The 144,179-nt window shown below is 35.7% G+C and overlaps 5 protein-coding genes and 1 long non-coding RNA gene across 19 annotated transcripts; 2 read left to right on the top strand and 4 right to left on the bottom strand.

Annotated features, from left to right (window-relative positions):
• Window positions 1-5,267: 5,267 nt before the first annotated feature.
• LOC111937294 (uncharacterized) lies at window positions 5,268-16,830 on the bottom strand. 4 transcript variants are annotated; one of them, XR_015286494.1, is made up of 6 exons: window positions 16,776-16,828; window positions 13,565-13,730; window positions 12,290-12,393; window positions 11,436-11,565; window positions 6,656-6,739; window positions 5,268-6,192 (listed from the first exon to the last, which is right to left on the bottom strand). It is a non-coding gene; the product is annotated as an uncharacterized LOC111937294 (long non-coding RNA). The 4 variants fall into 4 exon arrangements; XR_015286495.1 differs by lacking the exon at window positions 11,436-11,565 and having other exon boundaries at window positions 16,776-16,830; XR_002868546.2 differs by lacking the exon at window positions 13,565-13,730 and having other exon boundaries at window positions 16,776-16,830.
• Window positions 16,831-35,164: 18,334 nt separating this feature from the next.
• On the bottom strand, window positions 35,165-49,056 carry ZC3H11D (zinc finger CCCH-type containing 11D). Of its 7 annotated transcripts, none has more exons than XM_086887796.1 (13): window positions 48,823-49,056; window positions 48,184-48,338; window positions 46,601-46,724; window positions 44,409-44,585; window positions 43,151-43,228; window positions 42,940-43,053; window positions 41,543-41,662; window positions 40,156-40,263; window positions 38,769-38,876; window positions 38,359-38,556; window positions 36,802-36,891; window positions 36,141-36,232; window positions 35,165-35,551 (listed from the first exon to the last, which is right to left on the bottom strand). In XM_086887796.1, exons 2-13 carry the CDS (start codon window positions 48,190-48,192, stop codon window positions 35,489-35,491), a joined length of 1,281 nt encoding a protein of 426 aa, XP_086743922.1. In that variant the 5' UTR covers window positions 48,193-48,338; window positions 48,823-49,056; the 3' UTR covers window positions 35,165-35,488. The 7 variants fall into 7 exon arrangements, with proteins under 7 accessions (XP_086743922.1, XP_086743923.1, XP_086743925.1 ...); XM_086887797.1 differs by having other exon boundaries at window positions 36,802-36,888; XM_086887799.1 differs by having other exon boundaries at window positions 36,802-36,888; window positions 48,427-48,919.
• Window positions 49,042-55,675, top strand: RLIG1 (RNA 5'-phosphate and 3'-OH ligase 1). Of its 2 annotated transcripts, none has more exons than XM_023933046.2 (7): window positions 49,042-49,172; window positions 50,990-51,107; window positions 51,733-51,828; window positions 52,237-52,353; window positions 52,711-52,905; window positions 54,017-54,186; window positions 54,737-55,675. In XM_023933046.2, exons 1-7 carry the CDS (start codon window positions 49,083-49,085, stop codon window positions 54,923-54,925), a joined length of 975 nt encoding a protein of 324 aa, XP_023788814.1. In that variant the 5' UTR covers window positions 49,042-49,082; the 3' UTR covers window positions 54,926-55,675. The 2 variants fall into 2 exon arrangements, with proteins under 2 accessions (XP_023788814.1, XP_086743927.1); XM_086887801.1 differs by having other exon boundaries at window positions 49,047-49,136.
• Window positions 55,670-106,029, bottom strand: CEP290 (centrosomal protein 290). 2 transcript variants are annotated; one of them, XM_086887790.1, is made up of 54 exons: window positions 105,682-106,029; window positions 103,568-103,624; window positions 102,892-103,018; window positions 102,675-102,752; window positions 102,259-102,328; window positions 101,980-102,026; window positions 101,548-101,691; window positions 101,192-101,245; window positions 100,371-100,523; window positions 99,845-100,027; window positions 99,417-99,506; window positions 99,220-99,342; window positions 97,314-97,437; window positions 96,614-96,786; window positions 96,037-96,199; window positions 95,286-95,386; window positions 95,106-95,193; window positions 94,563-94,675; window positions 93,693-93,777; window positions 92,401-92,543; window positions 92,047-92,211; window positions 90,955-91,104; window positions 89,840-89,955; window positions 88,198-88,300; window positions 86,270-86,500; window positions 84,976-85,149; window positions 83,696-83,807; window positions 82,727-82,932; window positions 80,473-80,624; window positions 79,390-79,501; window positions 78,174-78,629; window positions 76,954-77,118; window positions 76,622-76,729; window positions 76,409-76,543; window positions 75,526-75,789; window positions 74,319-74,426; window positions 73,543-73,733; window positions 72,690-72,903; window positions 70,611-70,748; window positions 70,298-70,519; window positions 69,638-69,754; window positions 68,020-68,165; window positions 67,217-67,372; window positions 66,499-66,622; window positions 64,130-64,264; window positions 63,760-63,846; window positions 61,908-62,072; window positions 61,482-61,604; window positions 61,024-61,184; window positions 59,251-59,392; window positions 57,495-57,568; window positions 57,256-57,359; window positions 56,714-56,820; window positions 55,670-56,434 (listed from the first exon to the last, which is right to left on the bottom strand). In XM_086887790.1, exons 3-54 carry the CDS (start codon window positions 102,991-102,993, stop codon window positions 56,222-56,224), a joined length of 7,410 nt encoding a protein of 2,469 aa, XP_086743916.1. In that variant the 5' UTR covers window positions 102,994-103,018; window positions 103,568-103,624; window positions 105,682-106,029; the 3' UTR covers window positions 55,670-56,221. The 2 variants fall into 2 exon arrangements, with proteins under 2 accessions (XP_086743916.1, XP_086743917.1); XM_086887791.1 differs by having other exon boundaries at window positions 105,649-105,927.
• On the bottom strand, window positions 65,187-66,056 carry LOC147653594 (uncharacterized). Its single transcript, XM_086887802.1, has one exon. The coding sequence runs from the start codon at window positions 65,971-65,973 to the stop codon at window positions 65,281-65,283; it is 693 nt and encodes a 230-aa protein (XP_086743928.1). The 5' UTR covers window positions 65,974-66,056; the 3' UTR covers window positions 65,187-65,280.
• Window positions 105,576-136,210, top strand: TMTC3 (transmembrane O-mannosyltransferase targeting cadherins 3). Of its 3 annotated transcripts, none has more exons than XM_086887793.1 (15): window positions 105,576-105,844; window positions 113,629-113,746; window positions 114,339-114,555; window positions 115,647-115,865; window positions 119,893-119,992; window positions 120,675-120,790; window positions 122,409-122,581; window positions 123,411-123,663; window positions 126,469-126,617; window positions 128,461-128,581; window positions 129,187-129,298; window positions 130,047-130,150; window positions 131,353-131,522; window positions 132,307-132,533; window positions 134,042-136,210. In XM_086887793.1, the coding sequence occupies exons 3-15, from the start codon at window positions 114,367-114,369 to the stop codon at window positions 134,851-134,853; spliced, it is 2,745 nt and encodes a 914-aa protein (XP_086743919.1). In that variant the 5' UTR covers window positions 105,576-105,844; window positions 113,629-113,746; window positions 114,339-114,366; the 3' UTR covers window positions 134,854-136,210. The 3 variants fall into 3 exon arrangements, with proteins under 3 accessions (XP_086743919.1, XP_086743918.1, XP_086743920.1); XM_086887792.1 differs by lacking the exon at window positions 105,576-105,844 and adding an exon at window positions 105,924-106,105; XM_086887794.1 differs by lacking the exons at window positions 105,576-105,844; window positions 113,629-113,746 and adding an exon at window positions 105,928-106,105.
• The last annotated feature ends 7,969 nt before the right edge of the window (window positions 136,211-144,179 follow it).

Here is a 144,179-nt window from a genome sequence, read left to right as displayed (position 1 = left end):
TATCTCAGCGCCTGATCTTGTTCAGTTTTTCCCTTAATAGACCTAAGTTAATGAACCATAGCTGAGGTCTTATTCATTGATTTGCTTTCTGAAACTCCTGAACTGACACAAAACTGCTTTCAAATAGATTAATTTATTCTGTCCCTTTTCCAAGTAATTTTTTAGTGCATTTTGATATTGCCTAGTTGATAAAATGATGTTTTTCCATAGTGAAACAGTCACAAGAATTAGCTTTATGAAAATTTTAAATAAATTTTATTTTTCCCCTTTGGCTCTTTGATTTAAACAGAATTTACAGATAAGCATCAGCAACACATCAGGTTGTTTTCTTCAAAAATACCTCATCAGCTATTTTGCCTACTACTCCTATAAAACATTTTCAAATAATCAAGCAAAAAAAAATAATATACATATATATATATATATATATAGAGAGAGAGAGAGAGAGAGAGCGAGCGAGAGAGAGAGCTGTTGAGCTCATCCTCCACTGCAAATCTCTTTGAATATCTTTTCAGATAAAATAATGGATACATAGCTATCTGCCTTTTGTATGTTCATATAGAAAGACTACTAGCCAGAATTCACATTTCATAGTTCTTCCAGTTCAGAAACACTCTAATGTAATTCGTGATATACTGAGTTTAAATAATAATGTTAATATTCAGAAGTACTGTTCACCAAACGAAACATGCCATTAAAGAAAGAGGAAAAAGAACCTGTACTTCTGATGTTGGGCTTATGCCCAGACAAGACAGTAAAAGTTAAACAAAACAAAACTAAAACAACCCTACATAAACTTCAGAATAAAGAGACTTCTTATTATTAGGTATTTACAATAGCAGTATTTCTAAAATGAAGGTTGTCTTTTCTCAGAAGATCAAAAATGGGACTTGAATTTAACCTTTTCACCTCACTGTTCTGCTGCACACAGGAATAATAGATTCCTCTGCTATGTAAGTGAAAACAAGAGCCAGGAGCTACTGTCCAAGATTTCTACCGAGCTGAGGGAGAGATCAAATTATGACAAACCTTTTCTTAATGGTTCAGTGGGGCAACCTCTGGGCAGCAGATAATGAACCTCTGCCAGCACTGCCTGTCAGAAACTGAACAAATCTCAGTATAGGATGTGAAAAAAAAGAAAGTTTTGAAAAGAATTTTTTTTTTTTAAGACAGACACATGATGATAAAAAGCAGTAGTTGGAGATGCTGTATTCTCAGAATATATTTCTGTACAGAAGAGGAAATTTGAAGAAAATTCAAAAGCATTTTTTTTCTCTCACAGAGCTGAATTTTTTTTTTATATTGTTTATGTAATTGTTCAGCTAAAGTGTTCCTTTGCAAAACAAATGCATGCCAGAACTTAACCTTAGCAAATTATCTGGTGGGTAACAATTAAACTGAAATTTCCATCAGTCTGGTGCTCTAATGGAATATTGAAAAACTTGGTTTGGGACTGATATTTGAAGTTAAATACCAAAGGGAAACACTGAAGCTGCATTCAGGCAGTTTTTTTCCTCAGTCTTCTCTAGCCAGTGGTTTTGCCCTTTCTTAAATGAGTTTTCCCAGGGGCACCATCATTTCAGCTGAGGGTCTCAGCTGAGCCCTGCAGGAGTCTTGTATACCAGATCTTGCTTCTGGAGTTGTATAGTGACATTTTGTCCAAAGACAATGGTATGAGCCAAATATATAAAACTACCTGAAATACACCCACCTCAAACTTTCCGGTTCTGAAAGCCTTGGTACAATTCAGCACTTTGAAAAACCAATTCTTATGAGTAGTAATGACTTTGTATTACAAAGCATTGTTAAGCAGAACTTTAATACACTCTTTTAGAAAGATGTGATACCTACATAGAGAGAGACACCAAAAATGTGTTTTGTTAAATACTTAGAATTCACAACACTAACTGAAAAAAATTTATTGATTGCATGAGCTATGTTTGATAGTTAGAGTTTTTAATTATCCTGTAAAGGATCATCAGAATTAATAATTACAGCTGCAACTATGGGTGATGAACTATAATTAGGCACTTTCTAAATAATAAAAGTAGTCTACAGAAAAGCAAACCAAGCCATGCTACTGGATGCAGCAATATTTTTTTTTTTAAAGGGTGTCACATCCCATAGTTTTCTATGAATCCACATTTCTTTTCTGTTCTTCAGTGCTCTGTTATTTGATTTGTACCTTGGGTATATAAATGGAAAGTCAGTTATGTGTACTTATTTCATACTGTTCATTTTTTCTCTCCTAGCTACTATTAAAGACCAAAAATTTTCAGACAAGGCATGCAGAATGCCAAAGAGTCAAAACACTGACTTTTATATGACTTGCCCTTAAGATCCAAGATCACTTCAGAACCTCTCACAAGTGTTAAGTCTTCCCACTCACTGAAGACAGGCCACAATATCAGCTTACTGGACAGCCAGTGAACCCCATGTAATTGCCAAATGCTTTAAAAAGGTCCCCATGAATTTTTTAACCACAGCCCAAACTCATCTCCTTGAAAATACAAATATATCCTCTAACTTGTCCATTGCTTCCACATTCCTTCAAGGCTGACTCTTAAAAGGACTCTTGAGTTCTATTTTCCAGTCAAACCGGCTTCACAGACAAATGTGTTTCATAAATCAGAGAAAGATATGGTTTGGAAGGAACTTTGAAGATCACCTAGGTCTCCCTGCCCCTGTCATGGGCACCTTACACTTGATCTAGTTGCTCAGGTCATGAACACCTCCAGGGATAGGGAGCCCATGACCTCCCTGGGCAACCTGTTCCAGTACCTCACCACCCTCACAGTAAAAAATTTCTTTTAATATCCAATCTAAACCTACTCTCCTTCAGCTGAAGGCCATTCCCCCTTATTTTGTCACTACATGCTCCTGTGAAAAGTTCCTCTCCAACTTTCTTGTAGCTCCCTTGTATTGGAACATGCTATAAGATCTTCCTCAAGCCTTCTCTACTCCAGGATGAAAAACCCCAACTCTCTCAGCCTGTGTTCATAGGAGAGGTGCTTTAGCCCTGTGAACACCTTAGTGGTTCTCCTTGGACTCATTCAGGCCTGTGTTGAGGACCCCAGAGCTGGATGCAGAACTCCAGGTGGGATCTCACAATAGCAGAGCAGAGGGGCAGAATCTGCACCCCTTCCCTGCTGCCCACGCTCTTTCCCATGTAGCCCAGGATGGAGTTGGCCTCCAGTAAGAAATTTTCCAGTTTACAGAAGATTAATCTAAGTGAACATTAAGCACTGGAACAAGTAAATGTTAAAAAAATAAATCTAATTTGAAATTTCCCACAGACAATGAAAGACCATTCTAACAGTCTGAAGGGCACTGTCTGTCAAGAATTTTTTAAACCCACATAATGAAATGAGAAGTGGCAGCTCCTTAATAAATGTTTCTTTCATCGAGCAGTTTTGTACAGTGAGGATATTCCATGAGACACACAGACTAAGACTTTGTGGTGTACTCCCTTTCAACACCTTTTCCTTAGCTTTCTTATAAAAATTTGTATGGATACATCTTTAAGCAATCTGTCTATTACTGGTTTATATCTTGCCAGAACTCCAGATTTTTGTATTGCAGATCTTGTTATATTGCAACACATTTACTTACAAAATGAAGTAAAATGGAAAGATAAAACAGAAGATACAGTGAAGGAAAAGAGATGTTAAAAAAAGCAGTGATAGCTACAAAAAATTATCCAATATATGATAGGTAAATGAATGCAATATGTCACGTACAGGGCTCAGCATACCTATGTGTGTGTTTAACTTGCTCTGTGCCTCTGATACTTAACTGAGTTTTCAGCTGAAACTATGTAGGCAGCTTGACTCTGGCTCTGACTTGGAAGGTTCTGGAACTTAATTTCTCTTGGGAAGGAGCAGAAAACGTACCATCAGCTTTCACTGGTCCAAAAATAACCTCATCTACCAAAGGCATGAGTGGTTAACTTCAACACAGAGAAAATTTATTTTTAAACACTTGTATAAGCCAGTTGGACGTTCCACATAGTGTTTATTAAACAGAAAAATATCTAAAAGTTGGTAATTTGGGAAAGAAAATGAGATGTTTATTTGGAAGAGTAAAGTGAGTTTACAAGATGAAGCATAGACTCTCACGTTCTCATCAAGCAAAACGGCAGAAACTGCAACAGTCATATTATGAAAGACACAAGTGCTTCCACCACTGGAATTTAGAAGCCACAAAACCTGACAAGCTCCAATTAGAGCCTAGCCACTGCTTAAGCAGAAAGCCACAGGGTTAGTTTAGTACTTCCAACCTAAATCTTTGCTCTGGGAAAAGGATTTTCTAGTAAAGTACAATATTGGGCTGGACAAATAACAGCATGACATGCTTGAAAACTGTCCTGCCTTTCTTTGAGAGCTTACACAGTGTAGAAGAGCACATGTACCTTTTGGGTTTCGGAAAGTTGGTGAGGACTAAACTGCAGACTCACAAAAGTTGTAGGGCTGTGAAGGGCAACTAGAGAGCACAACACTCTCCCCATGAGCTGCCCAGACTGCAACTCCATTAAATTAAAGTTCTAGGACTTCTACTGAACTGGCTCAGCATTACCAGCAGTCAGGTTTTCTCCCATAACATGCCAATATCACTTCCCTGGTTTCCAAGTTTCTCAGCTGTTAGAATTGCTGTTTGTGTCTTGCTTTTCCTAGACTTCAACTCTGCTCCAAAGGCTAGATATGTTCCAAAGATCTGGTCTCCTCCATGTTCAATAAGTAATCAAGTTTCACCCAAGGTTTCCTTCTAGCAACCTTTTTTTGAGACTTCATTTGATGACACCAAGAACTGAAGAATAGCCCATTTCCTGTGATGGCTTATTCGGATGACGAACAAGTGCCCAAACTTCAATGTTTTAGCTCAGATTAGGAGTGAACTTTTGAAGACTTCCCAATCATCACTACTCAAAACACACCAGTCTGCATTTCAGAAAGGCCTTGAAGGGTATATACAGTCATCCTCTGTCTGAAGCTGTACTAGAAAATGTACTCTACTAGTGGGTCTTCAAGACCTGAAACCTTAGTTTCATCTTTGATCTTGCCATTGCTCATGAGAACTATCACTTGAGGCAGCTCAGAAAAACACATATCAGAAGGGTTTTCTAAATCATCATTTTCCTCTGGCATTTAAAGACACTGCCACAGATTAATTTTTATATGTGGAAAAATTAATATTAGATCCAGTATTTGGATAAGTCTTTTCATTATCGTGAGATAGACTGAAGAACACACAAAAACCATAATGCGCCGTGAAGAGGGATGTGATATTTAATCAGAGATACCTTAGCTTCTTATAAATGCATTTTTCAAGATACATATAGTGATTTATTGATTAAAACCAATCCTAAACAAAACAGTAGTAATTCACAGGAGAATAAAAAAATTCAGGTAGTTTTCTATAAGTATGCCATTTACAATATTTCTGTTTTCCCTTCAGTGAATGATTCAAACTACTCATTTTCCTAAATCCTTCAGGATACTGTACGAATATGATGATACCAAGAGATATAATGGTTACTGAAGCAATGTGCTTCTCACACTAAGAAGGAAAAAAAAACACTAAAAAGAATCTGTGTTTGTTTTTTCTCATTTCCTGTCTCTTATAATCCTTAATAAACGTGAAAGACACTAGTCCCTTTTAAGACTGAGGTTTTTCTGTTTAGATATGAAAGCTAGATTTTTACGTTGCAGCTCCACAGTAACCATAGTTATTGGTTTATCTTCACTTAATGCATGATCCAGTAAAATAGTCTGCACATGAAAATCAAATCAGACCGGCAGGAACACCCAGAAATCAGACAAAGGTAGTAAGAGATACTAACAGAGCAAACCCTAAATTGAAATAAGAATGGAAATAATCAAGAACTGAAATAGAAAATAATGATTTCTTCTTCCCCCCTCACAGGGAAAATTATGATCAGAAAAGGATACTAAATGCCTAGTTCACCACTGCAGAGTTTCTGCACTGCTTATGGCTCGGTGCTGTAGTTTTCCATGTTGGATGAGCAGTCTCAGAGCAGCCACTCAGGTCTGCAGGTGCTCTTTACAAGGAGGACTATGAGTCAGCCAGCTACAAAGCAGAGCCAGGAGACGTGACTGTTTATAAAGTCCTGGGAGAGCTGGCACTGGTCCTCTGGGCTCCTCTTAGCTGCAGGTTCTGAGTCAGCTGAAAGAACTACAAAAAAGTCACCTGCTTCTCTACCCCTCCTTTTCTAATCTCCAACATGCAAGATCCTGCAGTAGCACAGTCCAATGAAAGTCTAATGAGCGCAGAGAAAATTCACTTTGTACTGATGTTGCTGTTTTGTGCAATCAGCAGACCCTCTACAAGAGAAATTGATTTAGCTCCTCAGGTCTAAATTACAAGATGTTGGGCAAAGAGGAACAGCTCACAGGAGACTGCAGCCAGGCTCCCAACATATATTCTCTCTAGTGATATTTAGTACAACACAATCTGATGGACCCTGACTCCTTTTTACTCCATCTATTTTCTCTGCTGATTAAGGGTATTGGTCAGACACATTACAAAGAAATTGTATTCATGACTTCCCCGTGATGTTTCAAGGAAATCAAAACAAGAAATATTTAGTAAAAGGTAATTTTTTTCACTGTACCATTAGATGGGAAATTTAGCTCACCTGTGTTCCCAAGGCAAGGTGCAGCTTTCTTTAGAAGCCCCAACATGCAAGTCAGCAGTGACTCAAAGAACAAAGCCTAAAAAACTGAAGAAAGCAGAGGGAATAAGGAAAAGACTTTCAGTGCTAAAATATTTAACATTTCAGTTATATTCAGGGAGATAAGTGATTGAACTAAGGACTGAAATACAACAGAAACTCTTCAGGAGAGGACAATTTTATCCAGAAAGAGCTCTTGAAAGATGAGGATCTGATATTTTTCTCTTTTGCCATTACGAATATAATTTAGGGAAATTGAATGGATTTTATATAAATAAATATTGTTACAACTAATAAAACAATGATTTTATTCTGCTTAATATATACTGACATTTTCATGGCACAAAACATCATGACATCTAATATCCACATGTACTGATATTTTCAGATGGCAGGTCCATACACATCAAGATATTATTGATTAATTTTAGTACCCCAGGGAAAGTGGCCAATAAACCTTTTAGGGAAAATACAGAATGTTTTCTAGAAAAGCAAAATTAAGTTACAGAGCAGATCACCTGTTCTTCATTTTCATGTGTACCCCATGTTTACTTCCCTCTCTACTGGGCACAGATACATATTTTATTTATCTGAAAACCATCATTGCAATAGAGCCTTAAAGATAAGAGTTCTTTATTAAATTTCCAGTGATAACATTTTAAAGACTATAATTCATGCTTTTCATGATTCCCAGTTCAAACAACTTATTGGAGGAAAGGGTGACAAATACAGATGCAGGATCCATGCCTTTCCTCATGCTGAGCTAGGTGTGGGAGATGTGGGAAGTAAGGAACAAGGAATTGATGCATTTTCAAAGATTCTGAGGTTAGCTATTCTTGCCCTACAACACCTCTCATTTGTCAGTCTAAAGGGGGCAATTTTAGACATCATAGCAAATGAACAAGCCATCTCCAGCCCTGAGGTACAAACAGATTTCATTACATTTGACTGTAGTTGCTCTGTAGCTGGATAAAATATTTCAAGCCATTTCTGAACACAGTCCATTTCTAAGCAGCATGATAAATTTAACTGGTAACACTTAGTTCATTCATTCTTCATAAATACATAACAGATGTGATTTTAGGATATGAGTGGAAAATTTCACAGAGGTGTCCCATCTTATCAATCTTCTCATCACAGAACCTTCCATAACCCTCACAGCAAGAAAATAAACCACAAAAGGAAACCACAACTAGAGTTGCACTAGAAGAAATATTACACACAAAACTCAAACTATAATGACAGAGCAGATGATCATTTGTCTGTTTCATCTATCCAACTGTCTTGTTTTGCTCTCAGATCTGCTAATATCAGTAAATTTACATACATTTTTGGAACATGGGTGTTCTTTTTCAGTGCTCTTGTTATGTTGTGAACTAACTGCCCGGATGTTAAACATTTCACTTGTGGAATTTCCATGTCATTAGAGTGGAAACACAAAGGCAACAGTATCTGCCTTCCACCTTTTTACACTGCTAATATGAAGGTTAAATACAGACATTTCAAGGCAGACTGTTGGAGATCAGACAGCTACAGAAGCTAAACTAGGTAGCACTGCAGACTTTGCTTTTTCCCTGGTATTTTCATTTATTTTTTTCATTAGGAACTGAAGGACAGGATTCATTAAATACGAATAAGATAATCAACAAAACATCTGAAAGAGGAATAATTTTCTCTATGTAATCTCTAATCTTCCTGTCACATTACTAACACTAAAGAAACTGCTCCACCTCTCCCCCCATCATGAAATGAATATGCCATCTCTAAAGAATGCACAAACAGATTTGGGACAATTATATTAGTTTTAACTTTTGTGAATTTTAAATTAATATTCTGGACAACAAATTTTCAACCATATAACTATTATATCAAATTTTATTTTTTAAGATTCCTTCCAATTTTCCAGAGCTTGCTAAAGGAGAAGCAACATTGGATGGTCAGGAGAAAATCCACAGAAACGTTTTTTAAAGGACGAAAGGAACACCCAATGTCATAGAATTGTAGAATGGACTGATGGAAGAAACCTTAATCATCTGGTTCATAACACCCTGCCATGAGCAGGGACACCTTCCACTAGACCATGTTGTTCACAGCTCCATCCACACAGCCTCAAACACTTCCTGGGGTAGGGCATTCACAATTTCCATCCTTGGAACCAGGTTAATAATTTTAATTTTCTACTTAAAAAGAAAAAAATAAATAAATTATAATTTCCAAAGCAGAATAAAGGAGTTGAAGAGCAAACTGAACTGAGAGGTTTCAACACAATTGTATCACCTGATACAATTTTCTCACCTCAAAGGGGCAGAAACAAACATGGCTACAGTGGGATCTCAAGATGATGGAAGGAGGGAAATGCTTAGTGGGATTGCAGACGAGGAGAATGAAAGATCAAAGTACAATAAGAAGTACAAAGTACAAAGAACTGAGAGGTTTCAACACAATTGTATCACCTGATACAATTTTCTCACCTCAAAGGGGCAGAAACAGACATGGCTACAGTGGGATCTCAAGATGATGGAAGGAGGGAAATGCTTAGTGGGATTGCAGACAAGGAGAATGAAAGATCAAATTACAGTATTGAGAGCGTCAAGAACCACATCATTCTGGAAAGAAATACACTAGTAACACAAGAAAGTATTACATGTATTATTCCAGGTCAATTAACTCCCTAGCTGAGATACAACACTTGTACAGAGCACCAAATGAGAGCTGGTTTTTTATTTTTTAACTACCACTAAATGAAAATCTAAGGTATGCAAGTCAAAGTGCAGCAAGCATCTTACCATTTGCATTTTCAAACACAAAGAATAGTATTGGTGATGGAGAGAGACGGGGACAACTGAGTGGTGATCAGAATCCAAATTTACTGTGGGCTACAATAGAATAGTTGAGCAGCTGTTTTCTTAAGCAGTGCTTTTGATTGATGGGCTACATGGAATAACAGTCTATTCTCTGTCTCTGGAATTAGATAAGTTTATTTTGCTGTTACTATGATTTCTGGCCTTCACAGCTGAAGTCTGCAAGTGATGCTTGCCCAAAATCAAGTGTTTCTGTCCTTCTCCTGAAATCTCTCATCCCACAGTCTTGTGAAATTTTATTGTTCCCTCCTGTTTTTAAAAAATACAATGGCAAAATATTGATTTTTATATATGTATACACATATCCAGCTAATAAGAGACATGACAAAGTGTAAACACAGAAAAATCAAAATACTGTTTCTTCATCTAAATCCTTTTTCTGCTACACTATGACATAGTCCACCACTCAGCAAAACATAAAATGCAACGAGCATTTCTACTGAGTCAAAATGAAATTCTATTTAGAGATTTAAACACCCAGTGAGTAGAACCCTTCTAAGCTGCCACAAGTACAGCTAGCTGCATAGAAGCCAAAATTTTCATAGTCCTGGTCTTCAGCTATCCTGTCTCAGCCAAAAAATTACACATATGACCTTGAATAAATATTCAGATAGAAATTTCCATTTCAGAAGAATAATTCTTTTTGGTAATTGATCTCATGCACATTTATGGCTGACATACAAAATTAATTGCAAACCATTTACACACACTACTCCATTTTCATTTGGAAAAAAAAAATAGAGATATGGTGATAATGGACTATTTCAAGATGCAGAATGGGGGCTAGGGGAGGAACATTTAGTTTATTTGTACTTAAAAACACTTTAAAGCTATATAACGTGTAAAACCCAAGACCTTTATAATGGTATCAGGTCTTTGATGCAGGGGATAGCATAAATGGTACTTGTCAGAGACTTCTAACTGCCTACACTTTCTTCAAAACATTTTATTGTATCAGTTTTTTACAATTAACATTCCTATGGTTGTGGGGGCACCTAGTGGTAAAATAAACATGTTTATATATAAAGTATCTGATCATAAATTTTCAGAAATCTGTTTTATTTTCAGAGGACTATCCTTTTGCTTGAATAAAAAAAAAACACTTTTTGTGTAAGATTAACTTCAACATAAAGTAACATTAAGAAATATCAGCTGGACACACCACTCTGGCAATTTCACTGATTCTCCCTCCCTTCCCTCCTCCTGTCTGATATGTGCCTGTAGCAACTGAAAAATAGACTTTGAAAATAAAATCCCTTTTTATCCTGTATGCTCCGTCAGAATTCATTACTCTCTGAGAAGCTTCTCTTAGACATTTCACATGAGAAGGGTTTAATGTTTAATGCTAAACTTACTTATTTGGAGATATTTCATGCTACACTGGATTTTGATTTAGCAGAGGGATATGACTGAGCAGTGAAATCACAATAAAAGCAGAATGTAGCAATTCAGCATACAGTAGGATCACAATGCAAATATGATTCCTATTACTGGTTCTGATATGTTTGTTATGATGGCACTGGGTATCCCCAGTCAGCAGGAGAGAATATCTATATTGAATCCAGCTCAAGCCTGTTTCTATCTAAGTTCATTTTGTTGCCTGTCTGTTTTTATAGTCTATTGAGCAACCTAAACCCTTCCTCCGTGCTAGTCAGGCTAGCCTGGGAAAACACTCACGTTCTTCATTAACTTGAGAGATAAATTAAATAAAATAAGCAATTAAACAACCAGCTGATCCTCTCAACAGGTACAGCCAGCTGATCTAAACCAAAGCTCACCCTCCAGTCCTCCTCATGCTGACCTAAACTCAGCTTTCTTTGAAATAGGTGTTGTCACTCCTTGCTTTCTTCCCTGAGCTACATGAGCCAATTGCCTGCACCCACCTCGTCTGAGCAGCCTTCCAAAGCAGCATGACTGTTGTTCAGCCACACCACCATCTCTTTTTCCACCAGGAGAAGATTTCCATTTATGTCAAAGTTGTGCTCAGAGACTATGAGGAGATCAGGAGATCACCTGAAAAAACAGTTTTCTCTCTTTCATCCCAAGACATGCAATATAATATATGCAACAGGTACAAAGATCAGAAGTTCTTCTTTGCATAAGTTGCCTAAAATTGGATTCCTTGGCTATAACAAAAAGAAAAGCAAAAAAAAAAAAATAAAAACAAACCAAGATATTTAAAAATATTTTCTCATTTCAAAAGTCAAAAATTTTGTATGAACAGTGAATGCCTCTCTGGAGGTTTTATGCTTTGTTTCATCTATTCTAATTCCACATGCAGCTTTCCAATAAGCTTTCTCAGTTGTCTTCCTTCCCAGGCTTTCCCCCTGATCAGTTGAGCAGATTCATCTGTCAAATTGTTTTTCTTTTCCTCATTTCTGTCCAAGGCCCATATGAAGAAAAACAGACAAGCAGTCTTGGCTAAGCCTTCGTTCTAGTGAGCAAAATCCCAGTGTTCCCAGAGATGCACCATACAAGGATGTTTTACTTGCTCCTCACAGAATCCTTGGCACTAAGTTTTGTCCTACACTTTATTTGATGGCACATTCTAGATGTCAAAGATGCTGACATTCTGATTATTAATATTTTAATATTCAGAAGCCTCATGCTCTATCCTTTTAATTACATTACTAATTCACAAATGCCAGCTTTAACTAGGTTTTTGGGTTGGGTTGGTTCAGGTTGTTTTGGGGGTTTTTTGCTTGGTTTTGTGTTTGTTGTTTGTTTTTTTTTTTACCTAGATATATCCAGCAGCAAGAAATATCTCCACACCATCTCCACTGGGCTGTGCAGATCCTGAGCAGAGTCTTCAAGGCTGGTAATAGGCAGTGCAGCTTCTCTCTAGAGAATTGGAGAAACAAAGAAAGAGAGAAGATATTTCCATGGGGCTGCAACAGAGTTTTATCACACTTAGGAACAGAAAAGACAAGCTAAATTTACAGTCTAAATCCAAATATTTATCTATCTTTTGATCCTGTACTGGTGCCTCATGGGGTCCACCTCCAGAAGTCAGATCCTTCCCCAGGACCCAGTAACCACTTCCCACAGAGGTTCTGACTGTTCAACCTGCTCCTCCAAAGAAAGAAAGACCACTGATCCTACTGTCCTCAACAACCTCACATAGCTCAGTCACAAACATCATTTTGACTAACAACTCTTATCAGCTGGATCTCATTATCAGCTATAGAGAAAGTTCACTGAACTCATTATAGATAGCAGTAGGAATCACTTGTTCATCTTTTTGTCAGGATACAGAAATGCTGTGTAACTCTATTGCTGTTTTATAAGTTTGTCTCTCCATAAAACTGCACATTTTGACATGTCTCACTTAAGCTAGCAATTTATTTTTTTTATGTATGGGAATGGATTATTTTGTTCAAAATATTCTATCAAAACTATCTCTCACCATTACACTGAAATACTACAAAGTCAGAATAAAAGTAGGCACAGAGTGAAGTGCCCTCTGAATCTCTGGTATATGGTCTTGCAACTTTATCTAGGACTTTTCTAGAAAAACTAACTGCATTCAAGACTGCTTAAAATCACATCAGTCTTTTCCCACCCACATTAGGAGAGCATAAGTGAGTAAACCTATTTACATAAACAAACACAGGAAGAGGTTAGTCAATTAGACAACCTGATTTTCAGTGTTTATACAGCTGTAAGGCAGTAATTTCCATGCATGGATGAAATAACTAAGATATGCTCAGCCAGTGAGGGATGGCCATTAATGTACAAAATACAAATATTTGTATTTTGCTGGGGGACTTTTAACTGCTTATGAGCTAAAAATTTATTAGGTTTTGGAATTTCTTATTAATATAATTTCTCTTTTGAAGCCATGCTTACAATTACTATGCCTTTACCCAGCTCTACACTGATGAGGCTAGCTACTAATACATGGGACATATCTGATCACATCAAGACAACAGGAATAGCCTGAGTCATTCTGGACCTTCACCAATACATGTTCCCAGTGCAAACTGCCCATTTTGTGGATCTTTGTTCTCACCTGGGCACAGGAAGGCTTCATCCCTTTACAAAGGTCTTTCTAAGGCTGTCCACACCTTTCTTCCATAGCCTTGAGAGGCAGGCACACAGCAAGCCTTCAGATATTTGCCTCCAGAAAATTTGCCAGCTGCTCTTCCAAAGTGTAGGGCTGCTACCAAGGAATCATCCTGTGCACCCAGGAGATATATACTCCCTGAGCTCTCTTGCATGTCAAGGAGTTCTTCCTTCTGTCCCTGCTGAGCAGAGCTGCTGTGCAGACTGCCTGGCTAGCAATGGTTTCATCATCACTCAGCTACTGCTTTCTGTCTTTGTCTGAACAAGGTTAATATTTCTCCTTAGAACGTTCATTAACTCAGTAGAGCCTAGTTCCAGCTATCACTCCTTACCTAAACATTTGCCAAAAATTGATCACAGCTTTGCAACTTAAATTAATTGTCATTAAACAGTTAACATAATTAACAGAGATGTAAGCAATCTACAGCCTGACCATGAGCTGACATTTCAGTTTCTAAACCTTCCTTTCCGGGCTGCGTTAAGAGGTGCCCACAATCAGCCTGCCCCACTTTGAAATGTCTTTCAGACTAATGTGGTTCACTCAGCAAGGTTTGGCTATGTGATCTTAAAATAAGTGTTGAGAGTTTTCTCAGGATTTATGTCAACCAGGGGCCAGCCATCAGTTTCTGGCTTCCCTTCTCCCACCAATACAGACCTTTCCTAGTCAGGAAATACCTGAAATCCACCAACCTACAAGTCTGTATGCCTGTGTGACACACTGTCTTCTTAAAGAGCCTTTTCCTTCTGGCACTGTGCATGTATAGAAAATTCCTGGATGCAAGATGCAGAAAGTGAATTTGCAGAGAGGAGTATTATTTCAGGGAAGAAATAGTGAATGTGCACTAAGATCCCATTGATTTAAGCACATTGTGAGAGAATAGGTAAGGCCACAGAAAACTGGTTGCTACAGTGCAACCTAGGAGCAGAAAATGAAAACTCCTAACAAAAGATGCTATTTCAAAGAAGCTTTTGTAAATGCAGACCAATGGAAGATTACAAAACAGACACAGATGTGTTTTACTAGAAGAGGATGAAAAATATCAGGTTGGCCAAAGCACATGCTCACATCCAGAGAGTAGTCTGCAGTCATCCATTAAAAAGATGTGTATATATCAGACAGAAGAAGAACATGCTTCCAATTTCTTGCTTATAATCTGTTTCTGTCAAAAAACACATACTTGGGTTGAAATGAAGACAAAAGGGCAAGAGTTGCCCAAATTTGAAATCACCTGACATGTTCCCAGGGCACATTCTATAAAATTAATGTGTCGTTTTCTGTTGACTGAAGCTTCCACTGAATTTTCCTGCCCCAGTGAAAGGGAAGTAATCTGTTACAAGAAAGTAAAGACAAAATACTGATTGATCCCTCGGTCCTTAATTTACTGATGTTCAACTCCATCCCTACATGCTTTCCTGACTGTAGTACTGAGAACTATTAAAAAGTATACAGTTAAACTTGCATATGTGCATGTAGTATTTGATTTATGCCATGGTTTAAAACATTTAAAGTCTAATTGAAATTATATTATTCATAGGTTCTAAAACGGAAACACATAACCTTAATTTGAAAGTGCTTTAGGAAAAAAAGAAGTAATTTTAATAATAGATTTTTCAGTAATTTAGGTGAAGAGAGAAGCAGGAAGTGAGGAAAAATAGGTGGTTATTTTTTTCCAGTAAACATTACATTTTTGAGGAACAATAAACCAACCAGGTTTAAGTTATATTTTTTAACTGTAAAAAATAGATTACTTCATTTTGTTTTCAACTGATTTTGAAATTGATTGATTATCCAAGTCTTGCAGTTTGTTTTGTTCAAATATGTAATTTCATCATGAAGCAAAACTTATTAACAAAGCCCTGGATCCTGAAAAGATTTATGTACATGCTTACGGTTACAATATTTGGCTATTCTCATTGACTTTGATAAACCTTTTCAATATCCAGGATTTTCCGTGTCTACACACGATATATATTTCAGTGTGTGAATGTAAACTTCCTTTTCTTACATTTTTTAATTTTCTGCCTCTCTCCAATGTTAATCTCTCCAGTTCTGAAGCTGGATAAGTCATTACATCACTTTTTTCCTGAAACATTTCCAGAAGAACTAAAATAAACCAGACAAATAGCAGATGAACAAAAGATAATTTCTCTAACACTGACAATGATCCAAGAATACTGCTAGCAATACCTGTAGGATTAAACAATGCCTTTGTGAGTAAATACAGCAACATAATCATTCTGTCTCAGACCTGAAGCTGCAGCCTCCTTAGTTCAAAACAACTACAAAACAAAACACATAGATTTTTGTCCTGATTTTTGCAGCAAGATATGGATCTATGGTAGATAAATATATCCGTTATTTATACCTTATAAAATCCATAGATTTTTAGTTCAATTTAAGTCAAATCAATTAAGACTGGATTACAAGAGAATTGGATTTCAAGAAATGTTTGAATAATGCTCTTAGGCACATGGTGTGATTCTTGGGGTGTCCCGTGCAGAGCCAGAAGCTGAACTTGGTGATTCTGATGGGTCCCTTCCAATTCTGTAAATTCAGTGTCTCTACATTTCTTGGTCTGACATGCAAACTCCTTATATTTTTATGTATAGTACACAGAACTTCTCAAATGGAACAGACAAGACAGACAAAAGATTCTCTCTTTAAATGTACAAGATCAAACTTATAAAGGTTTAACAGCAAGACTATGAATTCTTTTTAAATATTTCCTTAATGAAGTGCCATTTAAAGACATTTTACCCCTTCTGTATTGAGAAGTCTGCTTTTGTCTAGTTTGTAAGAGGTCAGTACAAAAATGCAAGCAGTTGAAAATAAATTCAGATTTTATAATACAGTACCTCTGGTATTCTTGCTATTCAAGGTATTAATCTGTATCTTACTTTTTCATCACTCAAACACCTTCTACATAACAATAACACCACCCTAAAGATCCACACAAATAGTTGGATGTCTTCTACTTAGATAAAGATGTTTTCTTCTTTTGTTATTTTCATACTGTATTTTATTTAATTCACAATGAGCGATTTCTGGTGCATATTATCTTCCTAGAGAAAGAAGGGATACTATAACTGAGTCATTCCTGCCAGTGAAAACTAAGCTCTGTTCACTGTTTTATTAATGTTCTTTGTGAGTTACTTACAGATGAGGAAGGTCAGGCAGAACCATGGATTGCTGTAACTACCCTCAGCCAGTGCAGTGGATCTCATGACAGTATCAGTTAAACTAATTTTTAGTAATTTGCACAGCTGCAGTGAGTTTTGGTCGACTTCAGGCTACAATATAATGATAACTAGATGTTTATTTCAATCACTAGACCCACATACACGTTGTGAGAGCTGAGCATAAACTACAGCTGAGGCAGAGCAGCTGAAATTCACTCCAATGAGATGAGAAGAGTCATAGTAGCAGTAGTCACAGTCCTATCAGTAGTTCTCCAGAGCTTTGATTTATATGTGTCTAATTATTTTCAGTAGATATTCAGGCTGATATATAGCAAATTGAAATGAACTGACTTGTCTGCTCTGTAAGTTGCCCTTTATATGCTTCGAACATGGTCTGGTGCCAGTTAGAAAGCACTACTATTCATGCCAAAACAGGAAGCCATCCAAAACAATCAGTGTCATCAGTATCATAGTTTGGGCACCTTGGACATAATGAAGAGACTTAACCTTTAAGAAGTTATGATTACTACTAGCATCTGCAGGCAAGAGACAAGAGTCATAGTTCTTCATTTACTATATGACAAATTGAAATGGTGTAAATTCTTCTGAAGTAATAAATTATTACTTCTCTTTTTTTTCTTTTTTTTTTTTTCAAATTGCATTGCAGTGACTTAGTAATATAAGAAATCATTCTGCTTCAGCATGCTGGTTTATAACTCTCTATTTTATCTGGAGTATTGTATCTGCAAAGTAATTGTAGGAGAATAAAGGAGGAATAAAGGGCCAGAGGAGGTTTCTTTTTATTTACCCTCAGTAGCATTTGACAATTCACTGGGCTGCTTTTTTATGTACTAGACTTTCCAGACCACGTCAAGGCAGCTTGCAAACATCTCATTTTTTATTTAGGCAATGTATGCTTAATGACTTTAGTGTGTGAAGTTTCATCTGAATTAAATTTTTGTGTAATGCCAGCCTTGGTTTCATTTCATTTGGAATCTGGCAGAAATGAAGTCACAGAGGGGAAAACAACAAAACCCACATTCTTGGTTTATGTCCTTTCTCCCAGCCACATTTGAAGCAGACTGTGAATTAATTATGAGTCCATATGAAGCCAATAACTTGGTGACTGAGGTTTTTCACATGTTCTGATGTTTTATTACAATATTATACTCTGTGATTGTATTTCCCCTGTTTTTGCTTACATTCAGAGTTGCAAAGATCTATGTGCATGTGTTTCTCAGAGGTTTTTTAAACAGATGAGTTATCTGAATGTAGTTAATTTTAGTGCTAAATATGTTCATTTGGTACACATTCAAGAAGTTGCTCTGAAAAAAACAAAATTAATAATACCAAAGGGGAATACTGAATAGCTTATTTGGATCTAAAAATTGTTATTCCCCTGCAGGTCCAAATGAGCTATGGGAATTAATACTTTTTTAATCTCTGGAAATAAATAGAGACCTGTGACATTAATTATGGATATGTCTTTATGGGAAGTATGGATCAAAAGAGAGTATATACAAATAATTATACAGCAAATGTATTCAATACCGTCCCAGAGACAAATGTTAATCACGCTGTAACTTCACAAGACAGCAGTAAATAGTTAGAAATTTATTGTTAAAAAAGAACACTAATCATTGAACAAATTATCACAGTGCTACAATTTTTGTTATAGTACAGAGGAATACTGGAGGCTCGTGACCAAAAACTCAGATGCAGGTTATGTGCTTAGTATACAAGTCTATTTGCTCAGGAGGGTTTCAACAATCTTATAAGTAACTTTCTCTTTCAAAACATCTTCTAAAACATGTAGCAACAACATTATAAAATCTAACAAAAATAATATTGAGTTTACTTGGGATATCATCATGTTTCTGCAAACCCAGACACTACTGATATTCTCTGCCTTGTCTCACACAGTCAGTTCTGCACAGAGCTTCAGCTGATAGAGCACAGCTCTGTGGCCAAGGCTTATGTCTGACAATACTGTTGTTACGATTAAAGAAAGTTAGGGAGCTAAAGTCAGATAATAAAATTAAAAAAGGAGTGTACTTATTGAGATAGTGAGTGGCTCAAGGATTCAGAAGGAAGAATACTCACATGAAAAGATATAAAGCTCCTTAGCTGTGTTTCTCCTGGTTTTATTGTGCATAGTAAAAGACTTCAAACAAGTGACCTTGTGAGTTAGATTATAGATAAGATCCTACCACAAGGCCATGCCGGATTTCAAGACTTATTGAGCATTTGGGTTTGATGTAAGCTAAATGTAAAATATTATATCCTATCATACTGAGGAGGTAAGACTACATGATTTAGACATCTTATTTGAGCTTAATTTCATCAATTTAAGTTCTCTTAAGGAAAAGCAAGGAAAGGATATCTTTGATTTTTAAAGAGAAGCAATAAAAACATTAGAATGCCACAATGCTAAAAGCAGCATCTTGCCCAGCCTGTCAAGGACCATGCGGCAGAGGACAGAGAACAGCTTTGTAAATGGATGCTGTGAAAAGACAGGATTGTGCTTAATGGTGGTATGAAAGAAATTACACTGAAAAATGCCTTAACTGTCTGAAACAAAGAGGGTTTATTAACCAAGTGTAAAATATGCCTGTATATTATTTTCCAAAAGCCAAAACAACATGCTGGAAGATCCAGCTCACAACAATAACAGCCTAGACAACGTTAAGGTGGCCAAATATGGCATGATTGAAAGGAGCAAAATATTTCATATTTTGCCAAAAAATAACCTTCCTGGTTGACATATTTGATTTTGTCAAGAAGCTTAAGGAATGCAAATGAGCCACCTACAAATTCAAACTCTCAAACCTTTGAACTCCAAAAGTGACTTAGAAGAAAGCTAGAAAGCTTATGAAGGAATTTTCAGAAGTGAAGAAATGGGACAACAAGGATTCAGTAATTTATGAAATTTAAATTTAAATAATACTGAGATAAAAGGGTAAAATCTTGAGGGGAGAAAAAAATAAAAGCACAGAAAAAGACAGCAATTCTACATGAAGAATTAGGCAATACAATAGGGCCTATACCTCCCCCACTAGAGAGGCAAGTGCTGGATTAGGAGATTCTCTTCATTGGACATGGTGAGTATATTAGTACTCAGCCTCCTAGCCAATTAATCTTGGCTACCCAGCTCTCTCTCTTGTGGAACCACCAATAAGCAATTGCTGAAAATCCTCTTTGTGACTGACAAAGGATCCCAAAAGTACTCAAAGTGAATGGAGAACCCTAAACAGCTATTACTCACCTTCTATTACTTATTTTCTCACAAGCTAAGTTAATTCTGCATTATTTAAAAAAAAAATAACAAAGCTGTATTGTCCACATCCTTTTTTTTCAGGTGTTGGGAAGTAATCTGAGAAGAAGCCAGTAGCACACTATAACTACATTATCCTCCTACAGCAGTCAGGCTTTGAAAATTAATTGATCAGCTCTTTCCGGTCCATTCAGAGAGTGCTGAAAAATGTTCATGGATTACTTTCTACGTAATATTCTGCTTTCTGAAATTTAAACAGAATCATGTATTATGCTGAAGAACAGTCTGACTTCAGCACCAAAGCTCCATGGAGTAAATAGAGATCAGATGTATTTGTTGTTTCCCACCAGCTCTAGACTTGGGCTCCAACTAAACTTGTAATTTTTTTTTGGTTACTTTTTGAAGTTCTTAAGTCCCAAGTCCCCAGATTGGTTGGGTATAAAGTGGTATAAAGATACCACTTATTTATAAAGATATAAAATACATGGTATAAAGATACTCATCAGCTTTCATAATCTCCTCCAAGACCATGCACCCTCTAGTTTAGGATTTTGAGTGTGTGAAATTACTGACATGCAGACTGGCTTACTGGGGCCTTGATGGGGAGCTGGTCCTTTGCAGGGTCAGGAGCTGGACTCAAGGATCCTTGTGGCTCCCTTCCAGCTTGGCATAATCTGAGATTATGTGATTCTTTTGGATGTAGAACAACTGACAGGTTTTGCTAATTTCAAGGACAAGCTATCAGCATTACGACAAATATATAAAGTACACATTAAAATACACATAGATAAAAATATCTTGTGTAGTATTATTAAAAGTCTTCTTACTTCAAAGTACGAAACCTTGAAGGTAAAATTAACAAACAAACAAAACCCTGAAAAAAAAAAAAGCACAAACCCAGAAAAAAAAACACCTTTTTATTTCATAAAATCTTAAATATTTATTACAAATTGGTAAGATTTAATCACATGGGGAATCAATAATTAATTAGTAGAAATGTTTCAGAGATCTTATAAATATCAAAGGCTTTTAATAATTACTTTACAAATCCAGATCAGCAGAAATCATGAAGGTTTTAAACATTGTGGGAGGTGGAAACAAGAAGTTGAGAACTATAAAAATTATCAAAAATTAATCAAATACTTTTTGATCTTATGCTTTAACCTTGTTACAGTGGAGATTAATACTAAAAGCATGATCCAACATGGATCTTTTGATGCTCACTGTAATTAACAACAAAGCTATTCCTAGCTCTAATGATCCAGAACCAGACCCATAGAAATGCCACAATATTGATCATCTACAGTTCAAGTATCAATAACAGCATTTCAAAGCTGTTGCCATAAGAAAGTAAACTTGCTTTTGAGTCTTACAAGAAAGCACATTAATTGTTTCCAAAGTACCATTTTATGTGAACAAATCAGTAAAACTCTGGAGAACTAAGTTCAACTCTAAAACACAAAAACCTTCCCACTCCATCCCAGGAGACTGAAAAAAGCCACAATAAACCTCACCATGCATTCTTAAAGAAAAGCCCACTGTTTCAACTTTAGAGTCAATCTTGACCACTTCTAACTATGAAAAAAAAAGGCCTACAAAGTCATTTAAATTAGACAGTATTACTGATTCCCTAGTTCTGACAGCTGTCCTACAAGCACAGTATATCTATGAAGATTTTTTTCCTCCTATGCAAAAATAGGATTTTTCCTTTTAATTCAACTAATGTATAAATGCTGTGAAATTTTCTGTTGCAATTCTTGATACTGATGTTTACATAATGAAAAATAAAAATCCCCAAACACTGGAGTACAAAATCTTGTCCAAATTTTAGTCACTTTATTTAAAACTGAAACTAAATTATCTTTAAGGTCCCCAACCCAAACCACTCCATATTTCCATGAAAAATAAGCATGTATAGCCCCATTATTCTCTCATTGGAAGAAGACAAAGAATAAATTGCAAATAACCTGTTCATTGTTGAGTATGTGATTTCTTGTATAATACAGACATGAAAAATTTCCTGTGGAGCTGTAATGGCAGGAATGGATAACAGACTGATTTGCACCAGAACCAGATGACAAACAGATCCTAAAGATTATCATCTTTATATGAGGCATTATCATCAACTATCCCTCAGAAAACATTAAAATCCTATGCTCCATCTCAAGTCAAACAAAACATAACTTTCCTGGTGTTTTGTGATACTTGCATTTTTTTTCAGACATCCAACAGCATAAGCTATGAGACTTCTGAAAAGACAGGTATTCCTCAGATAAATCATACAGGGTAGTAAGTTCAGCGCTAAGTTCACCTTTGATCTGTGCATACTTAGCAAACCTGAAACATCAAACATACTCAGCATGCAATAAAGAATCTCTCAGAAACTGTGTAGTGTATCTATCCCAGCAGATAAACACCTCCAGTCAGTAGTCAAAAGGATTAAAATAGCTGGGGGAACAGAAAGGGGCTGGTAACAAGTGCTATGAGGTGCAGAGATACAGAAGTCTGAGCATTTATTCTAACCTGGACAATTCAGTCTATTTGTCACTTTATTCAGTTGCCAAAAAAACTCATTACTATCAAAACATATCTTGTTACAAAAGCATTCAAATATATATCACTTCTTTGCTTGCAAAAGGAGAAGGCAAAAACATTTTCTGTACCACATACTGTCACACCTCAGTAGTTTCAATATACATCTAATATTTGGAGTTTATCTACATTTCTTCATGCAAAATTTGTAAGGTGTTAATAAATGGACATATAATTTAGACTGCATGCTGTAATCTGCCATGTTTAGTTAAGAAGGGAATGCAATTAACTATAGTATCTGGCATAGATTCATCCTGTGTATTTATTAGGAGGAAGACAAAGAAGAGAAAATAGAGCTGAACTAAAGCAGCTGGATAGATAGAAAAATCAATCCTGGTCATATTACAGCAGTAGTACAGGATGGCTCTAACTCTGATCATTCAGGAAAGCCCCAGCCCCTGGCCTAGCCTAATTCACCATTGATACTGATGGAGAAAAGAGGACACAAAGATGTTCGCTGCATCAATGCCTTCAAGAGGCAACACTTGACACTACTGGTATCCCCCCACAGCTATTATTTCTTGATGAGAAAAGGTCACTCTGTTGTAGATCTACGTCCTGGTTCACAGGAATGTGTGGCTTATCCCGACCTGGTGTAGCGTGAACTGAATCCTTCACCTGAGCCATCTCTATTTCACCAAACAGGATGTATAGTTGATCACCTGTTCACTAGATGCTTTTGGTTTTCTTCATTCTGACCAGTTTCCACTTCTGTTTTCTTTCCATCTGTATTTTGCAACAGGTCAAACACAAGCCTCCTACTTTATTTCCCCATAATTCATTAATGCTAACACTTTTATTTCCAGCACATTCCTTTGCCCACTGGTATGGGTATGTGGACATCCACACGGGCATATCCCATGTGGATACCATGCAATGAAAATTAAAGTCTTAATCTTCTTAAACTCTCACATTGACATTATATAATGACATTCTGCTCATGAGTGATTCATTCAGAGAGCAAAGGCTGGCTGGACAGAAAGTAATATAATTGCAATGATTGCCTGTGAGACCTCAAGAGGCAGAACCTCACAAGACCTGAGATTTTAAACTCATAAAAGATAAAGCTGAGTCTCACAGGAAAAGATCAGGCAAGGCCAGAGAGGACTGGCCACAAAAGAAATGTCCTGATTGTTGTTGAACAGCTTTTTTTTGGCAAAATGAAGATTATTTCTCATTTATTAAGTTCTGAAGTGATGATGACAGCAGAAATTTGCCAAAAGTTTGTACTTTTGTACCCTGCCAAAAGGGTACAATAATGCTTTCTCTCTGTCAGTACAGAGTAGAAAGGGCAGAAGATAGTGAGAAAGTAAAACTGATGACTATTAACATCTCAAAGTAAGTGATTATAATAGTAGGATTTGTTTGCATTCAATGACCATAAATTATAAATAAATAGTAATATTCTGTTTAATCTGTTTATTCTGTTTCATTTTATAGCTACTCTCTATGATTTGTTCTAGCTTTTGGTCTTCTTTCAGAAAGAAACCAGCTCCCAAAAGAACTGGACACATATATTTTTTGATTTTTGCAACCATCTTGTGTAAAATACTGTTTTGATTGCCAATAAATTTGTAGAACAAGGGAAGAACAAGAGTCTGACAAAATACCAAAGTTCCTGTAAACACTGTGAAAAAAAAGGCAAGAAAATACAAGGGAGAAAAGACCTAAACTCCTTTGTCTCATTCTGTCTCCTGTTCCTAAGTCACTTATTATTTTCAAAGAACTCACAGAGCTCCTCAATCTCAGAATGCATTTCCAGGAAAATCTCTTTAAAACCTCAAATTGATCTGAAAGCTGAATACAAAACGCAATCCCCAGTACCAAGAGAAGATGTTTCCAGCTTCTGTAATAGGTACAGAAGTTCTGCAACTTTCCAGACATTTCATGCCTAACCAGATTCCATCCAGCTGTTCCTGAGGACTTTCCCCAATATATTTTCACGGCATCTACATGACATCTCATATGCCTGTTCATGCTTGGGGTATGTATAAAGCAGATATTGCCAAAGAGTCAGGGAGTACATAACTCAATATTATTTGAGGTTCCCTGTGGATTTTTCCCCCAAGGTGAGCCTTCTTCAGTTTTTTGACTCCAGCATTTCCCAAAGAACTTCTGTTCTTCATGCTTGGTCTCTACCTGGCCCACACCTGGCATTTAGGTTACCCTTCGATTAACAGGACTACATTGTGGTTTTGTTTCAGAAATGAGCTTGAATTTTCATGACTTCTCACTCCTCATAGTTTATGGAAGGTTTTTTGAGCTGTCACTTCTTTCCCATCAGCCTGAACAGCCCTGTAGGGTACCTCCACATCTCCATTCTTGAATCATGCCTGGGAGAGTGAAGCTGGGCTGCTGAAGTCTTTTGTCCTACCTTGAGTTTTCTCTTTGTCTGACTTACAGCTCACACTGTAAAGAAAACACTTAAGACCTTGACAAAAACAGCCGTCCTCCCTGCTGCCCCTGAGAGTGGTATTGATGTTCTACAATTCTAAGGGAAATCCCAGCGAGAGAGAGGAGAAACCAGAGAGCAAAGTGTCATTTTACAGGGAAGGTTTCCATTTATCAGCTTCACATTTCTAGAGTTAAATTCCACTAGCTGGAGAAAACCTTATGCAAAATAAGGAAGTCTTATGCATTTACCCCCAACACAGCAGAGAAGCTGAACAGGATGCTGCCACTTCTTATGCTCCATTAATAAACTCTGCTAAAGTACACCTCAACAATCCTGTCTGCATGCCCTGGATTAGCCATAGTGCTGTCAATAAATTAATCAGAAAAGTGGAGTTTGCATGGGAGTAATAGAGAAGTCAATTTGATTCCTTCTCATTTTTGAATATTGATCATTCCTTGGGAAAGTAAAACAAAATCAAAACAGCTTGTAAGACGGGGTGGGGGGGGAGGGAGAGAATGTGTGTTTTTTTTAAATGGGTTGACCATTATTGATAGATTATTCAGGGTAACAGTTATACTGTATTTACATCCTTTTGCAAAAGTGACCAGCAGGATGTCTAATCAGGAGGAAGGGTCTCTTGTGACACTTGATTTTAGTCATCCTTATAGGGCATGACTGGGAAAGTTACGATGAGCAGGCTCTCTCCTGGACAGTACTCCTCCAGGAAGTAATTGAAAGTTAAATTGCAAATATAACTTGTGTTACTATTGAGTTATAAATGTATGCAAAGAATCATTTCTAGTTCAATGCTTTAGTAGCTGACAAATTTATTTTATGAGCAAGCACTGGCAAGAAGAATTGAGTAGGGAGCCTGAGAGAAGCCGGGTGCTTTAACCGGCCAGAAAAAAAATGAATCTAGTTTAATCCTTGTTATTTGTTTTACAAGCAGAAAAATGTTACACTGCAAAAGTCCAAGAGGGTAAATTGGTCTCTTAGAAGTTGCCTACTAAAGGTAGAAAACCTTCATCCATGAAATATAGATAATTTATTCATTTAAATATCTTTCCAAGCTGACCACTCTAATATTAAACTTTCTCTTGCTTTTGGTGGAAAAAAAAATTAAGAATCACCATGTTACCATCAATTTATCATTTTTTTCTCCTGTGTGTTATCTTTTCTTTGTATTTGCCTGTTCCAGACAGCCTGTGCTGGTTGTCCAGTGTGCTCAGCTCCCCAGCCTGGTGTGCTCAACTCACAGGATAGTTTGCAGAGAGGAACACAAATTAAAAGCACATATTAAAAAAACAACAAAATCCCAAAATATTGAGCATTTTGACAACAGCCATGAGGTTAGTTTTTCAGGAAGCCTTTGGTTCCCTTAAAAATAGAATATTTAAGCAAAGGCCACAGACAATTTTATGGGACTGAGACTAGCCACTTAATTTAAGGCAGTTATCTTGCCAGTTCTCATCCTAAATCATGGTGCTCACCAGCTATCTATCTGATGATTTTTAGGGTAATACTAATATTACTTCATGTAATAATTTCTTCATACATCATAATCTTCAGTAAAAGCTAGGCTTCTGAGGCACAGTTCTTTGAGAGAACTAAGTATATGTCACGTTCTCCTTAGTATTTTCTCCTCTGATAACCTGCAGCTGGAATGAGTAATTCTGGGAGCAAGGGGGTGGTGGAGGTGGGGTCACACTGAGGATAAAGAGGACAGATCTCTGTTGGGAAGACATTCTTTCCACGCCTGTGCTGGGCAGTGGCTGGTGCAGTGCATTTGCAGAGTCCCAGACCAAATTTCAAGCTGTACACCTTGGGGGAAAGCCTGATTACAACACCACTGCCTGTCTGCCTGCCTTGCAAGGCTCAGAAAGAAAAGTTAGTGAGAGACATTGGGAAGAATAATCTGACCTACTAATGCACCTCACAGGACTAAATTATCTGCAGTTGCAGGGGGAATAAAGGACTTGGATACCTCTGTGAACAAGTCAATAACAGGCCCTGCTCAATACATGGCATTGATCAAAAGAATGAATGTTAGGATGCAGAGTGATGTTAAAAAACATGTTGAAAGTGAACACCATCATAAAAATCAATGAGAGAGCTTCCTCTGAACCACTGTTCAGTGGTGACCACTTCATCAAAAAGGGATGTGGCAAACAGTTTACAAACAGACAACAAAAATGAAGAGATGCTTGGGTAAACATCGATTATGTAGTGAATTAAATGACTGGGACAGTTCAGCTTTGAGAGGCATTATTTAGGGTTCCATGAATAATACATTCATTAAATTGAATTTACAGAAAGCTGGGACATTTCTAACAACCTGGTTCCAGTAGAAAATATGAATTTGTCAAAATAGAAGTATTCTGTCAGAATTTACCATTTTAAAAAAGACATTTCAAAGGAATAACAGCTAAGGTTACTCCTTATCAAGGACTTCTCTCCCTTTAGGGAACTGATTTTTTTCCTGTCTGGGATCCCAACTTTCTGTGGCAGATGAGTATCAGAGACCATCTCAGACACAGTACAAGTGATAATTTAGCTTCAAGACTCCAGGGCAAAGCCAGTAAGAATTTAATAGTTAACATTTCCAGTGCTCTGGAAGCTCTAGATGCAATAACACTGGGCTTCTAGAAAGGCAAAAAATCCTAAATCTCCACAGCCTGAATAGCTCTGGATTTCACAAGTATGAGTTGACATCACAATATCCTTCATTTTTTATTTAGCATGCTCCTCTTCATAAAAGAAATCAGGAGGCACACACATCATAATCCAACCGTGAACAGTCACTTCTGAAAAGAATTCCCACTGAACAATGATGAAGTTATGGGGCTAATTTTTGGCAGAAGGCCTCCATAGTGCTCTTCCACATCCAAAGGTCTTCCTGTACTCATTGCAGGTCATCCCCTGGCCTTGGGAAAATGTTACCCCACAAGTTGGACATTGCATCATACACTAGACATAATCAACTAGGTGGGATACTCTGCCACAGGAAAAAAACAGGTTCAACAGGCAGGACTTCCACCTCATGAAGCTGTGCTGGCTGTGAACAATGATTGTGCTGTCCTCTACGTGTTTTTTAATACTTCCCAGAATAATCTTTCCCATGGCTTTACCATGCACTGAAATGAGACTAACAGGCCTGTTATTTCTGAGGTCCTTATTCTTGCCCTTCTTGAAAATCAGGACAACATTCTCCAGCTTCCTGTCAGCTGGGACCTCTCCAGATTCCCAAGACTGCTCAAAACTCATTAGTCTTCCAACTCAGGGCACTGAGACCCCATTGGTCTATCATCCATCTTGAAGACAGAGGCAAAGAATACATTAAATACTTCTGTCTTGTTTCTGTCCCTGTTTGTAGGACAACTATTCTAATCCTGTGACAGGATGATGTTATTTTTGCACTGCCTTTTATATATATTTTATATATATTACTGCCACTACTATGTTTGCAAAAAAACCTCTTTTTATTGTTCCCCACAGTTCTGGCCAGCTTCTTCTCCAGCTCAACTTTGGCTATGTGATTTTTTCCCCCTACAGTGGCAATCAACATCTCTGTATTCTTCCCTCGTCATCTGACCTGGCTTCCCCTGGGTGTACACCTTCTTTTAGTTCCAAATGAAATCTCTGTTCAGCCAAGCTGGCCTTCTGCCTCGTCTGCTTTGACTTAAGACACCTGGGAATTGCCTGCTCCTGTGCTCTTAGGAGGTGACGTTTAAAAAGTGAGCAGCACTGACGGATCCTAGCTCCTGGAAAAAAAAAACATTTTCCCAGGGGATTTCACTCACTAATTCCCTGAACAGCTTGAAGTCAGTTCTCCTCATGTCTAAGTCCAGGGCTGAGGTTTTGCTGGCACTTTTCCTCCTGTCAACAGCGATTTTAATCTCAACACTTTGTGGCCAAGACGGCCGCCAATCTCCACCTCATTTACGAGATCCACTCTGTTGGCAAGCAGTGGATGAAGAAGGGCATCCTTCCGAGTCAGCTCCCTTAGGACCTGTTCCATAAAGTTGTCATCCAGGTGTTTTAGGAATCTTCTGGCCCAGGTTGGACCAGCTGTGATGTTCCCAGCTGATTTCTGGCAAGTTGAAGTCCTCCATAAGAACAGGGGCTGTTTCCTTGGAAATGTCCTTTAGTTCCTCAAAGAATAACTTGTCAGTGTCATTGTCCTGGCTGGGAGGTCTATAGCAGACTTTCATGGTGACACCTGCATTATTTCTCACCCAGAGGATCTCACCTGTGCCATTGCCAGCTGTGAGCTCAATACATTCTATCCCATCTATTACACATGAGGCCATCCCCTGCCTCTTCTGCCCTGCCCATCCCTCCTGTAGAGCCTTTACCCATCCAACAGATCACCTCAGTCACAGGTTTAAATTATGCCAATAATATCAGATCTCTGGGATGGGGCCAAAGCATTCTGTTTTTCTCCTTCATGCCATGTGCATTATTGTAGAAACAAACCACGTGTGGTACATTGTAGCCAACACCTCCTGAAGCAGATTGAGGGATCCTATTAGAAGTGGTTTCCTCAAGCTCCTCAGGTTTTGACACACCATTGTTCATCACTGGGAAGCATGGTTTTCTCTCTCTCCCTCCCAAGATAGTTTAAAGCTCTGTCAACAAACTGCAGTGGCTCCTGTGTACACTTTTAAAAAATGTATACATATATCCATAAATATATATATATATATATGTGTATGTGTGTGCACACATATATATATATACACAAACACACATATATATGCACACACAGTCAGGAAGCAGTCTTTTCAGGACATTAGCTCTTTGCTACAACCTGCCTGGAGTTTACAGAGGAAGGAGGGGGTTTTCTCAAGACCAGTTCCGCTGAGAGGAACATCTCAAATTCTTCAGAGAAGCGTGATATGATCGGGTAAGCAAAAACCTATTTTCATTATATAATCTAAAAAGTGGCTACTAGTCTATAAAAATAAATATTGGGTGCTGCTGTTTCTTGCCTTTTAAATAAAGATAGTGTGTACCATCCTGGGGATTTTAAAATAATGGTTTTAAACCAGCTTTTTTCAGCAAACCAAATATTGGATCAGTCATGCTACAATAGGGGAGGAGAGCCAGCTGTGAAAGTGTGTCACTTTAAAATAGTGCAGAGCACTCTAGGGCAAATAAAACTACAGTAAATCAAAAGAGTTCATCTATTATGGCTACGTATCCTACAGCAGCCTCAGTTCAAGCCATGCTGGTAGTTTTTCTAGTGCCTTAAATCAAGCAGCAGGTATTTGTGGCCTGAAGTAAAGAAATGCTAAACATCTGCCAGTTTCCATACTTGAAACATGGCAGCTGCCTTACCTGAAGGATATTTTTCTGTTAGTGTACCAGGAATCTCAGTACTATTGTCATGTGACATTTTCACTATGAAATACATCATTGTCATTTCACAAAATGTTAAACAATTCCCTCTCCCAAGGATCCAGTTTTAAGTAATTTACAAAATATTTTAATTATCATATTTTTCAGTTCCTCATATTGGACACAAATGCACGCGATTCAGTTTTACTTTTTAACAGACTCAAGACTTCTCTTGACAGCTGGCAGTTTCAGTGAGCAGTTCAGCAGTCCATTCTGTAATGTACAGTCCAATCTGTAATGGCACTATTCTTGCTGACATGTGCTTTGGCCTATGAGAAAGACTTACAGATATAAACATAATGAAATAAAACTAATCATCCCTCAGAACAAATATTTAATTTCTGAATGTTAATGGTCTGGTACTTACGAGCACAAATTACTTAAGACTTCTGTCTTCCCCTCATCATCAGATACTCCCAATGCCAAAGAGAACAAAGGTTTTGATTGGTACTGGACCCATGAAAGAGCTGATGCAAATCATATTTTATATAACTTCCAATTGATGGTTGCATTTCCATAATTTATTGAACCTTCTACAGTTCTCTACTCTGTTTTCCCACTTTACAAATTTTTCTTCCAAAGTTCAAGTCTTGCAGCATTTCACATCCTCATCTATCTCTAAGAGCAATATCAATTTGGCAGGCTGCAATGCATATTGCAATGAAAATCTTGGAAACCACTCTGTTGTGATCAATCAAGATACACTTGAATCTAAGAATATCAGTAATTGTGTGGAAGTCATAAGGATTACTGTGGGTCTTGTTAAAGTAGTTGTACTTCGTGCATATTCAGTGAGGCACCATAATAATCTTCAAAAGGTGCCCTGAAGATTGTTCTGGGGGGCAGAATGAGTCATGAAGACATAAGAAGCACAATCCATCCTTAGACTGGAAATTCATTAATAAACCTTGGACTCAGTGATCTTGGTGGCGTTTTAGAACCTTCATGATTCTATGATCATGGATGAACAGCAACAACAAGGACACCAATATCTGAAGACATTGCTTTTGCTCAGGGAAAGCAAAATGCACCAAAAAACCCCCAAATGTGTCTTTTGTGTATGTTCTTAAATGAACTAAGGAGTTTTGGATGTCACTTTACCTTCTCAAATGACCCTGCCAATTTAATATCTAGTCTTGCCTAACAGCCTTTTCCTTAGGAAGTAAAAAAAGGAAAGAGGGAGCAGGATTTTAAGCATAACTGTTGTGCTCTCAGGTGTCTCAAATCTTACATATCACAGTAGCATGTTTCCATCAATATTTCCACTTGTAAAATACCCCAAATATAAAAAGAAAATGTATTAAAAAACCTCTAATATGTTTCCAGGGTAGAAAGATTAAAGGAGACTCTCAGTCTGGGGACATCTCTTTGAAAAGTCTTCTCAGTTTCCCTGAGAAGCCACTTGTGGTGAGAACTGTCCAGAGCAGGAGATAACAGAAAACACCTTTTGGAAAGTGTGTAGAATGAGATTATATCACCACACTGTTTAAAGGGGGGGAAAAAAAAAAAAAGCTAATTAGGAATTTTGAATGTAGGGTGTTGTAGTTCTCCCCCGAGCTGGCCATAAGAAGACGACTGTGGCCTTTTGTCTGAGTGTAAAGCTTGGCAGCACACGGCGGAGGGAGCGGCTGCAGCTCCGGAGAGCCCTGCTGGGCGTGTTCAACCCATTCCTGGGACTGCACCGCCCCCTGCTGGCCCCAGGCACAGCTAAATGATGGACAGACTCGGGTGGCTTTAATAAATTTATATATTTACATAATGTATCGCTGTACAAGGGAGCTTTCATCAGAAAATATCTTTATTAGGGGAAAACTGTCAAAAATACTTCTTTTTAAACAAAGTCTACAATTCCCAGGGACATTTTACTCCATTTCTATTTTACAATAAGCTGTTTTTCTTGTTCAGGTGCTAATTTGAGACGGACTTTCCCACCTTAATTAATAAATAAAATATTTACAGTATCGGTGCTGCTGAGACGCTGGGAGTTAATATCAATAATTTAGCCAGGCTTGTTAAGGAATGCAGGATCTCACACTAGAAGCTTTGCAAACTTTTGTCAAAATACAGCTGGTAGCACTGTTATTCTATTTACTAAGGAATACGATTCACCTAGATTAGATGTCTGATGTGCTTTTAGAAGTACCATCTGGAAAAACATTAGCATATTTTAACATGTCTAGGGTGAAAGCAACAAATCACTTATTTCTCCTGGGCCTTCCAATTCAGCAGCAGATTATGGCCATGCATACTTAATACCAGGGCAAGTTCAACCCTGCTTCAGTGGCCCTCTGCCTCCGCTCTTTGGCTCATTATCTCAGAGCTTATTTTCAACTATTATAAGTGTAAATCAGTGTGGGGGAGGGTCTGTCATGCAGTGATTATGTGAAAGTACAGAAATGCAATCAATCTTTAGGGCCCCGCTGCATGAAATGCTGAATATTCTCAGTTTCCTTTGGCTCCTCCCTGGGGCTTCAATGACAGAGAAAATCACACAAGATGAAAATGTACAAGAGGGAAAGTGTCTGATCTGGAAAACAAGCAGGTATTTTTATTATTATAGAGAATCTTAGTGTCTTTAAAGCTGTGAAAGGGAAATCTTAATTAAGGATTTGATCACAAAGCACTTGATCCTATAATGTTCCTCTGGTTTCTGTCAAGAGCAGCTAACACCTCACAGGAACTGTAAATATCTTGTTGAGCCATATATTTAATGTGCAGTGCTGAGGTATATTTTGGTATCTGTGAATTTCTGGGTTGAGCAAGTGATGACTAAAAAAACAGTATTTGTAATTTCTCTACAGGAAGCTCCAGTGAAAAGAATACTGAAGCTTGTGGTATCAGCCCAGTACTACCCTCATAGCCACATCCTTTTCTTCTTGCATTTCCTTGTCTTTCCCTTGAGAAGGGCCTGACACTTAGCTCAACCATATGCTGCGATATTTGCATCTTAAGATGCTAGAAAATTGGTTTTTTTGGCTTTGGTTGGTTGGGTTGCTTTTTCAGGGCAGGGAGATGGGTTAAATTGCATCAGAAGGTGCCTTGTTCTTTCTGATGCCAGTCAGAAAGGTGCTCAGATTCTATAAAGGACCTCTTAGGGTCCTGATTTTTTGAGACCACAACAAAAAGCAAAGGAAGAGAGTAGAGTTAACCATAAGAACCTTCAGAGGCTGGGAGACTGAATGGGTCTCTGACCACAGCCCAGCACACCCTGCAGTTTCCACCCATGTGAAATTACCCCATTTTGGTCACTGGAACTCTTACAGGATTTTCCCAAAGAAGGCAACTCTGTTCCTCACTTCTGCTGTCAAACAGAAAGGATGTCCACCTGAGAACTTGCTGCTAAATAAAGGTGAGGCCCAGCAGGGAGTGTCATCACCAAGCATGTACCAAGCAGGAGGTGCTGATTTGTTCCTGTGTGGCACAAGCAGCAGGCAGCACATGCAGCACAGCACAGCCTGCACTTACACATCCATATATAGTAACAGTATTAACCACTTGCACAAATTAAATATTGAAATCCTTTTTAAGAGAATGCTAAAATCAGACCAGCATAACATTTGCCCATGCCCTTTTATGGTTTTATCAAACTTAATACTCTGAATTGTGAAGACATTGGACAAATAGAAAATGTAAAATTTATATATCTTTTATGTGAAAAGCAAAAAGGGAATTAAAAGCCTTTATCAAGATATTAAAAAAATAACTTGATTCAACAGCCCTCTGAATTGAGATTTTAAATTGCCTCAAGCAGACAACATGTGAAATGTTGCTGCAAGGCATCATGTGCTACAATTTGAAACATCAATGTCGAATTAGAGGTGGAGGGAAAATTTCCAACACACCTAGTCTTTGATTTTAAAAAGATGCTTCTTGTTTTGTACATTTTTACTTAGCTAAACCAGATCATCTAGGTTTTTCTACTCTCCTCTCAGTTAAGAAAAGTGATGCATAATTGCATACATGTCTGTAATCAGTACAGCATGTTCTACTTAAATTATTAAAAATTAAATTTTGAAATAAAATAAAAATTACACCACTATTGAAATAATCAAGTAGAGCAGAGAAGCATATGACTATATTTCTCATAGAACAATAGAATAGCTAGAAGTATCCTGGAAGGTATCTGACCCAGACTCATGTTATAAGCAGTCACAGAAGAAAAAGCTCCAAGGTGGCAAAATGCTTTCATTCTCACAGTTACAGGTGCCACCAATATCATTACTGGATCCTAGTGTTACAGAAAAGAAGTTTGAAGGGCTCTCTTCAAAAACTGATTATGTTCTAAGAATGACAAAAGGTGAAGTAAATGCAAAAAAACTGAAAAAACATCTGAGAAAAAGATATGAAGTCATGTATATGTAACACTTCAGTATGAGGTTCGTTTCTTCAGAAAACAATGTTAAAGTATCCTTTTTTTCAGTCTTCCTCTCAATCTTTATACAGCTCTTCATATTTTAGTTTAAATGCATGTAAATACATATCTCAGTTAATTCTGAGAGATTTCTTGTGAAGTTCATTTAGTTCATAACACAGTTCTGCTGCTGCACTAAAACTGGAAAATCTTGAGATCAAATTCAAATTGAGTCCCCAGACGTCTGGAAAAACAGCTAAATCATCTAGGAATCTGACTTTTGTACCAGCAAACCACATTCTAGAATGCATTACATTATTGCTGCTTACATTAAAAGTCCTCTGAAACTGCTAAGTATAACTAATAGTATTTATTCATATTAGGAGTTATACTTTAAAACAGCTATCAAATATAATAAAGGAAGACTCTGCTTTGGAATCTTTTTCTCTTTGAACTATCAGTCTGTGGTGTAGAGCTGTAGTCTGTAAAAATAACTTCAACTGCCAAATTTTTATAGTAGATTAAACTTAGTGAATATAGATCTTTATATGTCACCATGCAGAGCACAATTTTAAGAATTTTTAACCAGTTTTGAAGCACTATAGTGTGCTTCCTTCCTGCACCTTCTTTTTGGAATTTGCAGTCTCTTCATCTTTGGATATTCCAGTTGATAATTTTCTTATTTCCCTTTAGGTGTTTCTTTTTCTCCTTTTTTATTCACTTCCATGTCTTCTTTAGTCTGCTGTTAAAACAGATATACACAAAATTCTGTGCATAATTTATTAAAGTAAAACTACATGCTCCTTCAGAAATATTTTAAGAAGTAAAATTTCAACATGAAAGATGAGATAGAGGTTCTCAGCTTTCAAGGCAGCTGTAAAATGTATGAATGGTTTTTAGGATATCTTTCAAACATTTTGTAGTCTGAGTCCTTTCATGGATTCAGATTTCAGCTGGTTATTATTCAGCCGTTGCTGAAGCTTCACAAACAATCCAGCAGAGAAACAGATAGATCAAACTCATATGGTCTCTACTGTGTTTGCCTGGTGCTAAAATCCAAAACCTGCCTTTTGTATCACTTAATTTTAGTGTAAACATTTTGCTTTAATATAAATATTGTTATAAAACAAATAGAAATCACAGGTTATTTATTCAGGCAAAGGTACATGACAGAAAACAAAACTATAAACTGCTCTTTCAGCTATTCAGGATTGGTCAGTCTTGCAGGTTTGGAATGAGGAAGTTATACAAGCACTTTTACATTTTTTAGGTGGGCATAGGCATGCCAATTCTCATAAAAAGACTAAATTGTAACCATTTCTATCAGTTACCTGAGTGGTTATTTTAAATTTAGAGAACTGTTTTGCTTGTGGATTTCTTTTCCTCCAAGCTGGTGAATTAGAAGATCCTGAAGTATATTTGCCTGTAGGGAAAACATACACATTGTTTCCTAATTTCAGCCACAATTTCAGGAAAGACTCCCTTAGTCTGATATGTAAATTAAATATTACATTGGCTGAAGTTTCAATGAATGCATCAGGTGAGTCAGACATTGCATCTGAAACATGAGCTAGTATTAAAGGAAGACTCTCCCTAGAACTTTAAAGATAATTTGCAATATTGTAGCATTTCCATGAGGCTCATGTGATCATCCAAATGAGGAGATTCTGCTATGGACATCCTTGGTTTTAACAAAGGGAGTGTTCCTAGGCTAAAGACTGTCCCAAATATATCAATAGCTTCTGTTTTATCCCTGCCTGTGAAAGCCCTATATACAAGGCTATATTATGTTTTTGTGCTAGACAGATCATTGTGCCTCAGAATATACTGCTTAATCACCATTAAAGCATTAAACCATTTTCTAAAAAAACTGATTTAAAATTAATATTCTTAATATTCTTCTTTTAATTCCATCTTAATGTGATTAATTAAAAGTATTAATTACTTAATAATCCTACAATTTTCAGTTTATAAACAATGTGAAAACATTACCATAGTTTTCTGTCTGTGTCCAAAATCTCCTATTGTTGTCAGGCTGATTCTTTTGTTTGGAGCTTTTCTGACCATAGGATTCAGGTACTGCTGGAAAGAAAGGCAGCAAAAATGTTAATGATTGTTCTTACAACAAAAATGTTGATTCACATTTTTTCAAAAATGTTCTATACTTTTTTAACCTAGAAATTTAATAAAATGCATTCTCACATAAAGAATGTTCTCTCTATAATCCCTATACCACCTTGTTCACATTTAATGAAAGCAAACAATCAAAAAAAGAAAAAAGACACAACTACTTGTCCTCAAGACAAAACACCAATGTTGGAATTTCTTTCACTTTACTTTATTCACCTTAAAGTAGGCATTACTCTGTCTGAAGGAGGTCCCTGTTATTAGAAATTAAGACAAGGAGGCACCTCAAAATGGAGAATGAACCCAGCTTAAGAGAGATGACTGAAATTGGCAAGATGAAATCACTTTTTTGATTTCTGATTATTTAAATTATTTACCATTAAATCTGTTGACAAAGTGACAAATGGGAAAAAAAATTATTCAGAGAAGTCATGGACACAGCAACTGAAAATTCAAATAAAGCCCAAATGATGTACTAAATTGGGTGAGGCTATATGTATTAGCAGAATAAAAATAAAGCAAAAGATGTAACAAATCTGAAGCACATTGCCAGAAAGAAAGATGCAAGACTCAGAATCCCACCTGTAAGTTTCCTGTCAAATTAATGACATAGCATGTACCATCAAGAAGACAGTAGAGTAAGATGAAGGAAAGTACCATCCTTTACGAACAGCAGAAAGAATAGATTCAGTCCTCTGTCCAACATAATTTATGTGAAAAAAATAATACTAATGTTAAATACAAAGATTTACACTGCATTTAAATTGATAACAGAAGTGTGAATAAGACCCAAAACCTTGTTTATTCAAAACAAAAAAAATAATCCTAAATAATGAAAATAAACACAAATCCATAAAAATGAAAACTCCAGTGAAATCTCAGTTATAGAAATATATGCTGCAAAACAAAGTCATTCTTTCATATCCTACATGAAAAATAAGATTGAACAAGAAACATTTCTTGAGACACAACTAAAATTCTACTGCAAAAAATACTTCTACTATAAGCAGTTAGAATAAAATAAGAGCTTAAAGGTGGAGTTTTCAAGGTTTATTAACTATTTGAAGAGAATAAGTCACATAAGACATGCTGTAAAAACTGGGAATCACTATATTTGTGCACATCACCATTTCATTGCATCCATGAATTCCTGCTGTAAATTCATGGATGCAATGAAATGTAAAAAATTGTGGCTCAATTATTGTTCATGAATATCCTGTCCAACAAATTGTAAAGCTTTATAAATCTTTACATTTCTGTCTACAGACATGGCTGAAATCTACTTGTGAAAATTATACTTGATCAAATTTAGTCATGGTTGTATTTGGGCATTAATAACTTATTATTCACCTGCAGGGACCCAATTGAATGCAGTACAATATAAACAGGCATTTTAAGAATTCTGTGTACACAAAAACCCACCTGTAGATCCATTGAATTTTGGTTTTTGAGTGACAGTCCGGTAGACTACATAAGCTGATCGTCGAGGTTCTGGAGAATTTAAATGAGTGTATCTTCCAGTTTCTCTCCCATATGGACTCAAAGAAGCAGTTTCAACATCCTTACTTTGACCCCTTTGTTGATAACTTGGTTTTATTTTGGGGTCTGGAGTATGAATTCCTAAAAGTGAAAATACAGCCAAAAGGGTTGTCTTATCATTCAGAATTGCACATAGTGCAGGCAAACGGAGACTGAATAAGCTTTGAAGATAAACCAGTCCAAGTGTGGGATGTACATATTTGACACTAAGAAAAGAAATTTCCTAGATAGTGCTAAATCATCTCACAATTTAGTAAACGGGAATTAATAAACTGATGATTTTTTCAAAATACCTTTGCCAGTTACTACATTAGCTGAATTTCTTCGTTCCTCAGAAATCCTTTTATTTTCCTTTACTTCCTTACAGTGGTGGTTCTTTACCAGTTCAGTGTGGTTTGTTTCTGAGGGATTAAAATGACACATATTCACTTTTTCAGAATGCACAAAAAGTGTTCATAGCCAAGAATACTGTGGTTTGTTTTGAAAACATAATCTCCTGCTTCATAAATAGGTCCCTTTGGGTGGAACATGGTTTCACATGCTAATTACTGTAAAAGTGTAATTCCCCAGAAGGAAAGCAGAAGTGTCTATATCTCCTCTAGCAGAAGAAATCTTGAAGGCCAACTCAAAGATTAACTCTAAATTCAAAAATCAGATCATCCTTTCTCTACACTGCATAGGTGCAGACCTCTGGAACACCCATGGCTGAGCCCATGGAGACCAATTCACACACTTCAAAGGATGCCTGACTGAACTGTGAATGACTTCTACCTGTAGCACCTGGATACACCCTGGACATGTGCAGTGCATGAACATAACAAAATACTACGAATGATGGTGATAAATTAACAACAGCACTAGTTGCATAGGTAAGCCCACTTCAAACTACAAACAGAACTTCATTGGGAAAGTTGCATTGTACAGTAACCACAGAGCTCTTTTCCTGGCCCTGCTTCTCTTTGGGAAGATGAGGATTTGCTCTCCCTTTTTTCCTGCTAACGTAAACAAGCACTTGTGGTTCCTCTCATTTCAGATCAAAATCTGGCAGAAATTAAAAAGAAAATGAAAAGAAACTTCTGCTTCAGTTTATGGGGTACTTTAAAGACAAAAATCTGTCCTTTTTTCCCCTTTAAAACTGCAAAGAAATAACTGGATAACAATGTGCTCACAATAAAATTTTATACATTGACAAATACATTCTGGAATTCTCCTGTGAAAAGGTTGAAACTTATCATTAAGGTACTTTTGTGTAGGGATTTTAATTTGCTGTGCATGACTAGTTTTTGATAAACACACTTTATCACAAGTGTTATGGTCTTAACTATATTTTTACTGGTTTTATTAAGTCCTCTGTTCTGGGAGATAATAACTACAGTCAAATCTGTTTTACTTGTCTGAAGTGGAAAGTGCACAGCACTCCCCATGATCTAACGTGAGCATCAAAGACTTTAGTAACTCAGGGACTCATAATTGAATCTATCAGAGGATGCAAACTAGCTGAAAGAAGCAGAATTAAACCATAACATACAATTGCTGTCATCTTGCATTGAAAGAAATCACTCTGTTAATGGAAATTTCACTTCAGATTGGTTTTACACAAGATAGATAATGTTCACCACACTTGCAGAGGAACAAAAGTAATCTAATCTAAAAATATGCAAATATCTAATAATGAAGTACCTTTCACATTGGGATACTTTGACGTAATTGGTTCCTTTTCCCGAGGTAGTGCCTCAAATCTGTTCCCATCAACAAATGTGGTCCTCTGCATCACAGAACCACCACCTCCTGTAGGAAAGGAGTCTCACAAAGTTATCTGTACTCAAGAGCACCCTGAGAAAGGTGAACAATGCAAACAGTCTGCTTTTTAAATGGCATGTTTTTAGCTGGAGTAGAAAAACACAATGAACACAATGAAACCAAATAGCTGATTTAATAAGGCCCACAAAAATTAGAGAAAATGGTCTGTTAAACAGAGTTGTTAAATAGTCTATTAAAAGCTTTAAATATATATAATTGTGAACAGAGATTCAGTTATTGAATTGTGGCTCAGTAGTAACTGTTTATACAGACATAAAACATATATAGACATAAAGTATCTTTCTAAAGATACTTTTGTACATAAAGGTCACAGGAAAAGATGTAGACTAAAAGATACATTTCTACTCTGCAATAGTTCTGGAGCTAGAAGACACACATAAGTTTGGTCCAAGCTAGAGCAAGCAGCCCTGCTTGCATGGTATTGCACTATTTTGCATCTACAAATAGGAAAATAGGGGGGAAAAAAAGAATACTACAATTATTACTATTTTTATCAGTAATAATTATTTATAAAAAAAGGATTGAATACCACTAAGTATTAAGGAAATTCAGGAGAATGGGACATTATTCAGCTTTAATGACAGGATTCAATGCAGAACTCAATTGCTCAAAATAGTATGTTTGCATTATGGTCAAGCAAGTTTATGCAAAGGGATATTTAACATTAAATAAATTAATTTAACAGATTAACAGATCCATTAAACAAATTGCAGGATTGCAGCTTCGTTATTTTTCTGTAGGATAACTGAAAAATACAAAGCTTATTCACCTTAACTATGGATAGTCTCACAAAAGTGACAGTTTTTGAAGGCATTTTCACTTCAGACAGTCACAGAATCATAGTCACAGAATATAAGAGTTGGAAGGGACTCACAAGGATCATCAAGTCCAGCTCTTAAATGAATGGCCCATACAAGGATCAAACCCACGTCCTTGGCATTACTAGCACCAGGCTCTAATCAGTTTGTCTGCATCTCTACACTTGCTTTTTCATAACTCCACAGAACCCTTTCTTTCCCAAAATCAACTGTAATCTGCATAAAGGATTTTGTCCTGTGCAATCCTAAAATAAGCATAATATAATGAGTTTTATTGTTAAAACTAATGGTTCAGCATGAGATAGAGTGTCTAGACCATAAAGATCATATAATAACTCAAATGCAAAATGGGGAAGTTTAATGCATGCATATTTAGTTATTTACCACATGATGTTCAGCAGTGAGAAGCTGATGCTACAGTATATTACCTCCAGTCTCAAAGGATTTCTGATCTGTTCTGGGAATACTCTCTATTGATATTCTCCTTTCTGAACTCTCTTTTTCTTTCCTTGTATTATTAAATCTTGTAGGAATTGTGTTACCATCACCTGGAAAGGCAACAGAATGATTAGCTGTGTGTAAGCAGAGGTAATGGCACTGACACTCTCTCCCACCCCTATGAGCCAATGATTACTTTAGTGCAATTTCTCTTAATCTCTCATTTCATAACCTTCTTTCTCTTTTATTATTTGAATCCTATCTAGTGTAACTGATGTCTATCTTTCATGTTCTGTAAAAAAATATCATAATTCATAGGCTAAAAAACTATGACTACAAAGTAAAGACCCAGATATAAATTACCTGCTTATTCATGAGCTTCTCACTACCCATGAATTATATTTATTAATCCTATCTAATTGAATTTATGGCATTTTCAGAATGCATATCATTATAGTAGCTGAAGCCTCAGAAAACTCAATAGAAAAACTGTTTTTTGGAAATATATCTGTATTTTTCTCTTTATGCATCTAATGATAAACAATGACACTTCTTAAAGGGTATGTTCACACATTTGTCACTGAGTCTCTCATCTATAGTCTCATAGAGTCTCTCATCTATGTATTTATTAGAAATAATTTATCCAAAATATTTTAATAACAAACATTTCAAATTTAGAAATTAGAAGAAAGTAATAAATGAAAAACCACAAGAACTGGGGTAAATGTTTAAAAATTTGTATTATTTTATGTTAGATAGTCCAGAATTCAAAACAAAATGTAACTCTTTTGTTCTTCTCTTTTACAAGACAATTGAAGGAGATATTTAATCGAAATTTAGTTATAGAAAAGTTTGATTTAACACTACATTTCAACATCAAGACACCCAAGATAGCCAGCAGAGATCATGGAGCACCTCTGGAAAAGTGGCTCATCTCACCCTTTGGCACTTCCTGGTGATTCAATAAAAATGAGATTCATTTGAGCTCTTGTTTCTCTCTATTTTCACCAGACAGCCTAGATGAGAAATTTAAACTACATTCCTAACCTTAGGATGGTTAAATTCAGACTACATAAACCTTTGCCATGAAATTATATGAAATACCTATATTGTATGTGTCAGGAAAGTACAGATTGTGTTAGTAGCCCATTTCTACCTTTTCCATCCACAACTGATGCAGGACATCCCCACGAGTGTGACTATATATATGGCAAAAAAGAATGAAGTGTTTTTGTAATTTGTTGACAAATACAAATATGGTTTTTGTAATATTTTATTTTCACTAAATTTAAAAAGTGGGGAGGAAGTGAAAACTATGTAATAGTTTCTCCCTATTACAGCAATTTTAGAAGTGGTAAATAGAGTCCAAAGAAATCAAAATACTTGCCTTTCTGCAAGTTTTGTTCAGTAGTTTCCAAGGGTAATAACTCATCTTGCCACAGTGAAGACACAGTTTTTGTCGATTGGTGTTTGTAAGGGTTCTGAATCCCATAATACTCTCCTATACATGCCCCAAGAGGGGAAAAAATAAAAAGGCCTAAAGTTTACTGTATTGGAAGCATTGCCTTCAAGGAAAGAATGATTAATTTCATATTTACCAGATTTATAGCATATATCCCTTATTGCTCTTTCCTCTTCAATATCTAAAACAGTCTTAGGCATCCAGTTAGAAACATCTGCAAGAAATAGTTGTAAAAGATTACAAGATAACTATAAACAGACTTTCAATAATTCTTAATAATAAAATATGATAATGACTTTTATTTTTGTCATTGATTATTTTTGGTTTTGACTGCAACCTGTGCTTTTGGACTGAAAAATTATGATTCAATATTAGGTATATTCAAGTGTGATGGGATTGCAGTTAAAACACATTTTAATAAACAAATGTTTGTTAACTCAAAAATATTCCAAAATATCTCAAATATTCATTTTCAAAATAATCTTTCATTTATACCCACCAGAGAGTGCTTATCACAAAACCAGGGCCCAAATTACTGCCATGTAATGCCTGTTGGCAGAGCAGATGAAGTGAGTGCTCCGGATCTCTCTCAGTTAAGGTTATGAGGATTAACAAAGCCCTACTTTCTATATTGTGTAAGTGAAGGCTGAAACCAAGTTAGGAAGCACTGACAGGCTGGTCTACCAGACAGCCTGATAGGCAGTGGGGAAGTGAAAAGTGGTTGGGGCAGCACAGTAATTTGCTGAATGTATGCCTGAAAGCGGGTCATTCTCTCATTTGTCACCCTCCAGGAATGTGTCATTTGTTCCATCCCTATGAATGTCTTATCTCTAAGTGAGATACAGTCAATGGCTTAACTGTATTAACCTGTGTGTGTGTATATATATATATATAAATATTCAACTCAACTGATGGAGAGTTTTACATCAATTCTCTTTGCTAGATTTAAGAATAACTTCCTTTAAAAAATAAGACTGTCTACATAGTTTGGTAAATCAGCTGAAAAAAATTACTTAAGGTAAAGCCACACAAGCATCTTTTGTAAAAAAACTTGAGACTTCACCTTTAGTGACGAGTGCATACAGCCCTTGTTCAAACACTTGTTTGCCAGAATAAAAGTACCTCCTAAACTTGCAATTTCATTCCAAAATTTTGAATTGTTTTTGATGGCCATTTGAACTGGATCACAAGTGTTAGAAAATACTACCTTGCTCATATCTGGTGACTACCAGTTCCAACATTTTAAGGATTAGTTGAAAACTAGTTCCAAAAACTTTTCAACAACCCTTTTCTAAAAATGTAATGGTTATCATAACAAATCAGTTGTGAAGTATATTGCAAGAGCTGACAAAACCCATTCAACTTGCTTATAAAAGGAAAAAAGAACTGTTTACAGTTGTCTTCTTCATCATCATCCTCGTCATCATCTTCTTCATCATCCTCTTCATCACTGAGGTTTATAATCAGTGGAGGGTGAATTGGTACTAAAATATTCTCTTGACTTCTGAGTGAGTCCTGACGATGGGCTGGATGCAGAATGCCTCCTTGGCCATCCTGTTTCAATGGGACATCTGCAGACAAGAACATTAGATTTACTTTGTTACAAGGAAACTAAAGTATCACATCCAGGTTGACAGCTCCTCTGAATGGACACTGGCATTGCTGAATACAGACTTTTGAAAAGAGGAACATTTTCATCACTGCACTATTTTAAAAATTTGCAAATATGCTGTATCAATCCCTAGAGCATCTGCTTCAAAGAATTTAGCAATGCTAAGCATAGAATTGCTCATTTTAAATTTGAATACATTTTATTATCAAATATATCAAATATCAAACTAAATCTCAGCTTTCATTACGAGGTACAACATGTAGATTTTGTGAGAGAATTTGAAGTTCACAAAAATAATTTACACCTAATCAGAAAAAAAATCAGAAAATAAATTATTTTCCTGAGGAATTTATCTCCACACATAATATTTTCAGCAAAATGGCTTTAGTATTGAGATAACATTTTCCAAGAGCCATTGTATTAATTGACTAAAAAGAAAAATTATGAAAGATGGTGTATCTATGGGTATTGTTCAAGCTGACTACCTTGCAACTATACTATTCTGTGTATTATATTAAAAATAAAATAAATAAAATAAGTAATAAAATAAATTAAAAATAAAATAAAAAGTTGGATATACCTTCCAGTCTAAAAGAAAGTGTGGGCATTTTTCAATTATTCCAGTTGTTTTTAATCTTGTGCATCTCTTGCTTGCCTATGAGCAGCATGTGTATCATGTTAAACCTTTTCTTAAAACATGGTTGCAAATCAGATTTGTTGTATCTCATGTGAGAGACGTATAAGATACAACACTAACTTGATGGAGCCTTTTTCACTGTTCAGAACAGGCTATTTTTAGCTCCAGGTAGACTAAACCAAATCAAACTTAAATTTGTTTAACAAGATTTTTAAGTATAAGAATGAAAAAAAAAAAAAAAAAAAAAAAACACGTTTAGTATTTACAGTGCTATTGTGGTGTACACAGGCTTTGAACTTGTACATATTTCAGTAAAAAGTAAAAGGGTTTAGTCTGTTTTCTAGCTGTGATTGCCAGACATTGCTCTTACACAGGATACCCTTGCCCACAGTGTCTTTTGGCTAGTCTCTGACTTGCACCACAGCCAAAAACATGCCTGTGCTGTGTAAATGGGAGCTGTGCTGAAGGCAGCATAGGCATTCAGAAAAACAGGTCTTGTCTTGATCCTGTGTGCTTACTTAGGCTCCATGTGCCCAGATATGACAGGCTACATTTTCCTGGGGCAATTTCAGGAACACCAGGTTTCACAGTGACTTGCTCTCCTAACTCCTGCTTCTGACATGTGTCTTTGTTCTTTGCCCTGGACTCTTACCCTATTTCCAGGTTCCAGCTGTCTACCAGAATTTCTGGTAGTCAAGAGCTCCTCTTAGAAACGGATGAGGGAAAAAACCCAACTTGCAATGGTGTAGTTTTCCACAAATAAAAGAGTGCTGCTTTATACATTATTACTGTACTTCAGTAACATGTAGCCAATGTTCAAGCCCAAAAATTTTATTCAAAACAACGATCTGGAAATGTATCTGCACAAACAGCTCTGGAATCTCATGTTATCTACAAGGGGCATCTCATCCATACATGTTGTGCTCTATCAACAGATACCAGTCTCCCTACAAACCTCCTCTTCCCACCACACACACTACTTTTGATTTCTCTTAAAAGTATGACCTGCATACTAACCATTTGAACTACTAGAGAGATTTAATCTATCAGAAATTCAAATTAAGCAACATTTTTATTCTATGGATCTCAGCAACCTAAATGTGACTTCATCTTTTTTATCACTAAAAGGTACGAAGATTCATAATATGACAGCTAAAATAATTCATGTGGCAATCTTATTCAAATTCCTTTCTTTCCCTTAAACTTGCTGGGATAGAAGATCATACCTCATTGATTTGCCATGGTGCATTTCTTGACCTTACATAAGCACTGGAAGGGCATTTTTTTCTATTCCGTTATTCTAATGAACAAATTGTCGAGAAAATATTTTTACTCACTGTTACTAGGTGGCAAATAAAGTCCATTTATATTACGGGGTTTTCTGTGAAAGAAGTCACAGCTTATCCTCCTACAGCCTACGGGCTCTGTCTCCCAGAAACAGGAGAACTTGCTGTAGTTTTGCTGCAGGAGAAAACAATTTTCAGGTGTTGTAAATATAACAATCAAAATGGAATAAATAGATCAGTATATGCTGTGTGACTGAATATATGACAGTTCACACTGCTATAAACATATGACCAAGATTTTGTGGGACCACATTCTTATAGCTTACAACATTTCAAATTATCTTTTATGACTTTTATCATAAGCTCTAGATACCTCTCAAGTCATTGAGTTAGGTCAAACAGTCTTCGGTGATGCAAAATTGTTTCTAGATTAGAATAAGGGTAAGACAGTCTACTTAGCTTACTGCAGACTTTTCATGAGCTGCCAGGAAGGAAAAAAAAATCTCTTAAGTCATTTAATTAACATGTCACTGAGTTTACTTTCTGTACAATGGAAAAATCATGTCAATCTCCAATGAAATGTGCTGTATGAGTGCAAATCTTGCACCAGTACTGCCTTACTATTAAAGGATATGAATCTATGGAAAAACATGGGGCAAGAAACTAAACCCAGAATGAGTCCCAACAAAAACTGAAAAAAAAATTGAGACCTGATGTTGGCACTGCTGCTATTACACTGCTCACACCATCTTTCAGCTTCAGCTGTTTTTAAAGATGACAAACAAAAACCTAATGGGAATAATACTTTGGGCACATGGATTTGTTTAATAATTATTTCTTTACTCATATATATACTCATACTGCTGCTGTCCCTCTATTGATCAATGTGGCATCAGCTAAAAAGTTTGCACAATACTGCAGAGATAGTACTTTCACAACATGAGTCACTTCTGTCAGTCATACATAAAATCATTGTTCTGCATCTCTGTCTTATCAGAGTTTGCAGTTTTTAGCATCATCTCTGATGATGCAATTCACTTATCCTTGTAACTTGAGGTATCTTTCTCAAACACATGATAAACTTTTAAGTCCAAAGAGGCAAGTGCACTTCATGCACTTTACCCTGAATATGGAAACTCAGATTTACATCCCAGATGTGAATGGCATCCCACCTGAGAACCGCAAATACCAGGTTGGGGGTTATTTCTGAATGAGTTTCTGAGTAACTTTTAAAATGAAAACAAGGCCATACTTGAAAATATTGGAATAGTTGGAAGCAGGTTTCTCCCAGTTCCAGACATTAACAACTACATCTAAGAACAGCATCTCCAAGAACTTTTGGATTGTAGTCAGTACAACTGGGCCACCCCCTGAGACACAAAGTCCATCTCCCAGGCATTAACACCTAACACCCTGACCCTTAAAAACAGATGGAATAACCAAGAGCCCTAAACCCATCCCTGGATTTTTACCAGGTGGAATGTAAGTACTTCTTTGAATTAAAGCTATCAGCAGTCAGGCAAATCATCTTATCCTGAAAGCAGTTTTCTTTCAAATACCAAACCTTCAGATGAAATAATACTCAGTGGATAGTGCAGCTAAAGCAAAAAATAGTTGAATGAAGCATGTGGTACCTTCTCCATGTGGTTGAACTGTTGAACTGAACGGAGAGCAGTTGTTAGCCAGGATGGAATGTTACATTTTAACAGTTGCCAACTGCTCCTCCAGCTTGGGACATCAGCATGATGCTGCTACATGACCTGTCCAGGCTGAACATCTTCCTCTCTCTCTATTGCATCCAAGTAAAATACAGAATATCAGATTGTTTCAAAGAGTTGCCCATTATGGTGCGTTTTTTAATGTGGAATGTAACAAACCAATTTAGTGAAGCTCAAATAATACCCAACTTCTTGCTGATGCAACTGTGGTCTTAAAAACAAATCTCTGATACCACAAAGATACTACAGCCTGCTGGGCAACAACAGTCAGAGGGAGGAGTGAGAATACGTGTGAGAGAAAGAACCCTCGGACACCAAGGTCAGGGAAGAAGAAAAGGGAGAAGGTGCTCCAGACGCCGGGACAGAGAGTGTCTCCTGCAGCCCGTGGTGAAGGCCATGGTGAGGCAGCTGTAGCCCTGCAGCCCATGAAGATCCAAGGTGCAGCAGGGATGGAGCTGCAGCCTGAGGAGGGCCCCACGCCAGGGCAGGTGGGTGCACCCAAAGGAGGCTGTGACCCCATGAGAAGCCCGCGCTGGAGCAGGCTCCTGGCAGGACCTATAGACCCAGGAGTCTACAGGAGTCTACTCTCGCAGGAGCCGCCGCTGGGGAAAGCGCAGCTGCCCTCGGTCGGGCTGGGCCGGGCCGGCCGAGCGGATCCACCGAGTCGCAGGGCCTGATGTCGGGCGGGAGGCGGCACCGCCCCGCGCAGCGGCAGCGGCAGCAGCGCCCCCGGCGGACTCCATTTCCCGTGGCGCACCGCGGCCGGGCCGGCGCAGGCGCGGCGGCGGCAGCGGCGGGCGCGGGCGGCCGGGGCCATGAGGCGGCGGGGCGCGGTGCAGCGCAAGGTGCCGTGTCTGTTCGTCACCGAGGTGAAGGACGAGCCCTCGGCCAAGCGGGAGCGACAGGTGGCTGGGGCAGTACCGGGACGGGAGGACTGGGGGCAGGCAGGTGGGGATGGGCCCGAGCCCAGGGAAAATCGCTGGGCCGCGGCGTGGAACAGCACGGACCGTGTCAGAGCCCCCGGCCACAGCCGAGTGGCGAGAAGGGTTGGCTGTAGATTTGAGGGAAGCTCACGGGAGAGGTTTGTGTATTCCCCGCTGGAATACAGGGAAGAATGGCCGTCTGAATGCCGTATCAGCTCAGCCCCACGCTTTTCCTGGCGAGTGCAAACAGGTGTCCACCCTGATGCTGTGTTTGCTTTTCCTCAGTGAGGGTCACTCCAGCATGACCATACGGGGAGCCTGTGCCTGTGTGAAACCATCCTGCCATTCCCGCCTGTGAGCCTCGTAGGAGGAAAAATTAGCTTGTATTCCCCCCCCCCCCCCTCCTTTTTTTTTTTTCTTCTATTTTGAATATCAGGCTTATGACCAAAAAAAATATGAGGCTGTGAGATGTGGACAGATTGGGGTGGCACTCGCCTGTCTAGCTGCAGACCTCCAATTTGTGTTCCCTGATTTTAGTAGCAGCTGCATAGTGAACTTGAATGCAGCTCTGGGTGACTTCGCATTGGTGATTGGCTTCTGGTTGAAAGAGCTGAAATTTTTGTCAAAACGACAGTAATGTAATCGTTTAACTCAGAGTTAAACCATCTCAATAATGGTAATGTAAGGGTACCTCTGTACACTGTTGATTCTTCGCAGAGAAAAACCTAACAGGGTATTAGATCTGGAACTGGCACATGCTATTTTTGTTTGGTTGGTTTTGTTTTGTTTTTTTTTATTTTTGTGCTGTCGCTTTGATTTGGTTTTGGTTTTTAAAGTTCAGGCAAGAATAAAATGTGATTATGACTGGTAGGGAAGAAAGAGAGTGGTAGTGCTGGTAAAACCAATGGGAATGTTTTCTCACTACTCTGAAATTTTTAATATAATCTTCATATATGCTGTTTGTTATGGTTACACATAACTATAATATGAAACAGTCACATCATGTAACACAGGTTCTTCTTTTATGAATTCCACATTCTGTTTCAAGACTTCTGCAATATAAGGACTTGTTTTGTGTTTTGCTAGCATAAAGAGTCCAGATTAAAAGACAAATTTGACTGAGGAGAGAAGAGAGAGGTATGATGATTAGAAGAGAAAAAAAATTGAATCCAAACACAACTGATTGTATGTTTGCATTGAAACTGTTTGGGAAGCTGTACAGAAGCCCTAGAAATTTGTACTAGTTCACTTCTTGTTTAAGATCCACAGATCATGTATTTCTTTGCTCTTTTGAAGCACAAAAGTGTTTAGCTGACATTGGTGATACTAAATGTTTAATATGAGGATGCTTTTTCTACCTTGCAAGAGCACACCTGCTCTGTGTATTGCACTAACATGGCACTATAGAATTTCATCTCCAAACTGAAAGCTGGGGAAGGCCTGTCATGAGGAATTTCTATTGCCACCCTAATGCAGGAAGGCAGATCTCAAAATGCTGCAGTGTTGGACTGGAGCACTTCTAGTTTATAGAAGTGGTTCTGTTGCCCTGTTTAGAGTGGAAAACAAAAGCATCTCTAAGTAATAATCAAGAATGGGAAAGAGGAAGAGACTTCACAAACAGATTGACTTGGTTCTTCTGTCTTAGAGTACTTTGCAAAGTATCAGGTTTTGAAGAAACTATTAGAAATCAGCTCTATAATGTGTAATCCTCAAAGAGCTAGATTTAGAGAGGCCAACTATAAGGAGCAAGAATCTGTATGATAGCAAGGCAGTAACATAGTCACTTGTCTTCTTTTCAGCCATTTAAAGTTTTGGCAACTGACACTATAACTGGAAAGGCATTAGAGGCAGATGTACACAATGCAGTTCCTACTGAAAAGGTGGATGGAACCTGCTGTTATGTAACAACATATAAAGGTAATCAGAAAGACCCATTTGCAGATTTCTCATGCTGACTAGAACTTGTTTTTCTTAGTTTTTACTTTTTTGTATGATTTATTTACAACTGTTGTGAGTTCAAGTGTCATTAAGCATCTTCACCACGAAGTAATAGTTATCATAGATTTAGAAGGTGTTTCTAGAGTTGTTCTAGCATTTACTCTCTAAAATACATGAAGTGTGATTTAAGTGAATATGAACATCCAGGAACTATTCCAGTTCTCAAACTTCCTATTAGTAAGTCTTCTTTGCAAACTGGGTCAGGTATAATAGAGTGTCTAATTTCTTTGGGGAAGATGTATAGAAGTACAGAGGTTGGGAGGAAATGAGAAGACTGTGGTTCGTTGACTCACTGGGGCTCGTGCCTTCACCTGCATTGTAAGGAAGCTCTGTATTACGCTAGGCAAGACTGTACATAGAATCTAAAATGGATTTGAAAATCCACATAGTGTACTTTGAATTTAAATAGTGGGTGGCTTTGCTGATAAAATTTCTCTAGTGGCAAATGGGAATTCCTATCTTTCCTGTTATGTAGTTGATTTCAGTACTTTGCAGGGTATGGTCACCTCAGTAAAATGCTGGTTTTATCTTTGGAAACTCCTAGGACAACCCTACCTATGGGCCAGGTTGGATCGAAAACCCACCAAACAAGGTGAAAAAAGGTTTAAACGATTCTTGTATTCATTGGAAGATTGCAAAGGTTAGTGAAGATTTTTCATTCTTTTTGACAGTATAAGTTAGCCAGTTAGAAAAACAACTAGGCTAACATGGGAAATATCAGTGATCCTTGTTCCAGTTTTTTTAAGCTCACCCTTTACATTGAAAAACTTTAAACTGGAATAGGTAGCTAATTTTTGAATCTTAATTTTTGAACCTTTGAATCTTACATTTTGAACTTTTAAATTTCTTAAAGGCTGAACGCATCTTTAAAATACCCTAATTGTAGACCACTTGAGTGTGACATGTTGGTGTTTGTACAAAGTAACTGGGATTACTGTCTATAAAACAAGGTTTAAATCAGTGGTATTTTGATAATTGCATTGAAAGACAACAAAGCAAAGTTGATTAACAGTTCACCAAAAACAAAGTATTGCATTTATATGTCTAGAATTTGTCTGGAATATTGAAGAGGATTTCAAGCCTGTTCCAGATACGTGGATTCCAGCAAAGGACATAGAGTTCTCTAATGGCAATCCTTTGCCTGATGAAAATGGACATATGCCAGGTACCTATGATGCAGCACAGGTAAAACTGGGGAAAGGTGTGTGTGTGAATTTCTGAAGTGAATTAGAATTAGTTCCAGAGTTAAAAGTAGTATTTAACATATTCAGAAAAAAAAAAATTGGAACGTCATTCGTTGACTATCCAGGAAGGCTTTGTTCTTCTGACACATGGAAATAATTGCAGTTTGCTGTACAAACTCACAGGCTTTCAGCTGAAGGCATAATTGGCACATTTGCATTCTTCTGAGATACAGTTTTTCTTTTTACTCTTTCTGTTTGTACTTAACTGTAGGGTTTTTTTTTTAATGCATGTACAGCTTCTAGTATTTACTTTGGTGAAATGTAGTGTTTTCTCATAGGTTGGGTGCCCGTGGAGAAGAATAGTAAGCAGTATTGCTGGCACTCATCTGTTGTAAATTATGAGGCAGGAATAGCACTGGTATTGAAACACCATGCTGACCCAGGGCTTCTGGAAATCAGTCCCGTGCCTTTATCAGAAATTTTAGAACAAACATTGGAGCTTATTGGGACTAATATCAATGCAAATCCATATGGTAAGTTTATATGGTCTGTTCTTAAATACTTTTTTTCTTTAGTGGTATTTTTGAGTGAAATCAGTGCATTTTCTTTGTGTAAGTTTTTTAAAAGAGTTTTCCAGTAGCAACCTTCATAGAAAGGAGATAAAGGGCTGGCTGAAGGAACTCTCACCCAAAAATACTCAGTTTAGAAAGCTGAGTTATCATGGGACTAATTATGTCAATTAAATCTTAGTTACTATAAAAATGCATTGCTTCAGTCTTTCAAAAATCTTTTGACTAGAGAAAAGTGTTGTAAATATTACTATTAAAATACTAGTAAAATTTTTAAAGTTTGTTTCTTGGAACCTTTACTATTTACACACTCTTTTGATGAATTGAAGTAGAAAGCTTTATTCAACCGTTTTTTAGGCCCCTAAAGTTAGTCAGAAGTTGCAATTTTTAAATTATGAAACAGGAAATTTTTAAAGGAAATGTAATTTAGACTAGATTTAAGTTGTGGCTCCTTCCTTTAAAGGCTTTATAGTGAGAAACTAATTAAGTATGAGCACAAGGGAGTTGTAACTTCTGTGCTTTGCTGCTAGGATAATTTGCAAGGATGAATAGGAAAAATAGTCCTACCTGGTCCTAAGCATTTCTTCAATTTGGACAAGAATTGCAACAAAAAGTTCTAATAGCTGTGTTCTTAGAGGAAGATTTATGTTAACATGAAAAGGCAATGCAGTTGTTAACAGCCCAGTTTTAAGTATTCATGAGAAGATATGCCAGATTTTCAGGAACTAAGGTGTTTGTGCCATTGATCATGATCTGAAGCATGACGGATTTAGCTGGTAGCTTTATGGTGACTGAAGAGGTAACCACAAGTTAAAAACAGACAACTCTATAAATCTGTGTGTCATGTTTATTTTATACTAAGGAGGAGGAGGGTTTAAAAAATATAAATGAAAACGTGAGGAGAGACAGTTGCATTTGGTACTTAAAGATGTAATTAACTGTTCTGTTAAAGACAGGATAATGTTGTAGTATCTAATAGAAGTTTACCTTTACAGAGTACTTTTAAGATGTCTGCAATAACAAAAGTGAGGAAACACAGTAACTAGGAGGAAGATATTTGTTTTTTTAAATGTAGGATTAGGAAGCAAGAAGCACCCTGTACATCTTCTAGTCCCACATGGAGCATTTGAAATAAAGAATCCACCTGCTTTGAAGCAAAATGACATCCTGTCTTGGTTTGAAAGCTGCACGGAGGGTAAAGTTGAAGGAATTGTGTGGCACTGCCATGATGGGTGTTTAATCAAGGTAAGTATGTGGATAGCACTGTAATAATTCATAAAATGTGAAGTACTGTATTGATTTTTTTGTCTTTTTTTTTTTTCCAGTTCTTTAATAGTAAATGAGTAGATCTCCAACAAATGAGATGACAGTAGAATTAGCTACTGTAATGACAACATAACATATTGAACTTTTTCATTCCCAACATGCTAACAAAGTAATTGCGAACATATTTTCTTGCCTGTCTGTACAGGCAGCATTCATTTTAAAGCTTAATTCTTGTATTTAAAAATTGAATTCTCGTAATGTAGACTAACAGAACAATTATTATTAAGAATGTGATTTTTCATTAATTAGCAAGTTTGTATTATTTCTGAAACTGTGGAGGACACCTTGGTTCTGGTTTGCCTTTTGAACTTTGCTGTTTTTCATGTTACAGAGGTAACTTATTCATGGTTTTAAGTGCCCTGATGCAGAGGATCCTAGAATCCACAAACACCCACACACTTCCCAAGCTGGAAATTGTTGCACTACTCTATCAAAATGGCTGAAATTATCTTCTTTCCTTTTCTTTTAGCTCCATCGCCATCATCTTGGTTTACCTTGGCCACTTGCAGAGACGTACCTGAATTCTCAGCCCGTTGTAATTTCTTTTAACAGAACTAAATATGACTGTGACTTTGAACCAAAGAGTTTGTTTCACCATTTTTCAGTGTTGGATGGACAAAGATTTGACAGACTCAAAGATATCAAGTTTGATGCTTGAAATGATTTTTTTCTTTTAAGTTAATTGTTGTATGTCCTGCATTCCTCTTACTTGTGTCTACCACAGAATTCTTCATGAATAGTCTTCTAGCTTAGGCAACAGCCCAGGTACTACTGTATCATTTTAAGTTTATCCTAAATGACTAATTTTATATAACAGAGATCTACCTTCCAGCATGTTTATTTTATGAAAAGTCCTTAATTTTGAACCCATTCCTGGAAACTGTTAGCATTGAGTGTAGGAAGTATGTTTTCTACTGCTGGCTGGTCCTAAAAGCTTTACTAATTAATGCAATCTACTGGAAAAGTTACATAGGTTGTGCTTCTACAAATGTAATTATTATGACACTATTGTATGTAGGTTTGAGACTTAGTATCAAATTTCTTAACAGTAGAAGGACATATTTCAGGTGGGACCAGAATTAGTCCTAAAATTTGACTTTTTTTTTTTAAAGTTGTAAAAGTTTCTTACATGGGAAAACTTCCTGGTATCATTTAACTGTATATCTGCAGCATTATACTATTATTTAAAAACCCAATTAACCTATATCCTCCAGGCACTTGCACTATTTTAGGACAAAGAGAGTAAATAATAAATAAGCTATTTTTATTCTGGAGAGCCTAGTAAGTGGAGAGAGACATGACTTGGTTTAGTAATTCCCATTTACAACTATGTCTCAATTAGGAAACTTCATCAAAGGCATATTAAGATAAGGTGTATAAAAATAATAAAGGTGAGACTGAATGATCATTTGAGTTGGCTTTATTTCATCTCTGCTATAAAAGTATACATCCAGCAATATTAAAAAAAAATCAATTATGTACAAAAATCCCAGTGTTTTGGCTCAAATAGTATAGCTTCATTTTCAGTTCTTGGATTTTTTAACACTGAGGTGAAAATAACCAGGGACGTAAAAACACACATCTAGCACACTGACCCTGAGTTCAGAGTTAAACATTATGGTTGCACAGGACAAGAGCAAATTATGTATTCTTACTGATCTGGGACTTGGCATACTTAGTATGCTGACAGTTTAAAGGATTATTAACTTCTAAGAGAAGCCCAAGGTTTCAATTTCACCTGACACCTTATTACCCAAATTAACTGTTCTGAATTAAAATACATTATTGCACAGGAGCTGGAACAGGTAAAACTCACTTTTATTTTGACTGTTGTGTATAGTGACCATGAACTGTTGAATAATCCAATTCTGCACTCTTAGGTGTGTGCAAACTCACATAACTTTAAGAGATTTGTACAGTTCAAAGATACAAAAAATGAAATTGTCCGTGTTTATCAATGATGAGGATACTGAACACTACCCCAGTCAACAGAACTGTTATCTGGATTATTCTGAATGCCAAACTCTTCATAAAGGTGCTTCAATCTCTCTTCTAAGATAATATTTTTTTTTAATTCTTCTTTGTAATTATATTTTAGGTCCTCAAGTTCTTCAAAAAAGGAAGGACTATAGGTTTCTAGTTCTCTTCTTAGCTCTTTTGTCTCTTCCTATTGAAAAGAATGAAAAGGAGTACCTTTATCCAGAACTTTGCTAATACCACACCTTTTTCTGCCTTTTTCATGAGAGATTATATGATAAGAGAATAAGGATCTTATCTAGTAGCAAAAAACTCTAGCCATAAACAGCATCTTCACTAAAAACAGGCTTTGTAAACAATGCTTAGAAATTGACTGTATCATTAAATATTAATTTAGCTATTAAACAGCTCTTTCTAGCTCAACATAATTTTGCTTATTATCTTGCCTAGGATGATCTTTGCAGCTCACCTTTAATTGCTGTTTTTCAAGCTCTGAAACTTCGAGCTGTGACTGGAGGTCAGCCATTTCTGTCATTAGTTTATCAATTTTATCCTTCTCTAAAGTTTCATTATGTCCTGCAAAAATAATGATTTTTTTCAATTAAATTTTAAGTAGTGAAAACCCATGGCACAAATAATCTTGTTTCAGTAATTCTGCATCTCCTGAAAGCTGAAACAGTTAAATAAAACCAATTATGATCACCAAACATTAAAGTCAGCTGGACTTTTCCTTAGTTCTTTTACAAATTAGGCAGTGGTGTCTAGTTCCTAGTTTACAGCCTCTTGCTCAAAATAATTGATTATGGAGATTTTTTATTGAAAATTCTCTTCAAAAAGCTTGTAGATGTACTCAAAAATCCAAGACCTTAATCTGCTGCAATTTACACAACTTTGGTGTTAATCTACTTCAAATAATTCTGTAGATTTATTATCACTTTGCACACACATATTAAGTAAAAGTAGTTTTAGGCCCTAAATACAAGAAGATTTTTAGGTATTGAAAATTATTACCACCTGCAGGACCTTCATTTGTAGAGGTTTGTCTTTCCTGCTTATAATCCTCCATCTGGTTCACTAGTTCTGCTTTTTCTTTCTCTAATTGATTATTAGTTAATCTGGAATATTAAAAGAATAGATTTTTTTTAATTATTTCAATATTTTAAGACATAAAATATTTAACTAAAAATTGCAGTGGTCATTTCCTGATTTCATGTATATTAGCTGAGATACTTAGTTTAGAAGTACATTACCTTAAAAGCTGAAGCTCCTTGATGATGTTTTCCTCTGACCCTGAACCTTCAGGAAGATGTTTGAGATGCTCAATCTTAAAAGAAAAATTAAGAAAGTTTTATTCTTGAAAACAGTATCCATGGCCCTGCAGTTCAAATAGAGTTCTCTTGGATACAATATTAAAAAAAGAATGAAAATAATACTAAGGATGTAACCAAACATTAAGCTATGTTAAAAAAAACAAAAAACTTGTTCATGTACAGTTCCCACACACAAAGCTAATGCTTGACAGCCTTTCCAAAGTTAGTAAAATCATTGCTATGTATTTAATGAAGAGCAAAGAAAAAAGTAGAAGTTAGATTTACAAAGAAAGTTGGATACATAGCTACACCAACGTACTGTATACATATGCTTAAGGAATTAATATACCTAAATCATTTAAATGCTTTAAAAATATTACTGATATGGTTATTTGCATACTTGGGTGTCCCAGTTCATTTTGAAAGACTGTATGAAAACCCTGTGATTTTTGTAATGACAGCCCCAGTGAGGGTACAGTGACTTGGGGTGACCTGCAAGTTAAGTTAGAAGAGGTCCCTGACTAGAGAGGGAGGGAGCCTCTGAAAGAGACTCCTGGTAAAGATGCAGGCACAAGAGTGGTTTAAATATGTGATTATATAGAGTTGCTGAATGCAGTGACAGTTCATGAACTCGTATGAGGCTACTGACAATGATAGGTTTTTGTTCTGTTACTACCTAACAGGGTAAGGATTTGGGTTTTTTTACACAGTCAGGCTCTGTTTTTTGAAACGTAATTAACTTTGATCTCATCCCTTCATCAGTACTTGAGACATGAAAGAAACTGGAAAGTGTCTTGCTCCCAGAGTAATATAACAAAATGAAAGGCTTCTATCTCTGTGTTAAATTCGCTGCTGGCATATACTTCATGTTAATAACACTGATGTTAGAAAAGGAAAAACAAGAAAAAACTAAGAAAGTTATTGTTTTATAGGAATAAATTCCAAGTTCTGTTATTGAACACATCTTTCTTACATAATATATAGACACACACATATATATATGACTTCCCAAATCAGAAGTTTTGTATTTTATACCTTAAAAAGAGAAGGACCAGTACAAATTGTCTGGGGAAGAAAATCGCCTGCATATAAATAAATGAGAAGATGGAAGCTAATGTAGGGGCAGTTCTAGGACTGTACCTCTGTACTTAAAAGCCAAAAGGTGATACATCTTTTAAAAGGTACCTAAGTTTAAAATTCATCAACTCTTCCACACGTACAATAGTACTTGTAAGACTACTGGAGACTGCATGTAAGGGACCAGACTGGAAACAGAAATGAGGATCCTATTTAGGATAGTGAACCCAGTACTCTCCTGCCCCCCACCAAAACTGGAGGGAATAGGGAAGTCTCTTCAGCAGCCTCACTGCAAAACAAGCTTGAAAGATTTAAGACCTTTTGCAGCATCTATCTAGAGGCTTTCATGTGATCACTGAAACTATAATAAAAAAACCCCTACAGAAGAATACAGTAGAAAAATAATCATATTCCTCAGACTGCAAATCAAGAATATGTACTGATAATATGTGGTAAACCTCATTAATTGGCTAAAGTATGCAAATATAGCAACTATGACTGAAAAAAAGCTATAAAAGAAAGGATTAGAAAAAAAACAAGTATTCTGCCACTACAGACATTATTACAAAGACAAATTAAGCATTCTATTTCCAGAGTTATCTAGCTAAATTTTACTCACTTGTTCTTTCAGGTCTTGTAAATTTTTATCAGCGTTGTGCTCACGTTCTGTTGCTTCCTGAAGCAGCCTTTTAAGGTTAGCAATGCTTTGGGTTTTTTTAGCAATATCTGTTTCCATTTCCTTCAACTTAGTTTCCTGCATTCTGACAGTATTTTTATTTAAAGAAAAATAAGAGCAGAAGTTAATACTTATGCAGAAACAGAGATTAAAATATCTTTAGGAGAATAAATGCTGTAAAATACACCCTAAAATATGTTTGGGGCATTTGCCTTGAAATAACCACTGGACTGATAAATACAGTTTGCTGAAAGAAGCATAGCAAGAAACACATCTAATCTTAGAATAAAGGTTTTTCTAGATATTACACTGTTGTGGTTCTCTTTTTGTGTCTACATTTATTAAAAGGGGACAGGAACATTTTTATGCTATTGCACATAAACCCCAAATACCTGCTGATGAAAGGATCCATGTTGCTGATGCAGGGTATACACTAGTTGGATCTTACTTCAGTGTTATACCTTTGAAAGTATTTTTATAATGATTTATGAAAAATAATGTACTGAAAAAAGGACTAATGCAGATGCAGAAGATGAAGACTCCAAGGCCAAACTAATCTGCAGTAAATTGTTTACCCTGGAGGAAGAGCAGTCTGAGGAAGATTCCATTTTGCTTTGAGCTTTACAAGGCTACAAAAAGGTTTGTGTAGAATCTGAAATGTTGGAAAGTACCTCTGGAGATCATGTAGCCCCCTCTCCTATCTGAATCCATCTGGATTTTCAGATAGCAATACAGTCAGTGTCCAACACCTTGCTACCTGCCAAGGAATCTTCTGAAGGGTCACTGGGATGACAGCCCTTTGTTTGCCCTATGAAACACTTTGTGTTACCACGTATATGCATTGGTAGATGCGCTGGTGAGGTGCATTGCATGTTAAAGTTCCCCAAGGAGCTCTAGGTTAGTAAGGTTATGTTATTAACTTACTTTAAAGTAAATGCAAATAGAAGGCTTTAGTCACATGAGTTGAAATAGGCAAGTACAATTAAATGTGACCATGTATTTTGTATTTATACACAACTATGTATCACTCTCAACTAAATAGAGCCAAGTAGAAATGTTTTTGAAAAGAGGTGAAGAAGAATACTGCTGAACCAATATGGCAGCTGTTAAGGGCCTACTATCTTCACTGCATGCTCATAGCCTCCCTCTGCTGTGGCAATCAGCTACTTCTGTCCTGTCCTGCAGTCAGTTCTGCCCTCCTTCCTTAGACAAATTATGGTTTCATCTGGCCTTGCACAGAGACGTTTTACCTCACTGGATAGTTTGGGGGAAGGCTAAAAAAAACCAAAATGCTTTTTGAAGTCTCAATGAAGAAATGGCTCAGCAATATGTCAGAGTAGCACTGGACTCCCCAAGGGCTCCTGTGGGAGCGCAAGACCGGGAAGGGAATAAAATCTTGGACATCAACAGTGTTCTGACCTAAGATAAAATTAAACAAGTCTCTCTCCTGTCCAGCTGATTTTTTGCCCTAATAAGTTTACTGTCAGAGGTTCTGATTTTGTAGATACCTTCCATTTCTGTTTACCACTATTAAAGAGTACTTTTTAACATGTCAACTTATTTCACCCTGAAGTCATCCAGAAGTCCAGGACTAAGTATTTATTACCAAAAATTTGCTCTCTGCCATCCTTACACAGGACATAGGTTGTTTATGTCTCTTAATAGCATAAGCATTGTATCATTTTTCTGTCCTTTTATTACATTCCCAATTCCTACCTTGTTACAATGGACTTCCAGCCTCTGCTGTCAGCTCCATCAAGCTGGCTCTCAGCCAAATTTAGCTTCTTAATGGTTTCCTCCAGCTGTACATTTAACTTCTCATTTAATATCTCCAAGTTATTCTTCTCTATTCGTAGCTTCTCTCCACTGTCAGCTTCCTATTGTTCAATAAAAGCAAAGCGTTGTGGAATACTTAACCGCACATGAAGCATGGTATTATCTCAATCGACAGTGGGACGGTGAGTGCTGATGTAGAGGAAAATGTCATCAAAGACTACAAGCACTACAACTTCCAAATTTGATCTTGGGCTAGTCCTTGGATATCTCCTTTCCACATATAGTAAAATAAATCTGTCATGGCCATATCAGTGTTGTATCAACCATTAAGTAAAAACCATATACTTACCATAACCAGTGCCTAGTGGAAATAAAGGGATGCATCGAAACGAACATACCTTTTTCAGTTCTTTACGCAGTCTTTCATTTTCAGTAATGAGTTTTTCCGTTGCTTTGGTTTTAGATTCAAAACGCACACTCAGCTGGCCCTCCAGATCAAGTTTCATTTTTTCCATTTCAGACTAAAGATTAAACAATTTGTTAAAACCCATTTACATTGCTTAGTAGAAGATTTTAGATTTCCATTTAAAGCACAGTGAACATTTCATCACATAGTTAAATGTATCTGCAAGGTACAATGTACCTTAAACTGTGCAGTATGTTATACTAAAATGCAGTTTTGCCTTTCTGTTCTATATATTTCATAGCTGGCATTTCCAAAACAGTTTTGTGCCAATCAGTATCAACAGGCCTGCTTCTCCATTTTGTTACTACCTTGCATATAAACTGTTACCTAAATAAAGTTACTGGAGACAAATCTGTACCTTTAGCCTCTCATTTTCCTGCTCAAGACCAAGTAATTTCTCATTAGAAACCACAGCTGGAGCTTTTTTTAGTTCTTCATTTTCTCTTTGGACTCTCTCAACAACCTTTTTCATCAAGCCAATTGTTTTTTCCAGTTCTGGGACTGTCTTTCCACTTCTACCAGCCTACAGAGGGGGGAAGGAAAGAAGTAAAAGTGAACAAATAGTTCATCTTAACATTCTGAGATACTCCAGATCTTACGTTATTGCTTATTTTCCCATTGCAATTCATACTTATATAAAAAAATGCTTTATTTTGATACAACTTGAACACTAGAATTTCTTGCGTACTTAGCTCTCCAAAACATCTGAAGATTTATTAATACCCCAAGTCAACAGATCAACTCCTTCATTTTCTATGTTACCCTAAAGAGCTGCAGTTAAGTCTCAAAATCTGCTGTACTCACGAACTAAACTGAAACATTAGGAAAATAAATCAAAGAACTACTTAATTTATTTAGCTTTTCTGGTAGAAAAATTCCCCAATCCTACAGACCATGCAATTGCTTAAATACTAATACCACTGGGGGCACAGGGGAAAAATGTCTGGGAGCTTGAGAGAAGAAGGCTCTTTTTTAGCAACCCTTCTTCTGCTGAATTAAAGTGACAGAAGAACTACATATTAAAGCATAAGTAGATCTGCCTTTCCAAAGGCATATATTCTTCTTGCAAAATGATAAATAAATAAATGTGGGGGAAAATACTGTAATTTCCCTATTTTCCTTCTTTCACTACATTAAATAATGAGTTAGAAAATCTGTTAGGGAGTCTTCAAATCCATTTTTTTTCTCATCCTCTTTGTAATAATTTCCTCAGCAATCATAATTTAAAGATACTGCTGATTCTAGTTCAGGGGCCATAAGGTACCTCATAAGGAAAATGGGGAGGATTTACTCCCTAGACTTCTACATAAATGTATAGCAACCAAATTTCAGAAGTAAAAACTACTTATTTTTCTTCTCTAAAATAACTGGAGGGATTAGGTTTGTGTTGGTACACAGCAGAGTTAAAGCAAAACCTGTCACATCTTTCTGCCTGTGAATGGAGAAAGATGCAGAATTTGCTGTATCCTCAGAATTTTTGTGTGAAACAGTTGTATAAACTGAATTTTCTTGTCCAAGAATACCACTACATAAGAGAGACAGGTATACAAGCACTCCATGCAAAGCATGGGTAAAAGAATGAAAAATATCTGATCTTTTTCAGGTACCCCAAAGTAAAACTCATTCTCCTTGTGTAGTGAGCTACAGAGGCACTTAGGAGCTTTTATTAATTCAGCTTTCTTTACAAGGTCACAAAAATAGTTTGATAAGTGAGCAGCAGGAGACACACTGCTGAGTAGTTTTTCCCCTTAACTTTGGAAATATTGTTCTATTAAAGTAGTTGACAGTAGCTAGGATAAAATTTTGCTGTGTCACCTTCCACAGTACAACAAACAAAAACCTTCACTAATAGTAACTGACCCTTTTTACATCTGCATCAAAAAACACTTACATAAACATATGAATATAATTTTCATTATTACTGCTGTAACTGCTATTTATTGTACAAATATGCTTCTGAAGGTAACTAATCCAAATGACAAAATAAGGCCATGATACTGCAAATATTTAATAGTTTAGCTCTAGTCCTTCTAATGCTCCTGTTAACTTAAGGTCATTAATTCATTATAGCATTTTGTCAATACAATAAACAAGAGCAATTCATGTTTGGCTTTGGTTGATTCCAAATGATTTCATTTCAATAATACTTTGGGTTTTTTTGTATTTTGTTTTAATTTACTTATGATGAAAAGTGCTGTTAAGATACTCACCCCTCTAATGCTGCCCAGCTTTCGTTCAGCTTCTGCTTTCTCTTTTTTGAGAAGTTCACACATTTCTTTTAAGTCATCTACTTGGTCCTACAAAAAAAAAAAAAAAAAAAAAAGTGATAAGCAACTTAGATCTCAAATTGAAGTGAAAAACTAGTGAACAAAATTACAGTGGTTTTACTTGAAAAATGTAAGAGAAAACAATTTCCCATCACAATGACATTTTCCATTATTTCTACCATTCTACCATATTCAACCTTCTCATCATTCATGTAAAAACATGGAAAATTTACAGTATGTACAATATCCATTTCATTTTAAAAAATTCTCTGAGCTGTGTGAGGGTAAAGGGTCTAAAGTAAGATGATGTTACCTTTAGTCTTGGCAAATCTTTATTGGCCTGCTCTAGCTGGAATTTTAGCTCAATGTTTTCAGATGACAATCTGAAATTCTCCTTTAAAACTTCTTGTTCTCTTCGATACTGATCACCTGATCTTATTCCTGATGTCTTGAGAAAAGAGAGGAAAAAGATATTGTTAAGTGGTAATGTAATTCAGTACAACTATCAGTTGTAGCTGATTAAGAGCAACAGAGAACTAGTATTTTTCACAGAAATGAAGCAAGAAAATATTATTTCCAGTTTTGATCTAATCTGCTTTGATTTTAACACATTCTCTTATGTTTCATTAACTTGCTTAACCTTTAAGGGAAGTTTACAAATCAGTATAAACCAGTAAAAATTTTGTCAAACCAAAAATTACTTCTCAAACTATTCTGTAGAAGTAAACCTCAAAGACTAAAAGATAAAGAAGTTACTGAATGAAGTAAGCTGTGACACTGTACCTGGGAACAGCATCTAATTTTAAGGGTATACTCTGGTAGTTTTTCAGGTAGCACATACGTCATAAGAAATTTCAATTATGTCAAATGGATCAGAGAGCAAGCCAGGAACAGTAGCATGTCATTCCCATTTAATCTGTTAGTTCCCAAAATCCTAAGTTTTTATCCATGGAGGATAGTGATTTCAACTACACAAAGATGGCTTTGCATACTTTCTAGTGCCAACTGAAATCACAGCAATACAGTAAATTCACTCTGACTAGTAAAAAGAAAAACCTTTTAATAATTTAATAATCAGTATTTTTTACTTATGTAATTTGGGAATTAACTGTATGATTCATCACTTATCACTAATTGGAGGAATCAAGTATTTGCTTCTTTAAAGCCTTTTTTTTTTCTTGGTGTAAATAATAACAGATCGTAAGTCTCAAAGAATGAAGGATATCAATTAGCTCCATGTATCTTTTGATAGTCTCTGGATCAAAATTTTAGAATTGACAGTAGCTTACTTGTGAGCTGACATGCATGCCTATCCTGAAAGTATAAGGTTTGCTTTCTGGACCACTTGGTAAGTACTCTAATATCCCTGCAGACCATGCACAGGAAAGCACTGCTTTATCAAGATCAAACCATTCTATTTCTAAATTATTTGTACTGAAGAAATGCTAGAGAGTCACTACAGTATCAAACCTCGGGCATTTCACAAAATTCTGGGATAGTTTCAGCCCCTTCTGTACAGCCTCGGTCATTTTCTCGTTTATTCTCTGCAGTGTGTTGATTCATTTCATTATTCATATTTATATTCTCTGCTTCACAGTCATTAGCTTGATTAGGAGGTTCCCCTGAATCAGACTGATTGCAGCTCATTTTATCAGCATCAGGCTCTTCTACACATTCCTCTTCATCCACATTTGATTGCTTGAAGATTTCTTGCTTCCTCTCTTCTTCTTTTTCTTCGCATTTCTCATTAACTTTTCCATTTTCAGGTTGGGTTATATTTTCTTCTTTTTCACCACAGTTCTCTTTACCAGCTTCAGCTATAATTTTGGTTTTCAGTCTTTCCCTAGAAACATCTGTGTCCTTGCATTTCTCACTATCTTCAGGGTGCTGTTCAAGAGACACTTCTCTGCTTACATCTGCAGCAGCCTCATGGCCTTCATTATGCATGATGCATGTTTGCATGCCTGTGTCCCCATCTACTTCACTGCCATCAGTAATTCTATTATTAGTCTGATGTTTGATTTCATTCCTATTTGAAATAGATTTCTTGTGAAGGAATTTCAGATACTTTTGTTTACTGACACTGATAGGAACAGACTTGGTCAGTTCAGTTTGGTCACATGTACTCTGAGTCAAGTTGAAGATAGAGTGAAGCATGAAAGAAAAGCAGAACACAGTAAAAGAAAACAGAAAACAGAAAGAAAACTAGAACCTACTGTTAAGTCTATTCTTGAAAGATTAAGAAAACATAAAAATGCAAAATTTGCAATATAATCAACCTTGTAAAAATCGAAGCACAACAAAAACACCTAATGTAACTGAAATGAAGCTTAGTATTTCCCCAAACTCTGTGTGTCTTAAATTTTTAATCAATATATAATATAGTAGTAGTATCTCAGCTGCAGACTCATATTTAAAAATATATTTTCCTTATTTCTCTGCCTATGCTAGGATGCTGAATATTCCAGCTTCTACCTGTAGGACACAGAAATCTGAGGACTTTGGGGATTTGCGGGTTTTGGTTTGTTGGGTTTTTAAAAAGCACCAAAAGATGAGTATTTCATATCCTGCTGTAGAATACTGTCATTCAAATAAAACCAGCCAAGTGATAGAATACCAAATAGAAAACAAATACTTTTCATAAATAGTATTCTAGATAATATGGTTACATTATTAACTTACCAAGGGTCTCAAAAATGTCTCTCTTGAACATTGTCTCTGCAATGCATGAAGCTTTTCCTGGAGGCATTGATTTTTGAAGTGTAAATCTTCTACAACAGAGTCTCGTGGGATTGCTTGCAGTGTTCTACATCAAAAAATGAATCAAGCCAAAACAAACAAATGGCTATTAATGCAGAAAAACATCCCTGAAGGTAAAAGTACCGTGAAATTCTCGATTTCTACACTGGATTGTCCCAGTGTTTCTAAGCTAGTTACTCTAAATCAATGTTGGTCATATTTCAGCTAATCCAAATGAATGGAAGATACTTGCTTTAGCAAAAGGAATTGGCTCTTTTCAGATGTGTACAATTTCTGTTACTCAGGTACATTATCCACTGTGATAGTGGATACACTAGTTAAGGATACATTTCTTAGCTGCACTTAGCAGTTCCAGTAACTTTCACCAACTCTAAACTGCTGTTAAAATTTTTCACAATAGGAGCCATATGTTTTTCATATTTAGCTTTTTAGAATAATGAACCAATGCTACATAGTCTCTGAACATGCACAATTACTCCCAAATACTTTTAAGTTAGTTCATCACAGACTCTAAGTTAAATTCCTGTTTCTGTTTTTTCTTCTTGAAGTATAGTTTGCCTGTTGGAGACTATCTCATTCCATATATTTTTTTACTAATTTAGATTTCTCACTTTTTATATTCTTTTAAAAAGCATCTCACCTCATGTGTGCAACTTCATTTTCTAACTCTAGATTCCTTTTTCTTAGTTCTTCCACTTCTTTTTCAGTTTCTGTGGCTCTTACTCCAACAACACGGTCAACAGTGACACCAGTAGTTTTCAGTCTCTTCTGTAGAGCAACTTTCTCTTTTTCAGTCCTGCAACATCCCGTAAATTTACATTTTAAAGTTTATTTGCTAACTTGCTTTCTTGAGGAGGGAATACTTTTTGTCTTAAAGAATCCACATTTGCATTTCATCTGCTCACTGAACCAAACCCCCTTTTTCTGTTTAATAAAGTTACTGTATAGACAGTAAAGCCTTACCAAAATCCCAACACAGGGTATGGACATATGGTTGTTTCCTGAAAAGGCTTCAAACTCATAATCCTAGAATTGTCATTACTGCAGTAACACTACAAGTATCCAGTCCTAGCAACCTGATTAAATAACACCATCATGAGAAACAGCCTGTCTTCATAAAGCTGTTATTTGCTTTATGAGAATAATAGAATACTATTATGCATAGAATTATATTATGCAGGAAGCATAATAAAGGACTTAAATTAATTTTATCTCGAGACACTTTCTTCTGATAAAGGTAGTTGGCTTCCATAAGGGAAAGGATACTAGAGGAGTTAGTAGCCTGCTGCTTGAAAATTAACTAAACCTTATAGTCTCAACAGCAACGTTAAATTCTCGCTATCGATCTTATAAACATAACAAACTGCAATAATTACTATGTCAAACATATCTGGATTTTCCTTATGTCATAATTTTGAAGTGAATCAATTAAAACCAACTCACTTTGTATAAATTTCTTTCAATGTATTCAACTGTTTAGATAAAGCATCTGCTTCTTTTTCCTTTTCCCTTAGTTTGTTCCGCAATCCTTCCATTTTGATTTGCCATTTTTTACCTTCATCCCATCTAATTATTTCCTCCTTGGAGGTCTGTGAAGAACATAAATAGATTATGTATTTCCCTTTGATTTCTTATCTTAATGCAAAACAAGCAAACACATTTAAAAACTAAGAATTATATATCCTTCATTTATCAATTTAAACCAGGAAGCCATAGCAGGCATATATTATTTGCCATAGCTAAGTAGAAGTTTCTTCACATTTTTTCTCAAGTTCACTTTCCAACTTTTTAATTTTTTTCTTAAGCACATCCATCAGATTTTTTCATCAGCTTTGCTCTGAAAAATTCAGCTGGATACACTGCTATGATTGGTGTATAAAGCTCCTACCAAATTCTTCCTTAGCCTTTAATATTCATTTTACAAATAAAAGGAGTGAAGCATTTTAGGAAATTAGAGGTGCTAGTGCAATGTGTCCTTTTACTTCAAATTACAAGATTTAAGACAAAGTAGGTTTTTCATATGGTAATTTACAACAGATCTGTCTTCTACAACTCACCAGGGACTTGCATGCCCCTGTTGCACAGCTTCTTTTCCTACAAGAAATGGAGTCTCTACTTAGAGTTAATAACTCAGTAACTATAAATTAGACATTGATTAAAACCTATAACTATAGGATCACAAGTGTCTACCGAAAAATCACAGTCAATATTCCTATAAGAAATTTTTGTTTTGGTTTGGGGTTTTTTTTGTTTATTTTTAGTTGGAATTTTTCCTTCTCTGGTTATTCCCTGTACTTAATTTTCTGTTTTTGTTCTAAACAGTTACTGCTATACTGCTATAAAGCAATGGAATGAAAGGAAAATCTTGGAAAACAGGAAAAATGCATGCCAAGTGTGAGAAAAATACCTCTACACACAAAGCAACAGGCATTGAAAACATTTAAAATTAAATGAAAGCCTAAGTGCAGTCCTAGAATAATAATAAACATCATACATAAATAGTTTGATTCTCATTATGCAAGTGTGCTATAATATTCCAGTACACTTTATAATTAATATGAGAAGCCATTAATTAGATAGTGACATAGTAACAAGCAAGAAACCAGGAAAGCACTTAAGAATTAACACAACTGTAGTCACTCAGAACTTCTTGAATGTGGAGATCACAATTGTCAAGAATAATCACTTATAGATACCATCCCTTTCAAGATTCACTCTTTTGCTCCTCAGTATTTTGTGCTTTTACTATTGCATTGGTTTCACAAAAGCACATTTGGCAGAACTTATGTAATCAATTTCACTGCTACCTAAACAATCTTCATTTTCTAAGATTTTGTAGAATTAAACATCCATTAGAAAAAGGCAGGAAAACATTAATATATCAGCACAAAGTAACAAGAGCAGTAATAAAGTCCATGAGAAACATGAGAAGTTGCACCCATGAAACTACTTTTTTTCTGATCAAGTTTGGCTGGTACGTTTTAGAAGAAATAGGGAGAGGTGAACAACCTTGGCCTCGGCTAATGAGCTGTTTCAAAGCCGTGATATAAATAGCACATACCTTGTCTTCTCTTAGACTCTTCTTTTCTGTTTCTTCACACTTCTTCTCAAGTTCACTTTCCAACTTTTTAATTTTTTTCTGAAGCACATCTATCAGATTTTGTTCATCAGCTTTGCTCTGCAAAATTACAGAATTTTACAGCTTCAAGTTAAGTGACTACTGAGATTTTTTTCTCCAAACAAAAAACAAGGATTTTAATTCCAAATTGGCAAAACTAGTTTAAAACCTAAACGATCTCTTAAAAATTGTCTTCAAGTTATTGTAGTATTGGAATGTAACTTTTCCCTCTAAACTGAATAATCAGCAGCAAGTAGCTGAATTTTAAAAAATAAATGGACGATTCTTCTGTAAATCCCTTACTTATCTTCTAAAAGGAGAAAGAGGGACAGCCAGGAAGAAGACAAAATACCATTTTCCCAAGAAGCTATGAAAGTGGTTATTCAACTTCTCAGACTCTCCCAAACATATTTTAAGAAGTACACAATTTTTTTTTAGCTGAGGCATAGAAACAAGCTAATAGCTCACATGTAACCCAACTGATGAGGAAAAAATAAACTTTTTAATCAAGTGTGAGATACTTATATTTTCATTCCCCCCAAACCAGCTCCTCTATACAGAAACTTGGCCAAGATCAAACATAGTTTGAGAATTCGCTTCTACCTGAATGCTACTGCTTAGCCTCCTAATCCGGTTCTTCAGTTCTTCATTTTCTTTTTCTATTTCGTTTTTTTCCCTCGATATTTTAGAAAATGCTTTTTCTTTCTTCTGAACCTCTTGGTTTAACTCATCCCTTTCATTAGACAATGAAGCTTCCTTGCTTTTACTTATTTTAAGGTTATCTGTAAGCTTTGTAATCTGATTATTCAATTCCTCTATCTGTGTCTAGAAGAAAACAAAAAATGTCAGCAAAGGCCCGAAATCAGGTCGATCAACAATACAAAAAAGCAATACAATGATATTACCTAGTACTCACCGTAAGCCCCTTTGTTTCTTTGTCAACAATCTCTTGGACATTCATATATGCCTCTTTTTGTGATGCAGCAGAAATAATTTGCTGTTCAGCATTGGCAGTCATTTCTGCTCGGAGTTCTAGAAGTGCTTTACTCAAAGCCTGAAAATAATTAATTCAATTTTTTTTATAAATGAAGATGCTGCTACAAAACAAGTGTCTTGGTTTAACATAGCTTGGTTTTTAGTTAAAGAGAAAATCTGTCAGTTATGGAAGTGATTCTCTGAGAGGACTGCTAGCAGCTTTCTCCGGACTTTACAGAGCTAATTAGCTGGCTAGTTTTGAATATTGACACATTGTTAAACCACTAAGAAAGCTGGACACACCTCTGTGAATAGCACATTTGAGAACGAATAAAGCCTGTAAAAAGCTCTCTTGTTTCTGGCCTTTGAACAGGTAACTGGGCACTGTCCAGGCCAGCCCTGCACAGATTGCATGCCTGGGCCGGGCTCTGCTGTGGCGCTGGCCCCTTTCCAGGGAGCCCATGAGCTCCATCCCAGCGGAGCGGCTGGGGCTCCTTCCTAGTGGCATCGGGCCTTTTTTTGGCAGAGCCCAACGATCTCTTTTTTCCGGTGGCACAGCTGGGCCATCCCAAGGCCGGGAGCAACCATGCGGCCGGGACCGGCGTGGGGAGCGGCCTCGTGGCCGGCGCTGGAAGCAGCCCTGAGGCCGGGAGCGGCCACGGGGCCGGGACTGCTCGGCCGAAATCGCAGCGCCACGCGGCCACAGCTATCGTGGCATTGTTTGCAATGAACTTTGTTTGCTCAGCCGCTTTTAGCCAGCCATGCTGCGGAGAGAAGGACAAAAGTAGCGGCAGCGGCTTTTCTTTTTTTTTCGGCATCCTGCATGAAGAGAATACGCGGGGTGGCACCAGCAGCCGGCACAACTCGCATGGTGTCGGCAGAGGCCTCACAACCAACAGCGGCACGGCCAGCGACATCCTCAGTGCAGAGCCTGGATGAGATCAATCTTTTCAGAACTGCAGAACTCTGTAAAAACTGTTTCAGTTGATATAAATGGAGAACAAATGAACCTATGAACACCGATTCTCTCCTGAATGAGGAAAAAAGAAAGGGTGAAGACACATAAATAAAACAACATGGGACACTGAGGTCAGTGAAGAAGGAGTCAAAGTCTAGATGAGAAGAAATTGAGGAGATGCCCTGGTTTTGGGCTGAAATTCTTGTGAGGCTATGGTGAAGAGATAATTGATACATCAGACTCTTATTTCCCCCCTGTAACTCACAGAAAGCATTGGGGGGATGTAGTATTCTAACCACAGCCATGAACCCATGCTGAAGTAGCTTGAACAGAAAAAGATGAAAGAAATAAAGTACCTTGCCCCAGGGATAGAAGAAGAAAACTTCTGTTCCTAGAGATAAGAGAACTTTTGTTTCTGTATTAGAACAGATCATTCTTAAGATTGCACCCCAATAAGCTGAAATGGCCCATGGTGGTAGTTGTGGGATAGCTACCAAAACTGTGGGAGGGACTTTCACACTGCAAACAGATTTTCCTTTCCTGGGTGGCTGATTTGCTGTGACATTGAAGCCACGAGAGAACTGTTTCTTGTGAGAAGTCTCCACGGCATGGCAAGAGAGACTCTGCTCCCTAAGAGAACCAAAGAAAAACTATTTTTAAAGATGGTAAACTGACAGGGAGTTCCAGGTTTTGTCTTTTTATGTTGTCAGCAAGAAAAAAAAAAGGTGTGGGGGGAGGAGAAGTGTTCTGAGGGGTAATTCTGATTTCTTATTATTTTCTTTTAATTATGTTAATAAAGTTTTTAATACCCTTTAAAGTTTGAGTCTGCTTTGCTCCTCCTCCTAATCCTTATCTCACAGCAGAAAATGAGTAAATAATTCTATTATGTGCACTGGTATTTGGCCAGCACTAGACCCACTACAACAAGAAAAGGCATTTTTCTTTTACTTTGGCATGTTATGTAGTTATATTGTACCTCCTGCTCAGCGATACAAAGAATTCTTAACCATTAGGAAAGATTTAGTATTCAAGTGACATAGAGATTAATTTTTATTGACTAACTTTGTGCTGGTTCTCTTTTATGGCTAACTGGCTCTTCAGCTGTTCCACCAGGTTTTTCAGTGTTGCTGTGGGTGCTCTATTATTTGCTTCTTTTTGGACCTCTAGTTCAGCTTTAACATTTGCTAATTCCTTCTCCTTCTCAGATAATATGTTCCTCAGTTCATTTGCTTCTTCTTTTATTTGTTCCACATCAAGTGTGTGCTTTTCTTGAAGCCTAATAAAAAAATAAGCATTAATAGGGTACAGTGTAATAATTAAGTTAGCAAACTCTAAATAAATCACAAAGGTCACAATATTTTATTTTTATTATTATTAAAGAAAAAGATACTTAGATTTGGAAACAGCAAAGAAAAACTGACTCAACAAAGGCAGCCCCCATATAGTAAGAGAATTACTCATGAAAGTCAGCAAAATTACATTATAGCATTGTTCATTTTCATTCCTGGCCCTTACAGGTATAGAAATCATCATATTTTTTCCTTTTAAACATGGGTTAAACTTTCATGAGTTTAAACTTGCTCAGCAGTAAACCCAAATGGATGTGTCATGAAAAGAAAAATGACTGAACACAAGCCAGCAAGTAAATTAAAAACAATGTTCTTTTTCACTAAAAGGCACAAAGCTAACAACTAAACAGCATTTTTCCAAGCCACAGTATTAGCCCCAGTGAAGGACTACAGATTAAAAATAACTTACAATTTCCAACTGTACTAACACTTTTGAGATTTTTTTTCAGCTAGATCTTAAAGTAAGCAAAAACATGTTAAATTTGATAGATCAGTCCTGTAGCAGCAATACATAATTGACTTGAACCACTTCAATTGTGACTTATGTTAATAGTTTAAAAACTTACTGGGCTCTGATTATCTCAAACTCATTGATTTTCAATACAGTAATTTGTTTTTGTTTCTCCAAATCAGATGATGTTTTCTTTAATTTTCCAACAAGTGAAGCAAGAGAATGATCCTGTTCTGCTACGGTTTGCTCTAAGTGATGAAAATATTTGCTGTTGGAAAGGGACATAGAAGTCTTTTTCCCTAACTCCTGTAAAACACAACAAATGCAAGTGGTAAACATTTTCAACTTTAAGCAAAAGATATGTATTACTGATGCATTTTTAACTCATTCCTAAATATAATCAAGCATTAATAACTACCATTTATTTACTGAGATGTGATTTTTAGTTTACAGAGAAACAGGTCAGGCTGCTTTGAAAAGAGCTTTGTACATCTAATGATCAACAGAATACAGCAGAATACCGGTTTCAAATTATCATAAAGTGCAGAGAGAAATTTTGAATTGAAATGGGTTAGCTTAATATACCCATACACTGAATGAGAAGAAGAGAAAGCAATATATAACCCATATATAACCGTCTCTGTTAGAATTCCCCATGAGTTCGGATGATATGCGAAATGCCCATATATACTGATGTGGTAACTCTGGTTTTTTACACTTGACTTCTAATGCCTCTCATGTGAAATCTCTCAAAAACAATACAGCAGTTATATATTAATGATATATATATCATCAGTTATTACTCACTTTCGACTGCAAAACTGTTCTTTCCAGCAACAATGTAAAAAAATATAGGAACAACTTCACTAATTCTACAAATACACGACTCACCAAAGCAGTCTCTTTGAATTTATTAAGGGAATTGTCAGTGTACAAATCTAACTTCTGGTGTAGTACTCTTATGTCTTCCTCATGCTTCTTTGCTATTTCCTCTTGTTCCTGTTAGTTCAAAATAAAACTGGTGATGTACACTATCACAGAAAGTCATGAAACTGCAGTGCCTTCAAGTTGTTTGTTCACTCATTGCTCAATATTACTCCCCAGATTTTCCTCTAATTCTGTACGTTTTAAAAATTCTTTTGTTCTAGCTATAATCAAAGTTTTTCTTCATTTTTTTTTACGCTATTGGGGAAAAAAACATCAACTCTTGCAGTTTTAAGCTATGTGGCAAGTAGTATGGTGTAACAGCACAGAAGCTGGAGAACAAAACTTGGTGTTGGTCTTCACCAACTGTGCCTATCAGTATGGATAGTAATATCCATAACCAGGTACATTTCCAATTTATTTACTTTAGACTATAGTGTGATCCCATGGATGGAATGCTAGCACACAGAGCACAACAGGCTCATTTTAAAACTGCATCTTCTGGGTTTTTTCCTAAACAAAACCCCTTGATTTCTCCCAAAAGAAATAGCTACATGTGTTAACCAGAGCACACTAAATAAAGATGATAGAAAGTCTGCTTTGGAAATGTGCTTCAGATCCACGCTACAACTGATGGCATGTTTGGAATTGAAATACCTCTTTGACAAAATGTTTATGCTTTAAAATACACTTTATGGATATAAAGAAAAAACAATAAAAACTATGCTTAAATAATATTAAGTATGCTTAAACGCACTGTTTATGCTTTAAAAAATGCTTTAGCATAAAATATGCTTTAAGAATGTTATCCATAAGTGTATGTCTTTCTTGTACATTCCAAATTCACTACCAGATGGAATCTGCTGCAAATACTGAAAATCCCAAAGAAATATACAAAATATACCAAGACCATTTCAGCAGAATTTTAATTTTCTTCATGTCACACTACTTTAATTCGTAGATGGACATTATATTTATAACCTCTCGATTAAGCAAACCACTATTCTAAACAGCTAAAAAGTTCTATATGAATTTTCCACATATAATGTAATTCTCTCTGTTCTGTGTGAGATCAGAAACCTTTCTTTTTAGATTTCACTAGCAATTAGAAAAAAAAGAATCAACTAAAACAACGTGAAAATGGAAGAAATTTCAGAAAAAGAAGTTTAATTACCTCTCTTGCTTTAGCAAGCATATGTTGGTATCTTTTTAACACTTCCTCCTTTTGATTTAATCTGGCTTGCATATTTGCAATGGTTTGATGAGCAATTTTCATGGCATGATGGTACTCTGAGTCATCTTCTTGTTTGCTAAAGTCAGCCATTATTTTCTCTCCTGATATTGCAGGTAATCGAAGTCTTAATTCATTTATAACTTTGTCTCTTGATATAACATTTTGTTCAGCTTTCCACAGAGCAGTCTCCTTTTCTTTTAATTTCTACAACAAAAGGCAATTTCTGCATTTCCAGAATTCAAACACTGCAAAAACATCTTACTTTTCAAGAAATGTAACAGAAAGATTTATCTAAATGTACATATAAATACAAAATACTTTTGACTGGGTTCTGTCTATATGGGATTGAAACGATGACAATGTCCCAGAATATCATAACTGTGTCTTCATGTATTTGCTTGGCACAAGACACTTAAACAATTCATTTTGTCCTACCAAATGAAGAAGCTGGTGTTTTACAAATTATTTAAGAACCACAAAGTATCTTCTGTAGCAGAGTAGCAATTTAACAACCCAAGATAAAAGTATTTTGTAGCACTTGCTAAATTTAACTAGGTATAGTCAACTGAATTTTGTACAGCAAGAGGCATCTTACCCTACTAAATGGATGAATAAAAACATTAGAAAACTCTCTTTTACGATTTGTTCCAATGGAAAAAATATTTCATTTTACTCATAGTTTGATTATATTAATTACATTTTCTGAGTGTTAAATATGTCCAAATGACATTTTAAAAAGGGTATTTTTCATGGAATAAAAAAGTAAAAGAGTATGGAAACACAAACTTTGTCACTTTAAATTATAATTTATACATTTAATTACCTCCTCCAGTGATCCACAGGTTGCCCTAGTTTCCAGGATTGTTCGAATTTGTTCCTGAATCTTTCTTAAGGCCAACTCAAGTTGTTGTGGGATTGGCAAAGCAGGATCTGGAACAGAGCCTGTAGCCTCTTCTAACTGCACAGAAAGATTAATATTCCTGTAATCTGACAGCTCTTAAAAACATGCTTATATGTGTACTCCTAGTGTATATACCTTTAAAGCTGTGCTAAGTATTTCAGTTTGTTGATGATCATACTGGTCTAACTGGCGCTGCAGTTCTACTTCTCTCTGGTCCCAAGCCATTTCCCTTTCTTCATGAAACTGTAATAAATGTTTGATAGAAGTAGTTTATTTATTGAAGGCAATGGGAATTTTATAGACAACTTAACTGAAAAAACAGTTCCCAAAAAGTAAAACACTCAAACGATCTATTAAAAAGGATTAGGAAACCAAGATATAAACACCTGTGTTAAAAAGTTGTTAGAGAATCACTTAGTAAAATAAGGAACAGGATATTTTTTTCAATAGCATGCAGGAATACATACCTTGTTCTGCTGTACAATTTCTTCTTCCAGGTTGCTGATTGTACATTCATATTCAGAAATGATATTACGCAAATACTTCACCTCTTCCTTTTGCTTGACTAATTCTCGACTGAGTTTAAGTTCCTGCAGATGGAGTTCCTCCATTTTCATGTGCCATTCAATTACCTTGAAATGAATAATACACAGTATATTATGATTTACCATAGGCCAACTAGATGTGGCTTCCCTCTTTGGCTTTGAGGCAGGATGGAACCTCTCAGACTAACTGGAAAACGGATATTTTGCCTTTTTAAGCTTCTTCACTTTTCTTCAGTGAGGAAGCATGACAAGAGTATGAAACTGCAAGAAAATGACTGATAAGTGCAGCAGCCAACTGGAGAGGCAACAGGTTTCCCTTACACTGACAGAAGTGCATTGGAAACAATTTTCAAATGATCCAAGTTATACCTTATGTATCTGTCCAGACTGAACAAAAAAAAAAAAATGCAAAAAGTTTAGTTTGTATTTTCTAAAAGAGCAAGAGAATTCAAAACCGTTAAAAACTGTAGTTATACAAAAAAATGCCCTTGTACTAAGAATAATAGACATGTCAAAACGCTCTAGAAAAACATTTGAAAACTGACTTAAAACTAAAACATACCCAAAGCATTATAACTATTGCTTACATGCAGACAACTGTGGTCACAACAGGTATGATCATATCTTACAGTGATCTTGAAGAGAAGTGAGAAAGCCTTCTTAAGATTTCAGGGTGACTTTGCTTACATTTGCAAAATACTCTTAAGCAGAATTACATAAGCACAGCAATAGTTCTAATCATGCTGTCTAAATTACTGCCCCTGAATTTTTTTTTAAAAAGACATGGATGTGAAAAGATTTCAATGCAAGCTCATGGAACAAAACTTCAGAATAGTACTCTGTATTTAACTTAATTTAATTAATTATTTAATTCAATTAAAAATTTAATACAATTTAATATAATTGCATTTATAGTTAGAATTTAGTTCCTATGTGCCTTAATTGTACACAAAAGAAGATAATATATATAACTGCACTGACTTTTACAGAAAGCAAAGTATGATAGCTGTCATATTCTACAAGTTTATTTTGAAATCAGTAAGTTTTGCATTAAAACATATATTTAGAGAACAAACTGAGCTGAACTTTATTTAAATGCAGTTCAGATAAGCAAAGCTATTCAAAGCTATAAAATCACAAACCTTTTGAGCTCCTTTTGTATCCTTCAATGCACTTACTAATTCTTCTAAACTTTTCAGTTTCAACTCCAGCTCTAATGCTTTGTTTTCTGCATTTCGACGCTCCTGCTGGGCATGCTGAATTTCTTCCAGGATCTTCAGTTTGTCATTCTGTAGCTGAATCATTGTTTTAGAGAATTTTTCTTGTTGTGCTAAAGGCAGAGCACCACTAAACTGTCGCCGCAAAGACTGAACTGTCTGTTGTAGATGTTTGGCTCTATTTCTTCCTTCAAGTCGGGCAAAATATAAGGCTTGATCTCTCTCATCAAGTTTCCGCTCTAAACGTAGATTATGGATCTCCATCTTCTGTAGTTTCAATTTAAACTTCTCCAATTTGCCCACAGCAACAGACTCACTACCTTGAAGGGCTATGATATCTTGATGCAGTTTTGCAATAATTGCTTTTTCATCTGACTGTGCCTAAGAACATAATGGATAGAACAAATTTATTTTTCATTTTAACGCAGAATATGTTAACACAGTTTATATGTAAATATAAACAAACTACATTTTATATATATGAATTATATATTGCATGTATTTTATTCCACAGAGAAGAGTAAGAATCAGCCTCTAACAGGCTTTTAATTTTTCCACTATTTTTTCTACAGCCACGTTTTAGAAGTACACCTTTTCAGACACTTATCTTCAAAATAGACTCTTTCCAAAATACCAGAAACTGAGGAAAAAATGTGTACGTAAACTTAGAAGATATGGTAATGTAAAAGTTGACACAAGTGTTGGATTTAAGGTCTCAAACCTCTCTATAATGTGAAACCAAATTATTTTAGCTGATAACAAAACAAAATAGGAAACCTATTGCAAATCTTCAATATTTACAAGTAATTTCTTGCCTTGAAAAAATTGATCAGACTTTCCTCACCATCAGTTTCTCCTTGACCATGAGCTATTAAAGATACAGGAATGAATACTACGTAAACAACACAGAAGAAGGTCAGGACCTGTAATAGCTTCACAGCTAGAAATGAATAAGTGGAGAAGGGAAAAAATAATTTAATACAGAAATTTTGAAAAGGTATGGGCACTACAAGGACTAGCTTGCTGAGATTCTTCTGAAACACTTCTGCAGTTTTCAAATTCATTGCAAAATTATTTCATTTCCTCTCATTCCAGGGAAAAAAGAATCAGAACTGCAATTTTAATAAAGGCTGAATTTTACCTGATAATCTAAAATTTGCATTCTAAGATACTCCACTTCTTTATCTCTGTGTTGCTGGCGTGCCTCCAGAGCTTCAACTTGTTTTTGTGCTACATCAGACAGTTCTCTTAACCTTCCAGGAAAAACAAGAGTATTGTGTCACTTGGAACCACTGAATAACTTATTATGTTTTTCTACATAGAAGATACTAAGCAAAGATAGTTAATATGTTTCCTCATATCAAAACATTTGGACTTCACTCTTTTCAGCACACTCTACTGTTTAGAATTCTGGTTAAGAAAATTCTTCTGTATTGCCTCTCAACTTTATCACAGGACATTTTCCTATGTATTATACAGAAGTTTGCTAGCAGTAACCTCCTTCCATAAAATAATGCCATGTTTTTTTTACCTAAGCATCTCTGTCCTCTCTCTCCTACTTCATGATATAAATACTCACTATTTTCTAAGTGCTCAAAATGTTTAATTCTCAATTCTCTTCTCTGCTTCTGCAAATCTAATAACTTATTTGCAGTGCCAAAATTCACTGCAAGTATCCCTATAGATTTTGCTGGTTTAGGCATATAACAGGATTACATTAATTACTTGAAGACTTGATCAACATATCTAAAAAGCTCAGTTTTCCAATTTATGCAAAGTTAATCTCTTCTAAGCAAATGGAAAACCTCCCTCCTACTGTATCTTAATGTTTGAGATATGAGTCTTCCAAAGAAAAATCTGCTTTCCAATTAGTTCTATGAGATTTTCATACACAGAACGGGAGTTGTGGCACAGAAACAAAACCAACCCTAATTAGTGCAAAAATACTACTGTAAGTATCTAATTGCACAGTTACCCTATTTATCCAGGCCAGTACTTAATTCCTTGTTCAAATTAAAATGAAACAAATTGCATTCTTTATAGTCAGGAATTAAATGCTTCATTTTCAATGCCAAGTTTGACATGCGTATATGCTCAAAAAAACGTGTATTGAAAATTGGATGTTAGTGATACACAAGTAGTGTATTATGTAAGACTAGTATGCCTGAATTTTCACACATTTCTGAATATACAGAATTCAAAACTTATCACTTCAAAGACTTACTTTGATACTTCAATCTTGAGCTCCATCTCACGCTTCTCTAGGTCCATAATTTGTCGTCTATCTGCATCACTTACTGCCTTACTTACACTCTTTGACAGTTCATCTCTTAAATCTTGTTCCACTTTCTGTGCCTCAAGATTGATTTTGGTGAGCTTAAAAAAATCAAAACCACAAATAAACAAACAAAGTGGTATCCTCAGCACATAGCCGCTCAAACTCTGCAATGAAATAGCAGCACCAAAAGTACTTTTCTTTTTCAGTCATTACAAAATACAGTTTAGCAGTGATGAGGTGGTGTTCAAAAGCCAGTTTTCCTTACTCTTTGATTAAACATCTTTTCATTTGCAGGATTCCATGCACATAGGAATGAGTACACAATTTGGCACTGAAAAGAATTCTAAACTAACATAATTTTTATCAGTGAATTGTCTTAAAACAGTTACTGTAATAACTTGCTTTTAAACTAAAATGGAAAGAGTAAAAATAAATTTAAAAAAAAGACTGTAAACACTTTAGGAAATTAACAGTTTTGCAAATTTATGCACTGCCTTTTATAGCAGCATTGATAACACATAGAGGTTATAAATGCCAATACTGACAATAATGTTGTTCTTTTATTTTTTCTAAAACAACTTTCTTAATTGATATTCTTTCAAGGAGCCACATTTTTCAAGTTGATTATCAAACACTGAGTAACCAATATTTCAACTTGAACCAAAAGACATTAAAAATAGATAATCTATCTTAATCCTAACACAGAGAAATCCCAGGATTTAATTAGTGCGTACATTTGTGGCCCATTATTCTGATAACACTTCTTCTTAATAAAGTAACTGATTTCCTAAACAAACAAAAAGAGGTGCAGGGTATCCTGATGTATTTGGAAAACTAAAAGTAGAATGCTGAAGTTGATTTATGAGTTAAAACAATGTATAGTAGACTTCTAGCTATCAATTCTTACACTGGTATCACTTACAACTTTCATTAATTACATCCACACAACCTTGTTATCTCTTTCTCAAACAGAGAACCCAATTATTAGGATTGGCACTAGATTAGGAGGTACTGACAACAAGAGTATATGAAACAGAAAATCTATGTCCTGGAACTACAGAAATGGGGCAAAAAAGGGATACAGAGGTACTAGTAAGAAAGAATGGCATTAGGAGTTCATAAACTCAGAATGAAGGATGACCATTAGACCTAAAATAATAATAAACACAAAAGAGAATGTGAAAAATGTGATGCTAGGGTGCATCACCTAAAGCATTTCTTATAGAAATAAAAGAACCTATTCCATCAGAAAAGGCTTCAGCAATACTATATAATACTAATATAATACTATAATAATACTAATGCTGAAAAGCTTTACACACTTTCAGTTACTCCATCTCCCAGATTAAGTCAAATCAAAGCAATGTAACAAACATTACTAAAACAACAAAGAAACAGGGAGTCAAACCAGAACAATCTAAAATAGTTAGATTATACTCTAGCAAAGGACAAGGAGTGGAAATGAATACAACCTATCAGCATTCCTATCAATTATTATATTTCTGCCCTTGTACTAAAATTATAGACCAGCAATGTCACAAGAACAAATCTGTATAATTCCTAAAATTAAATTTATTGTAGAAACTATAATAAAGTCTCCTATTAATAAAAATAAATTTGTATAAGAAATCCAAATACAAATAGTGTGGGCAAAACACTCTAACAAGTTTAAAACTGATAGGAATACTAAGATTCATCAGCTTCAATGGCACATGACTTCTATTTCTGTACTATAGACAATATGTGGCATAGGACATGGCCAGACTGTAACAGAATCATAACACTATCATTTGCACAAAGGATGTAAAGTTCTAACCTTTTTTTTTTTAAATAATTGGAAATGGAAAAATTAATAAGGAAATGAGTTCATATGGATTAGACAAAAGAAATAACAAGTTTGGAAGAGACTGTTTTCTTTCAGTCTGCTGACAAAACTAGAAAACTATTTGTCAAGATGCTTATAATGTGCTTTACTATTAACTAACTTCTAAAATAAACTGGTGACAAATGAATTAGTTCTATTTTCATCAATGTCTTGCATATGCAAAATTGCAGCTTTTAAAGACTGCAAACTATTTTTTGCATCTTAAGCTTATTTGTTGACACAAATTGGTATTATTGATATAAATAATTTTTGAAAAGCTCAAAAATATGCTTTTAAGATATATCTAATTAGGTTGTTAAATCTCAGCAGATTTACCTCAGCAAATTTTGTTTCCAATTCAAAATTACGTTCTTCTATTTGCTTTACAGTACTCCTTAAGTGTTCATACATTCGTTGTGAATGTTCTGCTCTCTGTCTTTCATTTAGCTCTTTCATTTCCAGCATAGTGATTTTCTTAGAAATGGACAAAATCTCACTGTTGGTTATTGCTTTTGTGGCTTTGTCCGTGGCATTTTCATCCCCTACAAGAAAAAAATACCTAAATTAAGAAATACACAAACTGATATAACTACAAAAATTATTTTCACCGTGAAACTGAACATGAGTTTTGCTTTATCTGTGTCAAGTAAACTTTATCACAAAATCTGTGCTTTTTTTTTTAAGCTGGAGATATGGTTATCTTGCCTTACTACATGTATGAAAAGTATCTAATTTGAACAAAATACTGCTATCAATTATGAATGCACGTATCTGCAACCATGGTTATTGAGACTGAAAACTACTTTCAATGTAGCCTTTCACCTTATGCTTAATACAGCTGGCAAATCTAAAGGAAATTTAATTTAAAATCTGTAAAAGAAATTAGATAAATGAGCTTTTCCCAAATAATGGGAATGAAATCTATACAAAGAAACCTCAGCTGTTAAGAAAGAATACTTTGTTACAAGGCATGAAACTAGCAAAAAAGAAATCACATTCTTGACAACCTCTGAAACATTATTACTGACAGTCAAGTTAGAACATAGTAAGAAAAAAAAATTCAGGTGACATTGCATTAAAGCTTTTAAACCCTAGACCCAGTAACCCAAGTAAGTCAAAGCAGAGGAGTTTCAAGAGAAAAATACCAAATTTGGTTTTAGTCAAATAAAACATACAAACAAAAAAATTCATTGTTTTTTTAAATTTTATTTTCAGACACATCAATTTTAAAATATTTTACAGTATTACTTTTATACAGGATATACCATTTGGTGTTTAATGTTGTAATATAACTTTCATACTTGCCCAGTTTAGTCATCTGTTCCCAAGCTTCTTCTACAGTGTGAAGTTTTTCTTTCGTGATCTCCAGTTCCTTATTCAATGAATTTATCTGCTCTTTCAAGGATTCATTCTCACGCTATATGACAGAAAAGTTGCAATGTAACAGCAAACTATTTAATTGTAGCAGAATTCATGTTTAGTATCTACAGAACCTTTCAGATTAACAGACTTTACCTGTGTGTGACCCATAACCTACATATATGGCAACAGAAGAGTACATGTTTGTAAAGTGCATATGTTTTATAAGTGTTAAAATGTCAGTCTTTATCCACTGTACCTTACTGACACAGCTAGTAATGCTGTGAATATTTATTACCAGTGACTGTGAATCAGACAACATCTAAAATTAGATGAGAAAAAAATACTTGTTTGTCATACTAAGCACCTCGTTGACAGTGGAAAGAAATACTTCTGGAGGATTACTTCATCCCACAAAGAATACTTCATTTTGCACATAAATACCTATTTGAGACAGATCAGACATTTCTTTTAGTTCTTTTAGGTGTTCAGTATGATACCAAATATTACTTTTATAAATGTTCCTTCACTCCTCCAAACAGAAATACAAATTTACACATTAAACAAAAAACAAATTGAATACTTCATATTATTTTCAATTTTTAGTTTTCTGGACATGTTTTTAGTTGATAAATTATTCTCTAGCTCTATGAAGTTGCTGAAACAGGCAGTGCAAGTTTTCATACGCTCAAAATTCCATACAATAGACATAGGACCCCTTCATTCTTTACCCCCATGAAAAGTGGGAGGTAGTAACATATCTTTGAAGCTAACTTCACACTTCTTGATAAGAAACTCCCTTTTACTTCAGAATAAAAGTTCACAGGAAGAGTTAAATATTTGCAGTGCCTACAATATTTTGCGAGCACATTATCAACAATCTTTGGCTTCTTTTATGGAAGTAAAATTCCAAAGCTTTACTCTTTTTGAAACATTTAATTTCTGTGAAAGCTAGGAATTAGTAAGGGCACATACTTTGAAAAAAAGTTTTGAAAGTGTTTACATTCTTTCTACTTTCCTTATGACCTCCAAAACTGAGGATGATAGTAAATACTCCTTCTGCCAGCCTTGTTTTAGTAATCAAAGAACTAAAAATAATCTCTGAGAGAACATATCCAAAGCTTAGTTTAAAGAACAAATACACAAAAAAAACAAAGAACCGAAATGAAATGGTTTTCTGTCTGCCCATTTTTTCCCTTAGGGTTAAAAAATAACACAGACATTACCTCCATGTGTTCCATGTTTGTTGTCCTTTGCACAAGCAAATTATCTTTTTGTAACATCTCTCTGTATTTAGAAGTTAATGCATTGTACTGCTTATTGGCCACTTCTAGCTCAGACAATGGCACACTATTGTCCAGCACTTTTTGCAGAGCTGCAATCTTAAAGCAAGCCATTTCCTATGAAAATAATCAGCACAATAGGTTACTAAAGTCAGCTAGAAATTTAAATATAAAATTACTCCACATAAAAAGAATACTTAATATAGTGCTTTAGATATTAGTTTATTTTTCTAAATTACTGTTCATCTTTAAAAATCACCTGCAATACACATTGACCAAACTCTGATATTCCAACTCTCTGGGTAATTTTATCAATAGTTGCCTCTCAAGACACTATCAAAACATATAAAATTGATGCAGGCCCTAGCAACCTGCAAGACCAAAAGGTAAGATTTGGCTTCTTACGATGATCGTAGAATCATAGAATGGTTTGGATTGGAAGGGCACCTTGAAGATCATCTAGTTCCAAACCACTGCCATGGGCAGGAACACCTTTCACTTGACCAGGTTGCTCAGACCCCCATCCAATCTGGCCTTGAATGCTTCCAGGGATAGGGCATCCAATTTCTCTGGGAAACCTCTGCCAGTGCCTCACCACCCTCATAGCTAAGATTTTCTTCCTAATATCTAGTCTAAATCTACTCTTTTTTGGTTTGAAGCCAGTCCCTCTTTAACCTGTCACCACATACTCTTGTCAAAAGTCTCTCTATTGCCTGTAGGCTCCCTCCAGATACTGGAAGGGCAGATTTAGGTCATCCCAGAGGTTTTCTCATTTCCAGTCTGAGTGATCCCAGTTCTCTCAGCCTTTCCTCATAGCAGTCACAGTGCTTTGGATGCAGCCCAGGACACGTTTGGTGTTCTGGGCTGGGAGTGCCCATGGCTGGCTCGTGTCCAGCCTCTCACCCACCTGCACCCCAAGTCCTTCTCCCAGGGCTGCTCTCCATCTGTTCACCCCCCAGCCTGGATTGGTACCAGGGCTTGCCCTGACCCAGGTGCAGCACCTTGCACTTGGTCTTGTATAACCTCATGAGATTCCCACAGACCCATTTCTCCAGCTTGTCCAGGTCACAGTACTTGTATAAATACAGGAACTATTTCTACAAGATTTATAACAGCAATTAGCAAGCTTTTGGGAAATGCATTCAAGAAACTAGTAATAACTCCATTTAAAAACAAAGGGTGTTTCTTTCCAAACTGCAAAAATAAAAATGTGTGCTATTACTACTATAAACTTTACCTTGAATCGTTGCAAGTTTCCAATCTTCCCTGTAACTGCAGTCTCCATATGTGTTATTTCACCCTTTAGTTTCTCATTTTCTTTTCTGAGGTGCCGTTCCATTTCAAGTAAAGTGGTGCACTGCCTTGTTAGTGATTTTTCATTAACTCGTAAAACAGTTATTTTTCTATTATTTTCTGCAAGTACTTTCTTTGTTTCATCAGGATCCATCTGAAGTGCATCGAGTAAATTCTGTAAAACATTTTTTTAACAAGACCCTTGTACAAAAATATGGTAAAGCACAACTACATACACAAGATTTCTTGTATATTTTTTTAATGTAGGTATAAAAATTCCATTAATTTGTCTGAAATAATTTCTTTTTGCTAATAAAATATAAACACACACTCAACATATGCTCAAACATAACATATTCTAAGAAAAAGATCGATCTTCAAAACCAGGAGCTAAGTACATTTGACTGACGAACTGGAATTTTAATTAATGCTGACACTTCCAAAATTTAGAACAAGAATGGTTCTCTGCTCTACTCACTGTCATCAGTCTTCCCATTTATACTAGAATAAAAAAAATGTACTGGAACAATTTTCTAAACAAAATAGAAGTTCAAACAAACCCTAATAACGTCCTACTTTGAAGACCAAACCCCTACTTGTAAAGTAAGCACAGGATCCCTTCTACAGTAGCATTTATGTGGCTGTGTGCACACTCAGGTTTGTGTGTATGTGTATGTATGTGTAAATCCCAGGAGAGGCAGTGGTGGGGAGAGCAAACTACGCAACTCAGGTCACACAAGTCATGTGAGCTTTAGCTTTGCCATCACACACACCAGCTTGCCAAGGAGACAGGTAGTAGAAATTGGAGCTGCTAGAACTCAGCTGTCTAAACATCTACTTTCAACACCCTGTGCTATCCTTGCCCTGTGTCTGCTTCTCTAAAAGGACATGTGACTGCCATGCCTTTGGTTAGATTTTGCAAAGTCTGTTGCCCAAAGACGACCATAGCCATTTAAAATTGCACTATGTCTGTGATTAGACACCTGCATCAATTCCAGAAACTTCTAAATACTACCAACACTTTTCAGTTTTCTTAATGCAATATTGAATTCAAACTTGGTGGAAGTAAATCAAACCAGAAAGATTAATTCTGTTTCCTGTTTTTCTAAAACCCTGATTCATATACATTAGCAGTTATATATAATAAGATGCAACTGAAAGTAATAACCTTGATTCTTAGGGTTTTTTAATGTATTTTTCAAGGGTTTGTTTGCATGCACCCCCTCCCAGTCAAACAGCCTGGGTAACAACTGCTGTCCAGAGAGCAGTGTGAGTGTAAATAGTGTGTGTGAACAGAATACCAAAGACTGACTTAGAAGGCATTTGCTCGAAACTGATAATCTTAAAGAGAAAGATCACCATTAACCAGACTGAATAGTAACCATAAAATTAGAGACTTCAAATAAAGAAGTTGTCAGCTTGAAAACTGGCATAAAAAAAGCATAAAAACTTCTAACAGTAGGGGCAGAAAGGGTTATAATGCAGCACTCATAACCTAGTTCAGCTTCAGAAGTTTCTCCACTGTCCCTGCATCCTCTGTGCGTCTGTGAGTGATTCTTCCCTGCTGGACACTACACCTCAGCACTCAAGATAATGGTCTGGAGGTACTAAGTGCAACAACTAGTGACCCACACCTCAGGTGTGTGATGTGACCTCTTGGGTGGTTTCTCCCCAGTGCATGGACTAGCAGACTGCAGGAAGGCCAACAGGCATACACAGTGTTGGAGCACCCCCATGCATACACAGCACCATGGCATGCACAAGAGGTGTGTGTACACAATATCCCTATCCAACAAACTAGAGTAATGTATTAAAACCTCTGTTCTATGTCCTAAAATCTTTTTTAAAAATGAAAGTAACAAAATTACTTACAGAATATGCCTTTATTTTCATGGCATCCTGTTCTTTTTGCTCTTCTAGTTTTTTCATTTCCTCTTTAATATTTTCTGATTCTTTTTGCCAGCTTTCCTTTTGACTAAAACAGCAACAAATTTTCATTTATTATAATGAAAGACCTGATGATTTTTAAAACTAACTTCAACAGCAATTCTGAAATACTGCAAATCAAGGTACTTACTTTCGCCAGTAATATAATTTGAAAAGTACATGAAAAATTGTAGATGGATTACTGAAAAAAAAATCTCTGTTTAGACTACAGCTGGTTAAATTATGAAAATAATTCTTCAGTGTCTTATTTGTTCTTCAAATGTAGATTATAATGCAGATATATATATATATATATATGCCTTACTTTCCTACTTTTTTTGCCTGCAACTCTTTCCTCCTATTACATTTCTTTTTATTTTAGATGCTTAAAGAACATAATTTCCACCCTTGCTTTGTTATTGCAGTGAAAAGCACACCCAAAACATAAAAAGATTCCACTTATTCAGCTTCACTTTGGCTCAAACTACTCTCCTGTATCCATTTTTATTTATTTGGGAAAAAAAACAAACTATGATCTTTCATACACGTCTAATATGGAAGTTCCTATATACTATATGGCATAGTTTAGGGTAGTTTAAAAAATGCTTCATCAAGGATACTTTAGAAGGGGTATTTTCACTTCAAAGAGGTATCTAAGTTTCTTAAAGAATGGAGAAAAACTAGAACTAAAGTAAATTATTTGAAAGTGACTTTTTAATAGCATGCCAAGTCAAAGAATCTCCTCCTGTAACTTCAGTCTGTACCAGGTTTAGAGAAGGAGCCTTGAATCATCATTTTATTCCTGTCATTGGAGATATCTCACCTAGTAGTAAATGAGCATATTACAGTATATTACAGCCTTCTGTAATAAAAAGCTGTCTCTTTAATGCCTAAAAAAAAGAGACAACACTGTCTGGGATTCTTGAAGAACAAACAGAAGTTTCTGAAAAGTTAAACCCTTAGTCCAGAAACCATCCAGGTGACTGTTCATTCCAATCCAGAGAGTATTCAACTAACAGTTCATTAATTGAAATATATAAATCTCCATATTTATCCTCCCAACAGATGAAAACACTTTTTAAATTTTTTTGACCATACAAATAATTTTATAGCATTAAGGTTGACTGAAGCATATAAAAGAACTAGGAGTCCAAAAGAAAACCAACCACAAAATCCCGACAATCTGAAATTTTTAGAGATCTACAGCTGTATTTGGACTGCAGTTTGCTTTTTTCCCTCCCCTCCTCTCCACTCCCAAAAACCTATTAGAACCCATACTTGAAAGCAAAAGAAAGGGAGGCTAAAGAGTCCATCATACCAGGTTGTAGTAAAATGCAAGATACCAGATGCAGAAAGCACAATGAAATCCTCATGATAAAATATGCAACATGAGAAGATTGCAGCAGAAGATGGTTTTGTAGTTTTCTGGATCTTTACTTTTAAAGAAAATGTATGGAGTCCATATCCAAACATGGCAGCACTTATGACATTAACCAAAGAACTACTTCAACACAGCAGAAAATCTTGTCTCAAGGCTGTTAAATATTTAGATAATTAAACTTTCATAACTCAGAAAAGAGAGCAATACCTTTGATATTCTTTATACAGCAAGCCTTGTTGATGACGAATTACTGCAAATTTTCGCTTGTAGTCCTCTACTGCATCTTCTAATTGTTTAAGTAACTTTTCTTTGTTCTCCAGTTCCTAATTATTGTTTTCCAAATAAAAAATAGAAATTATTAATGTAGGTTTTAAACATGAATCTAGCAATTTAATCAAAAATACTTTGTGTTTTCATGATAGATGCTTCTGCCATGAATTGTGTGAACTACAAATATGAAATATGCATTTTCTTTAGAAGCAACAGATGAAAAATATCCAATGAGCTTCAGCATCACATTAATTAGTGTGAAATAGAAAACAATTGTACGGCAGTTACAGTCCTCAAAGTTCAAAACACTATGACCTGCAGCTAGCCCACAAAGAATACTAACTGAATGTTTAACTGGCAAGTGTCATTTTCTTCCCATTTTCTCAAATACTCTCCTGCTTTATAAGCATACAGAGTTGAGAAAATATTCTCTAATGAAAAAAAGAAAAAAAAATTATCGAAGACAGAAAAATATTATTAAGAAGAAAAAGGTAACTTTTTTTTTACTCCAATTCTCAAATAGTTCTTCATTACTATATGCCTGTTTGCTATGCTTCCTATGGGAATCACTGGGATCTGTTTCAATGTATTTATGCCTGTATTTACAATTTTTGATGTATTTTTGACAAATAATGGAATGAAAATTAATATAGTAAATTAATAGAGACCTTGGCTCTATAGGAAAAAACTGTTCAAGTAGGATTTGCACATGCAGACTGAAGTGTGGAATCCAGACAGCAGTAAGAGAGAATTTCTCATAGAAAGTGTGCAACTGTGGAAGTAGAAGGAAGAGTGGGCAAATATTTAGATCAAAACTCAGATTTAAAACAAAAAAATCTGAATTACTGTCCAAAACTTAGCTTTCAGGCTTACAGCACAGCAAAATACTTACAACTTTAAATTACAGAATAACCCAAAGAGTTTAGTAGATGTTAGAACACCAAAATAATTTTGGAGAGATCTCTCATGTCCATACATGGCATACTACTGGATTTTAGAGGAATTATATACATATTACAAATATTCTTTATTTCAAGGAATGCATTAGTTACCTGTGTAAGATGTATTAAATACTCATTCAGAGAATTAATTGTATTAACACTTGAAGGAGCCATTCCTTCTGGAAGATTCACTGTTTGGAAGACAATATTGGCACCTTCTGACTGATGTAGTAAGCAAATTTCATTTTTCATTTGTTCAATCTAAAGACAAGACACAAAACTATCATAATAAAGTAGCTCTTGCTATTAGATTAAAAAAAATGATGAAAAAATATATTTCTACATCACTCCTTATTAATAACCTAATTAATTTTCCCTTATAGTCTAAAACATTCTAATAATCCTTAAAATTACCTTTTTAAAATGCTATGATTTCATAAATCAATACATGCATAATAAATTCATCCAAATTTATCAAATTACCCCAGCAATCAAGGCAACTACACATATCATCACAGTTTTAAAACCCTGTGCATTCCTACTCTAGTAAGATTAAATTGTGGAAAGAATCATTGCAGTGGTTATTAGACAGGTTTTTCTAGACAAATCTTTGCCTTTTCATTTAATTTAAAAGCTCTCTGGTTTCTCTAACAGTATGTAAAACATTATTTTAGAGGATTAGTTTCTGACAAATCTTTTTGCATCACCAAAGCTGTCATAAAAGGTAAATTTAAACTTGGCTTCTTATAAGGTAATTTTATAAAGTATAATTTCATTCCTCAATCCTTCCCTGGAGGAACCATTCCACAGAATATATTTTACAACTTAAAACAAGATATAAGACTCATAATTTCAAACACTTAATTTCTGTTGCATATTTATAAATAAAAAATGTAAGACTCCTGGCTTTTTTTAGGAATAAGATCTGTAAGTTTTTTGGACACAGCTCTCCCCAGAAGACAGGCATGCTTGGTGTTTAACATGATGGAATATTGCAAGGATTAAGCAAAATCAAGAAGAATAAGATCTGAAGTTAAAAAGAACAAATGAGTAGGTCCATTACATAAATTTCAGTGAGATTTGTACAATGACACTATTCACATAAGCTAAATTCAGTGTCTTCTAGTTCGTGCTGATTGTTCTAAACTATCAGAACAGCTGCTTTTGAAGTAGGAAATAAATTTTATAAAATAAATTATATACCTTTTCATTGGCACTTGCCAGCTGATTAGACAAACTTGTTGCCTCCTTCTGAGTCTCTTTTAGCTCCTGTCTCAATTCTTCATTTCGTCCTGTAAGCTGGTCAACCTGGGCTTTCAAGTGCACGCTAGCATCAAAGATCCCCTCTGAATTCTTTGACTCCATTGCCTAATGCAGTAAACAGTTAATTAACATAACAAATAAAAAGTGTGGAAAACTTTAATTAATCTTAATTTTAATTTTTTTTAGAGTAAATTTGAGCCCTCAAGTTTAGACTACATGAAATTAGCAAAAACCATGACATTTTAACCCTGTAAATCCTATAAAGCTAAATAATAATTTAGAAAGCAAGCTTACATGAACTAAGCGTTCCAGACTAGGGATTATTAAGGCTGTTTCTCCTCCCTTCATGCTAGAATCATTTTGCATTTCCTTGATGGCTTGCAATATTTCTTTCATTCCTTGTTGAAGTTGTTTATTCTCTTCTGATAACTCTTTTACTGTAATAAAAGTTGTAAGTCTGTTAAAAAGCACTAGAAAAATGATTTAAGGTTTCCTAGGACATTTCATCATGATAACTGTTGATTTGATAAATTAAAAGAATGTTCATATTATACATACATAGCCATAATCAATTATGAAATTAAAATCAAGAGCTACTAGGAATATCTGAGAATTGTATTTTTCTGATGAAATATCAAGAAAAGATAATTAAATGTTTCATGGGAATACAATTGACTTCACTGAACCTTCCAGTCTTCAATGTTTACCTCACTTTAAACTTCTTTAGTAGTCTGTCTGACTTTTACCAGTTCAGAAACATGGCTGTGATGGAAATGACTGGGTGTAACAATGAAGTATTTAGGAATTGCCTAAATTCCTTCTGCAGAATGAGAAAAAAGGAGCATTTAAATTATGTGTCTGTCCAGGACTCTCAAGACTCCTACTACCTGTAGCTTCGCAAAGAAATTCCAATTTCCAGCACAAAACAAGAAGTCTGAAAACTAAAGAAAAAAAAAAAGGCAACAAACCTATCAGCACATTCTCTGCTTTCAAACAATATGGCTAATCATCCTGAACAGCCGGGAGTGAACTGCAAAAACTTGAGTAGTTTCAAGTTTCAAGTGGTTTCAAGTCTATTTTGACAATTCAAAAGGAATTTTAAGAATTGTCATTCTCTGGGGGGAAAAAATTAAGCCTCTTGTCCCAAGAAATTAAAATTATATTTATTTCTGTGTTTTCAAGCAGTGCACTACAGCTAACATAGATACACATGCAAGCAGCAAGTGGCTCTAACTCCCCAACATTTCCTTTGAGCCAGAAAAGCCCGACAATTACACAAGTTGTATAATTGTTACAAGTGGGATTACTCACACCCTTAAAGCCTTTACTGTGTCTGAATCAAGAAGGAAAAACATGAGAGATAGTGTTGCAATGTTTTTAGTGAATAAACTATGCTTCATGTACATTCACTGGTTTGGTAACACTATAGATGTATATTTACACATATACACAAAGATATACACAAGAATTTTTTTTACAAATCAAGTTATTTATGATCACAATTATAGAAACAGAACAACTAAATAAGCAAACTATCTACAGGTATCTGACAATATTCCCTAGTTTTAAAACAGGTTCCAACTTACATTTAGATTGAAATTTGGCTATTACAGTCCTGTTCTTCTCCAAATCTCTCTCTCTCTCACGTAATTCAGTTGCAAGATATTCATTCTAAAGAAAAGGACAAAGTTTTTTCTAGACAAAAAATATGCAGAACCTAATTTTAGCAGTTTAATATTTTAGACCCAGACTTTTTCAAATTTGAAATATGCATTCACGAAAAATTCCCTGTCCACATATTGATTTCTTGCCTAAATAGGAACAGAAATAGATTCACTGGAATAGTTACATCAGGTATACCCCATATAACACTGTCCATGGAGAAATATATACTCTTGGGTCATGCAGCAGCTGGAATAGTGGTCTGGTACAAACTAGAAGTCTGGAAGGCTTTGTAAGTTGTAGCTCTAGTGATATGAAAACACCAAGAATTTCGAAATTACCCTTGTGTTTAACTAGTTGCCAATCTATCACATAGGCTTAGAACCTAAATGAACCAAAAAAGTACTTTTGTTTTTTTCCCAAGTAATTTGAATTCTCATGTATGCCAGAGGTTCTTCTAAATAGATTTCCCACAGCCTTTCTCTCTTCAGCTGTACTCTTTTCTCTACTTTTTACAGAATTTTCTCTGCCTTCAGAATTTCAGCTAGTGCTATTCTATCTATAAGTGTATTTCTGTATTCCAGATTATATGACTTGCTAGGATATATTTACAAAAATATAAAATATTCACTAGTTTTCTAAAAACCATTACAGAGTATTCATTTTGGGATTTTTTGAAATCAGTTAAAAAATGCTCCTAGATAAGTATTTTAACAAATATTTACAAAATAGGTGGTTTTAATTTATGAAAGAGAAATACAAGAAATGTTCATAAACTTGCTTTATGTACCTACCTTTGCTTCTACTTCAGCAATGTTATGTCTGCTCAAGAAATCCAACTTCCTGGTATTCTTTCCCTTTTCTTCAGTAAAGCTGTCAGTCAGTTGCATATTATCGGGGTCCAATCCTAAGTGCAAGTAGATGTACAAGTAATAAACTATCAGGAAATTGTAACTAGTCTCCAACCAAAAGAATACACCCCATTTATTATATCTGAGTTCTACATTTCTACCTTTCCATCAGAGCATTATGGTACCCTGAGTGGCATGGAATTGAAATTTTAAGAATTTCAAACCATGAATTAAGTAGATTTACTGGAAACTTAGATCATCCTGCCCCTATTGCAAGGCAATGACAGAAGGCTTGGTGATGCAATACAGGTCATCAAAAACCACTCACCTCTTCCTACAGACTGTGATTTATGAAAATGTATTTAGCCTTTTAATTTAAACAAACTATTAACTATAACATAGCTATACTAACTATAAACAGAATGTTTATGCTTACATATAAACAGAAAGTTTTTTAAAGAATAATGTATATTAAAAACATCCTACCTATTGTTGCAACTCTTCCTCCTTTCTCCTGAGCCAACTTACGAATGTGTTTTTTCAGTTCAATTCTTTCCTCTTCTAGTCTTTCAATCTGCATGTTATTACTCACAGATCAGATTTCCATTTTGTTCAAATGCATTTTTATTACGTAGCTCTTACACAAAAATAGGCTTTACCACCTACCTCTTGCAAAAGAATCTGGTTTTCAGCTCTATATTGCTGCTGCTTCAGTGCTTTGCTGTTTCTGAATTCATTTAAATCAATCATTGTCTTTGGCTCAAGACCTAAAAGGAAGTATATCACAGTTATTCTTTAAGGAGGAACATTAATGTTAATTAATGCAGTTAATGTATGTAAGAATATATCTATAGAAGTAGAGTTAAAAAAAAAAAACTTTGTTGATAGTTGAATATGATTCAACTATCTCTATATAACTATCTATAGAACATAAACACACATCTTATACTCCATGTATTAAAAGCAAATGAAAGCTTACTTTTACCTTAGTTACTCAAAACCCAGAATGCAATAAAGTGGCCCCTAAAATTAACTTTATTTGTTTAAATTCTTCTATTTAAAAATAAGCCTATCTGAACTTTTCTCTGTGTGCTTCATCTAGCATTACAATTTCAGGATGCTGTGGTTTCCAAACAGCCAATTATGAAGTTTATTAGGCAGTGTGTGATCAAAGAGGAATCAAAACCAAAAATAGAGTAGAGAACCTATTCTCCTACTTTTTTCAGTCAAAGGAACCTGTAAGACAAGTTCATTCATGCATTTTGTCCATATTAATAAAAAATACTTGGAAATACTAGCAGAATACTTTATAATATAAAGTATTTTCAATGACTTGATATAGTAAAAAATTTCCACTGTAGAATCCTATTTCAATTTTTACACAACAAATAATTGAAATGTACTGGATACAGCATACCTAAGCGCTCTCTGAGTTCTTCATTTTCATCAAGGAAGTCATTTATTTTAAGTTCAAGTTTATTGACTTCCTTAATTAATGACTCAATCTCATGTTCTCGTATTTTGACTTGCTTTCTTAAATCTTTGATTTCAGCAACAGCTTCTTCCAAACCATATATTCCCTGTAAAAATGCCACACAGGAAGTAAGAACAAAACAACCTATAGAAGACTTACTAAAATAGATCATGAATCTTTTTTTCATCATTACACAGACACGAAAAAATGTTTTCAACCTCTGTCACTCTTCTGCACTAAGCTTAGTGAAAAAAGTTACTGAACAAAAAGCAGACGCTATAAATCTGTCCTTGACTACAGAGGGGCCTGAATATTTCAAAAGTGAGTCCTCCAACTACATGATCCTTTGAAGAATCGTATCTTGAGAATTCAATTACTGTTCAATAGGGAAGGGAAGCAGGAAGTGGAAAGGCATCGAAGAAATTTATTTAATTTTTAATTAGAACAATTAAATATGGGAGGACAAAACACTCTCCAAAAAATATGATTAATACCCTCTCCACTCTGACAAACTGCTTACCAGCTCATAGTCTCTCATTCTTTTCAAAGTTTCAACAAGCTCTTTGTCTTTTTCTCTAGCATGTGCTTCTGCCAATTCTGCTGATTTCTCAGCCTCTGTAGTTCTCTCTTCTAGCATTTTTAACTTTTCTTGCATATCCCCAATTTGGTTCTGCTGAGCAAGAGATGAGTGACCTGGAAAGAAAAACCTTGATGTTTCCAATTCAACTAGGAATTCTTGCTATCTGCCATTAATCAAGACAGAAACACTTCAGAAAACATTATAAAGGAGATTTTAATTTCCTGCTCTTTTTAATTAGGAAATTACAAGACTCTACATATAAGAGGTTGGGTTTTCTTCCCCCCCAACATTTCCTTCAAAAAATATTTATCATAACTGAGTGCACAGAAGAGACATCAGAGTTTATTTAGAATTACATGCTATTCCTCTTTTTCAATTCTTGATGGACCTGAGACCTTAAGTGTTATGCTCTAACAGACCAAGTGTAGTTTTATAACCCATAAAACCCAGAGGTAATTGGATAAATTTGAACTCTTCATGAATGCTCAATAAAAGAAAATTAAGAAAAAATATTAGAGACTGAAATTATTCAAATACTGCCATTTTTTTTCCTGTCTTTCTAAAAAAAGAAATAATGCACACTAAATTTGTGGTTTCTGATTTTCCTGATTTTGACATTAACACAAAATAGTCAAGTTACCTTCATCTTTTTGGAGATCATATTTTAATTTCTCAATAATGAATGCATTTTTCTCCATTTCTTTCGTATACTGTTCAACTTGCTCAGTGAGCAATCTTATCTGAGCATCTCGCTCTTGCACACCCTATACATACAAAAGAAACTCCATTAAAGGATCCTTCTTTACTGACAGGCAAACTACCAATACAGAATACTACATGGGAAGTGAAGAAATTACATGCAGCTAATACAAAACATTTTCTAGAACATTAAACATACTATACTTACAAAAGAGAGTTCAGATATTATCTAGAAGTTCGGTATATAAATGCAAAGCAGGAAAAATAAAAAAGAAAGGAAAAATAAAGCATTCAAACACATAAAAATAGGCAGTATTTTAGTATAATGGTTTTAAGTGGAAAGAGTACTCTCAGAGTTTGCCAGTATTAGCTGAAAAGTATCAGATGATACAGGTGTCTTGCAGCTTCCTCATGAACAATTGCCACTGGGAACTGAGAGACAGAAGCTCAAGATTGCAAGGACTAACAGTCCATCATACATGACACATGAAATGCAGACAACCTTTCACCAAGCCATCTAACTTCTAAAAATTTGTATCTTGTTTTGGATGCATATACTTTCATAGGTACACAAAGACTGGAAGTGACTTCTATGTATAATATCCTATTTCTGTACTTGTACATGAACTTTGGAAACAACATAGAAAGCTTTGCATAATTTTTTCTGTGATGAATAAAAAAGTGGTGAAAGATAAAAAAGAGACTTAAAAAAATTACAGACATTAATAATAATAAAATGTAAAATAATAATAATAATAATGTAAAAATCTCAATGTTTCGAAAAACAACTTTCAGGCTTTCTTACAAATATAACCACATTTGAAACCTGAAAGTACAGAGCTTAGCAAACCAGTAAAAACCTGGATATAACCCCTTAGAATATAAACATACATTGAAGGATAGCAAGCTGAGTTCATTTTGAGTAAAAACCTCAGCAGTAACTTGATTTATTGCTTAAAATGCATGCTTATTTCCACAAAACATTTCAATGCTAATGCCATGCTAATAATGTCCCCTCACTCCCACAGCTCCCCCATAAAAGCAACCTCTACAGCCATCTAATCAGCTAAAACCAAACAACTGCTTATCAAAGATACTTTCAGCTGCTTTCCTCTTCTGATAGCTAAGGCTGATTTGTACTTTAGGGTGTTTTTCTCTTGAGAATCTATCTGTCCTAGGTTTGGAAAACTGCATAACTATATCGGACCATACTGCTCAGTTTACAAGAACCCAAAATGTGACATAAATGTCATTACATATTTACTTAAAAAACTTGAAACAAGGCAGGAAATCATCCTAGAATCAGAGAGTATGCTCTCCATACAGACTATTTTAGGATTCCTAATGGATCACATTATTTTGGGGAGACGAGGAGAAGGTTATGTTTTTTAAGAAAGTGGAGACATTCAAAACCATGAAGAACTATGTAATTTTGCATGACTATGAGAGATATGCAAATTCAGCCAGCTCTATCATACAATGAACCACAGAGTTAACCAGATGAGATGAAAGAACACAGAAAATTAAGTACTAGGTAAGACTGTTTCTTAACAAACTTAGTGGACAGAAGCTAAACTGTATTTTAGAAACATTACATAATAGTTAGAAAAGATAAATATGGAAATAACAGAGCAGCTACCAAGAGTTCAGGACATACATACAGAGAAGTTTCCTTTGTACATTGTCTATTAAACTAACTTTGCAATGTAATGAATCGACCTGTCTCATAATTCTCAGAATTAAGTACTTCATATTTGCAAGCAATGAAAGAATAAATTTATATTTGGTCAATAGGATATTTAATTAATGGTGATTTCAATGTGTGCAATGTCTCACATGAACTGTACCTGCTGAAGGGACAGTATACTGTTTCTGTCTACATCAAGTTGGACCATTTTCATTTTCTCTTCCATGGTAAGTAACATTTGCTGATACTCTAGGAGTTCATCATCTTTTGAAGCTAAGATTTTCTGAAAAGAAGATAAAATACCATCAGAACACTTGAATAATTCCTAAAAAGGATTTTAAAAGCATTAAAAAATACCTTCCATTCTTCAACTTTTGCATTTACAGCTGCCATGAGTGGATCATCTTCCTCATTCTTTGCTTTCAGCTGGTCTGAAAGATCCTGAACCTAGACATGCCATTTGAATGAACATCACATTACAAAAAAGGTTTGGGCCTATGTACAAACACACTACATCAAGTACATAATATTTAACAGATTAGTATTACAACAGCAAGGGAATGACTTCTGAGAACTGTGCATGACTATCATTCTATACAAAACTTTTTGTGATCGACAGTCAAATTTTAAAATCTGTACCACATTCAAAGATCACACTATTTTTTAAAAGCATTATTTTAGAGGAGTGTGTGGTTTTAACCACATAGATAGAAAGTTTTAACTTAAGCTAAAATATGACTAGAAACCTAAAAAATATTTATACTAAATTATGAGTCATTTCTTACTTGAAATTTGTACCGATCTTTCTCTTTTCTTAACTCATCCATAAGAATATCAGACTGTTGCACAATCAGTTTCATTTTGCTATATTCGTCAGTCATCTTCTCCATTTCTTGCACTGATTCCTCAAGGTTTTTCCTCATTTCTTGGTTTTGAATCTCTAACTTCTCATTAGCTTCAGTCAAATTCTGCAAAAATAAAGAAAACACTCATTTTAGAAAGTGCCCATCTTAATAACTGAATAAGAAAGTCTTGAAAGTCTTACACAAAATTAGCACAGAATAGAGTATTTCCCCTCTAGGTTATCAATTTCAATAAATCCAAACAGCAAATAAGACATATCTCTCTCCATCTCAGCAACTTCATTACCTCTGCCAAACTCGTAGACACAGACTATATGTATGACAGAACCCTACCATACTATGAATTCTCTTACTCCACATGATTTTATCTGTAAATTGACATAGTCATGAAAGACACTACAGTCAGTAAAGCTCCCATAGCTACTCAATAGAATGTATAGATTTTCACCTGAATTTCATCCAAATACTGGACAAGCTCAGAGCTTCTTTTGGACAGCTGTGATGTGTAGTCAGAAACCTCCCCTCTTCGTGATTGAATTGCTTCCTTTTGAGAATCTATTTGCCTCTGATAGTCAACGACATCCTGACGCAATTGTTCATTCTGCACAAAAAGCAATCCAAATTTAAATCCACTTCTTAGAGTTGAAGACAAAGTTGTTGCACTTCTAGAGAGCTAACACAAAGAGCTAAGACATGTAAAACCCATCCAAATTCCTACAGTCTGCTTTTAAAAGTCATAGAAGCCTCACCTTTTTCTTTATGTGCTTTTTCTTCATATTAAAAAGGAGGAAACAAGACCAAGAGAACAAAGCGTGAAAAATATTAGAAATTAGCTTTGCTTTTGGAAGACTAAATATTAATCAATATAGTGACAAAATAAAATAGCGTTCATTATACCTCTGCATGTATATATATACATACACATATATATAGAAGGGTATTTTGACAAATGATTATCAAGGTTTTACCCCAGAAAAATAATTAGACAAATCTACTTGGCAATATTTAAGAAAAATAGTAAAAATTCAAAACCAAAAACCCAGGCCAAGCTAATGCATAGTAGGACTATTCAAATTGAAATATAAAGACTTCATAACCTCAATTAACTACATTTTATTGGAGCAGATGTACTACATATTTACTTTGCACTAGTAAATAGGAAATAATCCAAAATTAAAAATCACACCAAAAATTGCAAATACAGAAATATAGTAATGCATTTATAAAAAAAGTTGAAAATATAATAAATCAGCAATAATTTTTGCTAACCTCTCTCCTGAATCTGATGTTTTCATTTTCAGCATCTTCAATTCGAAGAGCAAGCTACAAGACAGAAAACATTTATATGCATCATTGACACCACAAAGAAACAAAAAAAAGAAAACAACCGCAGAGCAATCCTATTTCATCAGTTTTTTATTAATTTATATATATATAATATATTATTTAATAATATTTTATATATTATAATCAATATTATATAGTATATATTTATATATGCTATAAATTTATTTTTATTTAATTTTTTTTTTAATTTCAGATTCAGATTTTTTTTTCAGAACATCAACTTTTCAAAATATTTGACAGAACAGCTTCTAGAGATGTCAAGCTCAAGCCCCTCTTACCTGTTCATTCACTTTCTTCTCCTTTTCCAACTCTCTTTCTGTGTCTGTTAACTGTCTCTCTTTTTGCTCCAATTGTTTTTCCAGTTGGCGGATCTCATCACGCAAAAAACGAGTATCACGACCACCAGCAGATTTTTGTGCCATCTTATGAACATAAAAATAACACTATAAATATAGCAGATATTCAAAGTAGAAAAAACTAAAAAAAAACAAAGCAGATACTAAGACTAAAATAAATGGGATTTTTCAAGTATATAAAAAAAACAAGTAATTATTCACCCAAGACTGCTGCCTATTCAAAAAACAATAAAAAGCATTTGCTAAAATGTAGGGCTATTTCATCACTTTAAAAGACTAAATACTAGTCTAAAATAAAATAATTAGAAGACCCCACCAGAGCACTTTATACACTAACAAAATTTTAAAACATACCTCTAATTCATTTTGAAGTTTCATCAGCTTGGTTTTAAAATTATTTTCTGTTAAATAGAATAGATGTAGTGAATTACCCAATAAGGTAAAAGACATGTAAAACAACAATGGTTAACCTAAGACTTTAAATATTTGCTTTCATCAAAGCAGTTGACTTCAGAGCAGTTGGTATTTTGTCCAGTTCTCTAAACTTTAAAAAAGCCACAAAGCAGCATGAACAAAAACCTAAAAAACACATTTAACAAATCATTTAGGAACAACATAAAAAAGCTTGCTTACCACATTTGGCTTGCTCTTCCCCCGCTTTTTCAACTTCTTCTAGTGCCAGTTCTACCTCTTGAGTTTTCATCTGAGAAAAGAAGCATAGCAAAGAAGAAATATTTACTAATACCATAAATTAAAAGATTGTTCCATAGACAGCATGTTTAAAACATTTATTTTGGGAAATGTATTTGCATTTCCCATCTATATAACTATGTTATTCCAATTCACTTTCCACTACTAAATTCTAACAGCTACACAAGAAGGTACTCTGGTTCGAGCACACATTTAGCATATAAATTACCTTAGGAGTTAGCAGTACTTTCAGGAATGGGGGAAAAAAGAATAATTATGCTTCCATTTCAGCCAAAAAAAAAAAAAACAAAAAAACAAATGCATCTGCAGAACTGAAGAAAGTAAGCCTTAATACAAACCTTCAGTAGTGATTGAGTAATTTTAAAAAGGTGTATCATTTTTTCTGGAGTTTCATTTTTTAAGTCTTTCCCATCAACCTAACGAAAGAGACAAAAGTTGTTTCACACTAATATCAATGAAATCCACAAAATAAATCTTTCATGTATGTGAAGGATCAGAGACAGTTTAGGGAAGAAGATATAATAAAACCCCCCATGCTCTCTTTTTCCCAAGCACCTTGAACATGATATCCAGCAATCTGTCAGCTAGTTCCTCTTGACGAGGCAGAGTATCTGGATCAACTTTCATAAGCTTCTTCCAATCTAAAACGGGTGCCATATTGCAAGTGTGACTTTTTTTTTCCCTGGAACAAAGATTGAAATAACAGTTATCAGGTATTATCAGTACAAACCAATTTTAAGTCAATGATTTAATGGAGGCTGGCCACTGAACAACCAGATGTTTCTAATAACTGTTACACTGATTAACAATCTATTCACATTTTGATCTATTGCAGACTAGGAGGCTATAATAAAACCATTTTTTCTTTATGTTAAAATTACACCATGCATACTCAATGAGTTCTTAAAACTATCAGTGAAGATCAGGACACACATGAAATCTGTATTTTAACTTCAATATCCTCTTTTTCTTCTCCATCTCTTAATGGGGAAGAAATAAAAATGCCAATGAACAAATGAACAATGAACAAACACAAAAATCATTTAACATTTAAAACACAACAAACACTTTCTTTAGTTGGATACTGTGAGCACCAACTTCTTGACATTCTTTGTATTAAACATTGTTTCTTTTTGATCAGAATACTTGAATTGACAAAGGACATTAATCAACTTAGAAACTGAGAAAAATCCCATCAGAAAGTGGTGGAAAGTTTTCTTCTGCTGCTTACCTACTGGTTGCTGTGGGCCACAGTGATTTCTCACACACCTGAAAGTCAATGCAGTACCTGAAAAAGGCAAAAGGGATTTGAAATCTTGGATTATTCTATTCTTTGGAGCTGTCTCTAGACTTTCCAATCAATATTTCAAAAGGTAAATTCTGCCAAGTTTAGAACAGAATATTTTTAATCTACTTATTGCCCTAAATTATGAACATAGCACAAATGGTTAGGAAAAATTAAGAAATAAATAAAGCTAACTAAAATAGTAATGAAGTATTATTCAAAAAAAATAATGACACAGCAAGGGTATGTATTTTATAGAAAAAAAAATCAAGCTACATCAATAACTTCAGTAATGCTCTATGCCGACCACAGTATTTTGAGATCTGATCCATCATACATCCTGTTCCTCATTCAGCAGTTTAAAAACTCAACAACTGAAATCTCCTTCCTTAAGAAAAGCCCGAAAATGGTATTACTTTCCAAAACTAATATGCATAAGCATTCTGAAAGAAGAGCTGTCAGACTCAGAAATACAGTTGTATGCTTAAGGGAGGACAAAAACGACCTTCATCATTTCTGAATATGTGAACAACTTGAAAGGTCCCCTATATTTACTATATTTCTTCAATGTTTGCTAAACATAAAACATGCATTATATCCAACCCATGACTTCACAAGGATGATACCTTATATACATTACTGCTTTTCTGTTTTGTTGTAATGGCAAAGGATAATATAAGGAGAATACTGGCACTTTGACTTATTCAGTGAATTGAATACTACTTGATTTCAGCAACATATTTGTCTAAGGATCAGAGTTCTTAAACATTTTCATTTTTTCTTAAACAATGAGATATAGAACTTAGGACTTTTAAATGCTCAACATTCAAAACTGCTCTGAAAGCAAATACACAAACTTATTACTGTCAATCCTTTCCTACCTTCCATCTCTCGTATACCTTTTTCCCTTAACTTACAAAATAATGTCCTAAGAAAATATCAGTCCTAAAATTTTATCCAAAAGGAGAGGTATCTGTACATAAACAACTGAATCAAACTTACTGGGAGACTAGCTATAGTAAGGTAGAGAGGGAAGGGGGTACAGTGTATGTCCCACAGTATACACATACTGTGAGAGAATTTATTTAATTGAAGAGTTTTTCATCATTTTTTTCATCCATTGTCCTCAACTAAAACCTGTAGTTTTAGTAAACAGATGATTCATGTAGTGAGATGCTGAGCTCATGGGTCTACAAAATGTGTGCAATAGATGGGTATTTGGTATTAGTTTCCACAAGACTTTCAGGACTTACTCAGGGAATCAAACATACATAAAACAGCCAGATGTTGAAAAGTCCAGCAGATTTAGGTAGAAAAGGAAGTCTGGAGGGTATATTCAAGTACTACCAATGCTCTGGTCTGACTACAGGAAGCCACGCAGAGCAGCCAAGCTCACATGGTGATACCTTCCCATCACAGCGAGATCAAGCACCACTAGGAAGAGCAGTTCTTTCCCACCAAGGTGTGTAAAATGGGCAGCACAGAATCGTGCACTCGAGGGAGACTTAGTATCAAGAAGCACCGCAGTCATACGGTAGATGTGCTCTGCTAACTCCATTTGTTTATATGCGGTAATCCAGTTTGAGATACTTTTGTTTTTCAAATTGCATTTACCCAGAGTAGCTCTGCGAAGCACAAGGTCTTAATTACAAGACCAAGACCCAACCAAGAGAAGATCTCTGCAGGGTTCCCATTCTCTCCTGTTTGGCATATCCCAGCCACAGGATACATTGACAGCACAGGATCCCTCCACGATACTGCTGAGACAATTTTATCACCGTTTCATTCCAGCTCTTCTGGAATTAACAAACTGCCTTATTTTGCAGCCGCCTTCCCAACGAGGCTCAGCAGAGGCAGCAGCCGAGAGCGGACACAGCGGGACGCTCCTTGCCCAGCCTCAGCCCGAGCCCGGGGGCGCCTGCCCGGGACCCGGGGCCCACAGGAGCGGAGCGGTCCCGCCGCCGCCGCCAGCCCGGCCGCTCCCGGGGGAGCGCGGGCCGCTCCAGCCGGGGGCAGCCTTTGATCACCTTGTCCGAGCACCTCCCGCCCCGTGGCCTCACCGCTCCCGGAGGATGACGGTGGCCGCTGCCAGGCGACGCCATCAGACTCTCCCGCCGACCCGGAGACTCATGGACGCAGGGAAAGTCAGCGCTCCCGCGGCACCTACAGACAAGCCCCAGGGTGCCAAGAGGGCTCTTCCAGTCCCGAGGGGCAATCAGGAGGGTAGGGCGCGATACCGCCCGAGCGCGCCGCTTGCGCCGGGGCAACGGCTCCGAGCACCACCCCCGCCACCGGGCGGACTCCCCGGGACTACAGCTCCCGGCATGCCTCTGAGCCGGCCGCACGGCCCACCTCCTTCCCGACACCCTCTGCAGGGCGGTGAGCGGGGCGGTGCGCGTGCGCCGTGTGCGGCGGCGGCGGAGCGCGCGGTGGGTGGCGGCTCCGGTGGCGGGGCTGTGGCCCCGGTGTTTGTCCCGGCCTCAGGTAGGGCGGGAACGGCGCGCTGCGGCCGCGACCCCGCGACGGGCCTTGCCGGGGGTGAGGGAAGGAGGGAGGAGTGGGTCCGGTGTAGCTGCTGCCCACGGTAGTTTCGGTCCGCTGGCTGTGCCTGCCGTGCCGCATCGGTGAGCTCTCCGCGCCTGCCGGGCTGCGGTGCGGCCTCTGACTACGCCGCTTGAGCGGTCTACGGGACCGCGCCCTGGCTCGGCCGCCTCCGCCGCCCGGCCTTCCCTTACCGTAGCTGCTTCGCCCTAGGGCTGCGGGCAGCGTGCTGGTTCCTGCCCGGCCGGCGGGAGAGCTGCGGGACTGCCCGGATACGAGTGTGCTTTGGGGGTCGGTAGGGAATAGTGGGGGCAGAAGGCACGGGGAAAATCACACCTAGTCATTTCGAGTAGTACTCGAATCCACTGGGTACTACTGGTCAGCAAGTCTGAGTTTTGGCAGTGATTTGATAGCCGAGAAAGTTTGGGATCCTGTGTTTTAGTTAAATGGGTGTGAAGATATCTATTCAAATAAAAATAAGAAAACTAGTAACCCTTCCAGGCGTGTTTATCTCTTTGTATTTATTTATTCAACAGCTGTGGAGAGCTGAAATAGATTTGTTTTGTTTTGTTTATAATGGTAAGAGAAAGGTGATTATAACGCTATCTTTCTACGCTTGTCCTTTTTTTGATTAATTGTTTTCAATTTTTTTGCTGTCTCTTGATCAGTGTTGATATTTAATGAAGACTGACAAAATGCAAGATGCCTTGTGCTCCTTATAGTTATGCAACTTGTTCCAGTCACAGCACAATTTCAAAGACTTCTTTATCTCAGCTAGGGGTTGGTTAATTATAGTTCGATATTGGGTGCAAAATGCAAAAGATATTTGGTGTAGTTAGGAAAGGGAAGGAGACCAGATTATATTTAATGAATGGGTAATGCTACTAAAAATAAAATTAATTATGGTTAAGTGTAAGACAATGATTTCTTAGTAGCAGGAACTTTTATAGGTGTAGGAGCTGTCACAGAAAATAATGGCACCTTAGCCACAAACTAAGCCTTCAGGAAATGAATCCTTCTGTGGTAGAGAAAATAATCCATTGATGCTAGAATGCTTCTGTATAGAAGCTTTCTTTTTAAATCATCTTCATCATCTTAGCAAGCTGTTAATGCCAGTATAGCTATTTAATATGCATCAGCATTTTTCAGTGTTCTGTTGCAGAATCAGCAGAGAATACTTTATTACATTTACTGGTAGTGAAACCATATCTGGTTTGTAATTGTGTAGTACAGCTAGTAAAGACCATTGGTGCAGAAGTAAAAGGTATTTGGATTTGAGGTGGACATGGAAACTCCAAAAGTGAAAAAAAACGTAAAATGAAGAATTAACCACACACACAATGAGAAAACTTTTAAAATACAGTATGGCTTGGACCGAGTAAATTAGTTTTTCTTATGTTTTTCATCACCTCACATGATGAAATTTGTGTAAGTGAATCATCTTTTAGTGGGAATATATACTTGCAGTACTGGAGCCAAGAAATTATTTCAGCTCCATAGTGGATGGTTTGACCTACTCTGACAGAAGAGTTAGGCATCCATGTTAAATCACAGCTTTGATAACAGTGTGCCCTTGCAAAGACCTAATAGAAAAACTGCACCATGGAAAGCCTAATGGAATGTTATTTAAAGTATACAAGAAATCGTGTACAGACCCAGCATGCTAAGTACAGACGGAGTAGCAGAGTCTGAGGGCTGTATTTTCAGCTTATGCCTCACATGTAGCTTTTGTTCATTTATTCTTTGGAGTAAGCATGCAGTTTCTGCTGTTGCATTTCTGGAACACTGAGTGGTGTTAAGTGTTATTTTAGAGACGCTTTTTTTGCATCAGTGAAGCCACCAAAGCTATTTTACGTAGTTACTCTAAATAGAAGAAGATAATTTTGTTACTGTTTCAATGTAGCAAAAAGCCCTAAAGGTTTGACATTTAAATGCGAGATTCTGTTACTGACTTTTTAAGTTATAAAATGCAAGCTAGACCTATGTGGTTTGTATTTCAACTGACTTGTGCTAGTTGCATTTAACAAATTGAAACTAAACCACCAGCTAAACCAGTGTCTTCATCTCACCCATTTTAAATTGCATTACATTTTGGTCCTTGTTTGTACCAGAGTAACCTAGAACGTCCCAAGTGTTAGTTGAACTGCTTGGTTGCCAGCAAATTCTTTTTGGATGGGAGATCTTTCATCTGGCCTGCAACATGAGTTCTAACTTTGTATCAGAACTGCCTGTGTTCTTCTAGTTAATCCTTCAGAACCACATGAAGAGAAGGCTGGAGGCCATTAACTTCCCGTGTAGTGAAGAGTATTTCGTAGTAGTCCCATGCCTCTTGATCTGGTAGTGAAAACCTTGCAGAAGAAGGTTTTCACAATAAAACTTCTCTTGTTACATTTATCCTGTTTTAGGATCTCAGTAAGATGAAAGGGGAATCCAAGCATATTTTGTATTTTTTGTCCTCTCGTCTTCCTAAATATCTCTTGCCTTCTAGATCAGATTCAAGCCCAGTCATTTAAGTCTCAGCTGTGCATCTAAGTTGTTTCATATTGGTATTAAACCTTAGAGTGGCATTTTTAAGAGTAGATAAAGTTTAAGGTTTTGTTAGAAAGGCAAAACAGAAATAAAATGAGGATCTCTCTGTCCATAAACACTTGTAAATCAGCAGAAAGAATGTTCAGTATAACTCAAAATAAAAATAAACAAAGGTTAGCATGTAGGCAATACAAATTAGGACATTAGCAGAGCCTCAGAAGCTGAATTAAAATGCTATTTTTAAGTGGCTATGCTACTGGTTTGTATATATCTCTGCTGATATGCATCAGTTCAGCTACCAGCTCTTACATTAACTAATTGGTCACCTGTTTAAAAATAAAAATAAGCCTTGGAGTGGTTTTAACAGCTCTTAATTTTCTTCCGCCTTTGTTAATTTGAAAGTTTTCTGTGTGAACTGTACATAATATTCTAAACAGTTTAGAACCTTCACCTTTATTAATCACCTTATTAGTGATTAATAAAGTTTATGTCTCTAGAGTAAATAAATATCCAGTATTGCCTGATTATGTAAATTGGCATAACATGTTGTTATTAATGCCTTTTAATCCACGAAAGTACCACTACTCAGAGAAGAAAAATATTTAAATGTGTGTTTAAGTTTATAAAGTTTGATAGTCACATGTGTCTAATGGCCAAAAACATATTTGTTTCCGCAAGGGTCTTTTAATCTAAGGTGGCAGATAGTTAATTATGGAGTGCTAAATAGCTTCTGCGTGTTTTCAGGATTGCAACTGTATTCTTGCCAAGATACACACTTGCCATTTTTTTCTAAATTTTAATGGACAGAAAACGGCTTCTGCAGTCCCAAATTTCCCAGATAAGAATACTCTTAGAACATTGCTATGCATTTTTTATGACAGAGGTTTTCTTATTCAGACTACTGTATCTTGAAGCATGTAGTGTGCTAAACTGTCTGTAGTGTCATGGATTTAGTATCAATAGCTGAGAAATATTTTGTTTTCTAAACTTGTAAAAGTGCTTTCACTCTTGATTTTCTGTCAGTGCATTTTTTCACTTTTGTGGGACTTTCTTACATTTCACTCTTGTCTGTTATTCTTGAAGTGTGGGTGAACTATTAGATGGATCTCAAGAAGCTGGAAGAGGAAAACTGTGTGCCTTATGAACCAAATGGGCTTGAGAATTCTGGTTCTCTTCTGCCCTTTCCACTTAATGTCTCTGCACAAACATGAAAATGGTACAGTGCAAAGTGCATATTTCTGTGCCAAACAGCATAAGAAATTTAGTCCAATGATAGGCTGTTTTGCACAGCCTGGTTATTCTTTTTTTTTTACAGTTGACTCTCATGACTACTGTGCAGTTTCTGACTCTCAAGGCTTACCTGCTGCTTATTGTTTTCAGCTGTATATTCTTCACGGCATGGTCAGATACTGTTGTAAATTAAAGCATCCAACAGAAGTCTTTTGTAATAAAATATGTGAAGTACATGTCTGTCCTGATTTCATCCAGTCAGATGGTAGCTCTGTGGCTGTGCACTAAACCAGAACGTGGCAGTAATACAGCTCAAGGGTTGGTTAAGGTATCTGAGGGGGCAGTATTAGAAGCTGTGAAAGTAGCAGGTAGGTGAGATGAAAAAATAACTTGAGGGATGGTCATTCTCTTTGCATGTTTAGGACTAGGCAGTGATGTGGTTCTCCCTCAAAGCAAGTCTATTTTAACAAAGAAATTGTTAGGCAGCATTTTGCAGGTTTTTATCAAATACATTCAGCACTGGCAGTGAAGTAGTGACACTTGCAAGACCATACTTGGGTTGATCGACATGTCAGTTGGGTAAGAAGGATAATATATGCACTCACATGAGCAGCTCAGTCATACCAAGGCTTCAGCAGCCTCTTGCACATCTGTGATTTGCAAGGTTCTCAGTCTTATATACTCCTTATATGACTTCTTACTTTCCAACATCAAACTGGTAACAGATTAGTTGGCATGAAAGTAGTTTTGGTTGCCAAGAAGCAGTTGTTTTCCATTGAGTTTAATGGCAGGCATACTTTTGCCTGGCTTACCAACTACAGATGATCTTTTATAAACTTCTGTTTTAGTTCTGCATTTTCAACATGTTGATTATCATTGCAGGTTTGGGGCTTTCAGTGTGAGGGTGGACCCAGCTACAGTAGCAGATAGGAAATAGTAATTCTGATAGCAAGACTTCCTCAAAATCTGCATTGTTATGCTAACATAAAGGACTGCAATTGGGTTTTTTTTCCATATTTATGCTTTGAGTCAGCAAGAGCATTAAAAGTACCCCGTAATCAGACCAGGTGGAAAAAATGTAATTTTCCTAACTCTGTGTATCTTTACAGAATATTTCAGGAAAATAAGACCTTAGAATGCCATAATGCAAGTTGGAAGTAGTGAAGTACCTGTGCTGCAGTTTTGTGCAATCTACAGGTTGTACATGGCCTTACATTTCTCATTTTTCTCTTTGTGCTTAGCCTGGAAGCACAATGCTTGAATATGGGGACTTGATCATATTTCCATTATGCTTGTTTTCAAGACCTAGTGCTTTAGCACACAACTAGAATTTGAAAGGGGTGTGATGCTTTAGAGGTTACCAAGTTTGGTACAGTTCAAGCAGTATGTTGTGTGACTTGTTGCTAAAACCAGAACAGGACATTTTGTTGCATATATTCATTGCTTACAGTAAATTTAGTAAAACTGTCCAGGATTGCCTGGAGTGTCTGTGACTCAAATGCTTGTCTTAAAAGACCAAAGTACAGCCATGTATTTGCATGTAGTTGTAATTGTATCCGTGATTGACAAGAGCGTGTAAAGAAGAAGGTGAATTGCAAAAAAAAAAAAACAACTCCATGTTAAATGTGAATATTTTCTGGAGTTCTCTGAAAAGTTTCTCTGATGGTGAGCTATCCACTAAAACATGAACTTTGGAGTTATCTAATATTGGAATTTATTTATGCTTGAGAGTTCCCTTTCATTCAAATAAAGACAATATTTTCCATACAGCTGGCATGTAGGTAAGTGGAGCTCTGTCAGGGAGCAGCATAGTCAATAGTGATGTAGAGTGTGGAGTTCCAAGTGGAAGGACTATTAAAAATTCAGAGCAAAATGAAAGGCTTGTGAAAGCATCAGAATGACCTAGGATGAAGGGATAAATAAAATAGATGTTTTGACATACTTTTTCATGTGTGGAAAAGTGAAAACCTACTAAAAATTGAAAGAGCTAATAATGAAGGCTGGTTAAGCTTTTCATTTTGATAAAAAGCAATACTTAGGAATAATTTTTTATGGTTTTTGCTGGTTGGGTAACAGTAGCTGTTTCTGAATTAGTGTTAAAGAATTAGAAATCACCAGAACCCTACTGACCTAACAATGCCTTTTCTTAAAGGTTGAATTTAAATAAATGTTAGAGTTGGTTTTGTGTGGTAATATTACTATGTCACAGCATTTTAAATAATTAGGACTTGTATGTTGGAAAATCCTGACATATTTATTGGTCCTTTCCAGATGTCACTGCTTTTCAGTAGAATTAGTGAACTTAAAGAACTGTTCAGAAGCTGTTGCAAAAAAGGAATTTCAAATTCTGGCAGGGTAGAAGCATATGTTTCATATCCACCTTCTTTGAAGGGGTGAACTAAAAAAGTGTGAGTTCAAGTTCAAAAGTGGGCTGTCATTTCATGTATTGCTGTAGCATGCTTGGTTTTCTTTTTTTGAAAAGATTTCTCTGGCTGCCAAAAAGACCATAAATACATTCAGTTTTAAACTTAGCTTAGTGTTTTAAAGTACTCGGATGGAGCCCATGGCAGGGATATTGGAACTAGATGATCTTTAAGGTCCCTTCCAACCCAAACCCTGTATGATTCTATGAAAAAGATGTAGCAATATCCTTCAACATTGTGGAGGGGTTTTTTTACTTATTTTTGTTAATCACACAGGTGGTGGCAGCTTTAAAAAAAGCTTTCTTGGTTTCTTGGAAGAAACATCAATAGCCAGTGCTTCAAGTACTACAAAACCTTAACTGCCATTATGTGAAGAACACCAAATGGTTTGGTTTGATTTCTTTGAAATCAAAGTCCTAGTTTTTAGTTTAGCTGAACCTGCATCTTGTTGCACATGTATTCCTTCCTGTACTGACTGCTCCTTTGCCACTAGCTGTGGTGATGAGTGATTGTCATGCTCTCAGGTCTACACCGCAAACCACAAACAAGATCACCTATCTAGATCTCTGTGGCCTGTTTTTAAGAGTTGAAGAAGCATTTGTACAACACCCTCAGGCACATTATGTGATTCTTGGAGTCGTCTTGTGCAGGGCCAGAAGGTGGACTCGGTGATCCTTGTGAGTTCCTTCCAGCTCAGCATGTTTTATGATAAATCTGAGCACAATTTTAAAAAGCCCAGCAGACCAAAGGAAAAAAAAAAATATGATCAGGGTTTAGGACAATAAAGCTGACTGTAGCTTTCAAATAGTTCATCAGCTTTGATGTGTGAACTGTGATAAACATAAGGCTTCTGTGGATATGCATTTTCTGGCTAATATTAGCTGCTCTGTGTCCTAATAGATGCTCTCCCTCTACAGGTTGGGGGAAAATACTTTTGTTCAGTCAGGTCCATTTTCTCAAAATGAAGCCAATGTTTGGTTGTCTGTGGCTTTTCACTATTTTTGGTCCCAATGGTTTTGCAGTGGTCTGTGCAGTGTCAGCCAGTGGTCAAAAGAAATACTTTTGACCTGTAGTTTCCTTCTTACTCTTCCAAGGCAGAACACTATTTTTGAACAACCCAATGCACAGTAATTTCACCTTTTGATCAGTTCACCCATAAAATATTTTGTAAATAATCATAAAACTGCTGATTAATAATTTCTAGAGCTTAGGAAGTTTATGCAAGATGAAGGAAAATAATAAAAAATAAAGTTTGTTTTGGGTTTTTTGCATGCTATTTTTTAGACAGTAGTCTCATGCACAGTCAATGATATCAGCACAATTGGCAGAGTTGAGGAAAAAAAAATGACCTTTTCGTGAACTTCTACAAAGAATGCGAATGAGCCTAGTGTGACTTTCAATGGTAAGTTTAGCTTTTTATTGTTATTCGTGTCCAATATCTGTCCTTGAACCCCTGTGTTTATGAAGTTCTACAAGTTTCTTGTTTGTTCATCAGAATGTTTGAAGTTTGGTTAAGTTTTAATTGCTTTTGAAATATTTTGAGAAAGACCTTTAAACCAAAATCCGAAAAATAAATGACACACTATCTGGCTTTGCTAACTTAGAATTTTGTGTATGTTAGATTACTCAGGATTATAGAAAACTTATTTTTCATAGTTTATCAGTTTGCAGCACTCCCTTGAACTGCAGGGTTGTCTGCTGAAAACTACTTCACAATTTATTATCAATGCTTTTTTTTCTTTCCCTCAAGTAAAACATGAAAAGAAGCAGTGTATTTGCCTTGTGTAAGGCATTTTAAGGGTGAGATATTTTAATAAGAATATTTACTTTAAATACTAAACTATGTTACATGTATGACTTGAGGAAGCTTTTCTCTTTTACTGACTTTTAAGTATGGAGTGTCATTAACTTCTAAAGTATTTGATATCTTAATTTGACTTTCTTTATCAAGTTTAGTAAGTAAAACTACTCAAGTTTGTCTACTTATGTTTCAGCTTTTGTCCATGAAACCTCCTAGAGAAGATGGCTGACGTAAGCCTGAAGGAAGCAGCACTAATAGTTGGTGTGGTGGCAGCCTGCTACTGGAACAGTCTCTTCTGTGGGTTTGTTTTTGATGATGTTTCAGCGATTTTGGACAATAAAGATTTGCATCCTTCTACTCCATTAAAAAATCTGTTTCAGAATGACTTCTGGGGCACTCCAATGTCTGAGGTAAATGGTTTGTGAAACACTTTGAAACGTTCAGGAAACTGAAAAAAAACCTTGCACAGTGTTTTTACACTTATTTTTTCTAATGTGCTTTTAACAGAATAGCTTGGGTTTGATGGAATTTGGTGGTGTTAGTGTTTTGTACAATAATATCAGGAACACGTGTAGCTTAGTCTTTGCCTTTGTTTCATAAAAAAAGAAGATAATGAAGTTGTACTGACAGCACATAGCTGCAAGATGTTATTTTCTATGTAATCACAATATCAAAATTGAACAACTGACCATTTTTTCTCCTGCAAAAGTTAATGCTGACATACAAGGGTATTTATTTCTAAATGCAGTCTTAAAGGAAAGATAACGCTTAAACAACAAAGCTTGAATTAGGATATTGAATACTTTAAATTTATTTAGGTGTGTAAAGATATATATATACACATGTGTATATATGAATTCAGAGTTTCTAATTTGTAACCCATATAGAGTGGCTATGTATAGTCTGAAAAACTGCATTGGCATTGAAGCTCTTGGTAAACTGTTAAATGACAATGGCTAAAGGATTTTGGTACAGTTTTAAAAGTCACTCATGGTGTTATTGCTGAGCAAATAAATAAAAATTCTTTCCCGTTCATATGTTCTCTGCTTATCAAGGCATTCCACTTTATAATATTTTCTTATATTCTTAACCTATGGGGTTAGTTCCTTGTGGCACACTATTTGCTAGTTCTACAAATAGGCTCTGATACATAATTTTCATATAGCCCTGTAACCAAAGCTTCCAGATGCCATTTAGTTCTGTATTCATTGAGGGTTAGGTAGGTTCCTAAATTCCACCTGTAAAGTTTCAAATAGTACTTTTTAATGTTTTTTTATGTTTTTACTGGAGAAAAAAAAATCCTTAACCAGGTCTAGTGGAAAAGAGGGTGTTTTTTGGGTTTTTTTGGGGGGGGGCTAGTGATTTTCATATCTTCATTTTAAAGTAGATGCCCGACAGTAGAAGGGGATTCACATCTGGAGAGGTGTTTAGAAAGGTATTTTGGAGTGAATGTTACTTTGTAAGTTAGTGGTGACTAATTTATTTATTTATTTTCTTTCAGGAGAGGAGTCATAAGTCTTATCGTCCCCTCACAGTTCTAACATTTCGCTTAAACTACTTGTTCAGTGAGTTAAATGCAGTCTCCTACCACTTTCTAAATCTGGTCTTCCATGTGGTGGTTTGCATAGTCTTCCTCAAGGTCTGTAAGCTCTTCCTGGACAACAGGAGCAGCATAGTTGCATCCTTGCTCTTTGCAGTGCACCCAATACATACTGAAGCGGTAGGTACAGCTGTGGTGTGCTTAATTTGTTTGAGCTGTGTTAATTAAATTTCATGATGTTTATATCTGCTTATATGTATATATATATATATATATATATGTAACTCCAGAAAGTATGATTTGACCTATACTTAGTCTTCCCTTTGCAGTGAGTGATGGAAGTGACAAATCTTCATGCTCAGAGTTGTTTTATATTACATGCAGCTACTGGAAAATAATTAAAGAAACATGAATTTAATTACTAAATAATTTAGGCCTCTGCTATGCACATTGGCTTTTATGACTTCAGTTTACGCAGACATTTGTGTTCTGTGATGATTCATCCAGTATCCTACTTTGCAAATACTATGAATGCCTCTTGATTCGTTTCCAGAATCCCTTGTGGCTAATCACCATGTCTGTTCTGTCTGCTTTCTCTTATGTCAATGTGTCTGTCTCAGTGGGACTTTCTCTAGGATTGTTGTTGCTGTGCTATAGCCAGCTTAGGCCCAATTCTGTTTGAGCCTTCTACTTTTTTAAAATATACTATATAAGGAAGAAATAAATTTCTCTCCTCTTTTCTTTGATTCTGAAGGAGTTCATCATTGCAATTAAAAAAAAAAAGCTTTATTTTTTCAAATTTTCTGGTTATATGCTTTTTAATGGCCAACCAGGCTTGCAGTGTTGTGGAGGAAATGAAGTCTTGTGATCACCATTCATTAGATTTATTTCTGCCAGAAGATCTGATAAAGCAGATTTGTGGCATTATCTGCTGTTATCTCTGCTCCCCTTCAATTTGCTTTCCTGGATTTCAGCATACAGGTGTTTCAAAGCCATCTCTTGTTTTATAATATTATTAGCTTATTTTCAGAAAACTAAAAATTTGACTCTTTTTGTTCTTTGTAGGTGATACCACTTTATTGCGTGGATGGGGTTTTTTTGGGTGGGGAAGAGGGAAGCATAGTCTTTTGATTTTAATAAAATGAGAGGGGTTTGCTCTTAGTTTATGTTTTATATTTCTTGGTCCTGATTTGTTGGGTAAAGAATTTGCATCTCTCTCTTATTCGCTAATAGTACAGATCCCTTTAAGCAATAATTAAGAAGCTTGCATCCATGTATTTTGAGCAAATTTTACAGGAATCGAGTTGATAAAGTTGGCTGTTATTTAATCTGCTAATATGTCCTTGCTAGAAGTTAATGGAATGTTTAAAATGCAGAAGTTAAGCACCTAAAAATTTCTGCTTACTCCAAAGCACAAACCCCCATAAAAACTTGGATAAAATACAGATTAAATAAAATAAATTCCTTTAGTTCATTTGGTTTTCTGGTTCTTTGAAAAAACATGCTTTAAACTGCCGAATTTGTCTTTGCCGGTTTGTAGTAAACCCGGTAGGATCTTTGCAGCAGCGTTAGCATGTTAGTGGCACATTAGAGGCTCACAGGTTAGATCAGCCAGTGTAATTTTATCATTTTTATTCCAAATTTCAGTGATTCTTTATTATGCCAGAACTTTCAGATTCTGCCCGAAGTAGCAAGTAGCACAGATACTTTTAGTACTTTGCTTGGGAGTCGGTAAAAAGTACCGTAACAATGCTAGGGCCCGTCGTGTAACAGAAGCCAGTTGTGTAAGGCGAGGCTGCCGAGGTGTGAAGCGCTTTGGCGAAGGGTGTGCAAGGTCTGGTGTCGGCCACCTGAGGGCACTGCAACACAAGGATCTCTGCAGCGTGGTGCTGCCTGGAAACTCTGCGAGAATCAATTCTTCTTGAATCCCCCTGCTGTTGTACTTAGGTACTCAGTGAAGAGTCAGATAAGGGCTTGTTTTCTTCCTACGCTCACCTTTTGCAGTGCGTAAAAAGGAGAGCGAGTGGAAGCTTCCTTACACAGAAAAGAGGAGCTAATGAGATGTATGTCAGGACTAGGAGATTTTTATATCTTTTATAATTGCAAGGTATCTGGTCTTAATTTCCTTCAAATTAATCTCCTGCTTATTAGTCACCTGCATAAAAGTTTGCAACAGCAGATACAATACATAAATATTTCAACCCTTTGCCCATCTTACAATAAACAGATTTTTCCTGGAGAAGTTATCAGAGCCAGATAAGTAGAAGATAATTCTCTGCTTGAGTTCAGAAAGAAACTAGGCTCTTGCAATGGTAATATCTGTTTTTCTGAGGAAGAATTTTTTAGGAAATGGGTTGAATAACAGCATCATATTTTCATTTGTCCTTTCTTTACAATTCCAGTTCAGTCTTCCTAGGTATTTTGCTACTGTTCTGGCCAGAATTCCTTAATTATTTGCAGGAAAATTTTGCAAAAAATGCACCTATATAAGCTGAAAGATTGTCTATCCTGGGGACACATAATCAAGGCCAAAATACCAAAATCACATAGATGTCTTTGTAACTATTGCCTGTGCAGGTCTAGTGAATTAAAATACAATTTTCTAGCTGGATTTTTAAGGAAATTACCAGTATGTGACTGTTTTTCACCCTACTCTTCCTTTCTTGTAGTAACTTTCAATCTGATCTTCCATTTCACTAAAGTTTAGGAAGATTGTGTAAATCAGTTGAGTGTGTAAACTACCTTTATATCTACAGGATGTCAACTAGCCTTGTGAGTGCTGGAATTTTCTCTCATAAGTCACGGTTGTATCCAGAAATAGAACCTCTCTTTTGTTGGCAGTCAACTGTGGAGGCACACCAACATGTTTTGTTAATGTTCTCTTTCAAGTGATCTACAGATAAAGTTCTCTTTAATGTCTTAATGCTTGACAGTTTTGGAATCCAGACCAGGAATCTTAGAAACATCTTAAGATATTTTGGAAACAAATACTTAGATGTTCTTCAAAATATTAATCCAAACTGTGGTGTCTCACCAATTGTGAAATGTACTTTGTGCATGATTCAGTGAATCCTTTGGTAACCATACAGTAGTTCCAAGAGAAGTACTAGAGTATGATTTTAGATTCAGATTAGAATGCTTTTCTTTACACTGTGACCTTGGATACTGAGTTACTTTCTCATTTTATGCTTGCTGGATCAATCATGCTTGACCAAGAATGTACTAGCAATAAAATTTTCTAGCTGAGTCCGGATGGTAAAAAGTCAGTTTTCAGCATTGTCATAGTTAAATCATGAGCTATGTGGTTTCCTTAGCTAAATATGACTATCTACCTCAGGACAGCATGCTATTTTTCAGCTATTTTACTTGTAAAAATTTGGAAGCAATCAGAGGCATTACAGGAGAGGACAAGTGAGGAGGAATGGTAGTCCTAGAAGGTACTATAGTCAACACACTGGCTAGTGCGAGAACCATGAGCATAATGACCTGTCTTCCATATCCGGTTGTTGGTTTCTCCTTACCGTTTTTTGAAAAAAGTTTTTGAAATGGGAATGAATCTGTTTTTCTTGGGGGACTCTGAAACAAGTCTCTGCTGTATGCGTTTTAACGCTTATCTGAATTTCATAAAATCCTCTCCTCTCTGTCATCAAGGGAAGAGAGATTGCCATTGAACACTGAGACAGAAATGTTGAGTACCTTAGCCTTCTCCTTGTCCATTGTTACCAGTTTTTGAGCACTGTTGACATGGGAAGGTATACCTCTGACATTCCTTTTGCAGTTAAGCTACCTGTGGAAACCTTTCTTTATGTCTTTACTCTTTATGTCCCTTGCCACGTTCAGCCTTGGCCTTCCTCACCCCATCTCTGCACAACTGAGCTTCGTCTCAGGTTATTCTTCCCAGGTTACCTGTCCTTGTTTCTGCTGCCTGGGCATTTACTTCTTTCACTTCAGTTTGACTGGCAGTTCTCTACTCAACAACACTGACCTCTTGCTTTCCTTACCCTGTTTCTTGCTCCTGGGGATTGGTAATTCTTGTGCTCTATGGAATAATTCCTTAAAGATCTGCTAGATTTATATAATAGTAAATATGTAGTAACATATAAATAGCATACTTAGATTGCTAGTAAAAACTCAACAAACACTATCTTAAAGCATCAAATAATAATAAATATTAAATAATAATTAAGGTTTTTCTTTTATTTTTCAGGTAACTGGAGTTGTGGGCAGAGCAGAGCTTTTATCATCTATTTTTTTCCTAGCTGCTTTTTTGTCATACACAAAGTCTAAAGGGCCGGATAATACCATAGGTAAATGATTGACAAATAGAGATATAATTTAATTTCTTTATCATTGATAAAAACACTCTTAAAACCATAATAGTGGTGTAGTGGTTATTCACCAAGTGTGTACGAAAACCCTTTCAGACCCAAGATACCCATGTAATACTGCTGTCCATTATAAATTTATTTTTTTTCCAAAGACTAAGGCATTTCTTTAATTAATTTATAACACCTGCCCTAGGGAATTCTTACACTGACTTTAAGTGGAAGTGTGCTGAGGTGCCTCAGATGGTCAGTCACAAGCTGCAAAGCTTCAGTGCAGATGAAGGAGGCTTCCCTCTTTGCCAGATTCAGATTGACATAGTGAGAAGTCATGACTCCCTATAAAGTATTCAATTTTAAAAAGTGCTCTGGTGATTTAGGGACTACTGATATATTTTGTTTTACTTATTATAAATTAGTCTTTTACCCTTCATTTATTTCTTTCAATTTAAGGGAGGCAGTTTTAAAATAGATGCATATGTATTATTTTCCATAGAGTAAAACTGGTCATCTTTCATAAGAAATTACATACTAAACAAGTTTACAGAACATGGCATATTCAAACATGAGGAGCCAAAGCCTTCACTTTTTAGGTTAATTTCTTTTATTAAATGTTTGTGGTTTTTGTAAGATGGAACATTTTCAATAACGTCTTCTTTTTTTGCAGTGTGGACTCCAATTGCAGTGACTGTATTTCTAGTAGCTGTTGCAACACTGTGTAAAGAACAGGGAATAACAGTGGTGGGGATATGCTGTGTGTATGAAGTCTTTATTGCTCAAGGGGTAAGCTGATGAAAAATAAAGTGGATTTCTGTTATGAGACATTAAGTACTTTGAAACATCAGCACTGATCTTTCTCCATTAAGGTTAACCCAATAATTCTGTTATATTTTTCAGATTTTTTTGAGTCAGTTCATGTTTGATGGTTCACAATGAGGGAATCCAATGGCTTCCAAGTTGTCCTTTACATGCTATGTAGGGATGCTACCAAATATATTCAGTAAAGGCTTGTCAGGTCTTAATGGAAGTCTACGGTTTTTGCTGACAGATTTGCAAGTCCTAGTATGTAACAGTCTTGATTAAAGCTTGAGGTGCATAAAGGTGGGGGATTATTTATTTTTAATCCTTGTAGTAAAAATAGAGAACACCTTCTATACAAATTCATTTCATCATTTTCTATTGAGAAACTAGATGTTTTAGAGTCGTCCTATATGAGTAATATTCTTTAGAAATTTGTTGTTCTAAGAATACCATTTTCTGATATACTTCATTTTAAGCATTGATAAGCCTTTAAATTAATAGTAACTTTTCTTTAAAGAAACAAGGTTTTCCTGTAATTAAATAATTCTAAATTTTTAATAATCAAAATAAATGCTATTTTAAAAGTAGCATTGCGTATTTTAAAAAAAAATTTATAGTTATTATTCTCTAATTACTTGCAGGAAAATTTTGCAAAAAAATGCACCTATATAAGCCAAAAGATTGTCTATCCTGGGGACACATAATCAAGGCCAAAATACCAAAATCACGTAGATGTCTTTATAACTATTGCCTGTGCAGGTCTAGTGAATTACAATACAATTTTCTAGCTGGATTTTTAAGGAAATCACCAGTATGTGACTGGTTTTCACCCTACTCTTCCTTTCTTGTAGTAACTTTCAATCTGATCTTCAATTTCACTAAAGTTTAACAAGATTGTAAGATGTAAATCAGTTCAGTACAAAAGGTAAAACCCAAACTGAGGCTTTTTCTGAAAGCACAGGTGTCACATGAACTAAGAGTTTTATCAGTCCTCAAAAACCTTTCAGTTTAGCCAACCAGTATATGTGAAGCGATAAAGCAGCAGCAGCAGAAGTCATGAAGATAAAGGGAAAGAGGTACACAGAGAAGAAATAAGCTTGTGGAAAGGGAAACTGTGCAATATTATGATGTTCATGAGGCAAGGAGTGAAGACTTACTGCTGTAGAGACATAAAATAGAAAGCTAGAGTAATCAGAAAGTGAACAGGATTTCTGTCATTCATAAGCAATTTGTTTATAGGGCAAGTTTTCAGAGGGGCTGGTAATTCTGACAATAATGATTTTTCTTCTTGAGAGTTTATTTCATGGTTTTGATTCAGTTCTTCAAGCCTCTGAAGATGGTACAATTTTTTGATCTGTCAGCACAAAATAGCTACAGGTGTACAGGTTCAGCTGTGATAGTGTTAGCATGAATACTTGAATATTTTATTAGAGTGGAAGCCTTATTTTGGGGTCTTGTCATGAAGGCACTAAGAAGCTGAATTAACTATTGGGAGCAGACATTTAGAGAAAAACCAAGGAAAAAAATACTAGGTAGCTCATATTTTTCTAATGGAGTAGTGAGTACCTTGTCTGATTATAAACAATTTTTTGATTTGCAGTACACCTTGCCAGCATTACTGGACACAGCTGTACAGATTCTTCGAGGGAAGGGCAGTATTCCTTTCTCTATGCTTCAAACACTGTTGAAGCTCATAGTCCTAATGTTCAGTACACTCCTGCTTGTAGTTGTCAGAGTCCAGGTTATCCAGTCTCAGCTTCCAGTGTTTACAAGGTAATAGTAAAGTGTTTCTTATTTACAGTTGTTTATAAATGTGACTTCATGAATTTGGAATGAAATGGCCAAAAATGTATGAATTTAAGTGTTACTCGCCCGTTTTAATATTATTATTCAATGTCTGTATAATATTGAATTTTTTGTGAAATTATTATATATTTCAGCAGATGTTGACCAAAATGTCCAAAATATTGAGGTACCTGAGCAGGCAGCCATTTAAAAAAAGTTTACAGTTGATAGTTCATTTTAGTAATTCAGAAATTAAGTATCTTACTGCTTAAGTATTTTTATTGTCTCTGTATTTGAACCTTGGCTGAATTCTCCAAACCTCCTTATTTTTTATTCTTCTATATACCGAATATATTTTACATTTTAGATATTCACTATGCAGAAAACATGGTTGTCTTCAGAAAGACTACTTAGAGATAAGTATATATGAATGACATTAGAACTGAAAAACAAATTTATCTTAAGTTTGAGCAATGTAGAAATAAAATAATCTAATACTGTCCCTGGAAAAAGGAGACAAACTATTAAAAACGTGAGCAAGGACCACTGAACTCAAGTTGAGGTGTATATCATTCTGTTTCTTCAAACTTACTTTGTTTATATCCCAAAACAGTTTCATAAACATGGAGGAGGCTCTGTCCCTCTCTTCAGTGAATCACTATGCATGGTTTCACACCTGACAAATATGGGAAGATTAGGATATTTTACATGTCTTTAATTAGTAGTTCTAGCTATGACTCTAAAGTTTGCCACAAAGTGACTCAAGACCATATCTTTCTTCATTAAAACCTTCTTTTTCTCCTTTATTTTGCTTTAGGTTTGATAACCCAGCAGCTGTTAGTCCATCCCCAGCAAGACAGCTGACTTTCAACTACCTCCTCCCTGTAAATGCTTGGCTTCTTCTCAATCCCTCGGAATTATGTTGTGACTGGACAATGGGAACTATTCCTCTTGTGGAGTCTTTGTTAGATGTCAGAAACATTGCCACTCTTACCTTCTTTTGCTGTCTGGGATCTTTGATGGTCTTCAGTCTCCGATATCCTGGGGATTCCTCCAAGACAGTATTGATGGTATGAATGATGCATTGTTTTTGTCTTTTTTGTTAAGAGTAAGTGGCTCAGTTTGTACAGTCACATGTGTAATCTACTGTGGCCCAGACATACTGTGTTCATCTCCTTTTGGGCTAGGATGAACACATAAGAGGAAAATTGTCCAGCAACAAACTGCTAAATTGCAATTAAGTATGTGATTATCAGAAATGAGAATAAATATTCTCCATGAATAAATATTCACATATCCATGATATGTGTTTGTAAACTGTATTTCAGCCTTTCTCAGATATTCAGAGCTCAACTGGCACATGGGGGCTTTCAATAGAATTGAAATGTGTTTCAAGGACCAGAATGCATTTTCATCCTGCAAGCTGTCTACTTTATTTAAATGTCAGTAGTCGTGATGGGTATTTAGCAAGAGATTTGATTTTCTTTCTCATAGGTGTAAAAGAAAGGACATATTTTTGCATAACCATTGTTATGGTTTTGCATTTCTTCTGTAAATTGTTTTCATGTTATAATGAAAAACTAATTTTGTCAAGCTGTAAGATCAGTTCCTGTCTATTCACTATTATATGTGATCTTAATACTGAGAGGGATTAACAGAAAATAATATTTTGGAAGAAATGGGGAGGATCAAAGGGGCTAGTATTTTTGAGAAAAAAACAGTCATCAATTATTGATTCCATTGCAAATTTTTACAAGCTTAATGATAACCTGATACTATACTTTTATTAGTTCAGTGGTGCAGTTATGTGCACAAAAAACCTGCATCCATTTATCTTAGTCTGCTTCAGAAATAATGTATTTTTTTTGTATGTTAATCAGGCAACAAAAGTTTCAGATGGGTGGAAATATTTATTCATAACCCAAGATTTAAGTAGTTCTTTGCTAACTAGCTGACAAATTTTGATTCACTTCTAAAATGCCTAGCATTATAGTTCTGACTCATATGTTTTTTCTTGTCTTGTCACTGGAATGAGGCAATATATTTCACGAGGAAACCAGTGAAAATGATATCTAGTATTGCTGATGAAATCTCTTGTCCTGAATTTGGAAACTGTGTATGAAGAGAAGAAATTTAGATAACTTATTGATATCATAAATATGCAAGGTGACATGCTTAGAAAATAAGTTTTACAGCACTTCAAATACACAAAGGAGTAGTTGCATTTTCCTCCTTATATAAGCTGAGGCATAATTTTTCCTCCACTCCACTGTGAGCAGGAAAAATGTGTGTGGGGAGTGGTTCACTTTTTTATAGGACAACTCCTGAATTTCAAGGCTGTTTATTCCCCTGTATTTCTGTTTATTCCCTATCCAGTGAAGCTCACAAGAGGAAAGGGTTGATGGGTTTGTCAGCATATGTTGGTGTAAGTCAGTTTTTGATTGAGGGCGGTATTTTCACATGTGTTTTTATTATTCCAAGTGCCTTTTATAGGAAGGATTTTCTGAGATCATTCACTCCAGCATGCAAGCCTCAATGTCACAGTATAGTCCTGGTTGAATGCCAGTTGCTTTCCTTTAATCTATACTTCGTTGTATATATAACTTTCAATATGATGCTGATTTTCTTCAGCATTGCAGTGCCTGGAAGCTAATTTGATAGGAAATGGGAATGCAATATTTTATATTAAATATTAATTGTTATGTACTGCAAAATAATATGATAGGCCAAAGCCTATTGATGCATTCCAGTAAGCCATTAATATCCCAAAATAATCAATGTATTCTGTACATTGTGAGACTCAGTTGTGCTTTTGTTTTCATAGAGCTTAATGAAGTGCTGTGGATCAGCAGCTGAGCTATGTTCATGATCCATGTGCATATTCTTAAAATATCCTTGAAATACAAGATAAAATCTTACTTGAAGTTTTAAATCAGTGTTGCATTTTTATATATGTAATCCCAGGATGATTTCCAAACTGGATTATTTAACTGTTTTAGCATGGAAGAGGCAGTTAATGTCATGCTTAAATCTAGATGGCCAGTTGTACTGAAAGTTGAAAATTCCTCTTTCTTCAAAGAAACTTTCCATTTCTGTAAGTTTGTTTTTGTGGGGGTTTTTTGGTAACTTGGAGGCCAGATATATTGAAATAATTATTCACATCTTTTCTGGAACCAGAGATTGGAAAGCCACTACTTAACAGTCACCCAGGACTTAAAACAACTGTTCATGTCCACTTTCTTTGCAGCAGATGGATTTCTTTGTCTCTTAATAAATACAGTTTTTTGATAAGAAGTCAGTTCCCAATCTACGAACTACAATTGGGCAGTTCTTAAGTTCATTGTAATTTCAAATCTTCAAATACTTTAGGGCGCTCTTAACGCTCTGTCCAAAAATTGATGTTTATTCTGTGACTAATTCTGATTTTGTTATTCACATTTCTTACAGAAACATGACTCTAGGTTGACTCTATTTTACTGTAAAAATAGCTGCTTTATTCCTTAAGCTGATACAAAATTTAATTGTTAGATATTGTCCAAGATTCTTACGCTGTCTTGTTTCTGTATCTGGAACTCTTATTAAAACAATGCTTTTTGAATTTAATTAATCTTTCAATTCTATTGATTTGTCCTTTTTTTGTAGTATAGAAAAGGAAATAGACTTTCAAGCCCTCAAGTAAGGAATAGAATAATTTGGAGGTTACTATTTGCCATATTCAGGGTGGTCTCAATGTAAAACAGATCTGAATATTTAAAAGAAAGACCAAATATCTACTATGTCTGGTTCTATGGAATTGTTTATATAACTTGTTTCTTTGGTGCAGTTTCTCACTGCCAATTTTGTGATTACTAATGTTATTTGTATTTCCTTTCTAGGCACTCTGCTTTATAGTGCTGCCATTCATTCCTGCATCAAACCTATTTTTTCCTGTTGGATTCGTAGTTGCAGAACGAGTGTTATATGTTCCTAGCATGGGATTCTGTATTTTAGTTGCACATGGATGGAAGAAATTATCAAATAAAAGGTAAATAAATTCATACTGATAAAAGCCCTAACGGGAAAGCTTACATAGCCATAAATATGATTAACTCCTATGAAAATAAGAGATAAATATAAATCAAAACTGCTTTAACTTTATTGAAAGGTGATTACTGAATGAAGTTTATACAATGCATGTGTGCCAACAAATTAAAGTTTCTGAAAATTTAATCAGTAAAAGATTAAATTTTCAGAAATGCCATGCTAGGAATGGATATCAGAGCCATTCAGTATTCGTTAAAAAAAAAAATAAGAATTCCTTGGTTAACAACTTCTCCTTAAAAATTGTGCTCTAAAAGCATGTTTTGTACTTGCTTTTGTGTTTTCTGATATCTTCTGCATTGATCTGGACATACTTCCCACTGATGTGGATGCTTTAGCCTTCTTAGCCCAATGGCATGCTAATGCCGGTTCAGACAAATGGAAAGGCAGCTATTTGCAGTCTATGTTGTTTGCTATTGTTAGAGATGAGGCCTTGCAATACAATTTACACTAACTGTGCTGCTGAAACTGACAGCACCTGGATAATGAGAAATCAGCAATATATTGTGGGAGGGTGTATTTCTCACAAATCCCACTATGAGACAATAAAAATAGAAGTGATGTGAAAGAACACAAGGAACCAGGAGAGGATGGCTGGGGAGAAAAATTAGGTAGCTAGTGTCATTTACTACAAAAATATTGGAAGTCAGTTCTCTAGAGTGAGAAAGAAAAGGCTCCTTGTTTTAGAAATATGTGGAAAGAAAAAAACTTCTGTACAAGCCTGATGGGCATACAGATTGCTGTATATGCCAGTTCTCATTGATCACTTGGAGAGTGTTTTGGAATTACTCTCTTAATTATACAGTTTAACTTTTAATATTTTTAAAACCAAATATGATAGTCAAAGTATGCGTTTTGTTTATCTTAAGAGGATGGAGGGGGGGGAGAAAACCTTACAGTTTTTAGTAAACTCCTGTGAATTAGGTAGCAGAGTGAACAACTGTTCCATAAGTCAAGTGTAAGAAGTAGCTGTTAAGGGTGAACTCTTGTATGTCCACTCAACAATGAATTTTTTTTTTTAAAAAAAAACAAATGATATTCATAATTGTGGGAAGGCTATTGAATGTTTGACATCTTTTTCATAATTCAATTAGAATCCAGAAACCAAATGGATCAACATGTTAAAGTGTATGTTTTCTATCTGTCATGTTTAAACTCCAGAAAAACAAACTGAACAAAATGAAAATTATTCCTGACAAACTTGTCACAGAGAGTTATATTTGCCCCAGTTTGCAGCTTTAAAAATAGAATTGCTAGAAAGACACTAAATCTTTCTCCTGCTTAGACATTACAGTAGCACTGGGGTTATGAAAGATTGGGTAGTCTCCACAGACCTCTCCATTGCGGTGTGTTCCGCAGTGTGGGAAAGATGGGCCATGTGTGCAGTAAAAAATGTGTGGAATTGTCTGATGTGAAACAAAAGTATAAGGTGATTTTTTAGTTGCTTTTTTAATTTTTTTATCATTTTGTATAGTGTTTAGAGAACCTCACTTTCTGGCATCATTTATTGTCCTAAATTAGAGGTAAGTTTTAAGAGAGGTAGAATTTCTGTAAACATTCTGTTGTGTTATGTGAATTGGGCTTGTTCTTTTTAAGTTGCGTGGACATAACAAAAGCAGGTTGTCCTGGGGTCAAATTAATTTGAAATTGAACATTATTTCCTTTCAAATTCTGGAATGTGCTAATCACAAATGTCCTTTGTTTGCCTTTTAGCATATGAGATACTTATTCTAATAAAAATTAGAATTACTGGTGTGCTTACAACAAGTCTTTGTTTTATTTAATAGTGTGCTAAGAAAAATTTCTTGGGTTTGTTTGGCTGCGGTGCTATTCACTCATGCCTTAAAAACACTGCACAGAAACTGGGATTGGGAGTCGGAATACACTTTGTTTATGTCTGCTTTAAAGGTACTGTATTCTGTTTGGAAAAGGTAATGGGAATGTCTTATTACTGTTCTTAAGAAACTGCAGTGGAACATGATAAAAATGGACAAAAATGATGCTTGTTTCTGCACATTAATTTCTATATTGAGAGTATTGGCGTCTAATTAGTTGCTTTTTGGAATGCTTTAAAAGCACTGTGATGCACACAGAAATTCCTGTGCAGAAAATAGGTGGTAATTTTTCTTGTGTCAAAGCAGTTGAATTCTCTTGTCTGGATGAAAGTAGGATACATTTCAGTACAAAAATCTACAAAAAGTTTCATGCATAGAATTATTTCTTCGAAGTTCATGTGACATGATAAAGCAGTTTGCAAAATATCTGATATCAGTTACAATGAATTCTAAGTTAGGTATTTCTAGGGGCAAATAACTAAAACAAATTTATGTTGCACAACAGGATCAATACAATCATTCTATATGTTGTATTTTGATATTCTTTCTTTATAGAAGCTTGATGAAATCTGTCATTTGCAGTACATTTTTATGTCTTAAGATACTGTTAAGAGAAACTCAATTGTTAAGTAAATTCAACTTAATACCTTATGCTTTGGTATCTTTTTCTGGTTTTAGGTAAATAAGAACAATGCAAAACTATGGAACAATGTGGGGCATGCATTAGAAAATGAAAAAAATTTTGAAAGAGCTCTGCAGTTTTTCATACAGGCCACACAAGTGCAACCAGGTAAAACTTTTGACTAGTTGCCATCTCTGCACTTCTAGTATTTCAGTATACTTAGCTTACTTAACAGCTTCTCAATGGACTGTTTTGCTTCAACTGTAAATTCAAACCATGTCAAATAGTAAGTTAATTGATCCAGGGTTTTTGGAAATAAACTAAAAAAGTCCTCTGGAAAAAGTTTTTATCTATAAAAAGCTGTGAATACTTTCAAAACTATTCCTTGTATGACATTCTTTATGAATTAACTTAAACTGTGATTCCTTATGTAGTATAAAAGTTATTTTTTTTTATCCAAAACTAAGGAAGTGTGTAAGAAAATAAAAGCTAGATAATATCAAAATGCACATTTAATCCATTTTGCATATTGTTGCAAAAGAAGTTCTAGGTGGTACTGGACAGTCTTTCCTTTTAGATTAATAAATAACTTCATATGCCTCTATTATAGCAAGAAATTAGATACAGGGAACTATGATAGAACCTCAAACTTTTTATACTTTCTCTGTTTTAATATTTTTTATAAAATAAAATATATTTATTTTCCTACATAATTTTATAATCCCTCTTTAGTTTATGGTTAAACTATTAGCTTCGTAATTAAGATGAAAAATGATAGAATTGTTTTCTTCTTTTGGTGATGGGGATGTTCTGTCAGATTACCTGTACTTCACACTACTCTGAATGCAGAGGTGTTTAATTTCATGATATTCAGAGCATGGAAATATTTTAAATTTCAGTCTTTTTTTTTATTTAGATGATATTGGTGCCCACATGAATGTAGGAAGAACTTACAAGAACCTAAACAAAACTAAAGAAGCTGAAGAGTCATATATGATTGCTAAATCATTGATGCCACAGGTAATTAGTAACTTTATTTTATATACCACCACAGGACACAACCTATATTTGTGATACATTTTTTGTATTTTTTGCGGCTCTGTGTGGCTGTGTAAAGTTTATCCGTGTTCTTTTAAAAGCTATCTATGAAAAAAATAGGCTGTATACACTCATGGCTGTTAAAAAAATGCTGACTTGGAACTCTGATACAACTATTTTAATTTACTTTTCATACTGCTGTGTTATGTTTTGGGGTTTTTTTATCATTATTATTATTATTATTATTTATTTTTTTATTCTGAAATTGAGGTTATAAAAGAAAGCAGCAGCCAAAACCTACAGGTTCTAGTCACAGTTGGTTTATTTTCACTTACAGCTAATACATTGATGGTGACTGAGTTTCTGAGCCCTTCAGAGAAGGCCTAAAATACAGCATTGGAGGTTGGAGAAGGTAGCCACAGCAGCAACAAAAAACTTGGCCCAAACATGCTTTTATAAACATGTGTTTTGTTACATTTCCTATTTGTTAAGTTATTTTTATACCTAGGAAATTTTACTTGTTCAAGCTCTTTAGAGAAAAAGAGAGTAGTATTTTGAATGTGTGTAGGTAATAAAAGCTATTGTGAAAGTGAGACTGGCAACAAAACTGAGCAACCCTTTGAGTAGAAACATGGCATTTAAAAGTTTATTTTGTGAAACAGTACGAAGATTCTAAATGGATAAAGTATAAACAGTACAGTTGTTGCAATGTCATAGCATTTTAATCTTTTCTCACTACTTTTCATTTTCTGGCAAGTCATTGGCTGTAAAATCTTATTTACACTTTTCTTAATCTGAAGGGTTATAAAAAGGAATGAAAATGTCTGACAATGTCAGTTTAGGCTTTAGGAAGTATTTTGACTGGGGAAGGTTTGGCAAGGTCTGTTTGGTTTCCAATGGCTATCTACATGAGCCAAATTAAGTAGTAGCAGAACTTAATCAACTGGTATATTTAATATTGTACACGATATCTATGTTTTCATAGAAATAAAGAATAAAAAATATTGGTTATTTTTCAATATGATTTTTCTGGAAAATAATTACTGCTCTTTGTCATCAAGAGCCTAGACACTAATGTCCGGTAGTACCCGAAAAAAAATGTGTTAGAGTGAAAAGGAGTTCTATACTGATCATCTTTCATATTTTTGCTCATCTGTGTTTGGTACATATATTCTCTTTGACAGATTATTCCAGGGAAAAAGTATGCAGCAAGAGTTGCTCCTAACCATCTAAATGTTTATATCAATCTTGCAAACTTAATTCGAGCAAATGAATCTCGCCTCGAAGAAGCTGATCAGTTATATCGACAAGCAATTAGTATGAGGCCTGATTTCAAGCAGGCTTACATCAGCAGGTATATTTTCCAATTTTAGCAATCATATTCTTGGATAAACATTTTTGTGTTTACAGTAGTATGAACAGTATTTAGTTTGTACAGTTCAATTAGCTGAAATTGTTTCGTTTCCAAGTGAGAAGATGGAGATTTGGGACAATAATCAATTATTCATTACAAGTCCTATTCTTTTAAATTCCTGCTTCAAATGGCATATTTCTATGTAGGTTCTGTAGTCAGACATTGTGTAGAAAGAAGCTTCTATTAGATTTCTTTATGAATCTCTAACTCAAATTTCTAACCTTGTAATTTAGTTTTGAAGTGAAAAGCTTTTGGTTAGTGTGAATCATGGAGCCTTCTTTATACCTTTTTATAAAGTTGATCCAGAAAATGCAAGTCTTAACTATTTAGTTGACATTAATTGCATTTTAGTTAAGAGTAATGTGCATGTGGGTGTTGAGGATTCTGTCCACTATTTTGTTTGTTGTGCTTCCCGCTGGGACTTAGGGAGGTTCAAAGATGCCTGAACTATAGCTTTGCAGTGTAATTACAAAGCTAAATCAGGCACCCTTGATCACTTCTTTTTTGTTCTTGTCCTAATTATGCATTTGTTGTATACATGTTTTTGAAGGTTGATAGCTTTAGGAACAGAACGTAAAAGAGGGTTTTTTATTGTTTTGTGCTTAAAGCTAGCAAAATTAAAAAAAACACTGTTGTCTGACATCCACTGTCTGTAGGAAGGCAAACTTCCAAAAGACCTGTCAATTTTTATATGGGTAACAATAAAAATGTGGTTCTTCAACAGGGGAGAATTACTTTTAAAAATGAACAAACCTCTGAAAGCTAAGGAAGCTTACCTTAGAGCTCTAGAGCTAGACAGAACCAATGCAGACCTGTGGTACAACTTGGCAATTGTTTACATTGAACTGAAGGATCCAACAGAAGCCCTGAAGAATTTCAACCGAGCACTAGAACTCAACCCAATGCATAAACTGGCGTTATTCAATTCTGCGCTGCTAATGCAGGAATCTGGTACGTTAATTGTCCCTTCTGTGCATATTGTATATTTGCATTTTTAGGATCCATACTATTTAATAATACTTTTTTTTATTAAATCTTTTGTCTTTGGAAAGGAGAAGTACATAGTTATCATCAAAAAAGAAACTAATATAGCTTTGTAATTTATAGCATAGGAATTTGTGCAAAGTGTACATACACCTTAGCTCATCAGCATCTTCAATACAAGTACTGTTTTACAGTAGAATATCTTACATATATCAAGAATAGTGTTACTCAAACATCTTCAAAATAATGCCTATATAATCTTTAAAGATAATGTTTGGTAAAATGCATTAAATACCTGGTTCGCATTTATAGTGATTGATTTAATTATTGACTCAAAAGTCTACCTTACATCTCTGAGCTTAAATACAACTCTAGAAAAATGAATGTTTTCATAGGTTTTTCTGTGATACTGCAAATTAGGATGAATTCAGTTGGATTTTCATGAGTTTGTTTTTTCATATGGATAGTTCTTTGAGTAAGGGTGAGCCCTTACTGAATTAAGGCTGTTGCAAAGAGTATTTCACAAGTGAACTGCTAAGATTTGTTTCCCTTTTGTTGACATGGTAAACTGCCTCTAAGAAGGATAAAACAAAGTTGATTGAAGCTGAGGACATTTGACAATTTTCCATCTCTTCTCACACTGTAAGTTAGGTAGTTCAAGATGTGCCTTGTTCCTTGTCTGTGGAAGTGCAAGCAGCTTCAAACAAACAGAAATATTAGCTATTTATTACTCACTTATTCGTACTAGAAGGTGCAGCAATATTTTAGGAGGTGAAAAAGGGCAGATGAAAGAAGCTCCTCTATCCTTCAGTAAGTCTGTGTCTGGAATTCATTACTAAAATATGTTCATTATACTATTAAGTAAAATAGCACAGACCAGAAGCACATCTAGCTAATCCTGCCATTGTCAGATAAAATTGCTTTAGTAAATTTTTTTTAAACTTTGATGCAAATTAAAATATAGGGATGACGGGTTTTATTGTTTTGGTATTAGAAGATATTTTAGCCTGGCAACATTAGAAGTCACCTTATGTACTCTCTGTCTAAACTCTTTCAGCCTATAATAAAATGAGATCTTCCGCTCAAAGTTTGCCTCTGTAAGAACTGGTTTGTCATAACTGATGTTTGCTCTGCATTCCATTTGCTCAACTATGCGTGAAAATAATTTCTCTGAAGCTTGTAGAGACACCTCCTGTATCTGTTACACTAAACCTAGATATCATTCAACATCTAATAGAGTAATGATGCTGACTTTGGCTAGAAGTCAACTCCATGTAGTTTCATTATATAAAGAAGGTAGATCATATTTGCTTTTGCTGTTACACAGCAATGAGAGAAAGTAGCATTTTAAAACCTTTCCCTTTTACAGTTTCATTTTAATTTGTATAAAGATTAGCATTTTACAGTCTAAAAATCCTTCAGAATAAATGTTTCAGGAAATATCTTGAAAATTAAATGCATTTTCTGTCACTCAGGTGATGCTCGACTTAGACCTGAAGCTAAACAAAGACTGCTACATTATGTGAAAGAAGAACCACAGGATTCAAATGGATATTTCAATTTGGGTATGCTAGCAATGGATGACAAAAAAGACATGGAAGCAGAGGCATGGATGAAGAAAGCTATAAAGTTACAGCCAAACTTCCGAAGTGCTCTGTTCAATTTGGCCCTGCTTTATTCTCAGACAGGAAAAGAATTGATGGCTTTGCCTGTCTTGGAAGACCTACTAAGATACTACCCTGATCATACCAAAGGTCTGATTTTGAAAGGAGATATTCTTATGAACCAAAAGAAGGATATTGTTGGAGCAAAAATGTGTTTTGAAAAAATTTTGGAGCTGGATCCCAACAATGTACAAGGAAAACATAATCTTTGTGTGGTTTATTTTGAAGAAAAAGATTTAATAAAGGCAGAAAAATGTCTGGTTGAAACACTAGCACTGGCACCTCATGAAGAGTATATTCAGCGTCATCTAAACATAGTTAGAAGTAAAATTGCAGCACTTGGTGCTGTGGAACAGTCATCACTTCCATCAGATGGGACTGCAGCTACAGAAGCAAAAAAAAATTCATTTCAGAATTTGAAAGAAGCAAAAAGGGAGAAGACAACCACCCAATCAACAGTTGATAATAAAGAGCACTCAAAAAATAAGAAATCAACAGAGAAAAGCAGTGTGGACAAAGAGACTCACAAAAAATCTACAAAAGAAATCAAAGACATTGAAAAAAAGAGAGTTGCTGCTTTGAAAAGACTAGAAGAAATTGAACGTATATTAAATGGAGAATAGTCTTTACCATGTCTCAAAAGAATAAGGGGAGAATACTATTTTTAATTATTGTTTAATTTGTGAGCCAACTGGAAAGTGTTCTCAGTGCTTTGAAAATAGAAATAATGTTGACTGCATATCACTTAACAAGCAGCAAAAGGCATTACAATGCTCTATGTGAGAAAACCACAGCTTTTAAATATGATGGAGGGATGGGTGGGAATTGAGGGATAAAGGATTGAGAAAAATCTTCAATGCAGAATCCTTAATAGTGAGAAAATAGCACTCATAAAAGTCATTGGTAGCCAGGGATATTAAATAATGTTACTTTCAAAGACTCAGTGAAAGAACTGAATGGTGAATTACTGGGATAAGCCAGACACTCCTTCTTTCCCCCAACAAATCTGTATTCTCATTATCTGCATTTCAGTTTACACATCAGCTGAAATTTTTCTAGATCTCGGTTGAACAAGAAAATCAATTTTTCTTTGCATTATTTGTTTCCAGAACTTAACAAAGTCATCAAAATGCCACTGGATAGGAGGATGCAACAAAACACTAAAATTTTCAGTTACATTCTAAATATGGAATGATATATTAACTTTCAAGTGTTCTTTATTTACAACGCTAATGGTTTGTACTCTTTTACCTGGTAAGAAATCTTACAGTGCTCTTAAGATCTTTAGACTCTGCTTTTTTACTTTAAAGGAAATGTGTGGGGTTTCTTCAACTGTCAATCATCTGTTTTTAGAAATTATATTAAAAAGGGTGGTTTCTTCCCCAGTTCATTGAATGCTGATAAATGCACCTTGGTACAGTAAACCAGTATGCTATGCAGTAGTCCATTTTGTTGACTTTGTATCAATGGCTGTGGATTGACTCCTTGGTATAGTAAATTCATCCTTGTTTATAGCAATCTGGTTTTGCTATTTCTGTCATTGCAATGGTATTTCTATTCTCATGACTTTTTACAACACTAATATAAGCAATGTTTGCTCAAGGCAGTGTGATAGTAATTAAACCACTGAATTTAGTCATGTTTAACACAAGGCAATGTAGGTAATATACTTTCAAATACTAAGTTCTGTTTTGATACTTTGTCTTGGGTCTGTGGTTTTTATTAAATATTTATTTTGACTACTAAAATACTCCCATTTACACTTTTTCACTAGTGCATCATTCAAATTTCTTACAGGAAATGAAAATCTTTGCAATTTCAGTATTGCTTTTATCCATGTGCGATGCATATATTTTTGCTTAAATATGCTACTGATTACCTAAACCTGATGTTTTCCTTAATTCTCAGAAAGAAAAGAAGTGTAAGAGCTGAGTTCAGTCGTAATTCTCACTGATCATTAAATCTAACTCTTACTCTTCATGTTTTGTCTTATTTCATAATGTGGAAGTATTCCTTAGCAATTCTACAGTTCAAACTTAATTCTTTCTGTACCTGCTCAACTTTCTGCCTCAGGCAGTAATCCAGCTGTAAGATGTAATAATTATCTCTGTGGGAGAGATCTTAAATGGGTAAAGGGCTTCCTTGCACAGACCTTTTCTTTATTATGTATCATTCTTAAAGTGAGCACAGTGATTGCTTACATGGTAACAACTTGGGGGGTGAGGGGGGAAGTGTGTTTTTAAAAACATGATTTACAAGTGGCTGACAGGAACAAGTATGTGGTGTGCAACTGTTCATCATACAAAAGAAAATTTGTCAGATTATTTTTGGATCTTTTGCAGGTGAGTATATGCATAGATAGACTCAAAATATGGATTAATTGCATATGCATGCACATAGCTGAGACACTTGGATACCTGGAGGTTATACAGTTGCAGAGGGACAACGTGCCAATTGTAGACTAACCTTTGAATATACAATCTTTTTGTCTGTTTTGTACATGAAAACTCCTGAGATTGAATTGCAAGTATTACTTAGGTTCAAAATATTCTTTGCATTACAGCCAGTTAAAAACATGATCAGTTGCTACTAGTTAGTTTTGGGTTTTTTCTTGTCTGTTGTTTCTTACCAGCTGGGCAGGAAAGTAGTCTAGTATTGTGAAGATTAGGAAAATTTTCCTACCAAAAGGCACGTACAAAATGTTGGGGATTAGAGTGGAAAGGATTAAATGGGACAGAAATCCATTCAAGATGCTGTGCAGTTTGTACCTTGACTGGGCAATACTGGAAGCCAAGCTAGAGTAAATGTATAGGAAGATTGCAGTGAAGGGAGGGTGTGGAGATAGGCAGCCTCATGCTTAATAGCACTTTGGAGCAAGGCACTGGCCCATGAGAAACAGCAGTGTCCTGGAAGAGGAGTAAGCACTCAAAAACCAGCAGCTCTGGATCATTTTGACACTGTGTGTGTAGGTTGTCCAGCTCAATATCTCAGCAGCTTTCCTGTTCTCAGCTGTTGGGCAATCCAAGCCCAGGGGACACTGAGGGCAGCTCTTCAGGCAGCTTCTGCTTTGTTGTTGGAGGAGGCTTTCACACAACCTAGCTGTGCCTTGTAGCTCACATGCCTTCTTCAGGGGTGTGGACCTTTGGGATAAAAATGCAGGCATCTGTGCCTTCCTGAAGTTTCCTATGGAAAGACTCAAGATCAGAACAATTCTGGGAAGTTTTCAGCCCATCCCAGTCTCTTGCAAACTTTGCGTTGCACAAAAACTCCAGGGAAGTTCCAGTTTGGGTGAGTGTACGTGCTGAGCTTTTCCTTGCAAGTTCTATAATTTATTTCTGCCTGGCACAATGTTGGGAATTGCTGCAGAACCTGCTGCTCCAGGAAAGTCCTGCTTCAGCTGCTGCCATGTAACCAAAACTATGCTTTAGCTTTGAGCCTAGGAATCCTGCTTTGCTTAGACAGAAACGGTGAGAATGGAAAGGCTGTAAGACACTTTCCACCCATCCTTCGCCTCACTTCCTTTCCATACAAAAATCCAACACTGTGCAGTGTTTCAACTACAGCAAGAAGAACCTGTCCCTCTCAAACCTCCAGCACAGCTTGTAAAAACATAAGGCATTCCTTCTTGAAATCAAAATAACATAGCTTTGTATGTTACAAATAAAGTAATGCAGTGCTACTTTTTGTTTAAAATCATCTTAGATAAATATGGCATTTTTGTAGCATTGGGTGAGTGGTAGGGTAGTTAGTATCCTTAGAAAAACTTGAAAACTGCTTTCTACAGTCTAGTACCTGTCTACAAAGTCGTGGGTTATATGTCCCTTGCAAACAGCCAGAGGAAATCATATACACATACCAGCTAACAAAAAGCAACAATGACAAAACCAAACCAAAACAGGAAAAGAAAAAAAAAAACCCAAACAAACAAATCAGAGAATTCTGTGCATAATTATCCTAGTTTGGGAACAACATAATAAACTGTATCATTTTCCTGGACTAGGAAATCATCCCAGAAAAATACATTTAACCTTCTTTGGCACAGTCATAATTTAAAAGATTGCTGAAAAGAAAATTGGGTTTTATGGATACCATCTACCGTCAACTAAGGAATTCTGTTAAGAATAAAATATTAATGTCATGTTATTTCTCCAGTATAATACAAACAACTGTTAACTGCTACATCTTTATCAGTATAAGAAAGATACTACCAAAAAAAAGGGAGTAAAAAAAATCCTTGTTCAGCTTGTGTCTTTACCAGTGCTTACAGAACTCTAAATGGCTTTTGCTAAATAGCCATACAGAGGTATTAACATTACAGCAAATTTAAGGGTTACCTGCTTGCATGGGTGAACTCAGTCTTTTGTGGTTATGGACAAAAAAAAATTAAAAGCTTGGTTTGGTGGGGTGTTGCATGCAAGACTACACCATGGCATTGTGGAAAAATGTATATATACTTGCCAAAATTTTAGTTACTCATAGATCACTGTAGCAGGTAATTTGCTGTATTTGATACAGTTTTGGAAGGTGATACAACTTACAAGATTCATATGAGGCTATGAATTCTGTAACTAGTGAATGTGAAGCCTTAAAAGACTCCACATAGTACTCTATGCATTGGAATAAAGCATTGGAATAAAGCATATTGTTCAGATATCCTACATCTATTTAGCATATATGTTTGTTCCTTACATGTAATTATCAGGGTATTGTCTTTTTAAATAGGCATGACAAGGTATTTTTAATTATATGCGTATTCATCTACTCACAATAAGAGTAGGTGGAGGAGGAAAATACAACAATGACAGGATGTCTTACCAAAAGTAGAAGTCATAAATCTTGATTTTTAAAATACCATCTAGAACATGCACTCACCTTGATTTCATTTGCAGTTGTTAACCCAGTCCCACACTTCAGTTGTGCGTGAGCATCATTCGAGCACGATCTGTAGCACCGACTCCCCACTACCGAGAGCTGTAAGGAGATTGTGACAACGGGAGCTGACAGAATGGGGGTTTAGTTGTTACTGCTCTTCAGCCTCAAGCTGAATAATCAAAGTTTGCTTGTTTGTTTGGGTGCACTGCTCGTTTCATCTACAGGAATATCAGACATTATGGATGATTATCTCCATTTGCAAGATACAGTAATTTCTCTGTTGATAAAAGAAGCTTAAAGGGAGCTTCTGAACACCCTTTCTACTCCTTGAACAAATTATAACAGGTCTGGAATGCTGGGTTTTCTTCAACTCTGTGCATATGCATTTATCAATTTACCAGCATAAATAGCTGCAAATAAATAAACAAAAAGAATGGAAAGGAATGTGACAGTTTAAATCTCATGAAATTCAAATACTGGGCAAAAACATAAAAGAAGCTGAATTCTGTATTACTTCTTTAGATGTATTTATATGAGAGGGTTTTCATGAAGTTAGATCATGATCGGTAACACTGACTATTTTTTGTATAATTCATAGTGTATTTCTGCCCCTTACTTGAGTGAATATAGTCAAAGTTTTAGTAGAAATATTTAGGTTTAAATTCCAAGGATAATCCTTCAGGTGGTTTAACAGATATTGCAAAGGAGCTTATTTGCATGTTCAGGAAAAGCAGAAATAAGTGTAATTGAGTTTAGGGAGGTTTTTTCCTTCTGATCAGTATACATGAAAAATTATATATTTGACAGTAAAAAATAGATGTCTTGCATAAAGATAAAAGCGCCACTGACATTACAAAGATGCATAAAGAGTTTTCAAAGATTTTCCAATTATCTGCAGTGGTTTATCTTGTACTAAAAAGGATCCTTCTTTACTGATAGTAAGACCTTTTCCCCTAATTAACACAGCTTTTTTAAATTCTGAGTATAAAACTGACTGATGATCATTCGGGTTACAAACACAAGATACACTGTGACTGTAGAAAAAGAAAACCACATAAACCAGAAAGTAACTAAAATGCAAGAAAGCAAATAGGGGGTTTAGTTCAAAAATTAATAATAAAATAACAAACACTGTTATCTTAGGCTGTTTTGTGTCTGGGTGTCTTAAGAGCCTTCTGGCTTATGAGGAAGTAAAGCAACCTTAGCTCATCAATTACTGACAATTTGAACTTCAGTTTCTAAAAGCTGTGTCATTTGGCTGTTTTTAGTATGCTATTCCTTCTTCAGCTAGATGAACCTATATAAAGGGATTGGGGGTGAGTTTGAATTTCAGTAGCACAGTCTCTGTTGTTTTTGATGTCTTTAGGTTCTCTTTCCTTTGTTCTCTTGTCCTTTTTTTGTTTCTGTGGCAATGATACTTTCTGAAAAGAGGAGCTGACTGAAGGATTAAAGTCTTTATATATAAAGTAATAAGCATCTTCAGTATTCTGCTCTTTACTTTTGATTAAATACATATGAATATATGTATTTATATGTGTATATAAATTGCATATATAAGTCTTTGCTAAAAAAGTAGTACACAAATATTTCAACACTCACTATGAAATGTGCTTATTTTGCTTTATTATTCAAAACTTTCATTATTGTCCTTGGAACAGCAATGTAGGAAAAAACCTATAGGGACTGATGACCAAGTAACTGCTTCCCGTTATTAACCATTGTGAGGCAGCTTCATAAATCACACAAATGATCAGCTAAAAGTAGACTTAACATAAATAAATCCATATAGTTGTATAATACATAGAGCATAACATCGTGTGGCTGATTTTTGCAGTTGTGTATTGTGATTGGATTTATTTTGCTCGTGATCTGGCAGGGTTTTGAGAAGGTGGGAGTTTCTGCTTCCAAGGGCAGCAACTGTTCAAACTGTTGTTAGCTGCTCTTCATTAGCACTTCAGAGGTGAAGGCTGCTGTCTTTGTACTTGACATCTTGGTAAGCATCTCGTTAAAATGTGAAACAGAGGGTTCATTCAACAGGCTGAGCTAGAACATGATTTACAGAAGATCGTGATTGTATCAATCTATGGATGAGGACAAAATTAGCCAGAATTGTTCAATATTTCTGTCCTGCATTCAGCTATTTACAGAATGTTTTCCTCATAGTCCTGGCAGCAACTTCTGTATACCTTAGGCCCGTAACTATAAATCTTAAGGAATAATCCAACCCATGTGACAGGATAAATTGCAGTGCTCTAAATAACACCACTGTAATATGTGGCCTCTGACCTGAGAAGCTTATCATCATGAAAGAATGTGATGATCTAAACTAGGAAATAAATAAAAATGGCATTTTCATTATATATTTGGGACTAGCAAGAAAGCATCTAGGGTCTTACACAGCTTCTTAATTCTACTGAAATATGACAGTCTTCATGATACTGTTTGTTAACATTCCTCCAAGCCTGTGATTTTTTTCTGAAGAATTTATTGTTTTTCTGCAACTGCATAATTAAAGAAAAAAATACTAATTTGCTTTTAAATGGTACAGTTAAATTCCATATCAGATTTTCTTAGTTTTAATTCAAGATGATTATGTGTAGATCCTGAAGCTCACGTACATTCAGTCGCACCAAGTAGTGAAACTTCTGTGAAGACCATGTTTGGAATATTGCAGGTACAGCATGACAGGAGAGGCTTAAGAGGAATAATAAAAAATTAATAAGATTTTTGTGCACAAAGATGCTACCAGTGAGTTAAGACATGTATACTCCACAGATTACTGAATGATTGTAGTATACACTCAATTAATGTAACTTCCAACTTGCTTTACACTTTTTCCAAGCATTTGCTTTCAGATACTGAAAGTGGGTTACATAGACTGTGGTCTCATTTGGTGTGGCCATCTGAGAAGGAGCTCTGCAGTGTGTCCATGGGGGCCAGGGGCTGTAGCATGTGATGTGTGAAGAGAGGCTGAAGCAGCTGATTCATTTTTGCCTGAAGAGGCAGGACTTACAGGGGCTTTTTACTGCCATCTTCAACTCTGGGATGGTATTTGCACAGAAGCAAATAATTCAAAAGGTAATGAACACAAGGGAAGTTCTAAATAAATGCAAGAAAACAATTGTGCTCAGCATTCCTATTTGTATATGATCCTGCTATTCAGAGTCTCATCACCCCTTTGGCATATTGCCTTCTTCAGGCTCCTCAGCAGTCATGCCCAGGGGAGGACAGGACTGTGCTGGCCAACCACTTCAGCAGAGCCAGAGTGAGACATTTGGCATGGCAGATACCACTGGGGCTAACTCCTGGCATATGTGTTAGAATTCAAAAACATACAGAGAAAGATAGCAGCAACTAAATTAATGCAGAGGCATTGCAAAGTCATGCATTACTTATGCAAGGATTTTCCAGGGAAGAATCACACCTTACAGTTCAGGTGAGCAGGAATTGACACTTTTTTTCTCTTAACACCAGGCTGTATGACTGAAATGGATGAAAATTTTGTTGGTAAAAATAGTATCTTTACAGAACACAATTAAATTTTGTTGTTCATTGCAAGACGTTAGGGTTGGTGAGGTATAAAAGACGACAAGAACCAAATAGCTATATTCTTGATAGCAAAGATCTGTAAAATGCCATACAACTTTTGATTTAGGAAGGTACTTGTTCACAAACTCCCAAAAGCTCATAGGACATACTAAGAGAAGAATCCACCATGCACGGTTACAAAACTTGTTCCTAATCATTTGGCAATAGAAACAGTCAGGGATTCTATAATGCTAAATGGACTTTACAGCTGACCTATGCCATAAAAAATATTATTCTTAACCTCAAAATCATTAGAGAAAAAAAGTAGAAATGTTTTTCCTGGAGTAACATAGAATGAACAATTATCTACTGTAACCCAGCTTTGGCTATAAAAATATAAATGAAGATCTTGTTTGTAATGTTTTTGGCCAGAGAAATGTTTGGGAACTTTGACTTTGCACATACAGACTGGGGAAAATGCTGAGAATATGGTAAGTCCTGGGTATTTGTATGCATACTGACCAGCCAGTTTTTAGTTAGGTTATGAATCTGCAGAAAGTGGAATTATTTAAAATTATTTTTGATAGAGTAGAATATTTATGAGGTTATGGCTGTAAAAAAGCCCCAGCATATCAAAACTGGGCTTTCAAGAAAAAAAATACAAAAAAAACCCTCTTTAAAATTAAATGGAATTAAATGCAATCCATGTCTGGATCTGCAAAAGGCAGATTTTATGCGCAGATATACTAAGACAATTCAATAAACCACAGGAAAAAGGTGGAAGTAAAATACCATAAAGTTCTCAATCTATGTAAATTGAGATGCTATTTTTTGGTTGATTTAACAGATTAATAAAACACTTGATAGCAATCTTTCTGAAATTCAGCTCAGGAGAAACTAATAGTTAAACTGCAAATGACAAGAATTAATGGAATTATTGGAGGATGGATAAAAGCTTTCCAACAGGGAAAGAGCAACAGACAGTTCTGCAATATCTGATAGCACAGTTGTTATAGCTGTGCTCCGAAAATAACTTGGCACTGAACTTCTCTAATAATGTCAGTCAAGACTGTTGTAGAAATACAATAAAAATACTGATTGTATTTGTTGATGATACAAATATGTAAGCATTGTTAATACAGGGTATGGTATTGTATAAAAATCACTTATTTCGAATGGATTGATAGAAGTCAGATTAAATTCAATAATAGATACTATAAAGCGATGCACTCTTCCCCTAAAGGGAACATCACAACCCTGCTACTGGTATCCAGATTCTGTTGAAAGCAGTTCAGCAAAGAAATAAACTGGAAATGTACTTGTCTGTCCTACATAAGAGCAGGATTACAAATTAGTGAATTCATTTAGCCAGAAAATTATATGACTGTATTGAAAAGGCAACTCCAATAGAAATAAAGACAGTGCTGGTGATGCTTATCTGGAATATGTTCTTAGTTTTGATTTCCTATGTCCAAGATCAATAAATTAAAACTAAAATAATTAGACAAAATCTCTGCTGGATGGATAAGTAAAGCAGGAGGACTGTCTT

This window comes from Cyanistes caeruleus, chromosome 4 (assembly GCF_971803275.1).
Source record: "Cyanistes caeruleus chromosome 4, bCyaCae1.hap1.1, whole genome shotgun sequence".
Taxonomy (NCBI): domain Eukaryota; kingdom Metazoa; phylum Chordata; class Aves; order Passeriformes; family Paridae; genus Cyanistes; species Cyanistes caeruleus.
This window is presented reverse-complemented; position numbering and strand designations above follow the sequence as displayed.

Coding starts and splice junctions, on each gene's coding strand:
- ZC3H11D (XM_086887796.1), bottom strand. Junction 44,586..46,600: donor TTATTTGCCACCTAGTAACA/GTGAGTAAAAAT, acceptor TCTTGTCTGCAG/ATGTCCCATTGAAACAGGAT. Junction 43,054..43,150: donor GGATATATGCTATAAATCTG/GTAAATATGAAA, acceptor GGGCATGTATAG/GAGAGTATTATGGGATTCAG.
- RLIG1 (XM_023933046.2), top strand. CDS start 49,083: ATGAGGCGGCGGGGCGCGGTGCAGCGCAAGGTGCCGTGTCTGTTCGTC. Junction 51,108..51,732: donor TTATGTAACAACATATAAAG/GTAATCAGAAAG, acceptor GGAAACTCCTAG/GACAACCCTACCTATGGGCC. Junction 51,829..52,236: donor TTCATTGGAAGATTGCAAAG/GTTAGTGAAGAT, acceptor TTATATGTCTAG/AATTTGTCTGGAATATTGAA.
- LOC147653594 (XM_086887802.1), bottom strand. CDS start 65,973: ATGCTTCACTCTATCTTCAACTTGACTCAGAGTACATGTGACCAAACT.
- CEP290 (XM_086887790.1), bottom strand. CDS start 102,993: ATGGCACCCGTTTTAGATTGGAAGAAGCTTATGAAAGTTGATCCAGAT. Junction 102,027..102,258: donor GGAAGAGCAAGCCAAATGTG/GTAAGCAAGCTT, acceptor TCTATTTAACAG/AAAATAATTTTAAAACCAAG. Junction 69,755..70,297: donor GGCTAAGCAGTAGCATTCAG/GTAGAAGCGAAT, acceptor GTAATTTTGCAG/AGCAAAGCTGATGAACAAAA.
- TMTC3 (XM_086887793.1), top strand. CDS start 114,367: ATGGCTGACGTAAGCCTGAAGGAAGCAGCACTAATAGTTGGTGTGGTG. Junction 119,993..120,674: donor AGGGCCGGATAATACCATAG/GTAAATGATTGA, acceptor CTTTTTTTGCAG/TGTGGACTCCAATTGCAGTG. Junction 130,151..131,352: donor CTAAATCATTGATGCCACAG/GTAATTAGTAAC, acceptor TCTCTTTGACAG/ATTATTCCAGGGAAAAAGTA.